This window comes from Strix uralensis, chromosome 7, assembly GCF_047716275.1.
Source record: "Strix uralensis isolate ZFMK-TIS-50842 chromosome 7, bStrUra1, whole genome shotgun sequence".
Lineage (NCBI taxonomy): Eukaryota > Metazoa > Chordata > Aves > Strigiformes > Strigidae > Strix > Strix uralensis.
Genome location: NC_133978.1, coordinates 21,502,735 through 21,621,071, shown reverse-complemented (window position 1 = coordinate 21,621,071; position 118,337 = coordinate 21,502,735). Strand labels below are relative to the sequence as shown.

The 118,337-nt window shown below is 41.8% G+C and overlaps 1 protein-coding gene across 10 annotated transcripts; it reads left to right on the top strand.

Annotated features, from left to right (window-relative positions):
- The first annotated feature begins 9,357 nt into the window (after positions 1 to 9,357).
- MARCHF8 (membrane associated ring-CH-type finger 8) lies at positions 9,358 to 109,976 on the top strand. 10 transcript variants are annotated; one of them, XM_074874816.1, is made up of 10 exons: positions 31,278 to 31,358; positions 49,713 to 49,821; positions 50,428 to 50,684; positions 81,317 to 81,401; positions 84,332 to 84,382; positions 95,430 to 95,509; positions 95,811 to 96,656; positions 98,623 to 98,803; positions 102,482 to 102,629; positions 105,037 to 109,976. In XM_074874816.1, the coding sequence occupies exons 3-10, from the start codon at positions 50,641 to 50,643 to the stop codon at positions 105,339 to 105,341; spliced, it is 1,740 nt and encodes a 579-aa protein (XP_074730917.1). In that variant the 5' UTR covers positions 31,278 to 31,358; positions 49,713 to 49,821; positions 50,428 to 50,640; the 3' UTR covers positions 105,342 to 109,976. The 10 variants fall into 10 exon arrangements, with proteins under 10 accessions (XP_074730918.1, XP_074730920.1, XP_074730925.1 ...); XM_074874823.1 differs by lacking the exons at positions 49,713 to 49,821; positions 50,428 to 50,684 and having other exon boundaries at positions 31,184 to 31,358; positions 105,037 to 105,109; positions 106,234 to 109,976; XM_074874821.1 differs by lacking the exon at positions 81,317 to 81,401.
- The last annotated feature ends 8,361 nt before the right edge of the window (positions 109,977 to 118,337 follow it).

The following is a 118,337-nucleotide window of genomic DNA, read 5'->3' as shown; positions in this document are numbered from 1 at the left end:
TGATGTTTCTAAGGTTGCTTATGTGTACTATTGATTGTTACAAGCATACCTGTGCACAGATAAAGGGACATTTCTTTTCATAATACTAGTTTTCATCCTCCTTTCACCTACACACACTAAGCAAATACACAAATCAAAGATTTTGCGAGAAAAATGTTTTAACTAATCAGAAATGCTTTTCTACCCCTTTTGCCAGAAAAGAGCAATTGCTTGAAAAGATCAGGAGGGGCTTGCGTTTCAACTGTGACATGTTACACAAAGGCCATGAGATGTCAGTGGAGACTCCAGTCTGAGAACAGATTTCGGATAAACCAGTGAAACATACAGAATAGGGACAGAACGATGTATTTCTAAAGATGCTTAAACTATTGCTGGTTTTGACCTATTTTATATTCTTAGTCTGTCTTTGTTTCCTGTCCTTTAGTTGTTGAAACATGTATTCCTTTATCAGGTAGCCTTTTGGAGCAGAGTATTTCAGAAAGCTTGTCTTTGACCTTCCCCGTTGCTTTATTTACAGTAGGGTGTATGCTTGCCTTGTTTTTCCGCTTGAGGGAAATCTACCACTCCCTTTTTATTAGAATTTACAGCCATAGGTTAAAGAAGGGGTCCTCTAGCTCTTCAGACTCCCTGAGATCCTGTAGGATTTTTCCTGATGAATCCTTCCATCTGATACGAATTTCACTAAGATGGTTGTATGGTTAAACAAACAGTTGTACTTCAAAGCCTTTCCAGTCTTTCAAGAATCCTGTGCTAGATTTTCTGTATATTTCTCTCAAAAGATGAAACCACATCATCCAACCACATGCGGATTGACTCCTTGAACTAAGGTCTTTCCTGCAGCTAACTAATTGCATGAATAAATAACCCAATCGTAACCAGTTTCTCTTGGGACCACTAGCTGCATCTTATTAGAAGGACTCAAAGGCAGTTGTTTCAAAGCCTTCAAATGCATCAAAAGGAATGCACTATTTAAGAAAACTGCAGAATACAATGTGCATCTTGCCTTAATGTGTGAATCTGTCTCTAGCTTAGGTTCTGCTTATTCCAGCCATTCCTTCTCCCTACCACACATGCACATTCAGGGGCTGGGAGACTTTGCATTTTCAGCTCTTTTGTGTGTCGGTCTCCTTCATCTTTTTTATCAGTGACTCCATGAATAAGCCAGTATGTTTGGGTTTACTGTGAATGCAACCATGTAATTTTTTGCTCCATGTTCTTTTATGGCCATTGTGTGCATATTGGAAAGTATTATAGCTCAGGTCATTGTTTTGCTTTTCCCATTAACAGTTCTTTAGAAAAAAGAAAAAAAAAATCCTTGCATAAGCAGCAATTTAATAGCGTTTCTATAGAAGTTTGCATAAAAGAGGAAGACAGCTATTTCCTAGCTTACAGTAAGTCTTCAGTGCAGTTTATTGGTACTCCGACTAATTTGAAGCAATTTCTGCTGGCAAAGTTCAGTCTAAGAGATAGGTTTTGTTTGTTCTGCAGTATCTTACTGGAATTAGGCTTGCCTAGTAATCAGATCTTTTTCAGAAATTATTATAAGCACTAGTCTGCAAAAGTACCGCATCTAGAAATGTGGTCCGCTAGTTTGTGCGTAACTTTTCTCTTACATAAGGACTTTGTGGCAGGGAACTTGAGGAGTCAGCTTTCTGTATGAAGGTGCAGAGAAGAGACACCAGGGGGCAGCGGAAGCATTTAAGAAAGGCAAATTTTTTTTTTGGTCCAATAATGAGATTTACAAAGAAAACCATAGACAAGGAGAACTGATTGTTTCTTTACAAATTTTTATCTGGCCCACTCTGAACAGATCTGGGGAGGTCAGCAATAGGGTATGTTCCTTCCCTTTTCTTAATTCCAAAGTTTTTCAAAAAACTTTGAAAAGAATGGAAGAATGCCTCAACCATATGATTGTATGCTGGGTTTTATGATGTAAACTATTAGGTAATCTTAATGTGTTGCAGAATAGAGAACCCTCCTCTGTTCCTCCCCACTAACCCTGCAAGTATGAATTTCAGAGGTGTCTGCTAGCTAAGTTATGCTAGATGCTATATATGCAGTAAAAAAACCTGTCCCCATAATTTCATATTGTAGAATGACAAATATCGCTTTCTTTTTCTTATGGACACAGGGTGAGGATATGAAAGAATAAATTCAGTGGTGTGTGAGGAGTGTACATCAGTAAGTGCTCAAACAAACTGACCATTCCTCACTACTTGTCCTTTCTGGCCTTGCAATTCAAGAAGGTTTACAGGTCTTCAGCAACAGACATTTATTCCTAAATCACACTTTAAGGCTAATTTCAATCCTTTTTAATCCAATCTTCAGCAGGGCTGATTACTATATATCATATATATATATATATAGTGTATATATAGCTATGTAAGGATTATGTATTCTTATCACATCTGGATGGTGAATTATTGCTGAAATTAAGTGTTCTGCCCAGCACCAGAAATTCAAAACAATACCTAATCACAAAAACAGTATGATTTACATGGTATGTGGTTAAGAGGGTTAATGAGTTGGAAATAAAAATACCAAAGTTTTCTGAAAGGAAAAATCAGGAGTATAGAAACACCCTCTCTTCTTTCTCTGTTTTCTTCTTTAAACAAATATGATTTTAAAAAGTGAAGTTATGTGTTTTCTCTCCCATCTATCCGTAAACTTGATGTGCAGACAGTTATTTTATTTGAACTGATGTTGTTTGAACAGTAGACTTGGATTTATTTTGCATGAATATAATTTGTACTTAATGTCAAGTACTGGAACTGTTGCCCATACTGGGATATGGTAGTGGTTTGCTAAAAACCTGCACTGGCTGCTGACAACACAAAGATGTATAATGAAATATCTTTCATTTTAAACATTGTCTTGAGACTGGGAGTTGCGTGACAGGATTTCTTCTTAGCATGGTCTGTCTTGCCAGTGATCATAGGTAGTTTACTTTGGGGGAAACAAAGGACTCATCAAAATAGATTGGATTAGCTTGAGACCCATCCAGTCCAGCATCTCTCTCAGAATAGGAGGTAACAGACACTTCAAAAGAAAGTGCAAGAATTCTTTTGTAACCAAGTGTGCAGGAACCTGTTTTCAACAATGCTTTCAACAGTGGATCTTACCTCGTATGCTAATGGCTGGTCTGAATTGGGAAGAACTTGCTGTCTCAGTGTACAATATTAATTTGGAGGCCCATAAAGGTCTAAAACTATTTTTGAATCTTCATAGATTCACAGTCTCAGTTATTTCTATTTATGTGTAAGGTGAAAAGCATTTTCTTTAACTGTAGTTTTTAATTTCCTACCATTTTTAAATTGAAATTCATTTTTCATTCTCAGTGTTATGAGGAAGGGAGAACAGTTTCCTGAATATTCATTACGTTCTGTGTTTGTATCACATCTCCTCTTACTCATCTTTTTTATGGTAGCAATTCACTGTCTTTGCTATTCCAGAGCCTTAATTATGCTTGCTGTCCTCTGAATCTCCTCTAATTTTGCAGTATGCTTTCAGAAATCATTCCGTCTTCTTCAGTTCTCTGGTTCCCATTTTCCTGTTTTGTATATTTACCTTCGAGCTGCTCAAGGTATTGTTACAACGGAAGCCTCTAAAATTGTGATTAAAGTAGTATCTGGTAAAATATGCCCAGGGTTCTTCCAAGGGAGGTCCTATAGAAATGCTTAGTATTATTAATCTGCCTGTACTCTGGACAGGATATAAATAGCATTAGTTACAGTATGAGGAGAAAATGTAGGAGAGTTCTGTGAGGGGAACATCTAGCTGAGTTCAGCACAATAGCTGTGCTTATGAGGAAGATGATCTCTGGGTTTTGCTACGCAGAAACAGGCTGCCTTTTTTTATGCCTTTACCACATCTTCATGGTGGATGCATGCAGTCTGTTTATTGCAGTGGAAGAACCAAAGCTGAAATACAGACTGCTAAGAGGTCGGCTCAGAAAATGTCTTTCTTCCTCTGTATATTGGGTTTGGGGGGAGTAAGTTAATACAACTTTCTATACACTCCTCAGTAGTCTGAGTAACAAACCTGGAAGAGGAGCATACCAGTCAGGTCCTTTTTCCAACTTCTGATCACTAGAAGAGGAAACTTTTTTTTTCTTTTTGTTTTTTGCAAAGTAGGGGAAGAAAATTGTGAGCTGTAGTCCCAGCTGCAGTACCACCTGACCTCTGGAGATGCATCACTTGTTACTGAGCTTCACTTTTTTCTAGTACTGCATATCCTGCTTTGAGTAAGCATTACATTTAATGGGGTACAAAGAAGGGACTAAGGTACAGAGTTCTCCTTTTTTCATTTATGTGGATGCTAAATGTCTTGCAGTGCTGTAAGCCTTAATCAAGTGTGGCCCCTTAATATGGTTGGTTGGATTTGCCTAGAGCCAGTTCACTCATACCTAGACAACTAGTTTTATCTAGAGACATTACCTTAAAAGGTAAGTTTGTGGCATTTGCCAACCTTTCCCTTAGTTTTGAGGCTCAGTAATGAGAAAATCCCTATTAACACTTCTACAGAGGATAGCATTTATGAGGCCTGGGTTAGGCTTTATGACTGCAGAAGCTTATCTGCCCTGAGACAGATTCAAAGCTGTATCCAATCTTGTCAGTCTTCAAAGGCACCCTCACATGACTGTGAGGAGTTGCTGAAGTCTGCTGGGGTGTATAGTCATATGTCTGTTTGTCACATGCCATGCCAGATTAAACCTGCTGCATATAGGGCTGGCTGCAGTCATTGTCTGCTAAATTCACAACGTATAAGGGTCTCACATCACTGTACTGGGAGAAAGGTTACAATTCGGTTTGCAGGCAGGAATGCTTTTTTCACCTGTTGCTCTCCAAGTGAGACTCTAATAGCTGATACCACTCTGTCTCAGAGGTGGGTTTCAAGTTATCTCGTCCTACTGATTTTCCAAGCCCAGGTTTTAGTAAAATGTATTTACCACAGTGCTAATTTAGATCCTACATCTGAGACTGTAGAAAGTTTGATACATTTCAGGCTCTTTGGAAATACACTTGTTAAGATGTCTGCAGATCACCCACTTGGAGCTCTGGTGGTGTTTTTATTAAATGTGATATATACTTTGAAGTCTGGTGCTTTTCTGGTAGAAGCTGCTTCCTTACACAGACTGTGCAGTGCATTCTGCTGGGTCACTGCTTGCAAGTCACAGAAAATGGGGCTTACAAAGATAGATCATCTGAAAAAGAAAAATGGTTTATTTTACAGTGACTGAAGCTCTTTGGATATGGTGCACGTATATATTTGATGAGTAGCCTCACTTCTGGACTTACTTCCTTCTCTCTTAACTCACAAAGAGTCAGGGCTTTAACACTGTATGGTGCTTGTTCAGTGTTGTAACAGCTTTCAGGTGCCTGCCATGCAATTTCCATGCATCATCTAAATTCTTTCAGTTCTAAGCTGTTGCCATTTACTGTAGCAGAATACAGTTTTCAGACAGCGAGCATCTTTCAGACATCACATGTCTGAACATTCCTGGTTATAACATTGATGTTCTGGGCTGGCAAAGAAAGGAAGTGGTAGTTGCTCCTTTCCTATTCTTGAGGGAATCAGGAAAACATTTAACTCTGTATTCTTGAAACAATCTCAGCAAATAATTTTCTTCCTAAAATTGGCAAGAAAGATGCATGTAGTTTTCTTGATGTTCTAAGGGAGAGAATGGAAAAAGGTGCTCCCACCTGTCCTGTAGGGCAGACTTAAAAACAATGCTGTGTGAAGCACATTGATAACAAGTTTTAAGGAATTCCAGATCTTACAGAGGTAAGTTCTTTTCTCTCCTTTTCCTTTCAGAACCTAAAATGGTCTCCGTATGAATGAAAAACAGGAAGGACGTAAACTTTATTTTTAAAATAATAGATTCCATCTTTCTACTTGAATTTATATCAGTTTCATATCATTCATATCATATCTTCCCCTAATGCTCCTCTTTTTTCCTTCTCTTACCAGAAGGGTAGTTCCTGCACAGGCAGAAAACAGCAGAGCAACAGTGCAGGAAGGAGTGAACCCTGGGCTTACCTTCCGTAAAGCTAGGGGTCATCAGAGAACTTTTGGAGACATTCCCCTCATCTCTGCCAGTAGTGTATGTAGAAGAGAGGGAACAGATGGGACAACACCCAGGTTAGGATACGCAGGTGGAAGGAAGTAAAGAACTGAGCTGCCTTGGAGAAAAACTAGCAAAGAAAAAGCCTTAGGAGCACATTCTGTCCTGTCTGCATGCATGTCACGTTTACGCGTGCGAGCACATAGGCATATGTCTGGATTTAAAGCTTCCTAGTTGTCAGGCTTACATTCTTTTCTTTTAGTAGCTGATATCCAGTCTAATAGATGTGTTTCTCTACATTTTAAATTGATAGCCACAGATTCACATACATGCTCATTCATTTCACGTGCATGTATGTACTTCAGTGCATGAAGGCACTTACACCTGCCTACTCTTTTCAAGGGGTCTTTTGGGGATGTGGATCTTAGGGATTTACAGTCTCCCATCAGCCCCTCACATAGGTGTGATCCCCTGCAAGACTTCTGGGGATGCTTCCAGCCCTGAGTCCATAATGGCTGTTCTGATTACAGTGATAGAAGATTGCATGGTTTTGTACAAAAAGCTGCAAGGAAGTATTGCAGTTTCTTAAGATGTTAACAGGAGACTGGTATAGCTCATTAAATATATGGTAGCGGTAGTTTCAATTTATACTTGGAAACAAATTTTCCCAAGAAAAATTTAAATAACTTTGTAGACCCAAACCACAGTGGAATTCTAAGGTAATCCCCTAAAGTATTGTGGAGTTGCTATGGAAACATGCAGGTGCTCAGACTGATATTGTTGAATAAAATCATTTTATAATTATCTGGGGAAAAAATAATTATTCTTCTCCACGTAACTACTGTATGTATTGTCATAACTAAAGACAAAACAAAGAGGGCACAGTTGTACAATAGTTTTTACTATTTGGGGTTTCTGCCCCACAATACTTTTCAGGTCTTCTACTAAAAGGAGTAAAAGTATTTCTGAAAAGCATAGTCTTAATAACTGTGCTAGATCTGTGCTGCTTCTAGAGAGAATTGGAGTCTCCTGGGCACAGAGGTACTTCTGCTGTTGTGACTTGAAACAAACTGAATTTATTGTTGATGGCAAGTATTTACAAAGGCCACATGTGTACGCTCACAGTCCAGATCCTGTGTGCAGGGCACCCAGGCAGCTCTTCCTACAGACCCATCAGTATCTTCAGCTAAGGGTGACATGCATTTCTAGGTGCATATTCCCTAACTACAGTTCTCCCTTAACTTTGAGCCATAGATGGCTAGTTAGCAAAGTGGAGAAGTTCTGTTCCCATAATTTTTTTAAAACCTTGTATCTCCTAGCCAGCTAGAAGAATTTAAGATTTCCATTTGACTACTGGCCTTTAGCTTAAGTTTATTCTTTCCTAGTTTTTAAATTAGCTGTAAATTGGGGGGGGGGGGGGGGTGTCACATTTGCAGAAGCTTAGGTTTGCATTTTGTACTGAGGGCTGTGAGGCATGCAGGGAGGAGTTCCACAGTAGTGCTTGCTCTTCAGCATTGAGGCTTTAGTTCTAGCTCTGCAGTCCTGCGTTCAGGAGGTTGTTGCTGAGACTCAAGAACAGCAATATGTCTTAAAATACTAGACAAGATTTCTGGGGAAACATAGTAGGCTGTGAAGTAATAATTACAAAACACAGGAAAGGCTTAGATATGCAAAGAAATTTAAACGCTTTGCTCCCCTTGAGAATTAAGGGTGTTGTACTGGTGGCTTATTGCAGCTTCTTTCATTCCAGGCCAAATCATTAGTTACTCTAGTTTGCCTGGAAAATCTGCCCTCTGTGCAACTGTATTTCTGTATAATTTCTCCTTCTATTCCAGTTGTATCTACAGGCCCATTTCCTAGTCTGGCACACAGTACTGGGTGGTGAGCTATGCTGTTCCCACAGTGGGATACAATCCTAGCCTGACAATTTTTAAAAACCACAACAAAATGGACTGGGGGTATGAAGAAAACAGCCTCCTCTGAGGATATCCCTGTGGCCACAAGGTAAGGCAGCAGTAGAGCTTGGGATGGAAACTGATTCTCTTTACAAGCCAGCATTACCATACACTGCCTATGAAGAGGATGTGAGTATCTATCACATAGGCATGTTAGCATACCTTATCATAAGGCGATACAATCTAAGTATCTTTTTTTAGCTTCAGTCTACACAGGACTAAATAGGAGTTGTAGACACACTCTCCTCTTCCCGGGAAGACCCACTGTGTACTCTGGGGGGGGTGTTTCTCCCACCTCCACTACATGGGTGTTCCGAGTCCTACCTCTGAAATGTATTGACAGAATTTCAGCCCAGCTTCTCTGTGTTCTGAAAACCTATTGTAACGTCATTTTTCTGTAGGGGGTGGTTGTACTCTGCATCAAAAGGAGTCACTCATTTTATGCTTTTCTCACTGTTCTCTAAAGGCACACCTCCCCGGAGCCCTGTAAATTATTGATGTGAAAAAGTGCATCTTCAGCTTAATAACCTTGACTAGGTTTAGTGAATGAACTTGTGTGTCAAGTCAGGAGCTTTTGTTGTTTTCTATCTTTCTCTTAATAGTATCTGCTTTCTTGTCTGTGCTGCACTGACAGAAACAGTTCAGCGAGGCTGCCTGGCTGCCTGTTCTTTTTCACTTATTCCCAAGTGGGATAGATGGTATGTCTGGACAGAGGAGATCTCTCCCTTTGCATTTTCTCGTAAAACTCTCACTTTGCTTTATTCTCTGTATAATTCACCTCAATACATACACGTGCATAGCATACAAAACACCTCATAAACCATACATAGATTTTTAAAAAGTTAAATGGCATCTTATGGAGCTAGTTTAGCTGTTTTCTTCTAATTCTGCTAAAGAGCAAGCCCTTTTCCCTGCTCAGAAGGAGGCAAGGATGAGAGCAACGCTCAAATCGGCTAGAGACCACTCGCTTCGCTGCCGATTTTCACCTCTCGGTTCCCGGTAAGTCGCTGCCCCTGCCTGGCCGCGGCCTCCCCACTCGCGCAGGTGCCAGGAGCCCTCCCGGCGCCGCGGCGGCCGCTGCGAACACGCGCGGCGTGTTTGTGGTGGAAGGTGCCCCGAGGACCAGGGAGGGGGGCGTATCTCCGCCTCCTAAGAGCAGAGGAAAGCGTAACCGGGAGGCGGCCGGGCCGGGCCCTGCCCCGCCACGCCGGAGGCAGCCGCGTCCCGGGCGCGGGGCGGCCGCCTCGCTTCCCCGTCCTCCTCCGGGCCATGGCGGCGGGGGCGGGCCGGGGCGGGGCGGCGCGCTGACAGGCAGCCCGGCCGGGGAGCCGCGGTAAACAGGAGCCGAGCGAGAAAGCCGGGGGTGCCCCGGCCCCGCAGGAGCCTCCCAGCCCCCAGCCCGTCGGCGCCACGGCCCGCCGCCTCCCGGCCCCCCGCCTCCCGGCCCCGGGCATGGGCAGCAGCAGCCGCCGCAGCCGGAGGAGGAGCCGCCGGCCCGGGCCCTGTGCGGGGCACCAAGGTAGGCTCGGCCGCCGCCCTGGCCGTGGGGAGCCGCCGCCGCTTGCTCCGCCGGCCCTCCGGCGCGGGGAGCGAGGCCGGGCCGCGGGGGTGGTTCGGGGCGGGGCTGCCCGCCCGCCCGCGGGGCCGCTCGGCTGGCGCGGGGGCCGCCTGCCCCGGGGGGCGCTGCCCTGCGGCCGCCGGTCGTCCCGCCCCCGTGGGCACCGCCTCGCCCCTCGGGCACCGCCTCGCCCCTCGGGTCCGGCGACGGGACCGCCCGCCCGCAGGTGAGGCTCCTCCTGGAAGCCGGCCGGTGCCGGCGGCGAGCAACAGGCAGCTGTGCGGGGGCGGCGCGGCCCGGCCCGCGGCTGCCCGCCGTGGTACCGGCCGCCGTGGCGTGGCGTGGCGTGTCGGCCGGGGCAGGAGGGAGCGCGGCGCGGCCGTGAGCATCGCCTCCGCCGGCCGTGGGGCGGGGGCTGCGGCGGAGCCTCCTGTGGTTGGCCGGTGCGGAGGCTGGGCTCGGAGAGTTCCGGGCCGTTCCTCTGCCGGAGCTGAGGAAGAGTCACCTAATTCACCGGTAAGAGGCTTTCCCACCTCCGGCGTCTTTGTCTGCTCAGCCTCAGCTCGGCTGCGTGCGCGCTGGTGCTGGGAGCACTGGTATGGATTGGGAGAAACCGAGCGCGGATCAGCCGGGTGGGAAAGGCGCTGTGTTGGCACTAGGTGCTCGGTTTGGAGGAGGACCCGAATTTGCATTCAGTTAGCGAACTGAAGGGAGATACACCAGAGGTAGAACTGTGCGCAAGACGTGCTGGTCACGACGTGTTCCTAAACGAATCGTGAAGTTTCACGGTAGACTGAGAAATAGCCCGAATTCCTTCATGCTTCCCGGAGCTACCTGGCAGATAGAGTAATGCTCGAGTTGTTCTGACCTGTAGCACTTTTAACTTTTGCTCTTTTTAGTATGCTAGAAGTACATGCAACACTAGAATTATAACATGCTAATGAGAAATCAGTTTGTTTCAAGCTGCAGTGCAAGAGGGCACACAGCTCAGGCTCTGCAGTTGGTGAAGGGCTTGTGTACTTCTAAGCACAGCGAATTTGTGAAATAACTCAGCAGCATAAACATAGAAGGGACGATTTAGGTGGAACTTGAGTGGAGGTGGAAAGAAATCTTGGAAGGAAGATGGGGGTGGAAGAGGAGAGCTGGCCTGACAGTAACACTTCAGCTGAAGCAGCAGCACTCTTTATGAACTTTTGGTGCTGAAATTAGTTCTGGAGTAGTGTCAGATGAGGCTGAGGTTGATCCAGTAATAGACTTAGTCAAAAATTTTCAGAGAAAGTAAGTTTTCTTTGAAAAATGCTTGTTTATCAAGCCTAAGATGTTTTCTTTGAAAACTATCAACGCTGATGAATTCCCCTCTGATGCAGAGTTCTGCCGAGGCTGCTTCTGACCAGGATTGCTGGAAACATCAAGGGTCCTGGCTCAAGGGTATGCCCAGCACCCAGGGTAATACCTGCTGAGGGGTGTTGGCAGCTTCTCAGCTGTGACCCAAACTGTTTGGTGCCAGACTCCCCCAAGCACCCCTGTAGCTGCTCGGAGAAAGTGAGACAAACGTTGCCCAGGATTTAATTTCGCTATGGTTGCTGAAACTAATAGGACGACTGAAGTCTGAACAACTGCCCCTTTGCTGGGAACTTCGTGTGACTCTGTGAACTTAAAAAATTCACAATTCACCGAATATTTGTTGTTATGGTGTTGGGTTTTTTGTTGTTGTTCTGATTTTTTAACTTGGCTTTCCGCTAGCCCTAGTCAGCATTTTTGCTTATAGGGGTAAACGAGCTGAAAAGAAGTGACTTTCTGTTTTGGGGTGTCACATTGGAAGAAAGGCTGCAACCCTTTTATGCCTCAGTGTATGGATATGTGGCCAGAATTGGTTGAGGTGTCCAGACAAGGCAGCTGTGATTCCAGTGCTAGAAAATCCACCTGTTCCCTGGCTGGTTTTGCCCAGTCTTAAGTGTTATGAGGATAGATTAATTCAGCACGCCAGATGAGCTTTCTGTATTTTCAGGATGAATTTAAAAAAAAAAAAAAAAAAAATCTGTTATTTTAGGCCTAACCTTTTGGACTAGCAACTCTCCTGTGTTCAAGGGTGGAAGGACTGAATCTTCCCAGCTGCTGAGTCTGTCACGCATACTTTGGGCAATGTACCAAAGTCTCTTCTCTGCCAGCCTGATTTCCTTATTGCTCTTCCAAACACTGATATTAGTGGGGGATGCAGGTCATAGCAGGAGTGTGGCAGCTCCCAGTAGTAATGCTGCTCAAGGAAGGGGTGAGAGGTGGTTCTTACAAGTCCTGAATTGATTCTGCTGCCTAAGAAAAAGGAGTGTGCTGCTATGGGTCTTTCCTGCCATACACCTCAGAAGCAGTCAGCCCTAATGTGACTGATAGCCAGCTTCACAAATGGTGAAGAATAGAGTGAGCATGACCATTTACCAGGAAAAACGAAAACAAGAATGAAGCGTCCTTTTTTTCTTATTTATTTTATTTTTTGCTTTGTTTTGCTCTGATCCTGCCCTTCCTCCCCCCCACCCCCCACCCCCCCCAAATATAAGGAATGCTTGATCCGGTAGAAGTGTCTTAACTAGTATTCTGTACGAGGCTGCAGCTGGGCTACTTTAAAAAATGAACAGGCTCTGAAGGAAGGAGCTTGCAGGAGCCCTGAACATCATTGTGCTTGGACTGTGTCTGCATGTGACAGATAGTGAATAACAAAGCTGTAGAAGGCTCTAAAGAATGGAAAACTTCAAGTCCAGGAAAAACTTCACTTCTAGGGCAGAAGGTATTAGAGGGGAAATCTTACTGGGAAATAAGCTATCTCGTTCCTGCCTGCTCAAGTTCTTTCTCTGGAGTGTCTAGTCCTAGCTGCTGCAGGAACTGAGCAAACCACGTAAACCACACATCTAATTCACTGTATTAATTTCCATAATGAAACAGAACTCGTGCAGGGTTTACTGTGACTTCTGATTTGCTGACTTGTGCACTGACTGCAAAGATCTGGTGGCAGCTTGCTTTGGCATAGCAGAGCTGGCATTAAACTTGCTGGGTGGGCTTTGTTCATTGTGAAGTTTCACGGCGTCAGGTCCTTGAAACCCTCTTCACTAAGTTAAGGCTAGTTTTATTAGTTCTGTTGTCTGGCTTTTAATGAAAACACCACTTGTCCAAAGAACTCATCATTTCCAAAATAGACTCTTTTTCAATGCTTCCTACAGTATTTTTGTGGGTCTTTTATAAAGATGTCTAACCACATTCATGTGGAGCATTAAAAAAACAAATAACAGGTTACGTTGTGTTTATTGATTGTGTGTTAGGTAAATGGCTAAGAGCCCTTGAAAGCAGAGTCTTTTTGCAGTTAAAAATGTGCTTTAAGAGCTGTGTTATTCTTAAATGTAACTCATCACCAGACAGTTCACAAACAGCAACAGATATCTCAACCATTAGCAGTTTCTAGTGCTTGCAGTTTCTTTCCCCAGGGACCAGGGGGAAGGTTGGTGTTTATTATATGCCCAGCTGGTTATTGGGTTTGGGCCATTTTAGATGAAAGATATATGTAAATGTCAGTTGAACTTCTCTTTTAAAATAGACATCTCTCTGGAGTTCACCTTTTGTACCTGCTAGGCAAGTAGGGGAGCTTGGTAGCATGTATTGAATTTAACCAGAGACCTGGCAGAATGTCCTGGTTGACTGAACTCAACTGAAAAGAGTGTTGGAAATTTTGATGCCATGATACATCTAATAGGTGGAAAATACTAAGAGTCTAGAAGTTGTGGCTGAGATTTTTCCATAGTTTGATGAAATCAAGTCAACTAGTAGATGAGCACTTTATTCCTGGAGACTTGTTTAAGGATGCCAGTTGTAAACCTTGCAGAATATGTGGCCAAAAAAATATAGAATATAAATATTGTATATTTTGGGGTAGGTAAATCCTACATATCAGTTAAGTATGCCTTGATATTTGCCCCTTAAAGCTTCTGTGTGTCCTTCAGAAGGCATCAGGAGGACAGAATCCAGGTTACCAGTCCAATCTGCAGGTGAGGCTGGTCACGAACAACTGCACCAGAGTTTCTCCTTGGGAAAACAAGCATTGGATTTAGGAATGTCATTTAACGGGTGACTGAAAACCAGTAAGGGTGAATTTGTCTCTCAGTTTGGTTGCGGCTTCAGTAAGATCATGTGTTTACACACCATCAAGGATAAGGGTTTCATTACAAGGAATAAAAATATTCCCAGCTGTTTTTCCCTGAGCAGGTAGCTTGACTCTGTCATGTTCTGGACACAGGATGAAAAACATTTGTCTTTGAATCAGAGGGTCAGTTGGATAAGAGAGAGGGGAAGGAAAGAAAAATAGAAGGATCTAGGGTGACAAACCAAAAAATAAGAAAAAAAAAAAAAAAAAAGGAAAAAAACCCCAACTTTGTGTGTAATCTTGCACCCCTAACTTTTAAAAAAGCATACAAATCCTTGGTGCCTCTCTTCCTCTCAAATGTACTTTATTTTTAAAAAGCCTTTCAGTTCCTCTTTATTCTGTGTACTGATCCTGCAAGGAAAAGTATCTGTAGAAAAAAACCAACACTTCTTAATAAACAAATAGGCTTCCCCTGGGTCTGATCTGCTGATTCTAATGACCAGAATAATTTGTCACTCAAGACTTACTTACTGCTAATAACTCTGTGCTAGCAGTGCAGCTTGAGGAGGGGGGATGTGCTTCTGGTCTTGTTGCCAGAGCTGGGCTTTAAGTTCCTCTTTCTTGTTACACAAGAATTTGTGTGAGAATGGCAGTGTGGGTCCACGTATTGTTGTGACTCCTGGCACCAGAGGTTACTGACTTCTAGACACGGCTTTTGGGTGAATTTTGCCTGTAGAGAATCATTTGAGTAGTATTAACTGAACAGAAAGCAACAGACTCGCTGTGTACCACCTGCCCTATACCACTAATTAAGTACTGAGGAAGTATTCAGTCAAATCTTGGTACCGTTAAGTGCTTATCTTGGCAGCAGGGCTGAACCTGGCCTTTACCTTGCTGGGAGAGGGAAGGTGATGTCACGGGGATTATTAGTGGGAGCTCCTCCTCTCCCAGTTGCTGCAGGGCTTACAAAAGGGATGCCTTTGTTTCATTTCATTTCATTCATAATGACCTCTTAAGGCATCGCTTGGTAGAAGAGCCTCCTTCAAAACTAAAGGGGGCTGTAGCAAGACAAAGTGCCTTCTCTGATTATTTGTATTTGCTTTCACTGTCACTGGCTTCTCATGTCATCCAGGACAGAGGATTAATCTCTCTGATCCCTCTATTTCTAGTTGTAAAAGCGCAGTGTACTCTTGAGGGTGATTCACTACTAGGCCAATCCTTGTTATAATCTCTTGTAACTACGAATGCATCAGAAGAGGAAGGCTAATGGAAAAATGTGACATATTTCTGTATGTGTACATATTTACATCTTTTCTGTGTGTGTATATATATATATTTATGGGAAGATTGATGGATTGAAATACAGGGAGTGATGCAATACAGGGCTCTGCCATGCTTTCATAACACGGGCCACATTATAGCAAGAAGTTCTTGCATATGCCTCCTCTTCCCCTACCTGAGTGTGTTTTTATCCACTTCTCACCTGTTTCCTATGGCCTCCTTCAGCGAACCACTCTTAAGGGACTTGCACTTAACAACATGATGAACTCTGCTACAATAGATAGAAAGTGAAAGTTGGCAGTGACTTTTCTGTTCTTTATAAGCCTGGTGAAGTCTGACATACCAGAGCAATGTGAAGAGCACTAGGTAATAGTTTACCGTAGGTGATGACAGGGAGGAAAATACACATGGGAGCAGTCTTGTTCTTTCTAAAGTTAACAGTAGGCTTTGTTTTTTATTTCCTTTCTGGTAAATGAAGTGAGTTTCCCTTGTAGTTGTGCATACAGAATGTTGTTCGATTAAATGTAATTATTGTGATCATAGCTTTCAGGATCACTTTCATCTGGACCTTGCCTGCCAATTCTGAACTAGAAGTGTCAGGACTGGAAAGGACAGTTGTTGTCAGTGTTTTTTCTCTAGCACAATCTGTGACCAATCATTTACATTGAAGCTGCTTCTATAAGATGTGTTTATATGTGTGTGTGTATATGTGCATCCATATAATACATAAAAAACAGGTAGACTGAAGACTTGCCAAGGAGCTGCTACCCTTTCACATTGCAAATGATCTCTAGATGAGAGGTTTTCTTATATCAAACAGCATAAATGCATACTGAAGTAAATGCTGTCTTGCAAAAAAAGAAAAAAAGTCTGCTTAGCTCTAAGAGGAAGAGGAAGTTCACTTACAGCTAAAGGTTTGTTGTGAGAGACAGGAAATCTGAGTCTGGTTCCTGCTTCTGGCCTCTATTTTCTGGTTTAAGCTACTTCACCTATGCATACCTTAGTTTTCTGCAACTCAGTTGTCATCTGTATCATGTTTTTTGTAAGGTTCTTGTATTTTTTTTTAAATCTTTTTTTTAGCCTGCTTTCCAAGAGGAAGTGGGCTTATGCAATCACACTGCAAGCAACTTCTGAACCTGTTGGCTAAATGTCAAATATTTGTGGGAACTTTAGACAACACAGGAAGAAGGGAATGTTAATTGCAATGTCACAACTTAGAGCTGCAGCCTCACCCTGCGCCAAAGCCCGTGGAGATAGCACTGTTTTAAACACAAGATAGTTCATGCGGGTGAGTGGCCCTTACAAAGCCTGTAACCATAGAATATCAAACTGTAGGATATCAGACTGAGCTAATCCTTCTATCCGTGGGATGGCCTTCTGAGAGCCTAGGGGAAAAGGTTAAGTATTGTTACTAAATTAGAGGTGGCACAGTGCAGCAGACTTCACAAAATTAATATGGCACAGTGCAGCAGACTCCACAAAATTAATGTTTGATAACATAAGGGGGTGGAGGGAGGAGAGATTCCCTTGTGAAATTACAGGAGTCTTGTCAGGCTGGCTTGATCTTGGGAGTTAACAAAAAAAAAGTAGCATGTTTGATTAAAAGATGGAAGGGGATTTTAACTTTGCTCTTGGCATAACAAAGCAGAAGCCAATAAAAATGAGATCAAATTTCATCCTTCTAAATGCATCAGTGTTCTGACACAGTGTAGCCTTGAAATATTGCTTTTGGACATGAAAAATCTATATATTGCCTTTTAGCAGTTCCTTTGCATGAGGTGTGTATCTTGTTTCTGTGATTCTCGTGACAGCGATGTTCAGCTATTTTCTACCCTTCATCCTAGGGTTATAGAGGATAACTTCTGACTGAGACCGCTAGAGTTAAGTCTTTCAAATGTTGCAGAAATATTCACCAAGTTGCTTTCATCACAGAATTGCAAGGCTTGAAATGTCTCTGTGTTGTTCTGTACAAGCTGCTACATGCTTTGGCAGGTGTGTGAGAAAAAGTCCTGCTCTGGTGCACCTGTGGAGCCCTGGAGCTTCCAAGGCCTTTTAGAAACGAGATTCTTTTTATGTGCCTTCCTGGGAGTGTAGGCAAACTGCACTGTGATGGTTTTTAGGCAAATCACTGAGAAGGTGGGGTTCACAACTCTATTTTACAAATGACAAAAGGTTCAAAATCATTCCTATTTGACCCTTCCTGATCCATCTGATTACTTTCTTAAATGAAATGTGTGGCTTTGTTTCTAGCGAGGCAATGTGATAGATTAGAACTGCATCTTCAAAGCTATGTGTTCAAAGCAGCAGAAGATGGCCCTACCAGAGCCCTGTGCTTTGTACCAGGGTTGCCTAAGTGCTCCTTGCTTTTTACCCCTGCTCAGTAAGGCTGCATCTGAGATGCACATACTGAAGTGTGGAAGCATCTCCTCTACATACCTACATGCCAAATGCAGCAGGATTAGTTTGATGTATGCTTTGTAGTCTTTTGTGTGGTTTTCTTCCTCTCAGGATCGCAGTCTCCCATGGTATTTTGGGGACCCTGAGGGACTTACATCTGCACCAGGCCTAGCCTTTTATTCACTAGTGGTGTTGATATCAACTTCTCCAACCACAAGGCTGTTGTCAGTTGCTGTTGAACATGTTTGAATCAAGATAAGATTTCTCACTCACTTTCCTTAGTGATACCCTGGCAAGAAGCAAACATAGCGTTGTGTGGTCCAGCTGCCTGAGAGCAAGAAAGCTGACTCAGGATCAGTTCCTTATATAGAAAGGGAATTAGATACATCATGCATTTTATTCTTGGCTGTGATCTTCCATTGTGTCTGTTAGACATTTGTTATGCTTGTTTGCTTTCTCTGTGTACTTGAGCTCTACTTGTCAACTGGGACATGTGTTCAGTCTGTCTTATCCATCTCTGAATGCCTACTGGGAAGTTTTTCAGTTGACGTGTTCTTATTGTACAGTGCTACAGGTGATCTGCACAGACTTGGTAGGCTGTGATGCCCTGCAGGCATCCTGCTGGTAGGCTGATGGTTGGCTGCTTGTCAGCTGCCTTTTCAAGTCCTCCATAGCTCCTGTATTTAGGCTCTCCAGTTTGTAAGACCTGCATGGGTTTGACTTAGCCTGTCTTTACTGGCCATGCCTGGTACAGGGGTTGTGGGAGGAAGCTGCAGGGATGGTTCTGCTCCAGGGTGGATGCTCTTCTCAGGGAAGGTATGTTTGCCAGTTGCATCTTGGTACTTTGGTATTATCTGCCTTTCCATATGACCCCACAAAGCATATGCTTATCCCTTGCCACACAGTTTTCATTGCTGTTTCTGTGAATAAGGGAGGAGAGGCTCAGACAACTGATGATCCAGCCTCTGACTGGCCTCCTTTGAGCGGTATCCTCTGTGGCTCATGGACAGGTCTTCATGGTTGATGTAATCTAACTAATGCATATGAGAGAAATCTGAGCCAGGAACAGGGAATTTAATAAGATGATGAAACTTGGGTTTCAAGACTGAAAGTAATTGTCAGCAGGGGATGGGAGTGGAAAGCAGCTTGACTGTACACAGCACATCCCACTGAGGCCAGTAACATGGACATACTGCAGCACAGACCTGTTTTTCTGAGATGCTGTTTATCCTCAGTCTCCAGCAACCCCTGTGAGTCAAGGAGAGTCAGCAAGTTTTTGAGCTGAGCCTTTCTTCCCTGGGCCTCTTCTTCTTCCCTTATTGGAACGTGACAGAAAAAGAAGAAAATCACTAGCAGGCTAAGTCATGCTTTAACCTGGTGAGCAATAAAACAGCACAGTATGCTGTTGCTGGGCCTTCTACAACCGCTTCTATAAGAGATGCCACTCTAACATGACAGCTGTCAGAGGGATGAGTTACTTGAGCTTGTATCTTCACCACTGGTGTGTGAAGATGGCAGTGCCTTTCCAGACCTCTTCATCTCCCCTTGCCATTCTTTCTAGGCTTTCAGTGAGAAACCTGAAGATCTTAAGAAGTCTCTTCTCAGCTCTATGATAGCTGCTTCCTCTTTCCTCTCTTCCCTGCAAGATGACTGATAGATGATGGCTTTTGAAGAGATACTAAATGTTGCATTGGAAGTTGGTGTGTAAAATGTAGTCATAGAAAACACAGTGACTAATTTGCAACTGACTGCAGCTCCAGCTCAATCAGACGATTGCTAAAAATAATGCACCTTCTAATTCCACAGTTGATCTCTAATTAGAGAAGTATTCTAATTCATAACCTGCAGATAGGACAAGATCAGAGACTGAAGTGATATCTCAGTTTTGCTAGTTGGGAAAGTCTGGGCAGAATCAGTGTTTGGAAAGGAATTTCAGGGGTAAACCAGGTGCTGTAAGGCTGATGGTACTGACTTTGCGCTGGATTCATGCTGCGCCTTCACCCCAGCTAAATGCTGTAGGGTGCAGGTTTGCCAGCAGTGCCTTTTTTTCAGGCAGAGAAGATGCCCCTTCCTAGGGACTTTTTTTTTCTTTAAAAAAACACCACCCACCCCAAAAAACCCTATCCTTGAGCACACAAATGATGATGTTGTTTCCTGCTTGAAGCTGTTAGGTAGCATTGGTTGCGCATTGTAAGACAGCTGCCTAGCTTTGCTGCAGAAGCGGCACAACAAGAAGGAGCGGGAGCCTTCCACCGAGATATTTAACATTTCCTAAGATTGGGGTCTGAATACTTTTTAGCCTCGTTTTGGTTTCATTTCTAAGTTAGATGGTTACTGTCATCAGCAACAGGGCAATGAGAGATCAGCTGCCCTTGCTGAGCTGTGAATCTTCTGTTAACTCTGCAGGAAATGTAGTTGATATGAGATTCTATCAAATTACTTCTTTGACAAAGGATAGTAATGGGAGCTTTTGCCATTGCCAGGTAATATAATTCGCTGAATAGCACGTGTCCGTGTAAGACAAGAAGCGTAACTTCCTCCAGAACCAAGGCTTTTTGCCTCATTGAGAGAGAGCACAGCTAATGGAGAAGGACTGTGACAGGCATGAGGTCACTTGTGACACAGAGGGGACTGTGCCTGTTTCTAAGCACAGTGCTGCTTCTTCTAGAAGTCAGAGACTGAAGGGAGTGATTTGGTTCTCCAAGGAGAAAGCAGCAGTGTTTTGGTCACTTGTGGATTCTGTCACTTCAAAAATAGCAGAATTCATATCCTTTGTCTTTAAATACTTTATAACCATGTTGATGCTGCTGTACGCCCATGTGTGGAAGCCTGTGCCAAAGATGGGACTGCCTGTGGAGTAGAACATGCCAACTGTTTTAAGTGAGCAGAAAACTGATGAGATTTTGTCTTGATTTTCTAACATCTGTTGCATTTGGAGTAGGGAGTAGTTTTCTTTCAGTTAAAAGAAAAAATAAATCTTGCATTTGCCATTTAAAAATGGTTAATAAAGAAATATGTCCTTATCTCTCCATTAGCCTAATTCAGCAGACATTCAAATTATTTGTTTGTAGTAATGTTTTTATCTACTCTTCGGAAGAGCACACATCCCTGAATATTATTGTAATTGTAACTACTTAGAGAAGGAAACCACATGGTCAGCAGGTATGGGTCCTGGTAAATATGAAGGAGAGTAGGGTGAGGTCAGGTGGGTTTTTCTCACTGCAGCTCTGAATGCAGTTAATGCAGAATTCTGTTGCGACCTCAGCAGGTTTGATGCTCCCCTCTTTCCAACGGTACATTTTCGTCCAGGACTGATAAGATTTTTAGCTTAAAAAAAAAAAAAGTTTTTCTTCTTACCTTTGATTTCAACAGATGCCTGATAGAAACTGCTGTTCCTTCCAGGTTTTGTCTTCATGAGTGTTTCAGATTTTACAATAGTGCTCATGTGCACCTAAATTGCAAGGGCCTTATTTAGCACACTTGGCTCATCTCTCTGGCTCCTGTCTAAACTAATTTAAAACAAAGAGCATCTGTTAGGGGAGAAGACAGAAAAGCCACTTCTAAATGTGGTTGGGTTGAAAAATGTGTATCACTGATGTGGCCATGATCCTGAATTTTATTTTAAGCCTTTCCCTGTTTGGACAACTTTCCATATCAACTTCTTTTACTTGCCCAGTGGATATGCAACATTCTCCCAGAATCCATTTCACTGTGTTGTCCCAGTTATCACCAGGTTCCTTCTAAACCATCTTTTGAAAGAAAAGAAAGGACTAATACTGGATGGGACAGAAAGGGTCAACACTTGATTACTGAACTGAGAACAAGGACGAGTGAGGATGCAACTGCTGGACGCTGGTTTCTTGTCCATGTAAGAAGGCAACAATTTAAAGGAATCCACAGTCATGTATTCATCTCGTGATCACATCCAGTGTCGATTTTAAGTTCAGTGGGGATGAATGGCCCTTTATAGACTGTGGTAAGGGATGCCTTGTCTGTGGGGTTCAGTAATGCCAGTCGCTTCTTTTCAGGTGGCACAGAGCACTGTTGTGGGGGGAAGACTAGCAGAACTGACATACGCGTGCCAGCATGCTTGTGTGAAATAACACCCTAATGAAGGGAAACTGTTTGTGCTGATGCTTCTCCGCTGCCAGCGCATGTTGGTGTCGGTGCTGGAGTGGGGAGCTGGGATAAGGGAAGCCAGGCTGTTTGACAGCCCTCTGAAATCGGTTGCCTGGCCTTTACACCAGGGGCACTTGCGATAAGAAGAGCACATGCATCCTTTCTAACTACACAACATACCCCATGATAAAGTTGCAGCTGGAAGAGGCCGACTTGTTCTGGCACTAGAGGAGAATTAATTCTGTTCACAGGCATGGACTCTGTCTATAAGCTATATACAGCTTTACTTTTTAATGATAATGATGTGACACAGAGGTTCTTAAACTGTTCCTAGCATGATTTTCGTGTTGAAATTGATGACAAATACCACGTTCATCTGGCTAGCAACTGTATCAAATCAAGATCTGCCAATTTTTGGTGAGAATGCAGGTATGAAACTGAAGGAGCGACTCAGATGTGTACTGCTCTTACTGCGTGTATTACTGTAGCACTTTAGTCTGTGCTCTGGGTTGTACCAGGTACCATACATTGCCATGATAAGGAGCAATGCCACCCCCACAGAAGCTAGCTGTGCGGCTGAAACAGCCTAGAGGGGTAAGTGTAAGTACTGTTATCCTTCCATTGCACAGAAGTGACTAAACTGAAGAACTTAAATGATTTGCCTTACTGAACCACAGCCAGTGAGCACACCTCTGTACTTGTGATACTTGGAATAAAATTAAATTGGCTTTATGTCTATGGGGCTGTGGACCCTCCCGCCCCAGCTGGTTATTTCTGCCTGGAGCACAAGTTCTTGTGCAGCCGGCGGTGCTGGTCCTTCTCATGTTGCCCTCTGGAGAGGGGGTTGTTGGACACTGGCAAATGTATCAAGAAGGTATCAGCATGGAAAAAGATGGAAACAAAAAGCCATAAAGTGGACATGCTATGCCTGAATATACTTCCTTATAAAAAGCTCTCACAGTAATCTGTTATACTTAAATGACTTGTAGTATTCCCCTGTATTTAAAATGTATTTAAAATCTGAAAGTTTTAACTTTGGGGGACAGCAGATTACTTCTGATAGCTAGTTTTGCATTAGAAGTTCAGATTGCTTTAAAATGTGAGAAATTACGGTTGAAAACATAATTACCGATGTCAGTCAAGTTTGGAAGAATTGGGTACAGCATGCTTGGTACGTTGCCCTTTTTAGTCTGTGCTTAAACTTTAGAAATTGGGTTTGGACTCTCCAATTGCATCACACAAGTCCTGAAGAATGTGGTTTATACCTGTTTCCTCAGAAAGAGTTAAAAGGTTTGTCATAATGATCCAGAAATCTAGATTTTATTAAGACTTCCGAGCAAAGATATGCTGTAACTTAAGCCTGTGAATAAAGAGTTACCTGACATTTAACTCATAAATCATTCAAAAGAAATACATTCTTATGTGTACCACTTTGGAAATTTCTCACCCAGAGACAAAGGAGGAATGATTTCATACTTCTTCAAAACACAGAATCATTTAGTCAATAGTATATTCTTTTTACTCTAGCTTAAGAGAAATGTTTTGCCTGGTGGCAGTTAGACAATAGTGAAGAATGTTGCTTAGGCGCCTGTTGTTCATAAATAGCTTCTACAACTGTTAGCCTCTGATGTAATGGAAAGTAAGTGATGTAGCACAGGATTTTCCTAAAAATGCATCATTGTTATCGGTGTACAGTACAGAATGTGAGCAATGTCCTCACTGAACAATGATGAGATTGTTTTGTTTCATCACTATCTTCTGTTGTAAATATTTACACTGTTTGAGAAACACAGGCTTTCATTGTCTTCGATGTAAATGTATGCATTTGTGTTAATAGTCCTTATTGATTTTTAAGATAAAAATACAGAGGAATTTTTCGCTGGGTTTCGGAAATGATTTAGTGTTTCATGAACCCCAAAAGGATTATAGTAGAGAATGGGAAGTGATTAAAAATTATCCATAGGTGTTACAATATCATGTTGACTTGTCCTAGACTAGAAATTTGCCTGCAAATATATGTTGATGCAGATTTCTCTCATGGTCTATACATGTATTAGTATGTCCCTCTTTCCATTTGATTATAACCTTCGCTAACATTTTCTTTTAAAAACTATCAATCATCATACAGAGTGCTTTGCCAAATCATAACGATCATGTGAGCGTTTTCCCCAATAGATTTGCTATTATTCTGGAGGTCTGGGGTGTTGCCTTGTCCTTGACATCACTTGCTGTCTTTCCCTGGCATGTCATAGTTTTCTGGGTTTTGGCTTTTGCCCATGAATAGTGGGGAGGGGAGTGTTTTTTGTATCCAGAAGATGTACTGTGGACACTTCTGTGCTGACTGCAGGGTGATCTACAATTGCAGGGGACCAACTGTGGCAATCTTAGTGGGCCATTCCCAAACCTGTGTTCACAGTAATCTGACCTTTTTTATTTTCCTTTAATTTAAGAATATCGAATTGTATGAAACCCCATCACTGTGCTCTCTAACCCTTTCTGTGTGTTAGTAAGGAAAAGATGCATCAACCATTGCGTCACCAGTGTGCACAGTGATGGAATCCATGTAGGTTATTGCTGTGCAGTGCTTTTGGACATGTGATGAAGAAGGAAAAATAGCTTTTCTCCGAAACTGTAGCAATAGGTACTGTGACATGTTGTCATCTGACAATGAATATTATGAACCAAGTCATCATCTGTATCTTTAAGAAAAATTTCATTTGAGCCATGTGCTTAAGACAGCCTAATTTTTGCTCTGCAGCTTGGCTTCACTGCCACATCGGAGGGAAGAATGCCTCTTCTGGAGGGGGGCATTTATTTCTCAGGAAGCCAGTCTCTGCTCATTGTGGGAGTTGATGGGATCATGGCTAAGAGTGATAACAAGGCAAGTCCGGTACATGCTGTGATATTACATCCTGCTTGCAGCAGATCTGTAAAGATTCACAGCTTGTGGTGTGATTCATGTGCTAGACCTGCTCTGTTCAGAAGCACCTTGGGGCAGGAAGATGTGTTTAATGTGAAGGGGTGAGGTGAAATGGTGATTATCTAGGCGAAAGAATTATTGTCATCCCCTTATGCAAATGGATTTGGAAATTCAGTGGAGCAGGTAGAGCAACTTGCTGGCTGAGAAGACAGCAGCCCTGACTGTTGACTTCTCCCAGGCCCCCACCATTAGGGCTTCCCAGTGTAGGGAATGAAACTTCTGCTTTACCTCTGTTTCTTTTTTTGTGTTATAGTTACTGTCCCAGGGTTTATTGCTGATGTTGTTATGGACTGTTTCATCAACAAATATACAGGGGAGTACTTAAAAATGTGTATTACCTAGCAGACCACTGATGTAGTTAAAGAAGTTTTGCCTCTGTAGCAGGAGCTTACTGCTCATGTGTGTGTGGAGAGCGCCTGGTGCTTTGTTCTTTCCACAGGACATCAGGAATGATCATGATGCTTGCTGATGCGGGTAACTTGCTATTAGTAGCATAAGCAGACACAAGTAATTTCTTTTTTCTCAAGGGACTGTAATGACTGTATTATTTTGTTATCAGAACAGAGGGAAGTGACATTTTCTTCTGAATGCTACTAAGCTAGTTTATAATTGCATTTAGCAGCTGCTTTGATTTGAAGGGGACAGATTTTAAGGAATCTGTTTTTCAGAGGTGCAGATCCTGCTCAGCTTCCATTAAAATCAAGGGAGGGTTGCTGAGAGCTCTGGGACCATTATTATTGATGCTGTAGTTTAACAGCTTGCTTGTCAAGTTGTATTATGTTTGTAAAAACAATCATATTCCTATTTTGAGAGGAGTCAGCCAGATCTGGCAGATACTTCTGTTTCTCTGTGTTGTGTGTAGTCTACAGCTATATATTCCTGTACATTGAGAAACTTGCAAAGGGAATGTGGGTAACATGCAGAAGGATCTCTTGTCCCATTTCTAAGCCTTTCTTTTGATTTCAACTACATAACATTTTTTTAAAAAAATTATTTGAAGAGAAATGTTTTTAAGTCTTGAAGCTGATTATTTTTAGGACACTAACAGGTGGAGGAAAGGAGGAACTGAGATAATAAAGGGAGAAGTTGCAGCTGAACTAGTAAACAATGCAAGATACATGGGCAGAGGCATAGCTGTAAATAGCAATAATCCAGAATTATATCTTCCTGCTCTGAGTACAAGGGTTCTTTTCACTTCTAATGTTGTACTAGCCCTGAAATGTGAAAGGTACTGCAGGGAAAGAAGTATTAGTTTCTCTCCCTTAAGCTTCCTTGATTAGGTTTGTTTGTCAAGTTGACAAATGCATGTGAAGTGTATGAGGCTTGATAACATCTCCTAAATAATGCTGTTAACAAAGTACTGATTAAGCTACAGTAAAACAAAATGAGATGCAGATGCAGGATCCTCTTTTTGAAAATGCACATCTGTCATCTCTAGAAAAGGATTATGTAAGCTACACTAGTAGGGGAGGAGTCTGGACAAGCTCAAAATACAATAAATAAAAGCTTCAAACTGGAGCCAACACAAGCTAATAGGATTGGAAATATTTGCAAATATGGAAAATGTAGCATCCAGAAAATAGACATAAGCTATATCCAGCTGAAATGTCAGGGTAGGTAAGGAAAGTTAAGATGCACACAGGAATTTGCTAAGGTCACTGGATGAGGGCTTCTGTTACCTTCAGAACAACAACAACAAAAAAAACCCAAACCAAACCTTTTTTTTTTATGGGGCTTTGAGATTTCACATCAATACCTCTAGCAGAAAACCAGATTCCAAATCTGCATTAATAGATTATTTCAAGTCTCACTAGGAGAAGGAAAGCCAGCTGATGAAGACATTAACACCATCTAGCAGCAGTCAGAGGTTTCTTCAGAGGGTTTCCATTCCTGTTTGGGTTGGTCAGTCTTTGTGCTACATAGAGGGGAAGTTTCAGAAGGCCAGGCACAGCAGTGGTACACGAAGCCTCTGGATGGCACTTTCCAGCCTGCAGCTGGTAGGTCCCCTGAAGTCCAAAGGCTGCATCCATTCCATGGCAGGATTGTCACAGCAATGCACAGCGCTGCAGTGTCTGGATTATATGGGTATCAGCAATCTGTTGCTTTATTTTTAACCTGCCCACCCTGCAACAGATTATCAGACATTGACCTATGTCGTACAGCTTGCTGTCATTGATGGGGGCTAGGGGAGTTGAAGAAAAGTGTAAGAAGCTTTGGGGCAGACCAGAATGACTCACAGGTGAAATTCCTTCCAGTTCCCTTCTGTTAGTGACTATCCTCTTGCTTCTGCCACAGGTTCCAGGGTTTATCTTTCAAGCACATGAAGACAGATTCTTTTATAATCCAGAATACCTATTGTACTTTAAATAGGAAAACAACTGACGTATCTGACTGCTATTTTTTTCCCCTCCTATGAGTAATGCAAAGCATGTGTACACACCTACATACATCCTCAGGATGCTTTTCTTTTGGTAAGGCCTGTGTACATCTGCAGCCAGTGCCACTACATCTCCAGAGCTTCTGCTGAAGTTCTCCAGCATATGCCATGGAGCAAGGCAATACGGTGGACTTTCTGAAGTGTAAATGACCTAATAAAATCTGCAGTTCGTACTGCATATTTTACATTCTGGTATATACTGAACCACAGACAGGAGACCATGATTTGTGCTTACTTGACCCAGTTAAGCTGGGAATCTTTGGCAAAGGGCAATTTAGCCTTTATTTTGAAACGTGTAGTGGGTAGAGAAGCTGCAGTGGATGGCAGGTGAGAGACCACAGAATAGCTTCCTCCACCTGGATTCTTCCAATGGCACTTCTCACTGTAACAATCCAGCAATTTACAGACTGTTAGGTTCATCTCGTGGTGGATTTATGTTCTTGTTTTGTCACTTGGGAAACTGAGGTCCTGACAAGGTGGATGATGGAAGTGGAGTTTCAAGTGGTCTCCCTCCTCCTTCTGCTATAGTGAGGTTACCTGTTGTTGTTGGTTGTCCCTTCTCATGTACTTAATACTGATAACCCCAGGGGAACCTAATTTTCTGCTTCTGTTGCTGTCAGGAGATTTACTGCTCAGGGGAATGCCCCAGCCACCAGGCCCAAGTCACGTGCATGCTTTTCTTTCCTTTTTTCTTCTTCCCAACTACCTTTAGAGAGTCTTTGTCTCATTTCCTCTGAATCTGACAGGTCTTGCTGCAGCTTCATTGTTCTAGCAATGTAATGAGGACCCAGCTGATGTGGTTCTAGGTGTCTGCTGGCATTTTTAGTAACTGTTTTGCCTGCCTTGCAGAAAGCAAAACTGAACTACCTGGGTGGGCAAAATCTTAGCTGCTCTGAGGCCAGGATTTTGACCTCTTTTGTCTTTTGAAATGGTAGTAGTTTCTGAAGGCTCTCTGCAATGGCAATATGGCTGGAATCCATTTTGCAGGAACCAATGTGGCTCTAGATAAGGGGATCAGTAGAGCTTCATGTTGTCCTCTGTCTGGCATTTCCATGTGTCCCAGCCAGGTTTGCAGGAAACCTCCCTAGTCTGTATTTGTGGCTTATTGACTGTTGGCAGCATTAGAAAAGAAATCTCTAAAGGGTCCAGCTATGAAAACAGGCTTAACTTTTATTATAGTTTGCTGAATGCCCAAACTCCTAAGAGAGGTTTTAGGTATTTTACTCCAGTGAATGATATGTGAACAGTCATGAGGGCAGGAGGAGAATAGGATCCCTCCTCCTTCACAGGCAGATAGGACCTGTCTATGGGACCTGGCTGGTGCATGTGCCCTCTCTTCCTATCCTTTCATCCCACAAGTACTTCAGCATTCCAGGCAAAAAGGAGCTGGAAAATCCTTCCTCTGTGAACAGAATGGCATCTACACCAGTGGTCATGGGACTTCCCTTGCATGTGTGGTTTATGAACCAAATACCACACATGGGAGGAGGAAGTTGAGCCCTTATATGCCACTTCCTGGGTGAGTTTACTCAGCTGTTGGGTGGAGCTGCTGTAGTAATGAGGAACCCTCACTTTGTGTGGGGGATGGCCTGAACATCTGACTGGAATCCTGAAAAGAAGGGAGTATCTAGGAGCAGTCCCCTTACCTTAGCATTTCTTCCCTGGAGGCCCTTCCCTTTTTGTGAGGCCCCCAGTTTGATGTGCTTGAAGCTTGGAGCCGTATTAATGGGTGCCCAACTCCTCACCCCTGGATTTGAGGTGCATGTGGTGTTAATTTAGCTGTGAAAAATGTCCTGTGGAGCTTGTCATAACTTGCTTTGTGTTGAGTGGCATTGCTTTTCTGGCATCCTTGTCTGTTTGTACTTGGTACTGCAGATGGTCCGTTGATTCATGTAACTTTATCCTTTCATTAGCGCTGTGGAGTTAACATGCTTCAGGTTGATACAGACAGGTTTTGAGTGTGTGCCTTGATGGGGACCTTCCAGATTGGGGGTGCTACAGTGTGGCATCTGGGTTAAGTTTAGAGCTTATTCTAAGCCACCCTTGAACAAAGGCAGGCTTTGTTAGAGTGTCTGCCAGGCTTTTTTTACCAGAGGAGGGCTGTTTCACATAGTCTTTGAATATCTAATTGGATTATATCTGCTGCTTGAGCTCTTTCAAAGAATTCTAACACTCTATCTTCAAAGTACCTGTAGAAAAACTGGTTTTACTTGTTGGTCATCATCAGAGGGGTTTAACTGTGTTTTCTAGTAATTTTCCGTGTTCTCTTTATGGTAATAATATGTCCTTGCCTGCAAGCCCAGAACCCTTTCTGAGGGGGACACAGACCAGGGTCCTTTCTCCTCCTTCTTGGCTCAGCTATCACTGGCAGTAGCACAGAACATATTATCTGGCATATTTTCATTGGAGCTTAATGTTCTCTGGATTTCATTTCCTTATGTTTTCTTGGGAAAATACCTTCCCTTCCTGCTTTGTTTATTGCAGTTTGATATTTCTGTCTCAGCCCACATTTATCTCTCCTCTGGCTTGGCTCCTTTAGAGGATGCAGCTAAACAGGTGTGTAGAGGACCTGGGAAGGTTCTGTGTTTTCTCTTTATGCTTTATAGTGCTGCTAAGTCCCGTGTTTCCCTCTGTCCTCCAATAAGGGGTTGTCCTTGTTGTTGCTTGTTTATGCATATAGATGTGTTTTATTTTTAAAATCAGTAATGCCTAGAAGTTATGGAGGCATTGCCTTCAAAGCTTTCATGCATGCTTTATGATGCACTGTCTTGGCACTTATGGAATTATTACAAATCCTGACCACGTGTCAGTAAGGCTTCTGAATTTGGCTGAGCACTCCAATGGGCAGATAGCATCATCCAGCAAATGGAGTGTGTGATTGGGAAGCAGCAGGCATTGCCTGCATTTTTGTTTTTGCTCATGACTTGCTCTATGAACTTTGATAACTCTCCCCCTCAGTGCAGAGATGATACTGAACTATCATTCCCCGTATAAAGTGCCTTGGGATATGTAATTATTTTTTTCTTCTGTTTAATCAAAAGCAGTTGAAAGTTTTGATCCTGTTTTCATTTTACACAACTGCAGTGCTCTTGTGGAGTCTAACGGAAATAGAACCAGACTGGTATCTCTTACAGAATCAAAAACCTAGGAACCTTGGCCTATCTTTAAAACTTCCAATTAATAAATATTCAATAAGAAATGTGTGCAATGTAAGTTAAGGATATGTACTAAGTCCTAGGCTATACTACTTCCAAATTGTTAAGCAACATAATATATAGGGCCATCTATCCTCTGTTTTCTGCTTTCACAGATTCAAAATCAAAAAGTTGATATGTTATGGAAACAGAAGAACAGTGCAGTGCATCATCCGGGTGCCCTATTTAATACAGTCCCTGCTGTGTTAATTCCCCTCTAATCCTTTCTTTAAACACAATTGATTGTGTCCCATTTGCAGCAGGTTACATTTCAGATAAACACTCCATGATCCTACATGTTTCAAAAAGCTTTTTATTTAACGTAACTTCACTAATCTAATAAAATGTTTGGCTAATTATGCCTGCCTTTCAGATTAGTGTTGCCAATTTTGGCTAATTTAGGTCTATCACTGTCTTTCCTATGTGTAATGCTTCCCTGTTGTATTAGTAAAAGAAGGATAAAGTGTGTGTAGTCCAATAGATTCCCGATTTCTAGCAAGGGATTTTGATTATATTATTCTCTAATAGCCTTAAGAAAGGAACAGCTCATGTGATGCGTCTTCCTATTGCCAGCTGGTACGTGTTTATATGAACGACGGGAGCCAAATTCAGGCCATGGACTGTTTTTAACCAAAGCTATGGCATTCAGCCTGATTCAGTATGATGCCTGAGGGGCAGTTTGGGAAACTACCTGCATGAACTTTGCTCTTTGTACCCCCAGGTAGCATGCTCCCACTGCTCAGCTTGGAGAGCTGCTCTTCCTCCTCCTCCCTATCCGTGCAGACAGGAGCATGATCCTTGCCCTCTGGCTTTGCTCTCGGACTACTTTCAGAACTGGTTGATAATTTATTTATGCATTAATTTGCATAAATTGTGCTCTGACCTGTCTAGTTCTAGCTCTTTAAAACTCCTGTGTCTTTTCTCACCCAGCCAGTGCACCAAACTCTCTTCTGTTCAGAATTCAGAGAGAATATAAGAGGTGCATCTTGGTCCAACTGACGTCTTAGCTTTGATTTAGAAATAATTGCATTTCAAGCTACTTTAACATCACCTAATATTTTTATTTTTCAGGTGCAAGGCCTGACAATGGCACTGAATAAACACTGCCTTCAAGCCTCCTTCCTGTAAATGATAGGACCAAACAAGGCGGTGTGATGAACATGCCACTGCATCAAATCTCTGTCATTCCAGCTCAGGATGTTACCTCTTCCAGAGTCTCCAGGAGCAAGACCAAAGAAAAAGAAGAACAGGTACTGTCAGATATGCAGGAAGTTATCTAAGTATAAAATGATAGGGGTTATCAAATTAGGCCTGATACCATTCCAGAGCCCCAACTCCTTGCATGACTGCTGCTTTTAGTGAAGATGAATGTTACCAAATTATTTCTTTATTCTCATATTTACTATTTTAAAGCAGCTGACTGCAAAATTCTAGTGGTTGTTGAATAACTTCTGCAAAATGCAAGCTATGACCTTCTATTTTGCGTCAGAGTTCAAGGCAGATAGGGATTTTGGATGATGGCTCTAGTACTGTTGTCACGGAAACCTACAGGTGTATGTTACCTTTCTAAAAGAAAAATAATATGGGGTGTGAACCCCTATATGCAGCCATGGATCTTGGCAGCATTTAATAGGTGTGTTTGTGGTTCATATTGACTGGAATATCACAAGGAAGGAAATAGACACCTATATGTATACTTACTGTGCTGTTTTCTGGAGATATGATTTGTATTCTTAACTTGGGAGCATATGTGTGAATGCAATCATTTTGAGGTCTTGTTGTGGAGAACAGGAATGCAAAATTATCCCAAGTATCTAATGCTTTTAAGTCTAATAGAACCTAATTAATAGGCTACTTAACAATTTTTAATAGCATACTGTGTCTAGTCTTCACATGTCAACCTTATTTACCCCTGGACTATGTCTCTGATCCAGCCCAAAGACCGTAGTGTGCATCATGCTTTAGTGTACACTGTACTGCATTGAATTTTACATTATCTGTCAGTTCCACAGAAACCTCTTTGTGTTTTTTTAGCTTTACTCTAACATAAAATCAGGTCAAGAGAACATTCACATTATGCTACAACTGCTGGGCTTGTTTTGTGGACTGCTCAGCAGTGGTTACTTCTGAGGAGATGGAGGGTGATACTGAATACAGATAGAGTGTGGCTTAAGTATAAAGGACTAGAAAGGCACTGTCGTTTTACAGAAGAGGATTCACTAAGTAACTTTGGGTAGGATAAAAAGACGTTGCTTCTGATGTGTTAGGATCATCTGCCCTGGCCACCTTTCTCACCTGTCAGCTGTCCAAATTGTACCTACCAAAGTCACCAGTGAGTCAGTAAAAATAAATTGTCCCATTGTTGGTTTTTGGAGTCTTCTCCTTAGTAACATCTTAAACTGGATTCTAGCCCTTCAGATTCTTAAACTAGTAATTAATTAGGCTGGCACTCTGATGCTTTTGGTTGCCAGGACTAGGCAAGAAGTTATCTTCACAGATAAGGTGCTCTAAATCCCTAAAGCAACCGTCTCAGGAGTCTGCTGGAATCTCTTACTTCCCACCTATTGCATGTGGTCACTGTCTGGGCAGCTCTCTAGGTAAGAGGACTCTGCTGTTTCTTCCCTTCAGTCCCTTCCCACATGGAAACCGTATGTACTGAGAGAGAGTGAAACAGCCCCTCTACCAAATGCAGGGCAGTGCTGTGAATTAGCTACCCACCCCTGGGGCAATGGGGATTAGGAGTCATCAGATCAGAACAACTTGTGGTAACTGACCATGCAGTGAGCCCAGAAGTGGGAGTCCCAAGTCTCCTTCTAAACCTGTTCTTCATTTCTGACACAGTGACTTCAGTGTTAACAAATCTCCCCTGTGTTTTCTTCATGATAACTACTTGAAATGTTGATTATTGTTTCCCTTGCCAGGCTACTGTTGTGCTTTCATGCCTTGGGACATTTGAAACAGAACAGAATATTTATTTAAATACATGCAGTATTGCAGAAGAAATAATGGGGACAGAGACTATGCAAGCAATAGATTAGGCTAACCTGGAAACACTTCACATTTCCCAAGTCTTGTCCTTCCTGTCTCCATCAGCATATTCATTCATCCCCCACGTGTCCTGTATTCTGTCAAATTCACAACTGGAACAGCTGGAGTGCCAGGTGATCTGCCTGCTGTCCTTGATGCCCAGCTGTACTGACACTGCATCTGCTCCTGTGCACTCAAGCCACAGCCTGGCCCTCGTACGCTCTTCCCTGCTCCTGCAAACTGCATTACTTCTGGTGTTAACCTTTAGTGCTGGATAGAACAAATGAGCTGGAGGGCAGTCAGGTTGTTAATGTGCTGACTTTGACCAATCCAGTCAAATTTTCGTATTGCATCAGTTAGGACATTCAAGGCTACTTGCTAGTCAGAGTCCCTGTTAACTCTTGGATGCAATCAGGACCTGCTGGCCATGACTGTGAGTTTTGCTTATATTTAAAGTATATAGTAAAGGGGAGATAGGGTGCAATAGAAAGAAATTGTTGATTATTACTGCCATAGTTTTAATCACTTCAAAATGCCTGTTTTCTGTTTGAGATAGAAACCACTGCAAGATAAAGAGCAGCATGCAGAGCGAGCATGATCCTGTGTTGAGCAAATCTGCTGAGCAGTTGTAGATGACTTTTGTGCCCTAGGTAACATCTGTTGTACAAGAGAAGGACACTAGGTAAAACTGAGAAAGAAGGCATTTGCACTTCAATTTTTTACTTCATTACAGAGTCAGTGTAACTTCAGTACTTTCATATTTCAGTTGTGTGACTTTCCACTATCCAAGACAGCTTGCAGTTATTTCTTCATGTTGTGGATGGCCTAGACACAGTTCTCGTGGATTTCTGCAAAAACATGTAATAGTTTCTCAGGAGCAAGTGCAACGTTTAATGATTTGATTCAAGTTCCATGATTTTCTTACCTTATCTTTACTACGTATTAGAAACACTCCTTACCTTTTCTGTGTAGGAACAACAGTAAGCACCTCAAATACATACACTGTGGCCTTAACATGTTTTGAGTTGTACAGAGCCACTTGCCAATCTGAACAAAATCAGACAAACCCCAAACCACAATCAAAATCAATATTACTACCACAGAGATAAATATGTAGGTTTGCTTTGTAATACTAGGCTATGTTCTTAGACCAAGTGCATTGCCAGGTGTGTGCTTTGTAGACTGAGCAGACTCATGTACATATCTCCCCTGTTTATTACCAAGCTCTAGCTAAAGCCAAGGTGAATAAAGGTAGAGTGTCAACTAGCAGATGAAATTTTGTCTTGCTTTTGTTCTTGCTATTTCAAACTAGACCTTTGGCTTGTTTGTACCTGCATCATAAGAAGTCCTTCAGAAAAAAGGCTCAAGAAGCACAGCAGCAGATGAAGTACCAAAGTGCCTAGAGAGAGAACTTTGCCAGTCTGTGAAATATCAGTGTTTGTCCTATTTCCCAGAAGGAATATGCTTTATATATTGCTATGTTATCTTTTGTGTTTATGGATGTGTGTAACTGTCCAGATTTGTAGTAGAGGTGCAGAGGAAGAATTGTCAAACTGAACAGTTCAGATCTCTTACTATTTTTTCTCTTTCATGCTACTGGTCAAGATGTAGCTCTTGTATTTCAGGTTAAGGCTTGACTGGTTTCAGTAATAGTTCTCCTTGCTACAAGAGCAAGTTTTCTGGGCTAGTGATTTGTGATTAACAGTGAAAACCAACAAGAAATCCTTACCACCTTTATCATTGCAATCCAGTTTCTCAAATTGGGTGATCTGTAGTCCCTAGACATGCCTCATGGCAGATTAACTTGCAGATTCAATACCTATAGAAGTCTGGGGCAAAAGTCCTACTGAATTTGAAGAGGTGGTAAAAGGCAAAGCTCCTACCTACCATTTCTGGTTTAAGTCCTCAGTGATATATATAAATAGCAGAGTCTGGTAGATTCTCATTCAGGTTAGTGTAATTTTCAAGATTTAAAATAGTTGAAAACTGGTTAACAGCAGTCTTTCATGAAATTTTGTCTATTTCCCCAGTAAAAATGGGGAAGGTCATAAAGGGATTATTACTCTTGCATTTAACTCAGATGAACTGTTAGCTTTAAGGGCTATTAATAACCATCATTAGCTTCTTACTTATCCTTCTCTAGGAATAGCTTCATACTTACCTGATTTAAAGGGAGAGTCACTCTATTCTTTGTGAGATGCTACAACCCTCCCATTCCTGTTTCATGGGTAACACACTGACAGTGATGTTTTCTAACGTATCTAAAAGCTAACAGCTCTCAGGATTTGGACTGGAAATGAGGAACCGACACTGGCATGTGGTTCAGGTGTTGCTCTGGTTTTGTTTTGTTACAGTACAGCATTGTCTATTTTAAGGGCTTTGTGCCTGGCTTGCTGAAGTGGACTGATGTGTACCACAACTTCTTAGTAAATGTTACTGTAGTGAGTGAAGCTCCCCAAGTAATAGCTTTTACCCTGCTCTTCTAAAAATGTGTGAGTAACTTCCCAACTGTGGCCTCCTGTGCTATGATCTCCGCACATCTCATAAGCTGATCAGGGATAGATGGGATCAGTGTGTTTGAATGAGAGATCATGAGATGTTGGTGCATGTCATTTTGGGTGCACAGTATTCTTTCTTCTCAACAGTCTGGACCTGGGAAGCAATACTGAATTGTCATCAGAGATCATGTAGCATTTATCACAGAAGCAGGTGAACATTCTAGTCGAATTTAAACTTGCTAATTCCACTTGATCAACTGAAACTCCCTTCAGTCCTCTGCTCTGGAGGAACTACCTTCTTGTCTTCCAAGTGCTGTGTAGTATTACTGACTGCTATGTGCTCAGCAGAGATGCTATGATCATCTCAAACATTTCCAGGTGCATCTCAAAGCTGTCATCTTGGAGACACTGACTACCTAATTTGTCTGGATGAAATTATGGTGAGAGAAGTACGTTGTGCTGCGCCTTGCTAAATTTCTTCTGCCTTCTTAATGGTCTCTTGCATCCTGTAACAGGAAAGGCACTGTAGCCTATTGATTCAAATATGCCACGTCTTACTGCAAAAGCAGAACATGAAAAAGAAAAAAAAAAGGCAATAGATGCATTTGCAAGAATTTTCAGTCATAGATCAGTAGCGCAATATAAGGGTGCATGCTTTACATTGTTGAATCCAGTGTGACACTTTGAGAGCTATTATATTGTTTTTAAGGTACAGAAGCACTCTGTGACCTTTTCTATTCACTTTTTGGACTTTGAGCTGTGAATGTGGGCTCTGACTGGCTGAACTTGATCCAAACACTCAGGCATTTGTGAGGCTGTGTGTGTGTGTTTGGTTTTGCTTGCCCATTGAACCAAATCATTCATTAAGCAGCCAGCTGCAAATCCTTTGAGAATTTCACCCCTTATTATTTTTATATTGAGATTTGTTTATTTATGTGTAGCTATGTCATGTATTAACACTGGGCCTGACATTTTTCCTTTATTAAATTTGCTTTGTATAGAAACTGGTTAACTATGGAAGACTTTTTGTCTGAGTATTGTTTAACTCTTCCATGAGAAGCAGAGTGTGTCTCCTGCTGTACTGCTTATAGGCTTAGCCTCAAAGTGGGAATTGCAAAGTCTTCTCCTGACAATTCAAACCTTGACTTTTACTTAGTGTGTTTTTCAATGTATCATAAAGCATTTTTCAGAAACAGTTGATGTCACACTTCCCACTTTTTAAAAAGTAGCAATTAGTCAATTTTTTGACAGAGCAGACAACCTGTGACAGAAGCACCCCTGAAGAGCTGCAGTGAAAATGCTTTTGTTTCTGCAGTCTGAGGCAGGTAGGAATATTTCCTAGACCTCGTCATTTGAGAATATGCCAGATGACTGAGACGATTGTAACGTCCTTCCTAATTGTATCCCTGCAGCAATGCTGTCGTGCTGAGAGCGTGGTATTTCCATGGCTGATTTCTGTGCTACAACAGACATTCTGGTGCATGTCTGTGTAGGAGTAGGTGCCTGAACATACTCCCACTCCGATTACCTTTAGCAGGTAAACAGTCTAGTGAGGAGCACTGAGTAGTTAGGAAAATTGCTTGAGAAACTGCTTAACGCCAAATGCCTCTCTTTACTCCACAGGTGCATTGAACACCACCCTGCTTGTGATCTCTCCTTTTGGTTATTAGGAGAGTTGTTCTTGTGCTTGTCGAGACAACAGTTAGTTGCATCAAACCCGTCCTGGGCACAGCGTGTTGCAGTTGCTGTCGAGTGCCTCTGTGAATGTGTTCTCAGGAGGCATTGCCTGTTTCTTTACTCCTATGAGCATCTTGGTGACTGACAGTGGTGTGGGTGCCTGAGGTGCTCCTGCCCTTGCCTGCCTTCCTTCTCCCCATATGCAGTCACCACTATTCCTGCCCCTTGCTACCTTCAGCACTTTCATCTTCTCTCCCACGTGTTCCTGCCAAGACCACCCTTCTGTGTGGTACCTGAAAAACTGGCAAGAAGCACACAAAGTGCAGCCAGGCCTGGATTAAACCAGTGGTCTGGAATTTGGGATTTCTTTGTCTCTTACTGCCTTGCTAGATGGTGTTGGGCAAGTCCCTCAGGTGCCTGCACTATCCTTCCTCCCATCTGTGAAAGAGGGCTAGCACTGCTGACTAGCCTTGTAACGGGCTTCAGGCATATGGATAAAAGCTGAGCAGCCGGAACCATTTGTCACTAGGTCCTTTGAGATGACTGCTTTGCCAGAGTCCCACTCTGCAGCCAGATCTGCTGAGCTGTCCCAGAGTTCTGCTGCAGAACGTGGTGGGCACAGGGTGCGTGGAGAGCAGAGGGGTCTTCCTCCTGCAGGTAGGCATTGCTTGATCGCGGTCGTGGTGAATGTGCAAAATGATGTGACCTTCCCAAATCTGATCAGCTCTTCGTGCATAAACTGGTCCTCTTGAGCCCTGCTCTTGGAAGTTAGAGCATGCTGCTTCCCAGCAAACCCCGGTGAAGGGGAAAGAGAGGAGGCAGGAAGTAGGTGGGAGGGAATGAGATGGGAGGGAGCTGCTCCCGCTCGAGCAGTCCTAACAAAAAAAAGTCGAATCATGCCGCTTGATTCTGCATTGTGTTTGTCTTGGAGTGTGTACAGCATGTGTGTGTGAGGAAAGGAGCAGATGGCTTCTAAGTGGAGATAAATTACGAAAGGCAAACTGTGGGAAGTGGTTTCTGAAAGGGATTTGAAGGAGAAGAGGAGAAAACCCTTTCTTTTAAAAATTCAGCACACATAAAAACTAACAGCAGTTGATACAGCAGCGCAGTTTTATGTAGTGATGCTTCAGAGAAGAAACTTTGGAAGTTTCAGGTTTTGCTGTTTACTTGTAATCAGACTCGTTTATATACAATCTTCGTTTTGGTTTTGTCTGCTTATTGTGTGTGATCTTCTTGCTTTGGTGTCTCAAGACCAGCAACTTAGAGTTAATTATTATGATCTGTAGCTGTTGCATTAACCTGAATTTTTAAACCACCTCTCTGATATTAACACAATCTCTGTCTAGCTTTCACAAGCAGTTTGCTCAAACAAGCAGAGAGTCGCTATTTGAAAAATATGATTTTTCTAAAAGAAATGCTGGTGCTGTTTAATTATGTGATAGCCAAGTATGTTTTGGTGGTGGTGTTTTGCAGGTCTGTTGATGTTTCTGGTGTGTGTTAATGTGCAACAGCTTTCCATAAAGGGAGCCCCCTGGATCTGAGCTTGTGATTTTAGAGTTTATATTTTCTCTTCCCTGGCAAAAGTGTACTTGCTTGTTTGCTTTCTGACAAGAAGTATGTGTGAGCCATGATCCCACCATGATCTGTATGTGCGTATAAATATCTATGTCGGTGCAGAGTGCCACTGAAATCATCGCAGCTCCACAAAGACATGAGTCAAGACTCTGATCGTACTTCGCAGTGATTTTTATCATCCAGTGGCTATACGGTTTCTTTAAAGTGATGCTGTCATGTTCCTGCTTTTAAAGTTCTTGGTTTATTAAAGGTAATTTCTGTAAATGAGAGACATGAGAGATACAGGGGTTTTTCCTCCTGTAGGATGTTTTGCCTCGTGCATTGATGCATAGTGAGTGACTTTGTTGGTTGGCTCTTTGACAGGTGTGTTTCTTTACCTGGTGAAATACTTAAAGTACATTGGGGTTTGGGTTGTTCCGGGCTTTTTTGGTTTTGCTTAGATATTTTTTTTTGAGAGAAGAACAGACTAACAATTCTGCCATAGAGACATGCTGTGGTGTGGTACCCTTAAAGTACTTGAGCTTCAGAGTTTTTAAAACTGTCTAGCTTTCAGGTTGCTGATTTCCCTTTAAACCCTACATCCCAGCGGTTCTGAGAAGTTGTATGTAGGCTTAGATTTGCACCCCTGAACTTAAGTAATTCTGCTTGGTCTTTATGCCATTTAGAAAGAATTCTTCACTGGGGCAGGGGGAATTTATTGTTTACAAATTGCTCCTCTATGCTTTGCTGAAATCTAACCTTTTAGGAATACAGCTTTCTGAGTCAATAGTCCTCACACCTAGAAACAAAATCCACCTTTGGGATCCATTCAGCTTCTCTTGGTCCCAGAAGTGATGGTCTCTCATCTGCTACTAAACATGTTTCTCTTTGGTAGCAGACATTGCTCCTGCTTTAGGAAGTTGCTTCTGGAGATTTTTGATGACAGCCACAAGTCAAAGCACGCTTTTATTACTGAGCAAGCCCAAATGTGTGTTCTGTGAGGTCAATGGCTGAAATTAAGAATTTCATTTTCTAGGAGTCAAGAACCGAGTTTTGATATCTTCAAAGACAAAGGGAAGAAAGGGATCACGTATTTGTGGAGGTTTATTTACAACCCAATTCTCTCTTCCTGTAAATAACCACTACTTTTGACATTAATGCAAATGAGTAAAAGTGATCCGTTTATAATTTTTTCATACGTTTAAATGTAGACTGCATCTGATTCCTTGTGGACCTAGCAACAGATGGCTGTGTGGGTCAGGGAGAGGATTGTCCTCACATCTCATCACTTGGCTTCACCCCTGTGCTAAGTGAGTGCTGTGTGTTTCCACCATGTTCTTTAAGGGTGCAGCATCTATGGTGTTCCTTGAGGCAAGAGTCTGGACCATGTCAGTAAATGCTTTGTATTCATATTATGCATCTGTCAGTGTAACTGCAAGTGTGCATGTCTAGCATAGATATTCATAAGATCAGATTCTATGAGTGTGGAAACAGTTTGTGGTATAGTTTTAACATTAGAACATTTTCAGTAATAAGTTTGTATCTTATGCTTAGGTTTTTCAGGGACCTTATAGTAAAGAAATGGGATGTACATCTAAATTTTTTGTGAACCTACTTCAGTCTATCAGAACTGGATTTGGAGATGCAGATTTCTAGTGTGCCTCACTGCCTTGAAGAATAATTGCAATTCCTGCTCTTAAGCACATATACCTTGGAAAAATCACTACTCTAGATCTCACAGACATTGAAGTATTTATGACTATTTATCTCTAAAAATTCAATCAGATTTTTTTCTAACTTTGAAGTCAAATTCACTTTCTGTGTTAACTGGAACTAGTGTGTGGTCGTGTTCATTTAGTTAAGTGTATTGTACTTGACTCCACAGGTTAATTGAGATATTTTTGGAGGAATTTTTAGCTCCATTTTTATTTTTAAAGTACATTCTAAATTGCTTCAGGTGAGAAAAATTACTTGCTGCTTGATGTTCTTGAATCAGCTTATAAGCAGACACTTGTAGTTGTTACCTGTTCTTTACTCATGCACTTCCGACATGAGATGAAACCTTAGAGATCTACAATGTCTTCATATAAAAGTCAAAAGACTTCTTTTGCCTTTGCTTTCACCTTCAAGACCATTCTTCAAGGAATGAAGAAAAAAAAGTGTCTATGTTCTGTTCCTTATTTAATGGCTTTTTAGCACATTGTTTGTGCCAAATGTTTTTCCTTTAAATGATATGCTGTAACATTGGAGAGTATATCATCCAGTCTACAGAGCATAGGACTGAGAGTTGTCTTTTGGTTGTGATTCTGTTGTGGTTTTGTAACCCCTATCACGTTCCTATTGCAAACAAACGCCAGGGATCTTGTCAATGGGGAGGGAAGTATCTTACTAGTCTTTCAATTCATTCATTCTTCTGATTGCAGGTTTAACTTTTATTGCAGAGGTTATATTCTAGGTTTGTACATTACTAGCAACTGTCTTCATGTAGGATTGTCTGTGCAAGGTACCCACAACTTTGATAGACATTTTGATCCTTCCACAAAGGAGACAGGTTTATGTGGCACGTCAACTAATTTCACACATGGTTACTATATGTATGTAGGGTTGTTTGTAACAGTACTGTGTTTACCCTTTGTCCCAACCTTCTTGGACAAGCTTTGGTATGTCCAGGAAGTGAGGCAACAGTATATAATCACATAATTAAATACCATCACCCACACATATGCAATTTATCCAAGAGATTGTCTGCTGCTCCAGGATGTACCAAATTGTTTCCCAACCTAGAGGTTAAGACTGCCAGTATAAATTTGGAGCGAAGAGGCACGTGATGCTTCCCTGCAAGCCAGGATTATCCCATTACTTCATAACGCAGTACTTTCCAGCACCCTCTATGTTGACACTGAGTGGGAGCCCCTCCTGGGAGTCCCTGCCTTCCTCTGACACCAGCATCCAGCTGTGTGTAGGCCACTCAACACCTTCCAACTCTGCCTCTCCAGCTCACATGCTGGCAGTCACCACTTTAACTCACCTTCAGTTCTTTTGTCTGCACAATGCTAATATGTGTAATGGGCTTGAGATTCACAGACAAAGATACAAAGAGCAGTGGGTGACATTAGTAGGTAGGAAACTTGCAGAACAGAGGAGGTGGAAGAAATCCTTGAGATGCTGATCTTAGTTCAGGTGCACTTTTAAATGTACAGTCTCACAGTTACAGCAGTGAATTAGTAGATGTTGAGGGCTGAGTTGTGAATGCTGCACAGCCATGGTGGTAGATCAAAAGAGAGGTGACCTCAACCAGCAAGGCCAGGCTAGGAGCCATTTCAGCAACAGATGTAGTAGGCTTGAGTGCACTGGGAAGTGAGAACCCAGAATAAATATTAGAAACACCCCAGCACACCTGAGATTGTGGCTCCTGAGGATGCTGATTAGTTAGCTCTAATTTCTAGAAGTATGATTAAAGAGGACTTGATTCATGATGCTGGTGGAAGAAATGAGTACAGAAAGGAGGGATAGAAACATGTACACCAGTAATCAGGTGTGGACTTTCTTCCTTGAATTTACATTAGTCATGGAAATCTTTTGCAACAAAGTAGTTGATCTTTCTTCTGCTAGTGGAGCTTTGTATTACTGTTTAATTAATAGATTAGTTTCTATAGAGCTGTTAAAAATGGACATTAAAAGCTTGCCCATGTTATACTGCAAACCTGTGTGGAGGCAGGTTATTCTTAAATGATTTTCTGAGCCAATATACTATCCTTTCTTCAGTACTTTGTCACTAGGAAAACAATAAATGATTTAGAAGAATGGCACCCTATGCTGTCCCTTCTTATTTTCATGCTATTTCAGGACAGCGTTTCAGACAGTACCAGGACTCATTTCAGAGGTGGCTATCGAGTTTGACCTATTGTGAAGCATCTCCCATGCTAGATTTGTGCTTCCCTGTGGGGGATGTTAACCTCTCTTAAATAGAGAAAACAATGCTTGCTAGAAACAAGAGACAAATCTCTGCATATCTCGTAGTGTTTGGGAAGTGGTTGTATACAACGGAAAGTTGTAGTTCCATAGTTCAGTACTATCTTTTCAGGGCAGATACAAGCAGGCATGTCTGTAAGTCCTGAGGCCTTACAGGGATTCATACAAGAGAAGTTGTCCTGTCACTGCTGCAGTGTACGTTGATGACAAACTTTACCATACAGCCCATGGAAGTGACTAGTGTACAATACTTTTATTTTTTTCTTCTGTAGCTTTTCTATTCTCTTTCTATGCTGTATTTTAAATCCCACAACCACATGTTGATCAGAATTATAGATTGGCATCAAATTCTTAAAAGAAGTATGAGATTATACTTTCCTTAGGATTTAGAGAGAGGAGCCTAAAAAATACAGTTTAAAAGTTGTAGGGGCTGCTTCTGGCTTTTCTGAATACCAACTAATCAGTTGATTTTTATTTTTCCTTTAAAGTGGTCAAGGAACAGCCTTGTAACACATGGGTAGCTTTTCCTGAATGGAAAGTTTCAGAGCAGGAAATGTTTTTGTCAGCTCTGACTGGATGCACAAACCCCACGTTAGTTGTAAAGTTTTTTCTGGCGATCATATGCCTGCCTATTTCTAGTAACTATTCCCAAGCAGTAGATGCCAGAGGAGGTGGTTTCTGGGTTGTCCAGTTTGAAACATCACTGTACCTTTCCCTCAGCAAGCAGCTTACATGATATTTCATCCCAGAGAATAAGAAAGAGTTGTTTGTTAGGTTTTTTTTTCCCCTTCAGTCCTCTTTAGTTATGCTTACTGTAATGCAGATTATCTGAAAGCATATTATTTAGGTAAAGATTGCAAGGCAGGCTTGTATGCAACAAAGTGAAAAACATTCACTAATTTTTGCATCCTAGTATCTCTGAGCTGGTTAATGTAACAGTAGTTAAACCACTTCATTCCACATGAAATGCAGCAGTGTGACTTCCCCTTTAGCTGCCAACAAGCATCAGGTACTCCAGAAACACTGGAGTTACTGAAACATCCACAGGCAGAAATGTGGAAGTGACCCCTAAATAGGATATTTCTGTTTTCAGACACCAAGGTTGGAACATTTGGGAAAAGGGAAGCACAGCTACTGCATACCTGTAAACTTTAAACCATAGCTATTTTAAGTTAAGCACTTAAAAGGGAAGCACTAGGGTACTTAATGGAGACATTTGCAAATTAGGGCCACTGGGTACTGCCAGTGTTAATTTGTGCTTAAACTAGTATAAGATACCCTCTCCCCTTACAGCTGGCAATAAAACTGAACTGGTTCTATTCTGCGATTAATACAAAAACCTTGACTATTGGGCTTATATTGCTTCAAATAGGCAAGTGAAAAATCTGTATCATCATGCAATGATGAATTTCATGTGGAAGAGGGAAAGGCATGTTGGAGCACAGATTAAATTTTTTAAAAGCAGCTATTTTGTATGTAATGTTTTAATATGCAAAGCAGAACATAGCTATCTAAAATAAAGTTATATTCATGTATTTCTAGGCACTGGTAATAAAGGGCTGATTGTCCCGGTTCATAACTGAAGTCAGCAGCATAAAAGTAGCACCTCCCATCTTCAAACCCTTTCCCATCAGTCTGGTTGAGAACAGCTTGTTTTATTTTGATGACTCCTTTGAAGTTTGTGATGCTGAAGGCCAGCAGGGATGGCCACATCTGACTTGTAATGACCTGTATTACAGGCGTAACTAGATGCAACATACATTGAACCCAAACTCATGGTATTTGGAAGAGGCACTTTAGCCTCCAGCCTTGACTTGAAGGGTAAATCTTCTGTCTTCCTCGGTTCTTTGTTTCCATGCCAACCACCATCACATTTTACAGAAACCACATTCAACTTTTTTTATTTTTTAATTCTGAATTTTTCTGGCTTCAGGTCCCAGCTACTGGTTGTTGGTGACTCTTTCTCCATTCATTGAAACAGGCTCTTAAATTGTGCTTTTAGACCTATTGGTGTGTTACAAACAAGTTAGGTCATCCACTTTTTAGATAAACTTACAGATAAAGTTGTTGAGTCTCTCCCAGTAGGGTGTTTCCTGCAGCCTTGAAAATGAGGGGAGTGAAGAATGGAAAAAGATCCTTTTCAGCCCCTTCTCCTTCTATTTGAAAGGAAGGACTGGGACACTGAAGGTTCAAGTGTCTTAATTTAAAAGGCAAGCTGTGCTACTCTTGCTTTTAGGGTTTTGGTGGTGTTCCAGTTGTCCTCCCTCAGTTCTCCTTCACCTACCTTGGCAGTGCTGAACTTCAGGGGGAAAACTGATTTCTACTTGCTATAATGCAGGGATGAATGCCATTGATCCTGTCCTCAAGCCCCATTCAGGTTCTCATCTCCAGTCATCACTTCACTGCAACTTCCTAAATCCTTTACTGTACTCCTGCTTTATAGGCTGAAGCCTGTATAACTTTCGGTTACAGCTTGTATTACTTTGATATGGTGAAAATAAAATGCAGTTTGAGTAGTTTTCTTTCTCCCAAATGAATTTCAGATGCTAAGTGTCTGTGAGGTGGCTGTAAGCCTCATCATTTTACCACCCTGCTAAGCTTTGTGTGACCTGTGAATGTAACTGACAGCAACTTTCCTATGGTTCTTTTAAAAATTCATTTCCAGATGGTTATTGAAAACACTGACTAATGCCTGTCGTAACCAACGATCTTGTGGAACCAGCAGGAACATCTTCATTTGATTCTCTGTTGACAAGACTAGCTTCAGATCTGTCAGGAGTCAGGTCTTCACCATTTAACATGTTTTCTATCAGTATCATTTGTTCCATTTTTAGATGGAAACATTTGGGAAAAGAAGTAAAAGGGAACACTCTACCATATCAGACATAGTAAAGGTTGGAGTTTTAGTGAGCTAAAACAGACTGCTAGGGAAATGTTAATAGGAGACAATAAGCTGGCAAAAAAAAAAAACCACCAAACAACAAAATCAACAGATGGGACGAGCATGTCTGCAGTGAGAGCGCTTTCTTGCAGTTGCATCCTGAGCTCAGTTGGTGTGAGGGATGTTTCTTCTGCAAGAGTTAGCGGGGAGAATTTTGGGAGTGGGTATGCCCAGGTATTGGGGCCGCCTTCTACACCGTTTGTTCTGTGTGTTTTGGAGCCTGAATAAATAATGCCATTTTGAAAGATTCTTTCTAATGGTTACTAGAATGAACTGACTGAAGTATAGGAGCTTGCAGTTTCCATGGGAAACTGAGCCTTTCCCAAGAATGCAGCTAGGGAGAAAGACCGTCAACCTGCATGGCTGGGCTGTGTTGTGCCCCTCAGAGCTTTGGTTTCTGTTGTATCGTATCCTTGCCACACTGTTTTGTTCTGGTTTTTTCCCCCTTACCATCTATAAATGTTGCTTCTGGGTTTATGAGCATTGTGAACTCCCCCCAGTCTACTCAGTCTCACACTGAGTAGGACTGGTGGCCGCTGCTTGTGTCCTGAAAGCATTCCCAGTTTTAGCCTCTGGCCAGCCCCACTGCTCGGCTTCCAAACTGCCAGGAATCATCCTGCTGTTCTTAGTAGAGATCAGGAATATGTATTGAATATGCTAGACATCACCTCCAGATCCAAATACTTGCTTTCAGGAGCTCTAATATCTGGGTCTAAATGTTTTAGCAACTTTGTTGGTTTCAGTCTGACCTTTGCGACACAAGCCCACCTGTAAAGCAGCTAGCTAATCGTTACGAGAGCCTTGCAGTTCCTTGAAGACTTCTCTTTGACCTCTCCCCAGCTCTGGTACTACAGCTACTCATTCAAAGGAACTGCTTTAAAAGTGTCATTCCCCAGTACCTCATCCAGCAAAACCCAGGTATCTTTCTTCTGGTCCCCTCTGAAATGCACTCTCACGATTTATCCTCTTCCAGAAAATGTCCACCGTCTTTCTGCTCACACGTCCACTACCAGCAATTCAACAGCAGGCACTGATGCCCCCATGACATCTGTCCCCACAGATGATGTGGGGGTAACCAACTGGAACACAAGAAGTAAATTGCTGAAGTCCTTCTTTAAGATCGACTTCTGTCTGGCTACTTGTAGTAAACCTATCTGAGGCACTCACAAGTCTCGGTGGGTTACAGAGTGAAGAAAGGCAGATGAGATCAACCCATTTTTATGGCCCTGCTGTTTTTCTGTTCAGTCATTAAAACAGAAATAACTGTAAATTCTGAGATTCTGGTTTATAACCAGAATTTTTGGGGGTGTTTAATGCAGAGCCCTGACTCCCATGTCTGTTGCATCCTTTCTGGTGAATTCCTCTTGTGCAATATTTAGGTGGGTTTTAGCTGTTGTGAGTTTTGAATCTGGTTTTTTTTGAGGAACATCTGAGGAAGCTCTTACAGTTCCTCTTTGTAACAAAGTTCTGGTTTTTACGTTTTTTTCTTAGATTTCTCAAATGTTTGTGAAAGTGTCTTAACAAGTTCCTGCATGTGCAGCTTTGTTGGGGAGAACTTGTGTGCAATCCACTATTCTGAACTCGGCTATATTTTCTGAGGCCAAAAAGCAGAACAACCAACCAAAACTGTAGATGTGAGGGGAAATAAAACCATTTAGGAAGCTCAATATGCCCCTTAGTTGCTTAGCCTTTTCATTTCATGTTCAATCACCCAGTTTTCTCTAGTCTGAAGTGCTTTTTGTGGATTTGGGAGGCGTGTCTGCAATCTACCTTTTAATGCTTTTTGAAAAAATTCTTCAGGCCATATTGTTATACCCCACTACTGTTTTGTAGGTGCATTAGTGACACCCACAGTACTCAGGTAAGCACCATTATATTGCTTTGCAGCATTGTCAATTTACTGTTGCAGTGACAAGCATTTGAATTATGCACAGGCAGCAGCCAAAAGTCAGCTCCTACCTGCAGGTACTGCTGTCTTTCTGCCTATTCCATGGAAACTTAGGATGTCATGTAGTATTTGTTAACACTTGGTACAGGGTTTGAATACTGGTGCTAATTTCCTTAAAAATAGATACAAAATCCTCACTTTTTTTTTCTACTGTGAATTTGCATTAGCTAGGAGAAACATCTGCTGGATCAGTCTGTTAGTTTCTTCAGTGTGTGCCTGATTGCTGCAACTCCCTCCAGCCTTGTTTGTTTGGAAAAAGTCTGGTGTAACATTGGGTCTGTGCAGCCTGCAGCATTTCACAAGCCAAAGAGCACCAGTGCAGCACTTGCACAAGCATGATTATGCGAATTCACAGACAGAAAACACTGCTTGGTATTTAACATCTCCTTATTCCATCTTTCCCCCATTACGCTTTTGCCAGCCAAATTGGTTCTTCCTTCCCTCCACCTTCCTTTGGGGTTAGACCTGGGAAGTGCCATCAGCTGTTCCCAGGCAGTACCAACTGAGATAGTCACAAACAAAGTGCTTGGGCACGCAGAAACATTGGAGAGAATATGACAAGCTAAAAATTTAGAGATAGGTTGTCCCTGGATAGTGACCATCCTTTCCTAACCTGTGGCCAGGGAGGATCATAAGTGCTCATCCCACTGAGGGTGTATCTGCTGCTTGAGATGCACTACAGAGGAATGACTCGCTTTGCTTTCATTATTTTACTGATCAGGGGATAATTAATCTTTTTGTACTGCAGGTTTCAGTTCAGAATAGTTGGGGTTTTTTTCACTGAGACATCAAAGAAGTCCTGATTGGCAGCTCGGAAATTTGCGTAAGGTCTGAAAGGAGGATTTATAGGAAACGAGCAGATGGTCTACTAGAGAATTTCCCCAGGAGGTTGCAGTTATTTAAAAATGGGAGAAACTAAATAGACTGTTCAAAATTTGACTGTAAAATTAACTGGCCAGCCAGTAGCTAAATACTTAACAAAATGATTCAGCTTGGCCCCTAGCATAAGTGTGTAATGAAGTGATGTGTCTGTGAGCTGACATCGCACACATTATTTCAAGTTTCACCTAATAAGTGCACATGAATGAAAGATGATTTTGCTATGTATGGTTCTTGCTGTGGTAAGGCCTCTCCTGCATCTCTTCCTTTCACAGTGGCAACATGATTGTTCAGGCATGCAGGAGAATGCTACAAAATGCTGTTCATTTTAAATTAAATACAAAGCTGTTCAGCAGAACACCTTTACTTTTTAGCCTCATAAGAATTAACATATTAGTTAAATTCCAATATTTGATTAATCAATTATTTAATATTTGAGGGGGAAAAAATACCAAACTGCTTTATTTTGGGGATGCAAGACTCCAGAGTATGTTAACCTGAAGTAGTCAAACATCACGTCACTTTAAAAAAAAAATCCATGAACTCAGGTCACTTGGGAGTTGTTTGGCATGTGACTTTAGACTTTCAAAATACATGTTTCCAATGTGTTTTTTTTCTCAAGCTGTGATACATAGAAGTTGGGGGATTTGTGTACAGTGGGTGTTTTTAAATCGACAGTCAGATTTTTAGTGCAAATCTCATCATTTCAGATGCTAAGGTTTTAAGAAACCCAAACTTTGTATGCTACGTTAAACGAACAGATGAATTCAGAAACTGAGTTCATTATTCTTTAAAAAGTTAGGAAAACATTATTTTTTTTATTTAAATCCCTATGAAGAACCCTTTTTAGAAGATTGATACGTTTTAATTGTCTCATGTTATGTTTTAAATTGAATACCCAGTGGAGAGAACTGTCTGAAATAATAAAAAGTGTTTAATTACTCTCATGCTCATCTGTTTGTGTTCTGGTTTGCTTCTCCCAGAAACTTACTCATAACACCTGGTATCATGGGAGTAGTCCCATGAGCCATGTGCAGACACAGTTCTGCTGAGAGTCCACTGACGTAAGGCTGGTGCAGAATGTAATTAAACCAGATTTCTCTTCCAGCTTGCTGTGTTTGCATATTTCTTCATAATGGTAGTAATACACCTATTGAATTTAGAAACCAACCTTCATAACCTTTGACCTAACCTCCTGAAGTACCAAGAGGAAAAGGGTAAGTATCCAAAGGGCTATGTGAAATTCTTAACTGAGCCTAGATATGTTCTTCCCTATATATAAAGCCTTACGAGTGTGTGTTTATGGCAGATTTTCTCCCTCCCTCCTGTGATTAATTTTCATTAGCCCCAGAGTTAGAGCCTCTGGGAAAAAAAAAAAATCTCTGAATTCAACACTATCTTCCAGATATTAAAGAAGACATCTGGAGAGTGAATTCATGACAGTGTAGTTGCCCAGCTTGAGCCAAGGCAGAAATTTTGTTTGTGAAGTGCTTGTTCTCACTAGTCCCATATGAACCAAACCCAGGCAAGAGTATTCTGTTGTTTAACCAAAGCTCATCTGATATGAAAATACTTAGATGAGGTTTGAACCCTGCCACTGATAGAGCTAATCTTGCATCTTACTATTTACTATTTGCTGGGGTTACTGAAATTAAGTCAGTTGAATAGAAATGAACATAACATACCCTGTTTCAAAACTATTAAATGTGTTGCACTCTAATGATTTATTTCAGATGTTTATCCTGCTACTGTTTGTTTATAGTGTAGAATCTGAGTATGCCTTTCCTCTAACAAGATGTAGTTCTTTTTGGTTTCGTTTGCAGAAACAGAAGATCTCGCTATGAAGTCGTCCTCCTGCATGTCATATTCAGCCCTGTTGCTTATCTTGTAGTTCATGGTGTACAAGGCTGAGTTTATGCAGAGCCCCTGCCTTCTCACTTTGGGCAGCCCTTCTAATTCTCTGAAAGCTGCTTGGTTCCAATTTTTAAAATCATGGTGGAAGAGCTGAAGGAAGACATTAAGGGTCTGGATTTTAAATGTTAAGAACCTTTTCCTCCTTGAGGTTTATCCATAGGACATTGTAAGTGAAGTATTTCCATAGCTTTTGTTATGGATCTGATAATGTTTGTGTGGATTTGATTTTGTATTGGACTTTCCCTTTTTAAAAAGGAATATTCTGTCTGGGGGGAGGGAGAAACAGCAAGTTGTGCAGAGTGCTCAGGATATGGAACCAGCTGTGGTGGATGAGACAAAAGGTCCATCTAGCTCAGGGTGTTGTCCTTAACAATGAGTAAGGGAATATGAGAAACAAGGTATGTATAGAGTGGTCCTGGCCACAAGATTTGTACCATATAATTTTGTGGTAAAACTGAATTTTGAATGGGGTGCAGTCATCTGCAAACCTGTTTAAAAATGGATATGGCAGGGAACTGATGAAGATGAGAAGATGGAGTTTGTCTGGGAAAAAAGTGCAGTTGAAGAGAAAGGAAATACTCTCCTCTGCCTTGTGGTGTGTATAGCATTCCCAGAGTCAGAAGGTATCCCAGGGAAGGCATGACAGTAAATGCAACTGTCTGGATAATGTTGTCTGGAGAGTCCTAAAGTTAGCTTTGATCCTTGCAGGAGGATCACCCTTAGCAGAAGTGAAAGAGGAGTCCTTCGAAAGTAACAACAGGTCATGACTGAGCACTAATGTGTTGAATATCCCTTTCTCTTTGGTCTCTCTCAGTTGTCTTCACCTTTTATCTCTCATTTTCTGCATAAGTCACCTGAGGTGGGGGTAAAAAGCAGGGATTGTCTCTGAGTTTTGATGTGACCTGAGAAATGCGACCTCAGAGATGTCTAGAGAGTTATGCCCAAACTGAAGAGACACGGTTCAGGATTTAGGGAGCCACATGCACTCTCTCACTGTAAATGATACATTAAAGCTGCATTTCATTTACAGGGAAGTAAGGGCTTGTGAGAACCTTGTCAGTTGTGTTTGTATGGCTGTGTCACTTGGATTGCAGCAGGTAACTGATAAAGAGGTGCCAAATAATTTGTTGTGTATGTAACGACAAAATCAAAGCAAAACAATTCTGAGAAATAGAACTGAATCTGCAAGTGGTGTGTATTGACATTTGCCTGTTGCAGTAATTGCACTTGCAAATAAAGTACTTGCAAATTAGTCCTGTGTTTGTTCACTCTTTGGAAGAATATCTGAAAGTAAGTGATTTTTGCAGTTAGCTTGCAAAGTTGTACTGACATAGCGGAATTTACTGCTCAAGAGAAGCAGCATGTGAATTTATCCCCCATATTCTTCCACCCACTAAGTTCTCCTAAGCAATCTCTTTTCTCTGTAAACAGTCAACTGAACTTGCCAGTTAGAGCAAGCATTTTCTTTTTCCACCTTCTTTGTGCTGTATTATTTTCTGGTCTGTCACATTCTTTCTCTGTCTTTGGTTTTCATCTTTATACAGCTTCTCCTGCATCACAGACCTTAAGAAGAAAAAGTAATTACCAAGCAACTGAACTAGTACTGGGGTAGTCCAGAATATGGCTCTGCGCTTATCATGCTTTCTTTGACTTCTAGCTGCATAGATTTTTATCTTTAAAAAAAAAAAAAATCATCAGATCTATTGGTTTGACTAATAAGTAGAGGAAAGAAAATGGATCTGGGAGAGGCATCCTCCTTGCTTTTTGGACATTGGGAGAAATTTTATGCTTCATAGCACAAAAACTGCTGGGGATTGCTTTCAAGAAGGGGGGAGAGGTGGACATCAGCTGCTGCAAGGAATGGAGCGTGTTCATAGGAGCTCTCATGCATTATTCATCACAAGCTCTTTTCACTGGGATCAGCTGGAGGAAGTAGTTAGTGTAGTTTGAGCTACACTAGTATTATATTTAGGGGGCTTAAACAAGCCCAGGCAAGTACAGCACCAACTCTTTCTCTTCATCCGCAGGCAAATGTAGGGCAGTTAGCAGCTCTGCTTACACAGCTCCGTCTCTTTAGTCTGGGTAACAGGAGTCATGCAACCAGGGGAAGCTACACTGAGGATACATATATGCATTCATGCTGGAAAATGAAGCTTCAGGTAGGAGAATGCCTTGTCTGCAGAGTATCTTAGCTTTACAGTTCATTGTAGGGATGCTGTTAAGCCCTGCAAAATAAATTTGTACCTCAAGGCAGCCTGTCAAGAGAGGCTGCTGTAGAGGCTCATCATTAGAGTGCTACGTGAATGATCCCTTTTAGTGTGATACTTTGTTCAGTTCTAATTGTGAAGCAGCTTTTTTTTTAAACACCTTTCCTTCATTCACGTTAATGTTCTTCTGAAGGTGCTGGGGATTGAAAGCAGAGACACAACTTGCTGGTTTTTGGAAATTTTTTTGATTGCTTTTATTTAAGCTGGCTTTTTACTTTTATTGGTATTAACACTTTTATTTGGGGGGACGTAACTGTAAGAGATTCTGTTAAAACACAGCTGGGGGTGATAAGCCTTAAGATCCAATTGTGTCCTTTCAGAGTGTCTGCATTTGAATGGCTGCAGTATTTACTACCTTTTTTTTTTTAATTTTCTGAATCAAGATGCTTGCAAATTGGGGCTTCTGTTTTCAAAAGCTTGTCTGTGTTTTCTAATGTTATCAATTGTTCTAAAAGAAATCTATATTCCTTCTCTGTACAAGCTTTGTATATTTAGATCATCAGGGCTTGAGCAACACTATTAGTTCAGTTTTAGACAAAGAAGGGGATTTGGAAAACCTTATGGAACAATAACAAAGGGTCTTTGTTCCGTTCTGTGAGCATTATTTGCTGTGTAATGTGTGGGTTTGTGCATGTGTGAGAGAGGAAGGTATACAAACACATAATCTCATTTGGCAAGAATGTTCAAATGTTATTTGCTTTGTGTGTCTTAAGTATGTATGCTGCTTTTGGCTGCTGACCGCACTGGTGCATGTGTGTGTGTCCTGCCTGCCTGCCTTCCCTGGTTGGGGGGTTTGTTTTGGTTTGAGGAGGATTTTATTTATTTATTTATTTATTTAGGTGGGCTGCTAAAAACCCCCGAGCTTGAAAGCGTAAAAATCAAGAGTCCCTGCTAGACAACTAAGATGAAATGGTGCTTTGCTGTGCAGACAAGTTGTTTTCTTTTCAAAATGATAGCTTGAAGTCCAATCCAGGGTTTAGTAAATAAGCATTACTGGTGGAAGCAGAAATTGTCAGCTTTATGTGAAATCCCCCAGGAGGAGATTAATAACCACGTGCTTCTGGTGAAGCTTAAAAGTACGCTGCCTGCCAGGATGTTGTCTTCCAAGATGACTTGATCACCTAAATAGAATTTGCCTGTACACAAGAACATATTTAGTGACATTTCTTTTTCCATTTGGTTAACAATTGGGAGTGACAATAGTTTGTCACAAACACTATCAGTCTGTGGCTTGGGGAGGGGCGCATCAGTACCTTTGGGAGTCCTAAATAACTTGAAATGTTGACTTAAAAACTTAAAAAGCTCCTTTTGACTTTACATGTTAAAGTTCTTGACATTTATATGCTGTACGTACAGCAAGAATTGATCTGCTACTTGAATTTTGCACATGCTTCAATATTTGTTGTGAGATAAAGAGGTGACAGTCTAATACTCTTTTACAACAGATTGTATGACCTTTCAATGCATAAGATCCCTGTTTCATGGAAGCTCGCTAGCAGGATTCTTTATCTGATTTTATTAGACTTGTGAGGTCCCATGCATTCAGTTAGTTGGTTGAAGTCAGTGGAATTAAGAGATGGATTTGGGATTATGTGATTTAAACTTTAAGATTTTTTTCTTTTCTTTTTAACATTAGAGTGTATTTTACTGCTTTACTACTCAGTTACACCTGGAGTCCAGAGTTGTGTTGTCTATAGCGAAGGAAGAATTGTTTCTGCGCTTGCATGTTTAATGTACTGGGTGGATGTGTTGATAGTTTAAAATTAAGTTTTCTAAAAGAATCTCTGTGTTGTTCTTTTTCAACTATCCACATTCAGATTTTTGTCTGTACTCAGCCCACCTGCCACCCACTCAAGCTGATTTTTTTTTTCTTTTTTAAATAATCAAATAAAATTTAATACTATCACTGTAGCACAAAACAGAAATTACAGCTTTATTGGCACAGAGAGGACTCAAGCATATTCACCTCCAGATTAAACCAATTTGGGCCCAAATCAGAGTGTCATGTTTGACATGCCATCTGAAAGTTCTCAAGCTTATGCCCATGCTTCAGAAATTCCTCATGCAGCTGAAGCATAAGGGACCTGGGTGGACTGTGACACTAAATCATAAAATCTCACTCTTGGAGAAAGGAGTTTTATTCTGGTGTTAACAATTTTTTAAAATTCAGATTTTTTTATTTTTTAAAAAAGAACTTTCACATGTCTGGGAAATGTTCTGGATCGAAGTATCTACAGAAGTTGCCAAGCTCCATCAGCTAAGAGTGAGGAAAATATTTGGACTGAACAGAGCACTTCAGGCATTACTTACAGATCCAGGAAGGTGAGAGTTTGCACTGAACAAAAAAATCCAGCTAACGAATAAGAGGGAAAAAGGGCACAAATCCAACTTTTGGTTATTTTTCTGTAGATCACTGTGAAGAGCTGGAATCAAACCAGAACAGGAAACATAATACTCTGTGTTCAGACTGTGGCAGAGAGCAGGACTAAGACTTATTTGATAAAACTCCTTACTGGTTTTAGCTCTTATCTCAGTGTCTCTTTGTAATGGAATATAAAGGTTCCTAATGGCAGAGTCAGAAATACAATTAAAATATTCAGTATTTGGCAGCAGCAAGAAATTACATAAACTGAAATGAAGAGTATGCTTATGTTGGTATTAAAGAAGTGAATGGAAGAGGAGTTATCAGCCAGTTCTATGGTATAGGCAGCATCATATTGTAACAAGGTTTAAATTGAATGGTTGCAGCTGTGATGATGTCCTTGGGAAAAGTAGTAAAAAACAGGAAAGGCTAAGCATGGTGGCCTCTTTGTAGGACCTATGAAGCAGTGGAGAAACTTTGGGGGTTTTTATTTCTCAGCTGACAAGGAATTTTAAAGGTAGGTCTATGGTGAGAACAGATACAAGTTTGCATTTCTGGGGTTTTTTATTTTAAAATATAGCCAAAGCATAAATTTAGATTGAAAATCAATTTTTTAGTAGTGCAAAATGAAAATATTTTCAGTCCATGACCTTCTGCCACTAGGCTGTCTCCTAGAAACCTTAATGGTGGGCAGTATTCTGGTGCCATGGCGGGGCTGCAGTCAAGCTGCAAATGATGTAAAATTGATTTAGAGCATATATTACCATGTGTTCATGATGTCAGTTTTGTAGCCTGCTCTATGCCATCTAATCTTTTCTCAGTGTCAGCCAGCTTCCTTATGGTTTTGCGGCTCTCTCTTCCCCCAGAGAGGGGTGGCCCTCTGCCTACCTCCTTTGCCAGCAGTGGGGAGGGGACAGTGTCTGGCCTCCTCCCATGGATGTGGCTCAGGGGGAAAACAACAGTGAGGCTGGAGGAAGGAGGATCCTCTGCACCTCCTTGAGGAAGTGCAGCATGGCAGGCTGGAGATCACTGCACCTTGGTCTGGTGAAGGAGGGCAAAGGGGTGCCATCATCTCCTTGTGCTTTAGCCTCAACACCACAATGGATTTGGCCACTTCATCATGGGTATGGCTTGGCTACTGGTAACAAGTGAGGGTAAGAGACTATTTCCCCCCAAACAGAGCTCCCCAAACCTCTGAATCTCATTGCCCTAAAGGCACAGGATGTGCTGATACCTGAGCAGAAATGACTGAAACTGTTGTCCGCCCATTCCTGCCTCCTGGGAATGACTGCAGGGCAGGCAGAAATACAAAGCTTCCAGTAGGGATGTGACCCTGTGTAAGATTTGGTGGTGACGGAGGGATATCGGGCAACCACGTGCATCTCCATGGATTGACTGCAAGTCAAGTAAGTCAGGAGTTCACTGCCGATACAGACAAGCCCAGTCCAAAAGCGGTATCAGCATGTTAGTGCGGAGATGTGCCAACCCAGACATCACCTCTCTCTGAGCAAGTCTCTGGCACAGGGCTCAGCAATGTGCTATCTTGGCTATACAGCTCTGGTTTGGTCTGGTTTATTTGTGCATTCATATTAAAGTAACAGCAAATTAACAGGTTGGAGGTAAAGTAGTGTTTTGATGTTTTGCAAGGTTTTGTGTACAATAAATGGTAGTGTGTATTGCAGTTGTGCTTTGGAGCTCCCCAGTTGTGTATTTGCCCTTCAGCAATGTTTGAGAACAGTCTTGAAGTGAGATGACTGTAGACACACACAACATCCGAGCTTAAAGCTAACAGAAAGACGTTTCAACACAGTTTGTAAATGTTGGCATACAGATGTTTATGACCTTGGGCTTAGATACAAAATCATGAATACAGATAGGCCTGTTAGACCTCTCAGAGTCAGACCACCTAACGTGTTGAACTCTGCAGAGAGCTTTAGCCGTTGTGCCTTTCCCGTGTGTCTGCAGGAGTTTGTGTGAAGCTAGTGAAGGCTGGCAGCCTGAAAGCACTGAGAAAGTGGAGTTCAGGAAGGACCTGATAGCAACTATTGCAGTCTGGGATCCACTTCTGTTTTGCCACCTTGCAGAGGGTAGCACAGTCCTCTTTACAGGGTCATCCTAGGGCAGTTTCATCTGACTGCATCCTTGCACTATAGGTATTTGATGCTCTGGTGGCATTTTTTTTTTCCCCTGCTCGCTTCCTGTCATGCATTGTTGTTTTTCTCATTTGCCTATTTTTTACTAAGGTCTAAATTAATTTTCTGTAGAGAATAGTCTCCTATATGGGAGTATGAAATAATGGGGGTTTTGAGCCCTTCAGCACTAAGTGCATATCTCATGAATGATGATTATTCCAGAGAACTGACACAAAGACCCAAACAGCCCCTTATGCTCACAATAACAGGGATGCTAAAGTTATCGACAAAGTCAAGATCATATGTAGAGTTGAGAACATAAGAATTGCTGTACCAGCTTGGACCAAACCACTTTGTGGCAGCGTGCAACAGGAGATGCTTAGGGACTGGTGTAAAAACAGGCGTGTAATTATGTAATATGTCTAAAAGCAGGCATATCACCAACTGTATAATGATGCCTCCCCACAAAGCTCTCCCAGCCTTTGCTGATTTATAGCTCAAGGACTCTTCTGTATTTGTATTTAATAGTTCTCAAGAGATTCCTGTTCCACTGATCTCTCCAATAGCTTGTTCTGAACCCAAATAAAACTTCAGTCATCCAAAACCACCTAAGGGAAAGAGGCCCACCATTAACAATGGACTGTGCAAAAAATAGCATCTTTTTTGTTCTGAAATGCTTGTTTCATTGGATGTTCCGTGTTTCTTTTACTGGAGAGATGGGAGATTGTTTCCTAGTGATTTTCTGAGTGACCATCGTGATTCTGTTATCTCTTTTCCATGTTGAAGAGCCCCACAGTCTATTTAGTCATTTCTTGCATGGAAACCATTCATACACTCAGTCACCCATTACCGTTTTTATATCCTTTTCAGTCTTATTAACTCTTGTTTGAGTTCTGTGGTATGAGAACTGCACACAGTATTTAAAATAGCATTTCTGGATTTGTAGAAGAAAGTGGTTTCCTGGTTTGTTTTTTGTCCTTAATAATTACAAACACTTGGGGGTTTTTATTCCACTATCAAGCACTGAGCTGATGTTTCTGTAAAATTGTTTTTATAACCTGAAGATTGTATTCCTAAGTACCTGGACCCCAGCCTTGAATATGTAAAATTAAGATTGTCACCTGACATTTATCCAGCCTGCATGTCATCTGCTGTTTTACTAGCTGGTACAATTAGGTGGTTCTGCACCTTGTCTTGGCTAATGACAGAAAGCTGTACAGGAAGTAAACTTTGCCACCTCATTATTAACCTTGGTTTTCAGACTGTTCTGCATTAACTTTCTCTCTGTGACACTCCACTGGTGACTTCACTGGTGACTTTCTTCTACTGCAAAAACTGATTTTATTAAAAAAAAAAAAAAACAAACAAAACACCAAACCTAAAAACCTGTCTCCTAACATTTAGTCAGATATTTACCATGTGATAGCCTTTCCTTCTGTCTATAGTAGCTTAGAAAACACAGAACTAGTCAGCCTACACTACCTGGTTTACAGAAAGAATCTGACAAAATCCCATCCCAGAATATCTTAGAGTCTATGTCTTATGGATGCTTTCAAGGGAAGAGGAGAATAATTCCAAAACTATTTAATTTGTGAAGTACATTTCCTTTACAAAAGCTGCAATATATAAGATTTATTCACTAGCAGTCTAGTGAATGATTGACTGAACTTGCCCAGTATAGAGGTTGGCTGCCTTACTCTGTAGTTTTCTGAATATTTACTGGCACCTTTGCTAAAAACTGTTGTTGCACTACTCATCTTCCACTCCCCTGTTACTAAAGCAGTTTTAAGCAAGAGGTGATGCTTTACAGTGATTAACGGAACTGTATTCTATCAGTCCTTAGCTTTGGGACTAGGCTACATCTAGGATTTCAAAACCAGTTACTACTGATTTTAGAAATATCTTCTTGACCGAACATCTGTGTGCAGATAGATAAAACAATCAAGTATTCACTTTAAAATTATATATCTGACAATTACTTTAAACTTACTTCACTTTTTTTTTTTTTTTTTTAAAAAGGCAGTAAAAAATCTCCCAGCTTATTTACCTCATATGATTGTGCTAAATTTTTGGTAACTTCATGTATCTAAAAAAAATCTTGACTATTTTCCTTTGGATTTTTTTGTTTGGGTTTTTTTTTTTTCCCTAGACTACTAGACTTTCTCAGACCTGGTTCAAAAATGAGTTTAAGTAATAAGAGTGTTGGAAGTTTTCTTGTTTTTTCTCCCATGCTGAAGATGGAAGAATTTAAAGGAAAATGAGCACAGCCAGAGTGGCAGTTCTCAAAAAAAACTTCTTCATATTTAGTAAATTTTTTAGAAAACTCCATTTGAAATTTATTTCTTCCTTGAAATATCTTTAGTAAAAGTTTAGTCCAAAATGTTTGGTGTCTGATTTGGAATATGAATTCAATCAATCAGTAATACTGATTTGTTGTTTGTTGGGGTTTTTTTTCCCCTGTGGGGATGGAAATAGAAGTACAGGTTTGGTCTGTCAAACAGCTGTGAAAATAATAAGGCCTGGGCTTTTTATGTAAAGATCTCAAGAGAAAATTCAACTTCTAATTGAAAATTAAGTAGCTTCCCTGCCCTGCTGCCCCAATAACTTTAGCCTGACAAACCATCTCAGCAGGAGGGTAACACCATCTTCAAGTATATCAGAGAGTGAGACGTTAAAAGCATTTTCTTCTTTTGCTGGTTGGAAGAGTCATGTTTGCCTATTATAATCTCTTTCCAATAAAATGAGGAGTCAGGAATGCAGGCTTAGGAGAGATTCTGACTTAGTACAAAACCTGTCTATTATGTATGAGTGCCTTTCCTTCTTAAACTAAGGTTGGTTTCATTGGGGTATCACTGTAGAGCTGTCTGACAGTATGCTTCTTTCGAAAGGTTAAACCTTGGCATTGGTCATGGCAAGGTAATTCTTATTACTATTGATTTTTCCAGAAATATTTTTTATCCTCTATGTTTTAAACTCTTACAGATACTCCTTTGGACTTCTGGCAGCCAAACTCAGCTCTTGGTGTTGTCCTTGCCTACTCCACTTTCAGTTTCTGGTGACATTTAGTCTCTGTGGGGTTTATAGCAAGGCTTCACTTAAAGTCACTTTTGAGAGCAAGTATTTTCAGTCTTCAAGCAATTTTTTGGTGTCATTGTGTGACAGTGGCACTGAAGAATCCTTATGTTATGTCCTGGTTTATTAGGTATTGTAGATATGTAGAAAAAGGACACCTCTGGTCTCTCAAAACTTTCAGTCTAAAAAAGTAAGCCCATGTGGCAAGAACAAGTTTTTTTTGCTCCATTTTACTCCCAAGAAGCTGAAGTATAAACTTAAGTGGCTTGCCCAAGGAGTGTGCAAAACCAATGATGAAACCATGAATGTGTAGCTCCCTGACTCAAAAATCAGTGATGTATCCTTGACTACTTCCTTCACTAGAACTGGTGTTGGGCTAGTCCCTTCTGAGACCTAAATTGTCTTTCAACAGGGGTACTAGAAGTACCTGGAAATGCAGGGAGAGGGCTTGTCTCCAGGTTTACCCATTTTGCTCTTGTTTAAGCTTCCTGTTAAATAATCATATGTGATTACTGTAATTCTCAAAGCTTTGATGTCTTGATTTCTGAGTGGTGTCCATGGATTTTAACTGCACCTGTTGAAGACAGCCTGGCCCTAACTAGCATTGGTGATTCTGATTAGAACAGTTTTTTGCCTCTTCATGAAAATGACTCAACTGATGTCTGGCCACACTTTCCTCCTTTCAAGAGATAAATGTGCCACCATGGTTTTCAGTAAGGGTGTCTTGTAGTAACTTTTTAGAAGGTGATGCAAATTGCTAAAACTTTTGCGATAAGAGTAATTTGACAGAGAATTGTCTGTCTTCATGTAGAGCGTGGCCAGAAATGTTATAGCTACCAGCTATACCTTCTGTATTTGTTAATAAAGTTTCACATGCCACACAAACTCCTTCACTCTGAGCCATGTTAAAGGACTACAAAGGTGTTGGAAGAGCAGGAGTCCTGTCAGCTATAATAGAAATGAGTCAGCCTTGATGGGGAAACCCCACCACTGCCTGATAATGGTGTTAGAAGAGCATTTGGAGAAAGGCAAAAATTGCCAGTTGTCAACAGACAATTCAGTCAGAACCATAGAGCAGAGCGAAACTTTGCTAGGTTACTATTACATTAAGTTGTTGAGAAAACCAAGACACCAGAAAAAAAAAACCCAACCTTTTCTATCTGGATCTTTAACAATCATCTGTAAATAACAGGCAGAATTTCAGGTTGTGCTGTTCTTCCCACTTCCTCTCCTTTCTGATGTCTTTTTGTGGCTTGCTCTCCTTCCTCTTCATGATCTACTTTTGACGCCAGGATTTAATTTTTGTTAAATGTTATGACTTCTGGGTATGTTGTTTTTGCTTACAGATTCTTTCCACTTGTTGCTAAAGCTACACGTTTCTTTCTTATGGTTGCATTTGCTAAAAATATTCTTTTGTAATGTGTCTTGGAATCCATACGTTTCTTTGTTAGCAACAACCTTTTCTCATCTGTCTGCTACGCATGGATGAAAGACAAAGCCATAATCAGGGACTTTCCTGGTGCTACTTTATTACCTTGACTTCAAGCTCACCAAATAACCAGTGCTGCTAAATGTATTTGCTTGATGGCTATTATAGGTGTGTGAGAACCTTCCATGGCTTAAACAAAGATGATCAAGAACAGCCAAGCAATTAACGCCTTTGCCAGTCATCTCAGAAACTAGGCTTTAATGAGTCAGATTGGCTGAAGAAAAGTAGGTCTCTGAAGATCTATGTTGTAAAGTTCCTCTGCCTCTCTTAGGAGCAAAACCTGTGAGGTTCATGTCACCTTTTATTCTCACTGAAGTGATTTAGCTTCTCACAAGAGCAGTTCCACAATGGGTTTGAAGGATGTAGCAGTTGTCTCTGCCAGTATGGTTTCACAGGCTCTGTAAAGTCTGACTGGGAGCTGCCCTTCTTGAAATGAGTTAAAATACTCTTGCCCTGAACTTTGTCTCCTGCTTGGTAGTGAATAATTTTTCATTCATTTGAATTAATTAAATGAATGTGGTTTCTTTGTGAGGCTAGCCATGAGGAAATGAGAAGGGCCCAACTCAAGCCTTTCATCATACGGCTGGACAGAGCATATCCACAGATGCTGTTTCTTCCAAGTTCTCTTATTTTGTTGTTATCTGCAGACACCAGAAGAGTACTGTAAAGCTGTCCAGAAATGCCTAAAGACACAGGATGTGCTCCAAAGAGCTTACTGTCTCAGGGAAGGTGAGGTAATGTAGAAGAGCACTGCAAGAGGGTGATTTTTTCCATTCTTCGGTTAAGCAGTTCAGGCTGAAAGACTACACAGATTATTCCCTGCACGCAACCCCCACCCCACCCCCGACTCTATCTCATCCCTTGTTTCTCCATTTTGCCTTGTGGCAAAGGACAGAATGACTTCAACCTATTGGCTAGGTGATAATCTCACACAGCCTTGCCTCTGTGAATGGCAGCCTCATTTGGTGGAAAAAAACCCACCCTGAATTTCAGTCCCAGTAAAGAAAAAAAACAACCGAACAAAAAAACCCAAAGCACTGTTGCCACCCCCCAGCCAAAACAAAAGCGTGTACTGTTAGTTCTTCCTCGGCTGTAACAGAATCACAGAATCATCTAGGTTGGAAAAGACCTTGAAGATCATCTAGTCCAACCGTTAACCTAGCATTGGCAGTTTCCAACTACACCATATCCCTCAGCGCTATGTTGACCCAACTCTTAAACACCTCCAGGGATGGGGACTCCACCACCTCCCTGGGCAGCCCATTCCAACGCCTAATAACCCGTTCTGTAAAGAAATGCTTCCTAAAATCCAGTCTAAACCTTTCCTGGCACAACTTGAGGCCATTACCTCTTGTCCTATCACTTATTACTTGGTTAAAGAGACTCATCCCCAGCTCTCTGCAACCTCCTTTCAGGTAGTTGTAGAGGGCGATGAGGTCTCCCCTCAGCAGAATCTGAACAGTGGTACTGAAATGATGATTATGTTAAAAGGAATGGTAATTTTGTGATCTCTGGATTGAGCATGGAAGCACCATACCCATACATCTGGCCTGCATATCACTGAAAGAAAGGTTATGAAGATAAAGTTCCTTAGGTTTTTTTAATCTTACTCAGATTTATTATTTTTTTTTAACTAATGCTTGAAGCATGTATATTTAAGATTTTCTTCCTGTCTCTTGCAGTTACTAGGCAGTGTTGCTGACTTATTTTTATCGTGTGTATTTTGGTGTACTCAGTATCTGTGATTGGGGATGTGCGCACTTGTTTTATAAATTTTAAGCTAATTTCATTATTTTGAAACTTGACTCACGGTTTTTTTGTGTATCAGAGGTTGACGAAACTGAATTGTAGTTGTTTAAAAAGTGATGAACAGTTGGATTCTGAGCACTAGAGACAATGGTGCTTCAGTGGCAATTTGGTGACTCAAACTGGCATATTCCTAGACAGAGCTTATACTAGGTCCTAGTGTGGACTGTGGAGATGCATGATTCTTTTGCCTTTTTTTTTTTTTTTTTGATTCTGTAGAAGTGAATCTGAAGCTCTTCAGTAATAGAAATCAGCAGTTCAGAAGAGAAGGCGGCACTGAGGTAGCAGTGTTGGGAAGAGGAAGAAATGTCTTTAAAATGTTCTTCCAGGACCTGGTTTCTGCACCTTCTGTTGGGCAGCTGGGCTGCTGTCGACATGAGGTTTTTTGTTTCTCTTGTTTGGGGATCTTTTTTCCCCTTTCTTTCTAATTTAACGTCAAGTTCCCAGCTTAGCCTAGCATAACAGGAAGCAATCTCAAAACCAACCAATTTAAGCTCCCTTATGTTGAGCTTGATGGTTGGTTGGCCTCCATATTGGGACGTTTTGTGGTTACTACCCAGTGTTATTTCTTTCTCTTGATATTAAGTTAATAGTTTTCTTTGAATAGTTTTTGCCATTCCATCTGGTTTCTGTTAACGGCTAATTTTGTTGTTGTTTCTTGTCATCAGTTTCTCTCTTGCTGTCTAATGGAAAATTAGTATTTTATGACTCATTGGGGTGCTTGTTTTATCTCCATTGACAGTCAGTGGTTAACATTAGGACTCTGAAATGTGACAACACTCTTCCCCAAGGAAGTATTTGTCTCAAAGGGGTCAGATTAGTTTGAAGAACCAGATGTAATACCTTAGGCTATTTGAGGATTTTAAATCCAGGCTGGGCCATCATGGTTAGAGTAATAATCCTTGTGTTTTCTTGGTCTCCTTTTTTCAGGAACTATGCTTCTGCTAAAACTTTTTTTTTTTCAGTTCTTCCCTCTCCCATCATTGTGGCCCTGAACCCGGTCTGGTCTTCATGAAAACACTGTGCATTATTCGCCCTACAAATATTCCTTGTTTCAAGTCAAATTAGTCTCCTGACTTCTGTTGGCTTTCCATTTCCCAGGTAGCAATCAAGGGTCAGAGTAGGAGTTGACTTATTGACAGTTGATCATCATGTCCTGTAGTCTGTTGTAGTTACTACAGTTGGACAGAAGCTCTTAAATTAAGAAACAATGAGCCCAGCTGCAGTCCACATCCCTGAAATGGCTTTGTGTATGGGAAATTGTGGGAGCTGCTGGATTCAAAGGGGCAACGGTTTGTAACTGTCCCTGTTGTTTTTCATCAACCTTAAAGTAATGAACTTTGGTGGCAAGTTATTGTTCCTATACTCCGTCATTGACACATCAGCATTTCGGCTGAATGGCTTGCCCCCACTTGACCAGCTGTTTCAGGCTGCCTGTGTATTTCAGCTGGAAGCATTTTCACAATGAAAAGACTTTTTATCAGTTTTTTCTTGTGACTGTAAGGGTAAGAGAGCTAGAAACCTGAGCTGTGCTTTGAAGGCTCATGATTTACCACAATACCTGTACTCAAATGGCAAACACACTGTAGACAGGCAAAAGAAAAACTGAAAAAGATCTCTCTGTCCATATAACTTACCTTGATTGGTAAACTAACACTGGCTGTGCGAGGTAGTGAGTTTTGTGGGGATATAACTTGCTTTCACCATGGCTTTTCATGGCATACCAGCAACATTTAAACAAATCACAACCCCATGCAAGCTCTTAATTATGCATTGGGCGTTTTCTCTTCTGCCAAAAAATGCTGTGTTAAATGTAAAGGGAGGTTGAAGAGTGGTGCCAGGACCAAGTCAATTCCTAAGTAAGGTAGCCTTTAACATACACAGTGTGATTTTAAAAATAAGAGGATATCAGTCCTCCTAATAAACTGTAAGTGCCAGTGTTAATATAATGAGAATTCTAGCTCATTACAAGCTGAATAAACCATTTCTAGAAACCATTTTTTTCCTTCTCTGTTTCCTTCAGCTCTACTGGAGCAAAACCCTTTCAGGGGTAAGATTGAGACATCTCCAGGTTATCTAGCATACAGTGTCACTAGCTGACCTGGGTGGAGAGGAACGGGTGTAAAGCAATGTATGTGATAATTTGAGAAATAAACCAAAGGTAGCCTTTTTAAAAAACAAATAGAACAGAGGCCAAATTCATATAATGCCATAGAAAAATCAAGCTAGGTAAATGCAGTGATAATCTGACTCAAAGGCAGATTTTTGTCTCATGTTTTTTTAAAAGACATTTTAATGTCTTTTAATCAAGGAACTCCGTGTATTCCACAAACTCACTGTAATATTATGGCAGATGACAACTGGAAGAGACTTAGTGGTGGGAGCTGAGATTCTTTTGTCAAATGATTTCTGAGATGAAACAGCTGTAGGATGGATGTTAACAGTCTCATTTCTGCAGTCCATTATCTTGAAAGTGGTCAAGGACTTTCCTTGGGTGGGTAGAGTTGGAAAGGGAATTCCTCATTCTCCATTGCCATTAGATATTCTCCCCTAGCCCATGAAGAAGCATGTGAAGCAGGCCCCTCGGTCCACTTTTTCTTGGTGCTTCTAACTGTTAATGGTTTCTGCATCAAACTGTTAATGGTCTCTCATCAGAAGACCTACATTTCTCATCCCAAATTCAACAAAGAAGTGTAAGAGTCATCTTGCCATTAAAAAAAAAAAGACAGAACAAAAAATTAGGGGGAGAGGAGGATTGTTTCTTTTGTTTTTCTCTTCCTCAGTTGTATTGCAGGTTATATTGCTTATTACTTGCTCTATCCTCCTTTCCCCTTTTTGCTCTTCTGCTTTTTATTTAAAAGAGTTTTCACTTCTGCCATGCCATGCCACATAGCAGGTGCTTTTGATTTGTGGGGGCACAAGTAGAAACCTTCTCACATGTCTGACTCCAGGGAAGATGTCAACATGCTCTTCACTGAAAGAAAAAGAAAGATGAACACAGATATATTTGAAATGCAAACAGAGCATCTGCAATATCAAGAGGTGTGAATGTAACAAGAAGGAAACATGAGCTCCTGAACAGCACTGGGAAGGGAATTTAAGTATGTTCATTGTAATGCAAGCATTTTAGCAAGTTTTCCTTTACCATTTATAGATATGAACCAGTTTTACCTGTCAGCACTTTTCAGAAGTGATCTCTGACTTCCTGTCCCATTCTTTGCAGCTGAGCTTTGGGAAGGTTTAGTATCTAAGGTCGTAAAGGTCTGACTACACAAAGTACACCTCCTGGTTCCCCAGCCCTGGCTCAGTGGTCATCCTAACCTTTCCTCTTCTTTGATGCCATCTAATACAAATGAAATCATCTACCTTGTCATTAAAATTCAGGTGACACTTGCAGGACTTCTCTTTTGAGAGGGTTTCTTTGTCTTAGTTTACTGTAGCCTTTGGGATTTGGCATTGTTTGGTGCAGATTCTTTCCATTAAATGAAAACAAAATGTAGTTGGCGGGATGTTTAATATATATAAGTATATACGTGTATGTGTGTGTATTTTAATGCATTTGACATAAATATGCCTGGCAGCTTTTACTCTACACCAGTATACATCCCTCTTAGTGTCTGTTGTCAGGTTGCTGTAGTCATCTTTAAATTTTCTTGTATTGAGTTATAAGTTTTCTGAAGCAGTTCCAGCCTTTTGCCACGTGTTATAATGCTCAGCACCACACAGCCCCGCTCCTGAATTCTCTTCTTTCTTGAAAGTATCAGTTGAATTTGGCGCATTTTTCTGATTTCTGAGTTACGTCCAGATCGGATGTTCCAGTCATGCTAGGCCCTTCAGCATTTCTAACTCTTGTTAGTGAGTTTAACTCCATATCTTTCAGGGAATAAAACCACCACTTCTGTATTTGTTAGAAGGGCATATTGAACTGGAAGCCAAATCTAATGCTCTACTTTTGAGGAGTGTTAGCTAGGAGAAAAATAAAATCCTCCTGGATTTAAAAATGATTGCAGTCCTCTTTTCTAAAGCTTACAGGAGTTCCCCTTTGTACCCAGGATTAGATCTTATAAAGACAGCTATACTTCTATCTATTCTAGTTTCTTGATATGGAAATCACCCTTCTTTATATAGCATCCCAACATCCTTTTCTTGCATACAATTAAAAAATATTTTCAAATTGTTTTCCAGTTGTGATGGGGAATGATACAGAGAAAGACAATATAAATAATAATAGAAAGACAGGAGAAAAGGGATGGTTCATGTGGGAAGATTATCAGCTAAGAAGGGTGATAAAAGGCACAAGAAGACAGAAAATGCAGGTGCGACGTGAGTTAAGATGGTGCTGGGGACAGTGGAGGTGGCTGAAGATGCAGTTGATGTGGCCACTGGTTCATGTGCTGTTCTACTCACTGTATCTCTCTGCTGCTGAAGGATATGAAGCAATGCTTACTTATAGGCAGTGTTAATGTGTGGGCTTTGCTGTTTTTCACCCTGTCACTCTGGGAAGCAGCTCCTATATTTTAATCCCCTTAAGCCTCTAGTCTCGCACCAAAACATGTCCCTCCTGAAATGTAATCCTCTTACCTCAGTTCCACTGCTATGCTCCAGTTATGCCTGTGTGATTTGGAGCACAGGCAGCGTTTCTGCACATGCCAAAGGTTGGAAAAATTTAAATATCAAAGTACCTAAATGAGGAGACTCCACACAACTATTGTCCAAAGTAGTGTTTCTTAATCTTGAATCCCAAAATCCCATCAACTCCCAAGATCCCAAATCCCAACTTTTTTGGAATAGCCTGTAGATTCTTTATGCTGTGGTGCCTCACCTGTAACCAAAACCAAATTAGGCATCTTTGAACGTTAATTTATTGTTTGTATTACCCTCGGTTTGCTTGCCTCCGTGCACGGGAATGAGAGTGTCATGGAGCACCTTTTGCATTCTCATGGACCACCATGCTTAGAGATCTAAAGGCCATAGTACAGCCAGGGAAGTGCAAGGAGAATTTAGGATCACATTTAGAGATCGTGGGACAAATAGAAAAGTTTTGGGAGGGGGAAGACTGGTGGGATGAATGAGACCGTTCTTCTGACTTGGAGGAAGCACTGACCTAAGATGTAGTTAGTGCTTTGCCAGTTGGTGGGCTCCAGGAGGCAGCTCTTTAGGCAGATCCCAAAGTCTGATACTCCATGTGAAAATCAATACTCTGACAAGATCCAGCTTGGAGCTTTACATTCTGCAACTGAGAAGAATGGAAGGTAGAGATCTCAATTATGTTTTTGCTTTGGCATGGCTTCACTGTACATGAAATTCATCCTGTGCAAACCACATGCTCTGTTCAGCCATGTGCCTGTAACAGGACACAGCTGCTGGCTGTGACACTGAGCAACACTGCATGTAGGAGTAGGACAAGTAGGGATGATTTTCATTCAGGGCAGCATGATTTCCCTGTGCCTCAGGTTTCTCCTCTGCCAAGTGACCACCACATTTGCCTACTTCAGGATACTGATGTCAAACTCTGGGAGTGTATTTCACTCACAAGAGGCAGTAAATTGCAAACTGGCTTCATCATGACCCTCCTACAGTTCATCTTGGATATCGTCTTCTTCAGCTCTTATTTTGAGCTGCTCCCTAGTGCTGTTCAGCATGTCCTTGCTGTTAAGCATCATGTCCCTTTGGAGAAGGAATACTGTTTTGGAGGAAAGATGCTATGTAAGAAGCACGTTGATTGTATGCTAAATTCTCAACCCTGTGGTATAGCCTTATTTTCAGTGACAATTTGGGTGTTACCTAAATGCATGTTTGCATTAAGAGTGGTTCTTCCAATTTTACATCCTCTTTTTGATGTCATCTGTTCTGTCCTCCAAGGTACTAGTAGCAGATGGTATTAAGGAATCTTGCAAGAAAAGTACTAGTTTTTCTGAGTGTTTTTATAGAGAATTGACCACTTGTCCCTTTGAACTCTTGCTTTTGTTATTTACCTCTCTGCTGTCCTACTTTGTTCTTAGCTGCAGGATAAGACTGCCTATTTCACTACTTTGAGTTTTAAGTGACTGGAAGAAGTTTGTCCAGCTGCTTTTCACTAGAGAGGAGATGTTTTCTTCCCTTCCACATGCTGAACAAGAGTTTGCAAGGGAAGCTTACTTAGAGCCTACCAGGAACATGTCCAGGGAGCCACAGGCTTTTTCCAGACCTGATATTTAAACATCCCTATCTCTCTATTTTCAGGATTTTAAAAAACTAATCTGTAAGATTAATAGGTAGCTGTCATAACTACAGGGTAAACTGTACCTTTTGATCAGTTTTTAAGTGTCTACCCTTTCCAAGCACCAGCTCTTCCTGCATTTTCCTCTGGGTTGGTTTCCATTGCGTTGATGCTTGTTTTGTTGCAGGAATCCCTGTTCATCAGCCTCAGATCTTGTCTGACCTAACAAATTATTTAATCCTATTGATGAATTTCCTCCTGGATGCCTGTGAAAACAGTGACATTTGTAACTTCCTCAAAGCAGAGCACTTATGTATGGAATGGTGGCAGGGAAGCAAAAGGTTAAAATTCAAAGGGCATGGTGTAAACCATATCTAACCCTCAGCTTTTCTTTACAAATCTACATCAGTTTTGCTCACCTGTGGTAAATGTCTGTATTGAAACCTGAAATTGTGAATCTCCAATATGGGGGAGTCTGAATATGAAGCAGGATGTTCTGGTTTGAGTTTTCATGCTTTTAAATCTCTGTATCTCACATCACAATCCAGTTGTTCTTGCAGGTTGCATCCTTATCCCATGCTACTGTTTTATCAGTCCCACTGCCTGCACTGCAAGATGAAGCTCAGCAACATCTAATCCTTCCCCCTGCACTCCCGCCTTTCCCCAGAGTGCTTATCTGGCCAAATCATCTATTTCATATTTTAAAGAATGCCTGCACATTATCTGATATTTCTTTTTGTGGCTGGATGCCTTCTGAAAGGTTCCTTTAAAACTAAAATCTCATGAAGAATTTTGACATTTTGTAATGTCCAGATAGGCAATGTTGCTTGCCTGGGGTTTGGCCTTTAAGAAAAATGGATTTCCAAAGCAGCAGTTACTTATTCTTTAATCTCCTGGAAAATACTTCAGTGGTCATTTCAAACTGGAAGGATAGTACTTACATTTAGAGATAATTTTATCTTTTGTATTTCCAAAACTAAGAGGAATCAGAAGTAGATTTGGGGAAAGGGATGTGTGGACTGGGAAGTTCCAGTTCTGGATCAGAACCTTGTTGTAATGGGATCAGCAAACATGATGTCAATGTGATGCCCCAGGAATAAAAGCTTGCAAACTGAGGATCCTACCCCCTAAGTGAATCCTCTCTGCTGGATTCTAGAGCCTGTGGTGAAACCCTTCTTTTATTGCTTCAGCTTCTCACTCAATTACAAGTGTAGAGCTTAAGAGAAAACAGCCTCCTAGTGGTCTGACTGTATGTATTTTCAGAAAGTATAGAGAAATACCTTTAATAATGTAGTGGTTCTTTATGGCTTTTTAAAAGTTACTTTTAAAAAATTACAAAATGTATTTTAATAAAATCTATTATCTTCTAAAACAGCTGCAGATTTCATAGGTGTCGAGTGATTTCTGCGGACAATGAATGTGTAGAGCGGTGAGCATAGAGAAGGTTGAAACAGCTTTTAAAATCTAGCTTTGGTGGGGATGAATTTAAAGGCAGTTTGATAAAAGCAAATCATATAAGCTAATACACTTTTTCTGAAAACTTTGATGCAATTTCCTGTGACAAAAAAAACACCCTCAAAGCTCTAGGGAATGAAGGGCAGGAGATTTACTGAGAATATAAGACTTATTTATAACCCTTTCCCCTTGGGAAATAAACTTGAGAAAAAGCTATGTCAGTGCATGTGCAGGAATGCAGTGCAGTCCCCAGTAGGTCAGCCAGCACTCTGATAGCTGCAGTTCATTTTCTGTTTCATAGGAATAAATACAAGCGACAGAGGTACCCAGTGAAGTGAATTGTTTAATACTACTCGCATAATATTGGTACTTTTGAGTTGATGCGTGTGTGTTTCCATAAAAAAACCTCTGAAACCAAGCAGGATTTTACTGGAACTGGAGCATGAGAGTTGCAGGAAGAGAATGAGTAAATGTCTTCAGTTAAGTGGAAAAGCTTCTATTCCAATAGGCCCAGAGATTTTATTTTAGCAGAAAATGCAGGCGTTCCTGGGACTGCAGCGGTAAATTTAGTTCTTACGCAGCTGCTGGCATTCAGCTCATTCAGACACACAGAAACCTCAATCCTCCTTATTAGACGGTGACTGTGCTGAAGTTTCCCAACTGGGTGAAGAGCAGTGCTCTTCTGGAAGGCTTCTTCTCTTCAGCTGGTAGGTTTTGTGAGTCACCCATCTGATTGCCTCAGACAGTCTTCCCTGATTGCCTCAGACAGTCTTCCGCTGTAATCTGATGGTTTTAGGATTACAGTGATGGGAAACAAGGCTGCCTACACAGAGCATCCCTCTTTCAGCTGCAGCTGCCCTGACCAAATAGTTAGGGGTGCTCTGAGCACCATACTTCTTTTTTTTTTTTTTTTTTTCTTTTACAGTTTGTTGGCCTTCAGATTGTCTGCCCTACTGTGCTGGGTCACAGGGCTCATCCCTACTTTATTCAGCCAGTGCAGCTCCATTGGCTTGGGTGTTGCTCAGCATTAGCACTGCCCAGCAGTCCCTTCCTGCACAGGGCTTCATGTAGAAGTGCTCCTGCTTCTCACTGCTGAACGTGAAGTAAATGTAGATTTCCATGTGCAAAGGCAAATACATTTTTCTAGCTGACTCTTGTTGCAATCTCTTCTTCTCTGCTTCTCATGCTTCAAGGCAAATTAGTATTGTTAAAAATACTTTAGGTCCTGATCTGCTGAAGTGCACCTACTACCAGTTGCAGTTACTGAAATACTTTTTTTTCAGATCATGGTGTTGATAGTGACTCAGTCTGAGTCTTCCTGACACCACAGGCATTCTTGTTGGTTTTGGTGGGACCACTGTGTCCACACGGAGTACTGGTTATTGCTTCCTCCAGGAAATAATTCATCCAAGTGCATGTGTCTTAGCCTGCAATAGCTGGCTTGAGTCACCTGCTTCCTTGTGGTGTTCTGAAGGTGTGGGACACAACTGTGAAGTCTTGTTATGTAGCTACATGTCTTTTCTTCACTTCATCTTATTTATTTACTTTCTCTTTTAATAATCTTTTGCTTCAACTCTCTTCATATAAAGACTTGTCTTATCATTGATCACCCCAGTTGTCTGTTGCTGAACTCTGCATCTCTGCGGCATCTCTTACTAACAGAGGCCAAATTCCTGACCCAATTGATGTTAGTGGTGGAATTCCCCCTGACTTCTATATAGCCAGGTTTCATTTCAGTATTCATTTCCACCCATTCCTTTTCCATGTTGGCATTTTGTTTGCACTGCTACATTTTGAAGAGAGAAAAGATCTGATATGGTCTCCTTTTTGAGAAGCACTGCTAGTGAATACAGAACTAAAAAAGATGTCCCTGACAGAATGGGGCTTGTAGTTTTCTTTTGGTGCCATTGTGGAAGACTTTCCACTTACCCTATATGGCCATACCATCTTTTTTTCTTCAATAACTTTTTTAAATAAAAAAGTTGAAATGACCTTCCTGAACAAGCATAAATCTCCTGTAGGATTTTATTTTTGTCCTGTTGGCCTCCTGTGTGGTGCTTATCTTCTCTGAGAATAGCAAAAGTATCAAAAATACAGAAAATCTTCTGAGCACTTGTCTTCCACCAGAAACATTTCTTTAATCAATTGGGCATAAGCTATTGTGACAGACACAGCAAAGAAGGTGGGAACATGGTGTACACATATATTAGTGATCGATATCGGTAGACTGGATAGCATCAGCTGTTAGACATGGATTTAGGTGGTGTTAACTGACTTACAGATAGATGCTGAATTCTTATCCTGCTCCTCTATCAGGGACACACTTAATGAGTGATATACAGGAAAGACTTACGGAGGACATTAAAAATCTGCTCTGTCCTTTACTTTCCCTGCATTTTAATTTTTCTTCCCATGATACCTGTGATATATGGTGCTATACTTTCCGTGTTCCCACTGTATGGTTGGAAGGTAACCAGAATCAGCAGGATTTTCTCCTATGAGGAACAGGTCCTAAACATCCTCTGAGAGAGAGAGCCAGAGTATCTGCTTGTGACTGAAGAATGCAGTATTTCTCAGCACACTCCTTGTTTGCTGGTGTCTGAAACTTGTTTATCTGTGACTCTTGGTAACCTGCACCCTCAGTTCCTTTAACGTTACTGAATATGTTGACATTTCAAGTGCAACACCCCAAATGTGGAAATGAAGTTAATGACTACAGATTTTTAGGCTAAAAAAGAAGTACATTTAGAGTGTGTTAAATCGTCTTGGTTTTAGAAGAGGCTTTTTCAGCTTTTAGCACTGTACAAATCATAGAATCACTTTGTCAGTGAGAAATGGACATCTTGAGTCACTGTTGTTCATAGAGGACTGTAAGCAAAGGGAATATTCCTGAAAGACAGACAGGTGAAAGCAAGAGACATTTGGAGAAAGTCCTGATGCAGTAGCAAAAAATGTCCTGTCTGGGCTGCAGTGCAGGAAGGGATGGTTAGCAATAGCATAGTAGGCTGGGGATGTAGCCCAGTGTCTCCAAGCACTGCCTTACCCGGTTCTTGCCATACACTGGTACTCTAATAGTATAATGACTTTAAGTGTTCACAGCACCAAACAGTGCAGAATGCTGATAGCACCAGTAGGTGCTCATGAATGATGTTGACCCCAGTACTGGTCTTCTGCCTGGTCCTATGTAGCTTTCTCTGGACACGCACTAGTTGGTTGCATCCCAAAGCATCAGGTGAGGCCCCATGTAAGACCAACTGTGCTTCCCTGACAAAATGATATAAAAGGCGCTTGGGTTACTTCTTAGAGTAGCCTGCTACACCTAGAGAGATTTTTCCCTTTGTTTCTGGTATCAGGGGTTGTGTTTTGGGGAGAGAGAGGGTAGTTGGCTCAGAGTGTGCTTTCCGTAGTTTTTTTATTAAAAAACTTAATGTATGTAAATGTGTGCATTCACACATGCATGACTTGGGGTAAATAGTTGACACCTAAATTTCTGGGATAATTAGCCAGGAATGCTGAATGGTCACTTGGTATAATTTTTTATTAGCAGATTTATGCTTTAAAGGATTGTCGTTTTGCAGTTTAAATGCACTACCCTTTAAATGAAGAGTACCTTTTCTCTTAGCTTTGAGTCATCTTTCTTCCCAGTGTTTTCCTTAAGTAGCTTTTGGTTTATTTCTGTAGGGGTAGTTGAATGTACTGTTTTTCTTAGATATTATCCTTTGTGTGTTTTCTGACCTTAGAAACAACTGTTGTAAGAAATGTAATGTGTTTAAAGCTCTCCAGAACATCACAGGTTAGATTTTGACAAGGATCTTCCTCTAACCAGTGTATGGCTAAGTAACTTTAATGGGATCTGTAGGGCCCAGTTCATCATTTACCTAAATTTGTGTGATCGTTTAAGTGAGTTTGAAATGCTGCAGGTCAGAATATTTTGCAAACTGCACTGATAAAAACAGGAAGATGAAATTTCAGGCAAAACCAAGCTGGTCTGTACTGAGTAGGTATTACTAAACGGATCTGATATCTACAAGTGCTCTTTCAAGAGCTCTTTTGTCATGTGCTTTTGGCCATATCATGTTAAATGTTACCAAAAATCCCTGAATGCTTTCCCAGCATCCTTTGGGAAGTGATTTCTCTAATTGCTAGGGGGAATATAATTTGCTCTTATGGTCCGTGCAGTCAAAAATAGGTTAATAAGCAATCAATATCTTTTAAGATGGAAAGGAAGGAAAAGATGAAACCCTTGAGCAAAATAGAAGCAACTTGAACTATCAAATTTGCTTTGGGAAGTATCCAGTTTTCTAGTATTGTTCTGAATCTGGTTTTAGATTCAGGAGGCCTTTGTAACCTTGGCTAAGTGATGATTCTGTGATTCACTGTTTTAACAGTGTACTTTGATGTCATAATATGAGTTGGAAATTAGAAAGTCTTTGTGGACCTTCTTAGTTGAGCAGAGGCAGTGATTCAGACACATGCATTGTATCCAAGTTGTAAACTGCACAGCCTCCTGCTATCCTGCCCAGGGAGTGTGTGCTCGCACGCATCCTGGTCCTGCAACAAGCGACTGAACCTGTAAAGTCATGTAGACACCAAGAAAGGCCAGTTCTGTGGAGAGTCCATCTAAGCCTCAGGCTTCTGTGTCTGTGGGCAGCTTGAGAGATTCCAAATTGTCAATTGCCTAGAGGGTTTTTTAATCTGTGAATGTTTAAAATAGCCAATTGCTTTGGCATATTGATATGTGCAGTGTACCATGAGAATTCCAGCAGTTGCATTAAATGCAGTTACTTCACAAAAGATAGAATGTTATTCCTTTTAATCTGTTTATAATAGCTGGCTTCCTCAGTGTTTGTATCTCTCTCTCTCTGCTGTTAAATACATTAAATTGTTTGAAACGGCATTTTTGCTGTCACACAGGTAAGCTTAAAGTGTACTGCTTCCATTATCAAGAAAGGTGTATATTTTTGGATCATGTCATTTGTAGTTCATATAATTTGTTCCCTGAGGGAAGGATTATTTTTTATGTATTGCATCACATAAAGGAATGCATCCATTTTAGGCAGGTTGTCTGGCAACAGTAAGATAAGAACATCCATAAAACATGTTGGATGCCAAACTTTGCAGTCTACTTTCTTTGTTAGAAATTGGGCACGTGGCATGTGAATATAGTAAGTGTGTAAATGAATGTAATTTTAATGAAATGTACCAGACTGTGATGGTCTTATGCAGAAATTAAAATTCGCTCTTACAGGTGAGGCAGCCTCAGCTCAGCAAGAGGAAGGCTCTTACGTCATCTTCTAGCTCAAGCAATTAAAGAGAGGAGATGGAGATCAGATCTCCATTTTAAAATGGCAGTTGGAGATGCAGGTTATCCAGAATCAGATTCACTTTGTGGAGCCTTTGGAAGTAAAGCAAAGCAGTGCAAAAACCACAAAAATGATATGTTGAAAAAAGTCGGGAAAACAAAGCCATGGAGAAGAGGGCCTTTTTGAAGAGAATGCTCTCCTCATCCAGTGTATGGTTGGACTCAAGAATGGATCCAAGCATTGCATGCCACGTACTCCTAAAACCAAACTGTCAAGATTGAGCACACAGCAATATACAAAGATAAGGACTCAGGTGGCCCATGTCTGGAACATGTAGGGAGGGACCTGCGTGTCTGTCAGGTTTGCATAGTATCAGGCCTATCCGTGCAAGCTCTTGAGAGCTATTCACAAGGTGGACTAGAGGTGAATTGCATTCTGCTTCTGACCGCACTGTGGTGCAGACACAGGCTAGAGATTCTTATTTAACTTCAACGTTCTGCTGTGTTTGCCTTGTTCTCTGAATTTCCTCTCATTTATATTTTTTTGCTTGTGATCTGTTAGCCTTCTTGACTGCCTTCCCCAAACCCCCAAGGGGCCTGTTCTTCGAATTCCTTGAACTCTGCCATTAAAGCCATTCAGTCTATCGTCTTCCTTTCATTGGTCTCGCTTTTCTGTTAAAGCTATATGATCTTGTGATTTTATTTCTGTTGCTGATGTTTTCAGGCACAGCTGTAAGTTCAGCACCTGGAATAAAGCTTGTTAATTCTCCTATGTTTTACTTACAGCCTAGTTTTTTGCCTTCAGGTTGTTTTTCTGAGTTTGCTCCCACTATGTGAAGTGGCTTGATGAGAACGTGAATGTGAGCAAGTTAGTGAGCTGAGTAATCCACAGTGAACTTGCTATAGATTTTCCACTGTGATGGAAGATCTGAAATCTTATATTAGGTTTCTGCACTCATTTGTGAATTGCAGGTCCCAGAGAATAAAGTGGGATCATCCAATAACAGAAGGTACTGGACTAGATGGATAGGGTGGATTGTTTGGATTCCTTTTTCAGAATTTATACTGGGTCTCCAGGAAAGCAAAAAAAGGAAATAGGTGGTGTGATTTCCATCACACCCCTCTGTTTTCAATGTCCAGGGGTAAATACTGCACAAGTGCAGAGATGCAAGGCATAGATGCCATTAGTGTTCTTTGATTAGATGCCATTATTCTTCCTTTCATTACTCTTCTACCTGCATGCAAAAACCATCGATGAACCTTGAGGATATTTCATCATATTTTATGGACAAAATTTTGAAATGAGCAAGGTTTAAGAAGTTTGTCAAGCACCAGCTTTATAAACCGTTAGTAAGTTTATTGCTCTTCCATGATGACCTGGTGACTGCCAAAGAAATAAAAGCCATATTCAATTGATATGATGCAAAATACCATTTCCTACTGAAGTAATTAAATGTTGGGTTCTGTCAGTCATGAGATCTAGTGCTGAAAAAGCTTTTGTAATTTAACAGTCCATTGGTTTTGACAGATGAAGAAAATTCAGAAAGTCTTCTCCTATTTCTTTCTTCTTATTCTATCTACTTCAGACTATTAAGTGCACATGCCAATATTGTCAACAACCACCCCTCTCCCCAAACAAAAAGTGTATGTTCTTTTAAATTTCTACTGTTCAGGTACAGAGTTGCAGTGCAAGATTTGCAGAAATTGTGGGAAGAGTTTGTTAGGAAATCTGACACAGTTATGAAACCTGAAACAATACCTGGGTGTGTACGGCTGCATGTTTGTAGAGCAACTGTGCATTCATGCTCTGGTGATGGGACTAGATGGAAGAACTGAGTTTCACTCCTGTCTTGCTGCTTTGCTATGCAAGGGTCATTCAGCTACTCAGTACTTCAGCACCTCGCCATTTCAAGCAATGCCATTCTGTGTCCCATTCTGTAATTCTCATGATATCTAAGAATGAGAATTGCTGTATGAATGGGAGTAATTACTACTTATTCATTCTCTTCTGCAAAGTTTTTTATTAAGGAAAGCAACCATTTACCCAGAAGACTTTGTTGAAATGGTGCCCATGCAACTTACTGTTGATGACAGTAAGTGATTTTTACTAGATATCGATCTTGTGGTTAAACTGTCATTGTAAAATGCAATGGCAATGCACAAAATGAGATTAAAATGGCTTTGAGAATCCAGGTGGAAAGCCCCAAGTAGGCAGTGCCCTAGCCAGTCAGCCCTGGTTTGTTTAACTGTGTCTCTGTTGGGCTGAGGCATTAGTACTTACCTTGTAGGGGATCTGTGTCTGGGGCATTACAGTAACATCATCATCAAAACAAAGGGCTCTACTCTTCATTACGAAGACTTTAGTTGGAGAACTCTTATTATTAGATGAAGATCTTAACCTATTTTATCATGTAAGATAATTTAACATAAAAGTTGTATTGCAAAATAGGGAATATAGTGCCCTATCTGGTCACTGGTGTTAGAGAATTGAGGCTTCACAAAGCAGGCATGTGCTAGGTTCACCCATAGCCGTAGGTTGCTTGAGGAGGAAGGAGGACCCTCTTCTGGTGCCCTCCATCCTTCTTTCCCAGAGGGAAAGAGAGTTAAAAATCATCTTGCTAAACTATTGGGATCTAGCTTGCTGTTTCTTCTCCAGGTCTATGAGCAGAGATGAAGATGGGTTTAATATTAGCCATACTTAGGACTGAACCATAGGTATGTAGTTAGGGATGTATCCAGAAGAAGGCTACACAAGCTATGAGACTGCTTCCTGTATTGTCTTCTATTTACCTGCCTTAATGACTGAAAACCAAAATGTTAGAAACACAAAATCCAAACCATTTTACCAAGATATTTTTCTCCTTCTATCCTGGCAAGGACAGCCAAGTCGCATTTCTTTAGGGTGCCCGCTTGCTGAGGCTGCATTAATTCTACAGCTGAGTTTGGAGAAAGGTCAGAATGATACATCGATATTGTAAGTGCACAGGAGCAGCTATGGCTGCCTAAAGTGTTACCAGTAACTGGGGACCCTCCTTCTGGCTCAGGTGGTAGGAATGGTTGTTTTGGGGTTCATAGGGCTTCTGGGTTTGGTTTTGTAAATTACATAGGTGTTGGGCTTAGTGGAAAATAGATATGTTATGGTAGGGAAGCAAGGGTAAAATAATGTGAAGTGCTGAACATGGAAGACTGAGGTAAAAGGGAGATGGGAGGGAGGTGTCGGCTTCTAGATCTCTGAACTGAGAAGGAAGAGGTGTCATGCAAGAGTAATCAAGGAATGGTGGCAGAAGGGAAAATGAGCCAGCAAGGTGGAGAAGGCAAGATGAACAGCCCTACAGGAAAGCAGATGTGAGCTGAAGCAACTGCTGAAGGAAGGAGGCAGCTCTATTGCTCACAGTAGGGAGCAAATTCAAGGGGAAGATAGAAGAAGAAAGTTGGGAGGGGGACACAGACAGTTGCAAGCAAGTGCATCCGAAGTTTACAGAAATGTGTCACTGTAGGAATGGGTGGCAGTTTTTCTGTTTTCCAGTCATTTTCCTGCTTCTGCCTTCCTCTTTGTTTTCCTAGAGCCAGGCTCTGATTGAGACCACAGAGCAGCAGCTGGCAGTGAGTGGCTCAGGAGAAGTTACAAGTTGCACTTGTAGTTTTTTCCTACCTAGATTCTTTTTTTTAAGTGCCTACCAGGCACTCAACCACTTCTAGTTGAGTAGGATGATTTTGAAAGGCAGGATTCCCATTATCCCATATAGAAAGACTGATCTACTAAAGTAGAGTGACACTTGCTTTAACTGTTGATAATTGTATGGTCAATGCTGGCAGATGTTGCATTTGTTATGACCTTTCATTCAAATGCAAAGACTAAAGCTTTTGCAGGAGGGGAGGAGAGCTTGTTTGGAGCTGTAATTACCAGACTAGAATATATCTTACTGTGCAATGGGAACATACTAGAAAAAGTCTCTGAAGACCTTTATTTGTTGGATAGTGATAGTACCATAATAGAAGCTTAGGCTTGCTACTCCTATGTCAGTGTTAATTTGTGAATAATTGGTAAAAAATCCCAGGATTAATGTATCAGTGATGGATATAGTGTGAAAAGTGAGCTTTTGTTTGTTTGCCTTTAAAACTAATTTTTATCTATTGAACAGTTCTGTTCCTCACTTAGTAATTGTGCCTAATCTACCTATTCCAGGAGTTCCTTTCATGGCTTTACAGCTCTTTTCTCTCTTAATGACTAGAAAACATATGGCATCCTTAATGTATTGCAGCATGGGAAACACCAGCAAGCACTAGCTCTATTTAATGGCTTCCATAGTGCTTTTTCCTGAAGGATGGATGTTTATTATTTTATTTGTGAAAGAGAATTAAACAGCAGAGATAGACTTTGTGGACTGTGCTACTTAGAGGTGTTTCTGTTGCTGTTTAATGAATTTTAAAAAAATAAAATAATTTTTTTGGTCCTTTGCAGAAGCTGTCAAGAAAGCACTGGAAATTGCTGATGCACAGTGAAACTCAATTGTTGATTTTTTTTCAGCCCAACACATTTTGAAGTCTGTGTGTATGTAAACTGTGAGACTTGGAGCAGCTGTTTCAAAAAATGTCCCTGATTTGAAGACAGGGTCAGTTGGTGTCCAAGGACTGAAGCAATTTTATCTGGGTGATGGGGCTGCTTGGTAGTTGATGGTCCAACCAGACTGGAAAATGTGTGTATTATTCGCAGGTCTGTGTTGGATCTGGTAGGGGCTATTGGTCAGTTGTCACTCCTTGAAAATATGGCTGAGTTGGTGCTTCTCCTCCTTGTTGGTGTAAGTAACTCTTTAGAGTACAGATTTTGGCCAACCTGATCTAAAGCTGTAGTTAATATCCTGTTGACTTTATGGATGTACCTGCTTTGTGTGGTAAGGAAACTGAGACGTGAAAGAGCACTTGGGTGGCTAGGAGTCCTTTAGAAATAACACCTGTACTTAAATATGTGTGCATGCACTCCGTATCCCTTAAGGGAATATTTTTCAAGACCGCTTTCTTGTTTAAAAATGTCTCTTTGAAAGGTCTCTTTCAATAACAAAACCAACTGCACATAGTCATCTACTGACTGAAACCTCTGATAGGTATGTTTCCAACAGTAGATCAATAAAGATAATATGAGCATCTGTCTCTTAGAGGCTCCTGGCATCCATCAGTTTGAAATCAGTTCTGGGAGCAGAAGCAGAAAGACTAGTTTCTGTGGTGCACCTAAGAGTATCTGCATCATTTACTGTGTGTGCAAATACAAGTCTTGTCCTCCAGCCTGTTCATGCTTATTGAATTTTAGCACATCCTTTTCAATACAGGTGCCTGTGTAGGTTCAGTCATTCTCCCTTGCAGGCAATTTCTTCAGCTAGACAGCAGTATTTGGGGAGCACTGATTTAATGTGAAGAAACCTCTGTTCAGTTTAATTTTGTCTTTAGGAATTTCACCTAGAAGTCTTCGGCACCTAGGGCTGGATTTGAGACTGTTACCTCTGTGGAGCTGTATGTGTTGCTTCAGGCAGACTTCTTGGCCACAGGTCCTGCTCTTCATTTTCCCTGGTCCCACATAGCCTTGCTTTGTTTACCTTCCACACGTCCCTACAAGGCCACGCATTCCCCCACACCTCACACATGCAATGACAAGTCTGTGCTTGCCAGCTTGTGTTGGTCTCTTTTCATCATCGCTTGAGAACATGTCCCTGCCCCCTTTTTTCTTCCTCCCGTCTTCTATAGCTTCAATGAACTTTTTTTTCTCTCTGTTGCTATAGTTACACTGCCTTTGATGAAATCAGCTAGGTCCTTCCCTTACAGTTAGAGTCAATTCTTAGCCATGCTGGTTCTGGCAGTAGTCCCGTCCAATGTTAGTCTTCACATAAGCATCATGTCCATATTTTTGGGGGTCTTTACGTGTTTGTTTCTGTTCCAGGAATACTGTTGTCTGTATAACAAAAGCTCGTAGTCATCTCAAATATCAAACTCAGCCCTGCAGTATTCAAATCTGGCATTCAAGTCAATGATAGTTTAGGCCACAACTCTTCCAGGTCTTAAAATGATCCGTGCTGGTTTTTAGTTTGGCTATCAGTCAAAACTGGCATGGAGTTCCCTGATTGCTTCTCCTCTGTTCTTCTGAAACACTATTTTACTGTCTTTTGGGTACACAAATTCCTACATACAGAGGGTTTGAGAACACTGTATTTGCTTCCTCACGTTTTTAAGGGAGGAAGTGCATATTATATCTGTCAACTGAGGCAGTGCCCAGGACTGTTGAGAGGCAACTGGTGGTGTAAGGAAGGGACAGCCTGCTTTTGTGAGCACATGTTGCAGTTTTTGCCTTGCCTTCTCTTTTCTCAACACAAAGCTTTATGTTGCTCTGGGGATGTGCTGTAGGGGAGTTCAGGAATGTCAAAATGTAGGTGCCCAGCCAGCTGGGCTGACTTGATGTGGGATTTAGTCATTGAAGGTCACTTGAACTCTAACGTGCCTCCACAGGCAGGAGGTCTGAAACCAGTGTGCCATATCCAAACTGATCTAGAAGTAACAGCAGTTGACTGGTTCGGGGTTTTTTTTATGTCCCCATTTGTTATATATACAGGACTTCTGATCTCAAGCTCTGTTCGATCAGTCAGTGGAAATGAAAACTGGAAGAGAGTGCTGTCAAAGTGTCTCTGTTAGGTTAAATTCTCTTGGGGAATCAAGGTGAAAGAGTTTGCTTCCTAAAATCCCAGATGAAAAGATGCACTTCTAGAAACTCTTACCCAGTATAAAGCCCAGAGGAGAAAGTAGTAAATTTACCCTTTTTTCAGAGGGTTTAAATCTCAAACCAATATACATCCCAGCTTCACAGACTTAGAGGAACATAGATACTGATTTGTAACCAGATGTTATGACTTCCCCTGTTTGTAATATTTGATTAGAAAAAAGTATTTCTTGTTGGATTTTATTCAGAAGAGTTTATTCAGAGCAATTCCCAGGCTCTTTCCAGTGGAGCAATCGTGTCCTGTTACACTTCATAGTAAACTGATGTTCAGAAACCAGAAACCAATTCAGAAACCTTAAAGGATGAAATATCTTGGTGAAACCTGTGGGGTTTTTTGGTAGGAGATAATATTGTCATCCTTAGCAGTCAGGGTCTGTACACTGAAAAGTTAGTAACAGATAGAGTCATCACCAATTTCAGTTTTGAGAATTGCAGCTTCTGCATTTCAATCTTGTATGATATTTCCAGTTTAATTCTGAGTTCTGTGATAAATAGGAAGTTCCTCAGTGATTCAGCTTTGTCTTCTGAAATGACATGCATGTGGTTATTCACAATTGTTTCCTGACATCACTATGATACTTTTGTTTTTCTTTAAGCAAGAGCTTTTGGTTTTAGTGGTTGATGTTAGCCTTTAGATGTAGATGAAGCAGGGCTGAGAAATATCCTTTCCAAAATAGCTGCCACCTGAGAAGAGGGCTTTGCAGTATTCATAGCGAGAATAAATCATTGTTCTAGTATTTTTTAGTTTGTACTTGTCTTGCCTGTGTGATTTTCTGCAATGTAATACCTTGTTAAGCAAGCAAAGCAATTTAGTGATTATCATAAATCAGGCTGATGTCAATAGAAGCATCATCCTTAAAAGCCACAGCTGTAAGACTTTCTCCATGGAATTTGTTTTCTAATACCAGCTTTAAAATATTCTCATAACTGTGATTTGTTGCTGCAGTGATCCTGTTCTTCCTCTTTCAGAATGAGAAGGCTTTGGGGCATTCCATGAGCCGCTCTAGTAACATCTCAAAGGTATGTTCCTGGATATAACTCAGTCTTTGATAAACTTGGGGATACTGGGATTTCTTTCACTTCAAAACTGGGGTCATTCATGTGACAATGTGACCGGTAGAAAATACTTCTTATGCCTGTCTGTCATTGATAGTCACTCCTGAAACAGTAGAACTCTCTGGTGTTTTGCAGACTCTCTTTACAAGTCGAATGAAATGGAAGCTACAGTAGGTTTTCTCTTTCACACTGTCAGCCTCCTTAGCTTGGTAGGAGCAAGATAGATGACAGATGCCTGAGATCTTATCTTGGGGGAAAAAATCACTCCAAAAGCATCACTCAAGTATGTTCTTTTATACTATAAGCTATCTGATGTAATGTTCTCTGTAAGATATGTATAGCCATGCATCCCGTAATATGTATTGGATATGTGGTTAAACATTATTTTATTGTCACTTCAACCTGAGTTATTGTTATCAGGGCATGACTATGTAAGTATTTTAAAATGTTTTCTATTACAGGCCCTGATCTTGTAAGGGGAGCTTGATGCTCTACCTGCTTTAGTCACACTTCATTATAGCTGATGGACACATCAAAAGCACAATTGCTTTGTTATGCCATTAGGAAAAAAGTATCTTCTGTCCAAGATAACTTACTACAATACATACCCTGCTCCTACTTCTGCATTACAAATAAAAAGATTTTTAATTCACTGGAAGCCTGATACCTTTTTGCTTACCCAAGTACAATTGCTTAAAGCCTTCATGAAAGCAAGGTTGTGGGGTTGACCAGTGTTTTTCATGGGGTGCATAAGCCTCAACCCCTCATTGCCATAGTTGATGTTGCTGGTAACAATGACTTTTAATGAGAGACTGAGTCATTATGGCTGTGACAAACTCAAGTCCCTTTTCAGGATATAGGATGCTATTCATGCCTATCTCCAGCAGAGGAAACAGTGGCTGCACTTAATTTATAGTTTATATAGGGACAGAGTGCTTTCACTTTGGAGCAGAAAGATGAGATTACTGGGTGTCTTAAATAATGAGCAGGGCAACTGTCCAGTGCACAAGGTACTGACCAAGCTGAAGGTGGTGTTACGGAGTGATGCGGGATTGTGTTTTGCATTCAGCATCAGAAAATGTGCATTCACAGAAAGGGTTTTGAAATAAATACCATGTGAGTATAGCTTCTCATCTGTGCTTTTCTAAAATGGGACTGTGCCTGTTCCTTCTTACCCTGGCTCTTCTGTTCTTAGGGACCCTTAACTGGATTTTCAGGCACTGTTCAGCAGAGACGGTAGTTGTTGCACTTTTCCCAGAGTGTCTGAAATTCAGCACAACAAGCCCTTTGGCAGCAGCAGTTTGGTACCCATACGAAGCTGCGCAGTTCATTTTTAATTCATTGAGAACTGGTAGTGTGGCAGTGCAGTGGGAAGGACCTTGCACTCTGGCAAAGCTCTCCCTGGGAGTGCTGGCAAGCAAGACATCAATATTTGCATTCATCTTGAAACACTGAAATATTCAACATGATTTCTGTGTGTTGCAAAAGCTAAAGTTCTCAAGGGGAGCAAAAGTCAACTTTGCCAGTTCCATGGGTGAGGCTTTTTGGTTGGAAACATGAGCTTCACATGGGTATTGATGTTCTTACTGCTCCTCTGTCACCTCTGTGTCTGATCTATTCCATGCACCTACTTCACTCTGGAGATAGCTTCTAAGAAGGGCAAGAGGTGGAAGTCCCATTGGTGAAATCAGTCCCCAGATTTGCCTCACACATCTGAATGATGCCTTACCATCCAGGCAGTTCAGTGCTAAGCTGCAACAATTTATTTTGCAGTCTACAGGTGGGTTGGCTGTTGCAAGCAGTTCATAGGACAAACCGGGAAAGATTATAGTATTGGGATGCTGTGTGGAAGCTTAAGTATGTGGAAGATTTTTCCTTAGTTCTGAGGCTTAATAGGAAAATTCCTTTTATTTTTGTTCAGAATAGTATAACAACCTGGCCAATAAGGCAGATCGAATACATGTAAAGGAAGAAGTATGAAAATGCTTGGCTGCCTGTATAGCCCTTTCTGAAATCCACAGAGCTTGTTGATACTACACCATTTTAAGAGGAGCTATTTAACCAAAACTGAGTTTAATCAATTATATGCTGCATTCCCAGATATGTTGGGGGGGGGGGGGGGGGTGTCTACAGAAATAATGATCATGCTTCCTGCAAATGACTGTTTCAGCTATTATTTTTCCACCCAAATCAAGCTCACAGTGTAGCAGTGTAGCAAATCTGCTACAAACGCTTGGCACTGACACTTGATTCAAAGCCTTTCTGGTGCTGATATGTCATTATGAACCTGCTGTGATTATTGCTGTGTATCTTTCCACTGCTCTCAGTGCACAGTGCAATGAGTGGAAAGGATTGAGTCAGAACTCAGCCTTTAGCCAAGAGAGGATGCTGTGTTACTCAGTGTGACCAAGGAAAGCAATGCCCTAGGGCTAAAAGTAATCAAGCAGGAAGGCAGACAGATGGTGCCACTGAAAATGAGATCAGCTGGTAGAGGTAGCAGGACCTCTCCAAACATAGACCCCAAGTGTTGGGGCCAGTTGGAGCCATCCCTTAGGAGGAAGGGGCAAAAAGCAGTTCTCCAAGAGGCAGATGCTAAGAGAGGCTGAAGAGATGCTAGTACATGTGGCCAGGCCAAGAAAAAACAATCACCTGAATATTTGGCTAGGGATGGAAGCCAGAAGCAGCAGAAAAAGGAGTAGGGAATAAGATGTAGGAGGATCTTCATATGGTGCCATTAGGTTTTGTGCAGTCTGTTGCACGCTGGGGGATGTGGCATTCCTCCAGGCCCTTCTTTGCTTTTTGGTGTGTGTATTTCAAACACTCCTTTTAAATCTGCTCCACGTGAAACATTTGAATTTTTGGAATCTTTTCTATGTTTGTTTTGAAATTAAAAATAGTGTTGAAGGCAGGTTGAATTGATTTAGTCATGGGACTTGGACACAACCTGATTCCCAATTTGCCCTGTTCAAGCACAGTGATGCTGATTGAAAGACGCCCAGTTGGCACAGGGGTATACAGCCCAGATCCACATCTCAACTGTTTACCCTAAGCCAGCATTTTTCCCAAGAAACCACCATTCACCGGTAAGTGCCTTCGTCATACAAGCCACACAGAGAAATAATGAAGCTTTATAGAAGCTTCATCCTCTAAATATAGATTAAATTGACCCTAAAACACAGCTAGTCACTGAGAGCAGCTAAAAAAGGGTTTTTCACAGTGGTGATAATTCATGCCCTCTGCTCTTAGATAAAATAATTGTGCTTACAAGCAAATTAAATGAGGTCACTAACAAAGCTGGTCTGTAAACAGTTATCCTCAAATTAATGATATTGTTTAGCTTTAAAGTCTCCAGTATATCCTCAAACTGATGATGTGACATATGGAAATATCTTCAGGTCATCTGTGTGCTGTTCCTGTCATCTGATTGCTCTGGAGGGCTGATTTTAGCGGAAGCACATTGTAGTCTTATTTTCATGGCCCTCTAAGGGGTAAACTTTGAAAATGCTAATACTGGGATCACAGCAAAGGAATCAGAAGTGCACTCCTTTAAAAAATGTAAATGCCTTGTCCTTTCTGAAGGCCTGTACAGTTTTATCTTTTGAGCAGAAGCACACTGTAAAGTATTAAATTATTCTTGGACTGAATGGCAGCCAGTGCAGACGCAAAGTGGTAGCCTAAGCTTGCTATAAAATTTAAAATCCATTTAGGCTGTTCATCAGCTTGGAACAGATTTAGAAAAGCATATGAATACACACGTCCACTGTTGCCTGAAGCTTTGATGGATTCAGTGAGCGTTCGTCCGTAGAAAAGCAGTCCAGGTTTTTCAGTCGCAAAGCTTAGCTGTGCTGTAGTCTATCAGATGACCAAGGCTTACTGAAAAGAACTGCTGCTCAGAGGACTTCTGTTCAGGTACATGAGCCTGGGGGTAGGGAAAGAGAAGTTGCTTAAAAAAAAATTTTTAAAAATCCTTCTACTGAGCTATTGGAGAAAGGAAAAGAAGAAAAATTGTATAGTGTGAAGATTAAGGTATACTCTTTTCCCCACTCACAAGAGCAAATAATCCCATGCTGGGGCATGGTGCAGTCGTGTTCATAAGGAGGGTGATAGTCTCCCTGTGCTGTGATAAATCCCCTCTCCTGGGGCTGGATTCTTGCTTCATATAGGCACAAGGGCACCCTGTGAAGGAGGAACCTGTTTCTTTTCCTTTTTTGTTCCCACAGTCCATTCAAGGTATTTTGAAGAAGATATTTTCAATTCAAAGGGCCATACATTTTTTTTTCTTCTTCTTCCTACAGAACCTGTGCAGTAGTTACTGGGTTTAGTCAACATTAATCCTATGCTATAGGTGGGTTGAATTAAGCTTGGGGAGATTTTGAAAGGATAGATAGCCTCCTTTCTCTAGTGCCTTCAGCTCTGGTATCTTTAGAAAAGGTTCCTGCCTTTAGATTTCTTCAGGAAGAATGAGGAGAAGCTGACTTCAGCTTCGCTCCTAGTTTCTAGACATAATTTTCATTGTTGTCATATACAATATATAAAGTATGGAACAAAGTTCTTCCAGCAGCTGACTGCTGTTTCCTATCGAACTGTTGCCAAAATTATATGGTGGAGTTGATCATCCTGAAAATTTCAGATGCCTCTTTCCCGTATCTTCTTTTTCTTTTTCCCCAGTTTTTTTAACCACTTTCCATTGTAATAATGCATCTTATCCCAGCTAAAGACACTTGATTTTAATATGCGCTGGAAGTCAAAATGGCATGAGTAGGGAGAATTTGATGGAGAAGACCAGAAGTACTGATGTTTGATGCTGCCGTGTTGGTATTTCGGAAAAGCTTTCAAATCCAGCCTGTCAGCAGGGCTGTCTGCCCTTCACAACATCCAGTCTGTCTGTAGGTGGCCTGTTCTGGCTATCTCAAGTGTTACGTTAGTACACTCAGCACGGCTGGTTGGTCTCCTTGCACTGCTGCCTGGGTGTGCTAGTTCAGCTGGAGGCCTCCTTTGACGTGCATGTGGTGAAACAGCCACGTCTGTTCCACAGATGAGCTTTGGAGGCTTTACAGTTGCAGTGCACTTCCGCAAGAGCCATCAGCCAGCATGTGCATGGAATACAGCACTTGCTGAAAGCATAGAAACACGAATATGTTGCATCCTCGTAGATAGCTGGAGCCACGCAATTATATTTGTTCTGTAGTAGCTTGAGAGAAATGATGGATGTGTTCCTTGGGTTTAATCGAGTCCTCCCTGCCTGCCTTCAGCCCAAGCTCGGGACTTCTCACACAGCAGGCAGAACTGAATTTTTATGCTGTGGATGAGGCAGGGCTAGGGCTGCCCCTGTCAAAGGGAGGGGAGGTGAAGGGGGCAGCAGTGGCACAAACAGAGTCAGATTCCCTGGATCTCTTCATAGATGTCCTTTCCCTATGTGAAGACTAGCAGGTTAGCTATGGAGCGCCTTGCGGTGGCACTTGGTGCCTTTTTTCACAAGGCCCCCATCACTGTTATTTTCTTTCCTAGATCCCTGTTTATACCTAGATCCTTCCAAAGGAACAAGTATGGAGTAGTTGCTCTTGGTTCCTGTGGTGCAGGCTAAGTGGGGAGCAGCGCCTGGGGCTTTCGCTGCCTCTGGAGATGTACCATGCAAGATAAGTGGCTGCCATGTCCATGTCTAGCAGCAGCCTTGCCTTCTTAATATACATTTAAGTAGTATCTGTGTGTGAGAGAGACGATAGCTCTTTGGCAATGAGTTCTTTTAAAACGCAGGGTGTGATAACCATTCCTCCAGTTCTGCACTTCCTGTGTGCTTCTGCCACATTCATCATTGTGGTGTGTTAATACCAGGAGAGACAAATCTGATTGAAACAAAACTCCCAGTGACCCATTGCAGATCACAGCACTATGATCTTGGTGCTGAAAAAGCATCACAGTGCAGGGGGATTGCTTGGGGTAGGGAGGAATTAAAGGTAGTGGACCTTGATCACTGGTTGTGCTTGGGACAGTACAATTCCAGGGCAGTGGTGGGAGGTGTCTCCACTTAGCCAACACCTACTATGCTTATCTGTGTCTCTTTAATCCCCAGAGGGACTGGTGATAGTTGGAGTTGGCTCAGTGGAGAAGACCATCACTGTGCTCCCTTTGTTCTTAGGGGGAACAGATGCAGACAGAAAGTGCTGCAGTGGTCTAGTGGTGCTTGAGACATCTTTTAGCATCAGTCTTTTCGACAGCAAGTGCAGCCACCTTTTAGGATTTTTATTGCTCTCTTATTTTATATGTATATTTAGCCCAACAGAAGAGCATAGTTTTGGAATGGGTTCATCACAATGTAAAATAAAGGCAAACCCATAATCAAAATGCCAGGTTGAAATTTGGGTTGTGGAGTGTTTGGCTCCATGCTCTACTGCTAAATTTGTATTTGTCTGAAGCTCCTTGTGCTGCAGTTCATCCTGAGTACAAGACTTAAAATTGTGCTTCTTTTCTCTAACTCTTTGTCTGCCCAAAGGAGAGGTGTGCTCTATTATTAAATGTGTATAGTGTATGTTAATTCCAGGTCCTTAGCTGAGACTTTTAGGTGGTTTTGTAGCACAAATAGTAGGGTCACAGTATTAGTCCTATTCATGTGGCACCTAGAAATGATGAATTTTGAAGGTGTGGGGGAAAACCTTTCTTTGCTTCCTTCAGACTTTCAGTCAGTGGAGGAATTCTTCTGGAGATGAGCTCTTTCTAACTTTTTACCTTCAGTGAATAATTTAATAAGGTTTTTAGAATGTGACTGGCCCTGTTCTTTAAAATGAGGTATAACTGCTACTATTGAAGTGCAGCCCAGAGTGAGATGACAGCAACTATACATAGAAGTGCCATTATCTTGGAACATACCCAAGCCATTGGCACATTGACTATGGCTCACTTCAAAGATGACTTTATTTTCTAAGGCAGGGTGGGTTTTTTGGGTTTTGGTGTGCAGCATGTAACCATAAGTAGGTAATCAGAAAGGCAGAGTTCTTTCACCAACAGATCACACTGTTCTTGGAGTGGGGGCAGAGTGAGAACAACCAGCTATGGCAGCACATACATATGTATATATATACGTGTGTGTGTATATATGTACATACGTACACATATATATATATAAAAAAAAGATATAGATATATATATATATCTTCCTGATGGCAGCCCTCCAGAGAGCTGTAGGCTTCCAGGGATTGCTACCTTCAGAGTTGCTGTGATTATCTAAACACCAGTGCAGAAGGTCACACTGTGACCTCACTGAATTGCATTAGATGGGAATGTCAATATACACAATTAACTAACTATTGACCTTTAGTCCTGAGCTATTTTAGGCAACCAGTCGGGCTGTACAGGGTAACTCTCTAGCACATAGCTCTAAGGCTTGTCACTGGAGGTGGTATTTCTCCATACAAAGGGGATGAAAGTCCACAGAGATTCAGCAAGTGATTCTGTGAGTTAGAAGGATTGAATTCAGGCTGTCAAGGCTTAGGCTACCCATCCCATAATGAGCATGGCAGAAACCTCCTATGACAGGGAGTGCTTAAAACCTACTACTGCTGTTGCCATTGTAAATAGCTAGTTCAACCAAAGGTGCTACTATTTGGAGGCTGCTGCTGGGGCATTAAGAATGGTGTGTGTGCCAGAAGCTACAGAGTGGTGAAAGCTTTCATTGCTTATTTTCCCAGCCTCTTCAGAGCTGAGCCATGCGTGGAAGCAACATCAGAACTCCAAGCTAGCTGGATTCGCCTCTCTGTTACATTCACCCATCACATTGCTTCTTCTTTGCCCTGTTCTGGCCCAAGGCTGCAAAGTGTTTCTTCTTCTCTGTGGCATATCTCTGCCTGACAGCTGCTGTATCTGAGTCAGTAAACCCAGACAAGCTGTGTGGACTGGCCAGTGTCAGCTGCATGCACCTCTGCTTCTAGAAGGGGCAGAACTTACTTCTTGGGCTCTTGGCAGCAGCTTGCATTTTAGTATACTCTTCTCTTGTTAGTCAGTTGTTCCTTGCCGTTAGAGTTCCTCTGATGTTCCTCTGACAGCTGAAGCTAGGGAAGTGACTAGCATTAAACCAACTCAGTAAAATAAGTGGTTAGTTTTACCTCACCTCGCTACCCTAATCTGATTTGCAATGCAGCTCTGTGAATAGTTTCACAAGCAAAAAGCATGGGAGGAAGAGAAGAGAGGCTGAGAGGCTAGAGGCTTATTGAACCATGGCTTTTGGTGGTAGCCACAGCTCATATTAGCTCAAACCGAGGGTTGGGCGTAACTTCCTCCAGTGTTTTGTTGCTCCACTTTGTGGTGCCTTTCCAAGTGCATTAGCTTCTGTTCATATTTTGGTTGCATTTGCATTATGTATGAAGATGGAGCAAAGGACCTTCTGTTTTGAAGCAGGAAGATAGGAGGGAAAGGAAATGTGCCTTAGATGTGGGGTTTTTGCAGGCTGTCCTGAACAGTGCTGGCATCTAGAAAGAGAATAGTAAACTTGAAATGCAAATGAAATCCCACAATTTCTTGTTTTCTTGTCCCAGCCTTTTGATTTCCCACTGTCTTGGTGCCAGGCAAGTGTATCAAGAAACCAGTAACATGGTTTCAGAAGGGAAATTTTGGATCATTGAATCTAGTCATCTGCTATTAGACTGTCACATCATATATACCACCGTCTGGTTTTGGAAAGCTTCATTGTTAAAGTGAAGGAGTAGAGAAATTGGATTCATTCTAAGCAGGTTACCTTCTGTGATTTGCTAATAACATAAAACCTGAGACATTTATTAATTGGTTTGTGACCAGTTCCAACAATATATGGCTCTGTTTCCATGACAGAATGCAACATGCTGTTTTACTGGTTCAATATTTTGTTTTTAGAAGATTGCTAAATATGTCTTTTTAAATAATTCATTATTTAAGTCATATTAATTTTCATTTGCATAATTATAGCAGCAGATCATAGTGTGTCAGGTCTTTCACTAATTTGTCAGTCTTTCTTTAAAAAAAAAAGTAATTACTGTACGAAGTCTTTAAAAGATAAGATGTGAAGTCAGAGATGTACCTGCTTTTAGGAGAGGTTAAGCATCAAATAGCAAATTTCTAAGTAATACCTGAATTTACCTGACTGTATGATCAGCATCCTATATCATTAGCATGTGCAAGTGGTGTAAAATATAAAGAACCATAGTTTCCAGGATAAAGCAAATAACTGATCTTTAAGTCTTTAATTTGTTTTGTTACATCATAACATAGTTCAAATTGTTTTCTGTCCCAAGGTTATTCTCTTGGTTTTTATTCTGTACATGTAACTAGCTGGGTAGGATGGGAAATAAGTTACAGTATCTTGCTACAGATCAAGAGATGTGGTTTGAGTCTTGCCCTCTTGCAGACCTAGCTGTAAATGGATACCTGTTTTTTCAGGCTCAGTGCACCTGAAACATCCCAACATGAGGCCAGATACATTGCGCTCTGTAGTGCTCTCGGCTAGAGAAACAAAACCTTAACATGAGTCCTGTAACTCATGATGGTTGTATCTGTATTTATAGAGTGGCATGTGTATCCTAGTATACCCATCTTCTCTCACAAAGAAAGAAGAGTATATTGTGTGACAAGGAACCTTGCTTTTGCTATGAGTGTAAAAGCTTGCAGCAGCTGTGTTTAAATGTACCATAGGGGCTTTTAATAAGTTAAGTATAGGATTGAAGAGTTCTGAGATTGTGTGTGTGTTGCACCATGACCAGAGATCATCAAAGCAGTGATGACTGAGCTAGCTCTGGCACCTCAAGCTGAAGTACAGGGCTGGGCACAGTGTGCTTCTATGGCAACACAACTTCCATGACCTGAGGTCTCTCCTAGTCTGGCGTTTCACACTTGACTAGCCCAGGGCTGTGTTGGCTGTGCTGGTTTTTGTGCAGCCCAGTGTGGTGTCGACACTTCTGTTGTTGTGCTGGTTGCATTGTTCCTTCCTGGGCTTCAGCCTTTGCTTTGCAGATCAAAAGAGCTGTAAACCTTTTGTCTGAATTTTGAATTGCAAGCAGTGTTCTACAGCAGTGGGTGAGCTGCACAGCCTATCCAGCAGACATGGGAGAACCAGGTTTAAAGATTCTCTATTACAAGGTTATCAACACAGGCTTCCTACTCACCAAAGCCTCTAGGAAGAGTCAAGAAGTTTCTGTTGGTGACCCACAGAAGATGGCAGCAGCAAAGGCCTGTAATAATAGCCCATCGAGCCCCAACTCTGAGACAGTGACTGTTCTTACCATATTGCTTCTAGAGGCTTCTCTGTTAAGTGCCAAATAAGCCAAGACCTTAGCTTTATTTTTTTTCAGTTAGTTCAGCTATTTCTGAATTCTTCAGTTATTCTATTTCTCACTCTGCTCTTATTGGGTCTTATGAATGTGACTGCTGCCACACCTCTTCTCCAAGTAGATGGAAGACCCTGTCAGAGTAAGAGCAGGATGAAAGGCCTCACAAAGTACAAAGAGTACTTCAGGGAATGGTCTGGTTTGGCAGATGGTGCTCATATGCATATGCTAGTACAGAAAATAAGTCTCCAAACAGTGTTTGAGTTACCGAATTACTGATGGTTCTGTTTTGTGAAAAAAACCTCAAGCCTGTAATCTCTTGTCATCATTATAAGTGGAAGGATTAGCTATTATGTAGTAGCTAAATTCCAACTAGTCTATACACACACCTCCATCTAATTATTCTAATTACCATAGCATTGCTCATTTCCCAAGCTATTGTTCTGTGCAGTGTTTGACAGCTGGCAGGTTCCGCTCCAGAGACGGCTGCATTTAACCTTGGGGGGAAAATGTTTCTGTTCTGATTACTACTTTCCCAAGGATGAGGCTGTGTGACCTCCCTTTCTAGCATTTGACAGTAAAGCCACTTTCTTGCAACTAGCCCGTAAATATCTGATGTAGAGTGATATCTGACTGTATACTGTGTTTAACCCTGAAGTTGATTACTGTGCATACCAAACTCTTTCAACTTGTGACTTGCTTTGTTTGTTTTAATTTCACTGCAGGCTGGAAGTCCAACCTCTATCTCTGCCCCTCATAGCTTCTCTCGGACTTCTGTTACACCATCCAACCAGGACATCTGCAGGTAAAGTGTGTTGTTTGCATGGCTACAGTGAGGCTCATGCAAGGTTCAAATTAAGAGAAAACAAAACTGAAAAACCATGTGTATGGGGAAGTAAGTGATGTGGGGTTCCCATATGAAGCATCCCATTTGTTTGACTCGACTGCTGTCTAACACTGCTTTGTTGAATCCCACTGACTGGCCCTGCTATGTTTGCCATTCCCACACTAGCCGTAATTCTCATTTCTTCACTTTTAATTATATGTGTTCTCTTTTGTAACTGTTTTTTACTTTCTGTGCTTTTATTCCACTGTTCTGCATGCAGTTCCAGTGCAGTGTTTTCTGAGTGTTGTCATCACAGTCCAGTGCAGTCTGCTGTTGTCTTGAAAAATCCTCACTGCCAGAGCCCTCTGACACAAGGGGTCACTGTGACAGTAATCTGTCAGGACACGTTACATGCAGCAAAAAGAAACTCCCGTGGGCAGGATCGGGGCCAGGCACTCAGGTCTGCTAAGAATATAAAGCCCACCCGCACTCTGAAATTCTCCAAGTCCCTCAATGATGTGGACCAGAAGGCGCAGAGCACTAGTGAGTGCTTTGACTATGTGGAGCGAACATGCTCAGAAGGCAGATTGACCCCGACTCAAGAGCAGTGTTTAAGGATTAACAAATTTCATCTTAAAGAGAGAAAACCGCTGAATCTCAGGCCTCTTTCTTTTAGCAATTCTAAGCATTCCTATATCCGTTCCCTTTCCAACTACTCGAGTGCATCGGGAGGAGCAGAAAACCACAGCGCTGTACATATCCCCTTGCTGGAGGACAAAGTGGACCATGACACGTCAAGAAGCAAAAAACTGTTGCGTTACCTTTTTTCCTTCTCCCACACCTCCAGCATCAGCAGCCTGCATAAGTTTCACGAACTGGAGAGCTATTCTAGTCACTTCCAAGCTGAAAAATCCTCCAGCGTGCTGGTGGAAAGCACAGACTTCTGCTCTGATGATATGGGAGATGATGACGTCTTTGAGGACAGCACCTCAGTGAAACTGAAAATAAAAGAGCAGCGGGCACCGCTCTGTTCAGTTGAGAATGACAGTGACCTTGACTGCCCTTCCCCCCTCTCAGAAAAATTCCCCCCTCTCTCCCCTGTGTCCACATCGGGGGATACCTGCAGGTTGGTTTACCAGAGAACCACCTACCTTTGAGCCCTCCCATGTGCAGTGGTGAATGTTCTGCTTTCCCCTGCCTTTGTGCTGCTTCTGTCTTTTCTTTCACCCTGTCACCTTGCTTTAATATGTACCATTTGAAGCATGCAGCCTTCTGTCTGCTGTTCTGCACCCCTCTGATGCACTTAACAAGGCTACTAAGCAAAAGAATTTCCTTTGGAGTCAAATTCTTTTGCCGTTTGTTTCATGTTTGGGTTTCCGAGATGGTATTTTTCTCTTATCAGACAGATACTCCCAGCCCAAGGTGGGAATATCATGAGAAAATCAGCTATGCATATTAAAAGCCAGGCTGAAGTCTTAGCTTTTAATGAACAATGTGTTGTCCTGACAGTCACTGCTGGTTTAGTCAGGGGGTGGGGAGTCAGGAGGAAAACAGGCTGTTTGAAAATTGCTTCTGCGATCAAGTCAGTGTAGTTTAGGATTATTTTTTTTTTTCTTCATCTTTTTCTCACAGTTTGTATCCCACCACAGTCTTTTATTTTTATAGGGCTTTCTGGATGCCTTAGTCAAAAAGGGGATCTGAGTGCTGGGTGTTAGTGGTGGGCCTGTGTGATGTTTATAGTGTGAGGTCCAAAAAGGATGAGTATCCTTGTTCCAACTACAGAGGATTAATCATTTACAGGTGGTGGGAACAGCCAGTTCTGGACTGTCTTCATGGTGAACTTCTTTGCAGGTCTGCCCCATCCCAGCTCCAAAATGTGACTGAGGAGCAGGAGTCATCAAGTATAGGACCAAACGTCCCACCCCTCTACCTAGCGCTTTACTATCCTAATCTTTCTCCTCTCTGACAGCACTTTCTGAAGCTGGCTTTGTTAGTACTTGCCAAATATTATTTGATTCCCCCCCTTATTACCAGCAAAATCTAGTTCCGTACTGGCTTGTCATCAACAAGACACTGTTGTAATCCACCCACTCCTCCATTTCCACTTGCCAGCTATCAGCAAGGTCACAAGAGGCAAGATGCTACACATCAGTAAGAAATTTCAGTAATAGACAGGGATGGCAGCATGCCAGGTTGTACTTCACATATGCTTAGTAATTTAAATTCATTCCCCGAGCTCCTTACCATCGCCCTTTCAATTCATGACCTCTTCCACATGGTTAGAAGGACTTAGTGATGTCTGATGCAACCCAAGGGCTGTGTATAAGTTGAAGCTGGAAATCAAATGCCAGCACCTGGTAGTAACACTATATCGGGTGTCCTTGCTGTCTGCACAGTTAGGCTGTGAGGGAAATGGGAAATTTTGCAGAGCTGATGCTTCATTAAGTGGCTCTTGCAAAGCAAGAATTGGAGAGCAAAACCATTAGTCCATTTAGAGTAGGTGTATTTTGGGGAGATTCAGTGCTGTAGCTTTACAGTGTGGATCTGTCTCTTAGCAATTGGCACTAGAAATAATCACTTTTCTTGTGCAAAATCCAGGTTAAATTAACTCTTCATGATACTGGGGTTGGCTGCTTCACCACTGGTTTGGGAATTTTGTTTTATCTTCTGTTTCAGATCATAAGCCATGAGTAGCTGTACCTCTCTGAGCATATTTTGTCTTGGAAAGTGCTGTCTGATCTGTTTAAATGCTATTTTCAGTTAAGTGCTATTGTTCTAGATGAAGCGTTGTCATTTCTTACCCTGTTTTTTCTTTTGGATGCTGCATTTGTGCCAGGCTCTGTGTGTCCGCCTCATCTGTTAGAAAGCAGCTGTCTAGTTAGCAGTGTCTGTGCTCAATTATTTCATGCCTCTGTGTGTGCTTGTGCAGCAATGGAGTTCTTTAGTTTTAGCTCCTTTATGAACACATTCCTTTGATATGTATGTCTCAGGATCCTCAATGGACAACCGTGTGTGATCACAGATATTACATGCCTCTTCCACATCTTTTCTGCTTCCTCTTCTCCTAATGAGCAGCTTTGCTTCTGATTCAGGATATGTCACTGTGAAGGAGATGATGAGAGCCCTTTGATTACCCCCTGCCACTGCACGGGAAGTCTTCATTTTGTGCACCAAGCCTGCCTGCAGCAATGGATCAAGAGCTCAGATACACGATGTTGTGAGCTGTGCAAGTATGAGTTCATCATGGAAACAAAACTGAAGCCTTTGCGAAAGGTAAGTACAAGACCTGCTTCCCCAAGGAGATGCTTTGTTAAACACAAATCCACTCTGAAAAGAAAAGAGGCTGTCCTTGCCCATGGGCCTGCAGCCACTGCAGGCACGCCCCCCCCCCCCCCCCCCCATATTTATCATGTTTCTGTGGCTCCGTAGTAAGTCTGGTCAGTTTTGTATAGTTGCAAATGGATTTAAATTAACAATCAGCCTGGCAAGTTCAACATCAGCAGAATCCAGCTCTGAGAGTTAGCTATTGTAGCCTGGCAGCTCTCTGTGTGTAAATGTATGTACATACACACACACATATATATATGTGCATGCAGCAACCTGCTTTTTTTCTTTTCAGTTACATTTTAGACTTGATGCACAAAAGTGTTTGTATTTGTTCTGCAGTTATCCACTTTAAAAAAAAAAAAACGGAGGTTTGTATTAACTGTTATCTGCTTTAGCTTGCTGCTCTGAGATCCACATGGCTTTTAAGTTCTCTTGAAAATATGAGGATTTCAGGTTAAACTTACTTTAAATCATGCTTTCTGAGTGTAATTTGGTTAAGATTTGTAGCACTTTTTCTTTTTAAAGGAGCAAACCTGTTTTAAATTAAAATACTACAGTGTAAGTAGAAGAAGGTTCACCAATACATGTGTTTTCATTTTTAGCTTTTCTTAAACTGTGAATGTCTAGGTTTTAGTACTTCAGGTTGCTAGAACCTGTATTTTTGTTTTAGAGAAAAATACCTTTCATAAATCTGGTGACTTAAAGTATAGGTACTTAAATGCTACTTGTAAGGCCAGTTTTGCACTTGTACCCTTTTTGTTCTCTCACATCCTCCAGGCTTTCAATTTCAGTTGGTCCTTACCATCAGGATTTTGAGATGGAAGTCACTGGTGCTCTTGGCACAGACAAATCTTGCCACATCTACCGAAGTGTAAGAGGTTAATAACAATAACCTCAGTCTGGAACTAGAATAAATGAGAAACATTAAATTCAGTTGTGATGAACCTAAGTAATGTAGGGTGAGAAGTCTGGACTGCAGCCGTCTGAAAGCTGTTATAATAACTTGTCCAATTCCTAAAAGTGACTCCTAGCAAAAAATAGAGCAGATTTCAAACACCTCTTATTTTTTTACAAACATGTACAGTCTGCGAAGTATATAGCTTAGCATGTCAGGTTGATAGGACAAACTCTGCTTATGACTGCCGTGTATTGTTGCCTTCTAAGAACTGCAGATTTTTCCTTGGTAGCCCCTTGGCACAGAGTGTAGTACCTCTGAGCTGCAATACTGACTGTCATAAGCTCTGTTATCTGCACAGACAATACTTTGCGCTGCCCAGCCATAGGACATTAAAGAAATTACTCTAGAGAATACCAAGTAAAAAGAGTTGCTATAGTTGGTAATTGGCTGCTGTTTTTCCTGTGCTTTCTCTGCCTGGAGTGGGTGGGAAACGTTTTCTGAGTATTTGTACCCTGTGAGAAAAAGCTGTTGGACACCTCCAGAAATGAGTCACTCAGCATCATTAGTTATATCTGAACAGGTCATCTGTGGGAAAGAGACCAGATGCCAGAAATTAGGGACAGAGCCATAAAAAGAAGGAGAAGAAGGAATTTACCTCTCAAATATGTCTAAAGAGTCTTTTTAGTGGTTCAGCTGCAGCCAGAAGATAAGCTGCCTCTGTATCTTCAACACAGCCTTTATGGTATCCTGTCAGTCAGGAGAAAACAGTCTGGAACTGGCGATTATGAACAGGATGGGACAAATAATAGGGCTTGTGTTTGTCTGTAGGGTAGAAATGGAATTAAACTTCCTCAGCATCATAAGGTTGTATTGCAGCATTGGGCTGTTCAAAAAGTTACTAAGGAAGGAGGATGAGAAACAAAACGTGTCATGGTTCAAGTGCAGATGAGGGGAGACAAGAGAGGTTGCTCCATTTTAAAATTTCAATGGAAAAAAATGACAACATTAAATCTAAATTTTCTGCTGAATTTTTTCTTTTAACAACACTTCAAAACCCCAGAACTGCTGACTATTTTAATTGGGAAATGCCACATGCTGTGTCATGGGAATAATGCAGCAGGGACTTACAGATTCTAGTTTCTTCTCCGGGCTTGTGCATAGTTTGCAGAATATCTTCTCTTTTGCTGTGCCGTCATATCTCTTGAAGAGATGAGGTGGTGCAGGTTGGTTTGATGGCTGTGTAGACAGCAGTTACAGGACGTATTGTCCAGCGGAGGAGCTCAAGCTGTGGAACAGAAAAGAGAAATATAAATTAGTCAAAACACAAGTCCTCGTGGCTTTGTAAAAGCATTCACAAGTAGATTTCACGTGCTTAATTTTTGACAAAATAAATTAATTAATTCATACTTTCTATCAAAAGTAAACACCTTTGTTTAGATGCAAAAGCCAAAGGGAATGTTCTGTCTAATCTTTTTCTAAGATTGAAAGAATATAGCTTTCTAGCATGTTATTGCTGGAAGTCTTCAATTCTTGTGCTGTGCTGAGATTTGGATGCCCACAGAACTGGACATGTGGTTTGGACTGGCCAAAGAGATTGTTGGCAAGACAGAGGATCCCTAAGTCTCTGTTTCATGTTTGTAGCAGTAGAAACAATGATTCAATACAATGAGTGATCTCAGTCATATCAGTCAGGTCATCCTCACTCTCTTCCACAGTATTGCTCCTTTTCAAAGTCCTCTTCTTGTACAGTTTATTCTAGGAAACATCAAATGCATCTCCCTAGAAACTCACAGATATGTGTGAGAAGCTTATGTGCCCCAGCATATAGTTTGTGAAAGTGTCAGAAAAGCCCATCTTAACTCTCTGTTCCAAGCAGATATGCTGAGAGATGTGTACCCCACATGCAAAAACTTTCATCATATACATAGGGGAAATTGCAAAAAAATAATTAAAAGAAAAAAGCTTCTGGGTGTCTCGGGTGAAAAAAATAAAAGCTGTTTTTGAAAAAGTTATTAGAATTATTATGCATATTAGAAGCATCTATAATAATTGTCTAGTTTCTTTGTATCTTCCCTAAATGACAACAACCTGACTTTGTGGTTTCTATTTGGGCTGTATAAACATTATTGATAGATGCAAGTCTGGGGATTTAGTTTGCTGCATCCTCTCACTTAAAAAGCTGTCTAAACAGCCTTGACTGTGCACTGAGGGAATCTAGCAGAGCTCAGCATGAGATGTCTTAACACTCACTGGCCAGTTGGATCATGTACCACTTTTATTGCAGTGTTTTATTGAATGCCTGCCTGAGCAAGGGTACCCTTTGCCACTCACGATGATCAGCTGTGACTGTGGGTACCCACTGCTGAGTGGGGAACACATGAAAGAGCAGCCTTGCTTGACTGCACAAGGCCTCGCGTTAGGAGCCTTCTGTGCTGGAGTTGCCCCGGCGTGGGTAAGCAGGGTGCGGTGACATTGTGCTGAGGCTCCGGGTGGGTGCTGAGCACTGAAGGTCTGCTCTGGCTTTGGGATGGCTCCCCTCACTGCAGGACGAACTGCCAGCTGTTGCATGCTGTGGTCAGGGGAACAATGCCATCTGACTTTCAAAATCCGAGTTAGGAAACTGGTCTCCTGCCTGGTTTTTGTTCTTATCAATGATCTCTTTTTATACTCTCTAGTAATGAGAATAAACACCTAATCTCTTGCTCTGCTTGCGGGTTTCTTGCCAGTGGGAGAAGCTGCAGATGACGGCCAGCGAGAGGAGGAAGATCATGTGCTCTGTAACATTCCATGTCATTGCCATCACCTGCGTTGTGTGGTCTCTTTATGTCCTGATAGACAGAACCGCTGAAGAGATTAAACAAGGACAGACTACTGGTATGTTACTTGCTTATCTTCCCACTTATTCTCTTGGAGTAATTATTTATCCTGAATGCAGAGAGGATGCAACGCATGAGTGTGCAGGTAATGTTTATACTTAGACTAGTCAGCTTTAGCCTGAGGTTGGGTTGGTTTAAAAGCACAGTTCTAAAATGATTTTGTTAAATGAGTGTAAATTCATCTGTGGATGCTTTTTATGTCTATTTGAAGTTAATTTAGTTTGCACTTGTGAAGTGCACAGATATGAGAGCTAGTCTGCTGGAGCCAGACACAAGATTACACTGTATTAACTAATATGGTTTTGAATTGTAACACTTACTGAACAGATAAGGTTGTAAGCATTTGTTTGCTGCTATGGCTACCTTTTAACTGGGCAAAACCAGAACAGTTTTTAAAAAAAGAAGTAGTAAGACGAACCTAAATCCAGACCTTTGAGGTAAATCTGTGAGGTGAGTTAGCCCAAGTTTCCTGTGAGAGCCATGTTAGACTGGGGAAATTTTTCTGAGTAGTTGTGACTGAAACAGAAGAAATTGAGGTTGATTCTTAGGACTCAATTCACACAAGTGCGATGAGGTGCACTGCAATTTGTGTAGTGGCTGCCACCCCACTGCAGGGATGTCTTAACTTCTTGAATAGTAGGTTTTCTTTAGTATGCCAGCTGTAAACTTACCAACTGGAATCTTTACCTGGGTATGCTGGGCTGCAAATTTGCAGCTGTCACAGAACTGTTTCTCAGCCAGCTGAGCTGTCCCTGAAGGTGGGGATAGAAAGGATATGGGGTATTTACGAAGGCTGGGAGCAAGCTGTCCTTGTTCACAGGGCATTGCATGCCAACGAGACATGCAGGTGGAAAATGTTTTGCTGGTGATTGAAGAGCATCATCTGGGAACATAGCTGAACATCAATAAACCTGCAAATCCACAGAGCTGTTACAGCCTCTTCAGAGCAGAATCACACTTCAAACTGAACAGTTTTGCTGTCATTTCTCATTTGGGCTGTAGTTTGATTGTTCATGACTTCAGTCAGGAAGCTGCTTTGAATGAAATTTTAGTTTCTGTTCCGTCCAACCCCATCTCTTCCATGTATGGTGAAAATTGTTGACCTTTCAGTGTAAGGTATCCATATGATAATGAAAAGCATATGCTTTCAAAGATTTATCATTTCTAGGTTATTTTAGTCAATAAATATATTAGATGAACATGAATAGGAGGAATAGTGTGAATATTTAGTGCCTTCTTTGCCCCCTTCATTTGGATTCTAAATCTGGGGAGCACGGTGATGTGCTGTGGAGTGTGGAGAGTGTGTGTGGGTATACATTCATGTCTGCAACAGAGGCAAGCATATACTATCACTGCCTACAGATGGCATCAAATAGCTCACCTGTGGATCAGAGGTCCCCTATTAATCACAGGTGGGATTTCATCAGTAATCACGCTGCAGTGCCCTTTGCATTTTGGAACTAAAATATTTTCATTCCTCCCACACTACCATGCATTTCCAAAAGAACACTGGCCTGTATCTTGGTAAAAACTTTGAAGACTTGAAAGGCCATAATTATTCTCTGAGAAACCCGATAGTGGGTGATTCAGCATGGTTTCATATCCATCTTGTGATGCTTCTTATCTTTAAAGAGGAGAGAGGCTGGGTGGATACAAGACCTATGTAAGCAGATGATGTATAGAATGTATAGTGTCTCATTTAAAAGTAATTGATAGAACTATAACAAGATCCAATGTCCAAAAGTTCAAGCTAGACAAATTCAGGAAAGGTAATGATGGAGGGTAAGCTTCCAAGGATGCTTGAGCATCTTCAACACTTGCAGTTTTGCATTGGAAGGGACTCTCTCGTTCAGCTACAAGTTACTGAGTCTGATGCAGATAAAATTGTCTGGTCTGCATAACGAACATACCAAGCTAGATAGTAACAATCATTCCCTTTTGAGTTCAAAGACTACGACTCCGTGTACTGTGTCATCACAGAGTGGAAACTCAACACTGAGTTCAGTCTCCTGCTATGAAGAGGAAAACATGCCATAGAATCCCTTTCATGGTCTGATGCAATTTTTGTTTAAAAACAGGTGTAAAGGACCTAAACATATTACTGGCTGTTATCCTTGACTCTGTTTGTGATTGTGCTGCACAAGGGCTCAGACACAGAGCATCAGTTATTTTCTTTTTCCTCTGGTGGGTGAGAATAAATGTGATATCTGAAGTAAAAGTCTGCATGTGTTTGACTTGAGGGGGAAAATAAAAAAAGGCCTAACAAGAAAAATAGCAAAATAAGAATAGTTTGCATGGCTTAAACTCTGTGACAGTTTCCTTACAGAATGTTTTTGAGAGATCCAGTGTAGTCCAGCCAATATTGACCAGGTCCTTTTTCTTCTTTTTTGTTTTCTTTCTTCCAGGGATTCTAGAGTGGCCATTTTGGACTAAGTTGGTGGTTGTGGCTATTGGTTTCACTGGAGGACTTCTGTTCATGTATGTACAATGCAAAGTGTACGTACAGCTGTGGAAGAGACTTAAAGCTTATAACCGAGTAATATATGTACAAAACTGTCCAGAAACTAGCAAAAAGAATATTTTTGAAAAACCTGCACTAATGGAGCCAAACTTTGAAAATAAAGAAATGCTTGGGGTTCACCATTCAGACACAAACTCTTCACATTACACAGAGCCAGAAGACTGTGCTGCAGAAATCCTTCACGTCTGATTGCTGGGTGGGAGGGGTGTTTCTGTATGTCCTTGAAGATTTAAAATATCATTGTTTACTGCAAACTGCTCTACCTTTTTAAAATCAGCTAACAGCTGAGGGCTGGTGGATGAATTTTTTTACATTTGTTTTTTGTTGGAATTTTTAAAAATCGCTTTGGCATATCTCTCAATGCCATCATGGTTGCATACCTCTCAACGTTTTGTCTCTCGTACTGGCTGATCAAAGAGCCACAGGATACTGAGTAGAATGAACCTTGGGTTTGGTATCAAGCAAGCCAATAGTGAATTGTCATCAGCTTCATGGAGTCTGTTACTTTAGAAAGTGACTCTAAATGATTCTGAAATACATGTAGAGTGGGGTTGGTTGGTTTCTTCGTTCTTTAAGTGTGATGAAGGAGGTTGTCCCAGACATTGAGGGAAATGAGAGAGCTAGAGTCTAATCTACCACTAACACTGCCACTAACATTTTGTCTTAGGCAGCAGATGTAAAATTTTGCTTTACATATTGTGATGAGACTTACAAAGCATATAGCACTTTTAAAAATCTTTATTTTGTAATATGTATGTCAAATGAGAATGAAACTTGAAAGAATGTGTCATTTTCAAAACAGTTCTTCATTCTTTACTCCATCTATTCTTCTGGAACATAAACCTCTTGCCTTATAAAAAAAAAATTAAAAAAAATTCCAACCTGTGGTTTCCAACACATGCCCACATTATCTTACTAAACATAACACTAAAAAACTCTGCCTCTTTGGGTTTCCTTTGAGGAGCAATTTTTTTCAAAGGATATTGCACTTGTGACTTGTGTATTGGGAGTAGTGGATGTGTACAATGCGTAATGGTTTCAGTGCTCTGTTTCGGGCATTTTTGCTTTTCTTTTTCAACAGGTTGGACCATCAACACACCTGAACGTACATACCTGATGTAACTTTCATTCCAAACCATTGGCAAAGGATTTGTTGCTATATTGGTAAAAATGTGAGCTGTTATGGAAAAAAAGATACTTAGTCAATACAGCTGAAATTGGTTTCCCTTCTTTAGTGCTGTGTCATGTGTAAATTACCCAAGAATTTGATGATGTCAGAGGAGATGCTGAGGTCAAAGTCTAGGTAGTAAATGTTGCATTAAGTGGATGAGTTTAAAAATACCTGCCTGGTTTTAGTCCTAATGTGATGCATTACGTGGTCAGAGAATAGTTTTGTCTGTGCTTTTGAACTTGGGATTGGCTTTTTAATCAGTCAGCCTTAATGAAAAGAGAGGGACAGCTTTAAAATCTGTTTGCAGGGCTTTAGACGGAGTTGCCCAAGGCTTGGGGTGTCTGCTGTTAATTCGCTTGACCAATCTGCTTCACTGAACCACTGTCCAGCTTCAAGCCTATATTTAACCAAAGTCTTAGTGTCACTGGAGCAGAAGTTAAGCCCCACAAAGAGTCAGCACATGAGGCCTCTGCATCTGAAAGATGACTTTCCCTACCTGAGCCCTATCTAAATCTCTGTAAAGTCAATGATAATGTTCTGGTTGGTCTTAGTAGGAGTTGCCTGGACTTCTCAGTTAGGGAAAAACTGTTTACTTATTGAGATACTGAACTAAATCCCCAGCTCAGGTTCAGGTTTTAGTTAGTCTTTTTCAAGTACAGTTTTCATTGGGCACGTTCTTTTCATAATAAAAGTTGCTTTAAGACTTTCCAAAGAATAACAGTAAGAGATCAGGTTTTTTTTTCCTTAAAATGTAATATTAATTTATTTCTAAATTAATACTTTAAAAGAAGGTGGAGAAGGGACTATGGTAAGAGAACACGCACCAGTGGTTTCTGAAAGCTGTTAAAAGCATGTGTTTGCATGCGTGCCTCTGCGTGATCTCATGCTTGAAGCTTACTGGCTGTGATCTTCATGAACAACATGGTACCATGTTCCTGAGATGTTTTAAAATACCCAGACCTCTAAGTAGTCCTAGCACAGCTGCACTGGCATGGGTTATGTACTGTGCTAGATATCAGAATGTCCCATGCTTACATGATACAGGCAGACAAACCCTGCATACCCTGCTAGTATGAGGGCAGCAGTCTTCATGACCATACGGATGTAGAGTTTGTTGCCTATGCCTGACATAATTTAAAGTGCAATTACTCGGGCCCTTTCCTGAACTCTGCTGTGGGTGATCCTCTTCTGTTATGAGAACTCAGATAATACACTGCTTTGTTTTGTTTTCTGTTTTGTTCTGTGAAAAGATTTACTAGATAAACTCAGGTGGGTTAAATATCAGGTCTTGCACACCTTCATCATGTTCTTCTGAAATGCCCAAGTGCACAAGACTTATATGTCTGCAAGATGCTCACGTTACAGCTGCAAGATGCACAGAATCAGCTGCTGATTGATGCTGTGCACATTCTCATCCGATCTGTGGCCAATAGGTGAAATGAAAATGGACGAGTTCTGCTGTGAAACCTGCTTGTTCTCCAGCTCACACCTGAGAGGCACTGGTGTCTGACTGATGTTCTGACAAGTGCTAGTATGGCCTACTGTAACATGCTGGCCCTGTTTCAGTCACTGTCATATGTGATTCTTGGTGAAACATTGTGAAATCTCATTTGGTGTTTCGGAAGCTCCATGTGGCACATGCCAGGTAGTGTTCAGTGTATGCAGGATACTGAAGGTTTTTGCTGTGCCCCTGTGTATCTTAACTTGGAAAGAAAAGTTGTCTCCAGCAAAATCATCTGGGGAAAAATATTTACAGATGAAACTCTTTTAGCCAGTGTTGCTGCTAACCATACCCTGTCCCAGCAGGTCTTTTCTGAATGAAAGTTAAGGCCTAATATTTAAATTCTTTATACTGCTTAGGAATGCTCATACCAGGAAGGGCTGCAGAAGAGATCTGCCAGGGGTTTTCATTTGTGCTGGTTACACCTCTCATGCTGATTCTTGCTTGGTGTTAATAGTGGTCTTCTGGAGCTGCAGTCCTCTGCTTCTGCATGGTGCCATCAAATGGTGTGAGAAGGCTGAATGGTGCTTTTTCCTTCTTTCTCCGCAAGGAGATAATGTTGACTTGTTTTCAGCTCCCAGCTGCAAGGCACTGATGCTAGCTCAGGTGAGCTCTGTCTTTTCTACCGAGATGTCAGTAAGGGGAACAACCACCCCCTGTCAGATCAGAGTTTCCAACACTTCCTTCTGGCACCTTTTGAAATGACTGAAATAGAAGACTGACTTTTTTTGGTCTTTGTTCCTTGGCCAAAGTTAGTGCAGGTTGCCTGGGACTTTTCTAAGACCAGAATTTAAGTAGGAGGGAATACAAGCTTAATACCATCTACCACAATCCTTCCCCTAGATTGCCAGAGCCTTTGCTGATATGTCCCGTGCCCTAGACATCTGACCAGATTCCCATTCTATTGACTTAAATCCTGTCCAAAAAAGCTCTGGCTGTGCCAAGGAAATTTCCCCGTCGTGTCATATTTGGTATGTCTGCCAGGTCATGAGCATGCATTATATTAGAAATACAAGTGTGTGCTGCAGAAGGTTGACCCCATTTAAGAGATCGTGAGACATTCAATTCCTATGAATTCTCAGGACTTTCTTCAGCTGTAACCCTGTATTTTGGAAGTGGGGGTGGTGTTTAAAATGTTGCCCTGTGTTCCGAAAAGATGACCAGACCTGGGGCCAGCTTCCTCTGGTTGAATGTCATTGAGATTGGCTTTGCTTCAGCAGGAGGGATTCAACAAAGGTTGCACTGAGCCTGCAAGGGGTTAGAGAAGTGGAGGGCCTCTGTGCTGTACCTGGGAAATCCTGGGAAGCAATAGTAACTCCCTGTCCAAGCCCACTTCTGCCAACCCCTGTACTGATCAGAGCATCAATCCCACTTGTGGCGGTGCTTTAAGGAAGGGGTCTGCTTGGCGCACCGCTCTTCGGAAACCTTTGGAGTGATGCATGGATATGGCCATGCATGGGAGCTGGTTGATTCTGCCCTGTGTTTGACTGGGTGAGTATCTGTTACAAAGTGGGACCCGTGTCCAAATTTCTTCTAAAGCTGAAGTGTGTTAAGATACAGATTTCTGGTGTAGTCTGCTGTGGAGATTGTGGCCAGCAGTGAAAGGGAGATTGGTGACTCTGGGTTGGGTCCCTCTCAAATATGGGTGAAACAGGGCAAATACAAAAGCAAGGATATTGCTGCTGGATTTTCACAGCGTTATGTTAGATATGCAAAGAAAATTTTTAAGCAGGACCTTTTATTTTGTGATTATTTTTTAGTTTTGAGATATGCAGTGTCTGTATATTCGAATGAAGTACTGAAAGCACTTGTCTTTGTATAGAAGATAACTGTTTAAAAATTGCAGCTGATCTTGTATTTAGCTAAAACATTTGTAGATAGGTAATTGTATAACCTTAAACAACTTTACACTGGCATGTGTTGTACAGTTTATACAAGACACCACACTTCTGCAGAATTTTTTAGTTAGTAAATTTCTAGTAACTTAAATGTATAGTTTTGTATCCTTTCGTGTATGTTCATTTTCTCAGTATTACCACTTGCAGAATTATTTTTAGTTTCTTAAACTGTAATTGGTTATTTGTGTGTGATACACAGGGTTATTGACTGCAGCAATAAAGTGTTTCTATAAAAAAAACAGAACAAAACCAAATCCTTATAGTATCCATTTTGTTTGAAAAAGCGTTAGAGGCCCATGTGAGAGAAAAATTGAGCTCTCCAGTAGTAAGATGATGATCAAAGTGAGTTACATCACTAGAGTAAATATGGAACTTGGTGGCTCTTCAGTATAGCAGCCCAACGCAGAGTAGCATCCCATGACAATCTGATGTTAAAATTATTCATAATGTTAAAGAGATAGTTAACCATCAGAATACGTAAGCACCTCCTTCGATGCAGTGAGAAGATATGACTGTGCAGGTGCTTTGGGCTCAGATGCAGGAATCGTGGAGAATTTTCTGGCTTGTGCCATGCAAGAGGTGGGGAGAGAGGGTTCCTGTGGTCCTTAAAATCTGGAGCTTCTGGAATGGACACTTGAGTGTTGCTATGAATGCTTCACATCTGAAGTCAGTGTTCTCACGTGCATCGGTTTCTATGCAGAGTTGCAGAGCAGATGATGTTCATTACTATGATTCTCCTTCAAGAAGAAAAATAATTTTGTGTAAGTGTGAAGTGGTGGATGGCTGCTTATCCTTCACTGCTGGTGACATGAGCATGATTGCAGTGCTGTGTGTGTTTTCATGCCGGGACCAAGTCTCAGAACGGGAAGTTTTCAGCAGTTTCTCTTCAATAGGTTTCTGTCACCAGTAGGTCAAGGAAAACAGCTATCTGTGCTGCTGTGAGAAAGCTTGTAACAAAAGCATAAATGCCAAAGTGCAAGTAAGATCTGGAAAGTTACATCTGTAACAGACACAAGGGGGCTCAAAGAAAATCTTTTAATTTGTATTTCTTTGGAGTGATTAGTTTTTAGTTTTCTTTTAGGTAAGAAAGGGGAGGAAATCTTAATACTGTAACCCTAGAGAGGTGCCTTCCATGCAAAACAAAAGGCTGTCCTGTATTCCCTTAGTGAAGCAAGTCAGGTTGTAGTAAATTAAGCTACTTACATAAAGTTTGCAAACCCACCATAAAGACCTCTATACAAAAATACCATGCTGGAGAGATGGTAAGATAATTTCCAGGGCGGGCTGTTTGACTGACAGTATCTGGGATGAAAAGCTGATAGACGGTTTAAGGAACAGAGCCTGTAGAGCCATCTGGCTGCTGGTTAAAAAGTGCTCCTTGTCTTGGGTTCAGGCACCTCGAATTAATTATAAAATAACTTCCCTCTTATAAACCTAATTTTCATCTGAAAAGAGTATTCTTGTCACTGTGTGAAGTGTGTCCATTTCCAAGGCAGAGCAGAACAATGGTTCAGGGGCACATGGCACAGCTGTGACTCCAGGAACAGGATTTTTCAGCTGGTCCCCAGGAACTGGAGCTGTCTGGTGAGTAGTTACTGGTATCTGGCCAGCAGGACCAGCATGACTTGCCTCTCAGAGCAGGACAGAGGGAGGTGGTCGGAAGGCAGGAGGGCAGCAGCAGGGGTTGGCAATATCCACCTGAGAGCCCTTCGGAGGCTACAGAGGTGTCAAATGGTGTAACTCAGCTGGTGACTCCGAAAACCGAGTCTCAAGAGCCAGGCTTGTGCCTGCACTGCTGCTCAGCCCATCCCGCAGGGACTCATTCTCTTCCCACAGCCACCCTGTGGACCACTCTCCTGTCACCCACCCCCTCCATTTCTGATTTCCCTATCCCCAGCCTGTTCACCCATATCATAGTGTGTTTGCCCTCTTCCATTTGTTCTACTTATGCAGCCCAAATTTCCTTCCTCTTCCCATGCTGCCTTCTTTCACCACTGTCGTTATTTCTGTCACTCAGCTTGCCTCTGGGCAAGTCTGGAGAGAGAGGGTTGTGCTAGGAGGAACCAAATTACAATCAGCATGTGATTCATGGAAATGACTATGGAAAAATCCGAAAGTGTCACCGTGCAAATACAGCTCAATGTCCACCTGCAATCCCAGTTTCTCCTGTAAATCCCCTAGGCTCCAGACTCTGATGTGTAGGATGCGATATTTTGGGATTGTATTGTGTTACCACAATACTGACAGTCAGAAGAGGATGCTTTTTCACAGTCTTGGGATGGATAGATGACATCAGAAAAATCAGGCAAGAATATCTCAGCATAGAACAAGAACTGAACAGAGGAAAAATTAATTCATCTTGGCTAAATGGAGAGAGAGGGGAATATAATTCAGAAAAGAGGCAGAGGAGGTCTTTTAAAAAAATCAAAAAATCTGGGTAAAGGAAACGGGGAGCAAGTTCAGTACATTACACAGGTGGAATAATTGGAAATGTAGTACTGCTCAGACAGGGTCAAGTTATGGCAAACTTTAAGAATACTCTTTTAAAGTGTATTTGAGGGAAGAAAGATTGGTGGCAGAGGAACTGAAAGCTGAAAACAGAGAGGAGACCTTGCTTGAGAGTGTTGAAGAGATGAATGATGTTGTCTCAAAGGCTTTAACATCAGAGGAGGGTTTGAAATAACTGAATAAACCACCAGAAGGCTGCACAGAGCAGAGGAGGGAGATCAGTCAGGGTGTTCTTGTTAAATTCTGAAGCTTCAAGGAATCAGGTTTGCAATTCCTAACATTTTAAAACTTACACTAAAATTAACCTCCCAGTCATTTTTTCTGGCAGCCCCTTGCTGTGCTGGTTTGCTCTGATACTCTCTGTCTCAAAGGCCACCTGCAAACAAGGCAGGCCACGCAGGCTTAGGAGAATTCATCCCTGTTAGAGCTGTAGGGTCTGGTGCTGGGGACAGCAGGTTCCTTTGTCAAGCAAAACAGTTATCCTTGTGGTTGGGAAAGAATAGGAAGTGTCTCGGACTGTTGACGATCCCAACTGAGAAGGCGCAGCTGTCTTAGTGTATGTAGTATTTCATATCTGCTTTACCCCTGAGCAACCCAAATTAACTCATAAAGTACCATTGTTCCCTTCCTGTGGATAAACTGAGGTCTCTCTAGAGTCTGGCTTGCTACTTGTCTTGGTCTCATGTTTAACTACTTGCTTTTGAAAGTGCTGTATTAAAGGAGAACTGATTCTGATCATGGGATTAGCTAAACCAGTGTTTCTTATGCCAGCAAGATGATGGTTTATTTTATCCCAAAGCTGTGCTTTCAGGACCATGCTACATTCACGGCCACACCTAAGCAGTTGATGTACACCAGAGAAATCAGATGAAAATTAAACCATTCCATTAAGCAGCTTTCTTTCTGCCCTGGACCAAACTAAGCTGTGGCAGAAGTTTCAGGTATTGTTTCAGGGATGAATTTGGACCCGCCTGGCTTCAGATTAGAGCTGATATTGCATAATACTCTGTCAGGACTCTACCTTTGCTGCTGGGACTTACAACTTTTGCACCAGTCTTCAGTCTCCCATTGCTATTCTAGTTTTGCAGTTCTCAAACATGTACAGCACTAAATGATACCAAAGGAGTAGCCACTAATGCAGCTGTATTCCTTGTGCTTGTCTTGTCCATGGCTTACCTGTCCCATGCCTCTGCTCTCCCCTCCTCTTTAGGAGTGTTACCTGTGCAGCCTCCCAGCACTGATTTGGGGAGGGGAAGCCTGAAGGCAGGCTGCCTTCTCTCTGTCTCCCTCCTCTTCTCTTCTTGCAAAGTGCCAGAGTAGCACAGCTATATCCGCGGAGGCAGTGAGAGGATCTGCAGATTAAGGGGGAAGTGCTGAGGTGAGGTGGTCCCAGATCCCATGGTTCTCAGGACTGAGGAAGGTGTCCTGAATTCACACTAAATGGGATGGAAGATCCAAGGAAAACCACCTCAAAAAGGAGGAAGTTCATGGGCAGAGAGAGACTCTCAGCCCCTTGGCAATCTGGATGATCTCTTGCACAACAGGTATAAAGACACCATAGTAAGTGTTGATATAGCAACCCCGTTGGGGCTTTGTGAGAGATTCAGCCGGTGTCAGAATTGCTACTGCCTGGATGGCAGAGCAAGGACACTCTGTGCTGAGCTTTGCAATCCTAGAGTTAATTTCTGGACACTCTGAGCTGGCACAGAGGCAGGTTTATGAACAAGGAGCTTTTTCTTCCCGTTGTGGTGGAGCAATATACATATGTTCTCAGCTATTAAACCCATGCCCCTTAGATTATTTATGTAGCTTGGAAATTTCTGTAGGCTCTACTGATCCCCTCCATCATTTGTTAATTACTATGTTGTATCATTCCTCCCCAATCCCAGTCCTTATTAGCATATTTCAGGAGAGCCATCTGCCCACCCAAATTGCCTGTAGCCTCAGGAGAGCTATAAGATATGTGACATCTTCACAAAACAGCCTTGTTTTTCATTGGCATTGCAAGGAGATAAAGAGGGACAGCAGCTGACTTCTGCTGCAAATTTCCATGTAGTAAAACTGAGTGATGCTTAGGCAAATGGGAGCTGTGAATAACAAGCAGCAAAATTCATGGCAGAGTAGATGTGCCCCCCTGCAGGGGCCTGTCCTAGCCCCCCACTAACACACAGCCAGCTCAGGTAGAGCAGCTGCTTGTGTTTGAAGGGCCCAGTTTCCCACCTCCCTGCTTCTGAGGGCACAGATCCAATCACTGCCTTGGGAAACCATCTTCAAGTGAGGAGTGAGGTGTCTGAGATGCACAGGGTCTTGAGTGCAGAGGTGATGCAGGGAGCAGTTACTGCCTCCCCAGGAAAGCAGCTTGGGAAGAAATAAGGCCGGGCTGGCTGCCTGCAGTGGGTCACGAATTGGGCAGGACTGCCTGGTTTTGCAAGCAAGTGCCAGAAACCAGCAGTGGGCCTCAGCAGCTGTGCACACAAGCGCTGTCTGGTATGAAGACAGTTATTCATAGCGATTAGAGATCGATTACTCTGACACCTTTTGCGTTCTTCAAGCTGATGAAGGAGGCAATATTACACTCCCCTAACAGTAGCCCCATCTTAAAATAGAGTGCAAAAGAGAAAACAAAAAAGGTGGTTTTTTTCTATTTTTATTCTATTTTTCACACTGGCAAGGGAGGAAACGTACCCTACTTACAACAGCACCCCCGCCTCCCCCGGTGCCCCCCGGCCCCGCCGCCTCCGGGCTGGTCCTCGCCGAGCTGCGGGCCGGGCCGGGCCCGGCAGGGGGCGCTGCTGCCCCGCGCGGCACCGCCGCCTCTCGCGATTCCCGCTAGGCCGGGGCCCGGTGCCGCGGGCAGCAGGGGTGCGGGCAGCAGGGGTGCCGACACTCTCAGCGCGGCTCATTCCCGTGGTGATCACGGACCCTGCTCGCTCCCGGGCTTGGGCGCCGCGGGGGCTCTGGCCTATCCGAGGTGCAGCGGGAATGGGGGGTTCTCGTCTTGGTCCCTTGCTGGCCGAAAGCCTTCGGGATTAGACGCGCAGAGGTGGAGGAGCGCCTGGCCTCTGCGCGGGTGGCGGGTCCGCCGTGCCCGGAGCAGGTGTGCAGGCTGGCGCTTGGCCAGGAAGGCCCTGGTCCCACAGCGTGTCTTAGAGGCTGCACCTCCATGCCTTCATGCCCCCCACCGTCTTGCCAAAGGGCTCGATTGTCTGCTTTAAAATGCAGCAGCTGCAAGTGGTGAGGACGGCCCTGTGCCTTAAGCGGGTTGGTGGTTTCAGAAAGGAAACCAGAAACCCGGGGTCCGGGTCTTCCTCGGCCTGGATGGTTCAAACCTCCCTCTCCATCCCTGGGAGATGTGCCATGTGCAGGCTGCAGCGTGATCTTCCCCTTGCAGCTTAGCCACTACGCCAAGAGGAATCCAGGGTGGTGTTGGGAGAGCAGGGGAAACCCTGCAATGCAAGCCTGTGTCTGATCCCATAGCCTAGTATTTAGGACACACCTTGGATCCAGCTGTGGGATCTAATTGCTATTTCCGAGAGTGGTTTCCTAGTTCGACATCAAGCAGCCATCAGATACAACACAGAAGAGAATTGTGCTGGGGTCTCATACAGCGTGGGTCTCCTCCGGGGTGAAGTAATGTAGTGTCTTGATAAAACGGCTGGGTGTGTTTTTTGCATATCCTGTCACTTTGTTTGACAGGATTTTGATGAAGCATTTGAAATTCTATCAACAGTAAATATTATCAATAAACCTTTGAAGGTGGAAATCACGATAGAAGTGAGAGGTGCTAAATGAACAGGCTAAAAAACAAAAGACAGACATAGCTGTGAAGGGGCTGGTGAGAGGTAACAAATGCACTCCTACAAATCTCATGTACAGCACTGAGCTTATCTAGTATTTTTAATGAGTTGGTAAGAGGAGTTGTAATGCTGCAGGGAGACTCCCCAGTCACACCTCTGTACAGAAGAGAACCAAATGGTCTGAAAACAGAACTGATGACCCAGGGGAACGGGACAGGGTTCAAACGCTGTATGGGAGCTGAAACACAAAGAAACATGGAAACCCACCGATCAAGGTTTGAATACCACTTTGCTCCATGTTTACAGCAAAAATGAAGGTGCCCAGAAGGTGGCCTTGTGTCTGACAAAAGCTGGTTCTGAAGCACGTGACATGTTAAAAGAGTTTCAGATTATGTCTTTCAACGAAGGTTGTGAACCCAAATTTAGAAACTTTGGGGCTGATAGCACTCATGAATGAGTGAAATGAATGAATCATGAATGAAACTGATGTATGATTTCTTTGAAATCTTATGTAAAGGAAAGATGATAGCAAGGAAGAACTTACAAGTTTATGGTGCACTTTTATGGGATAACATTATTGATGGAAGGGATCGCAGTGCAGCAGGAAGGATCCCTTGCTGGTTAAATCTCAGGAGGAGAGATCAGATTTCTGGGCTGGGATTCTGCAGCTACCCCGGGTGTGAGCCATGCAACAGTTGGCAGTCTTGCACTTCTGGATGTTATTTTAAAAGTAGCAGCAGACTAGAAATTCATGCTGAGCCATTCATTAGATTCAAGGCAGACATGGTGAATTTTTTATATGCCTATATGTAAATACATATGCTGAATGTGGGAGAGCCTTGAAATCTAAGTTGCAATATAGCAAACGGTTGAGTTTCTACTTGTACAGAAGAGATGTAGGAGACCTTCCCTGAGTTGTCTGAGTGAGTGTAGCCCAGTGTCATCACACTTCTGTGAAAGAAGAACAGGATCCTTTCCAGGGCATCACAGGCTGTCCCCATTGTTGTGTGGCCACCACTGCCCACAGTGTGTAAGAAAGACAGGCCACAACGCATCTTGGGTAGCTGCAATTTTAGATACTGAAGCAGAGACTCGATAGGCATATCTTGCAGTGTTGCCCAGCAGTCCAAGATGCAGCAGCCATGCTGGAGTGAGGCATGAGGCACTTCGCAACTGGGCTTGCTAGAACAGAAACAGGCAGAGCCAGCAATAACTTCCAACTGGTGACATTAATTGGTCTCTTCTGTATTTGGAGGTTGTTGGCTTCACCTGTGGACAAAAGGTGCCTCAGACTGAAAGTGCTACCAAAGTATGATTAGATAGTGTCATATGCTAACTAATTCAGCACAGCACCTGAGGTGAAAGTGTACCACCAGTAAAGCACTTCTGAGATAGTTTTAATTTAGCTTGCTCTATGTACCTGTCACTAGAAATTTGCAAGAGCACAGAGACCAAGCGAACTGTCCAACAGCGAGGAAATGAGGAGCTTGGTCTGATCCCAGAGCACTGGTGGAAGGACATTGCAATCTTCAAAAGCCCCAGCCTGGCCTCTTTCAGCACAGTATCGGGCAGCTGCTGCTGGCAGCAGCATGAAGGAAGATCATCAGTGAGGTGACAGGGGTGACAGCATGTGATATTTGGCTGTGAAAATGTGAGAAGTATGTGAAAATGCAGGAGAAGAGCATTAGTGGTCTTGGTGCCTAAGTGCCAAGTGTGCAGTGTCACTGCTGTGGGGTTATTTTCTGTGGAGTAGGTAGAACTGCGGAAGCAGCACAGCCAGCTCTTCTGTTGTCTTAAAGATAGCATCTTCATGATAACAGGTATTTGGTGCTTGGTATATTCAGGGTGGGGACTGAAATTGTGGGCTTTTTAGAGCACTTTGTGGAAAGGGAGGATTGGTTGTGTATGTCCAGCTCTGATGCGTAGATATGCTGACAGTAATACAAATGGTTGTGCAAAGACAACGGGGTGTTTGAGAAGCTTAGAGGAACGCAGGGAATAGAGCATGCCAGCAATAGTGCATATGGAGGTCTAGACCTGAGAAAAGGATGCACATGGGTTTGCAGATTTGGTGTATGGTGAGCATAGAGTGAGTGACTCAAGATGATAAAGAGAATGGGATGTATGTGATGTACATGTGGGGGTAGATCGTGGTGGTGTGTTGAGTCAGTGTAGTACGTGTGTAAGGTTTGGACACAGAGGGGTGTGCATGCCTGCAAATGGGGGTGATTAGGAGGTGAGGTTACAGAGTGCAGGGCAGTTTGAGGGTGCATGGCTGAAATCCTGTACGTGTAGAGGTGGTGAGGCAGG

Coding starts and splice junctions, on each gene's coding strand:
- MARCHF8 (XM_074874815.1), top strand. CDS start 31,306: ATGTTACCTCTTCCAGAGTCTCCAGGAGCAAGACCAAAGAAAAAGAAG. Junction 31,359..81,316: donor CCAAAGAAAAAGAAGAACAG/GTACTGTCAGAT, acceptor TATTATTCGCAG/GTCTGTGTTGGATCTGGTAG. Junction 95,510..95,810: donor TCCAACCAGGACATCTGCAG/GTAAAGTGTGTT, acceptor TTCTGCATGCAG/TTCCAGTGCAGTGTTTTCTG.